This window comes from Vulpes lagopus, chromosome 7 (genome assembly GCF_018345385.1).
Source record: "Vulpes lagopus strain Blue_001 chromosome 7, ASM1834538v1, whole genome shotgun sequence".
Lineage (NCBI taxonomy): Eukaryota > Metazoa > Chordata > Mammalia > Carnivora > Canidae > Vulpes > Vulpes lagopus.
In genome coordinates this window covers 129501700-129643877 of record NC_054830.1, presented here as the reverse complement: position 1 = coordinate 129643877, position 142178 = coordinate 129501700, and the positions used below count along the sequence as shown (strand labels likewise).

The 142178-nt window shown below is 47.7% G+C and overlaps 4 protein-coding genes across 7 annotated transcripts; 1 reads left to right on the top strand and 3 right to left on the bottom strand.

Moving 5' to 3' along the window:
- The first annotated feature begins 12231 nt into the window (after nt 1-12231).
- On the top strand, nt 12232-21929 carry MGAT4B (alpha-1,3-mannosyl-glycoprotein 4-beta-N-acetylglucosaminyltransferase B). The gene is made up of 15 exons (XM_041763282.1): nt 12232-12457; nt 17518-17703; nt 17800-17940; nt 18043-18176; nt 18525-18571; nt 18886-18999; nt 19233-19308; nt 19436-19550; nt 19805-19935; nt 20072-20179; nt 20315-20508; nt 20892-20970; nt 21051-21138; nt 21232-21344; nt 21447-21929. The coding sequence occupies exons 1-15, from the start codon at nt 12361-12363 to the stop codon at nt 21468-21470; spliced, it is 1647 nt and encodes a 548-aa protein (XP_041619216.1). The 5' UTR covers nt 12232-12360; the 3' UTR covers nt 21471-21929.
- A 957-nt stretch (nt 21930-22886) lies between these two features.
- Nucleotides 22887-27983, bottom strand: LTC4S (leukotriene C4 synthase). Of its 4 annotated transcripts, none has more exons than XM_041763285.1 (5): nt 26871-27983; nt 23814-23913; nt 23633-23703; nt 23444-23525; nt 22887-23137 (listed from the first exon to the last, which is right to left on the bottom strand). In XM_041763285.1, the coding sequence occupies exons 1-5, from the start codon at nt 26911-26913 to the stop codon at nt 22996-22998; spliced, it is 438 nt and encodes a 145-aa protein (XP_041619219.1). In that variant the 5' UTR covers nt 26914-27983; the 3' UTR covers nt 22887-22995. The 4 variants fall into 4 exon arrangements, with proteins under 4 accessions (XP_041619219.1, XP_041619218.1, XP_041619217.1 ...); XM_041763284.1 differs by lacking the exon at nt 26871-27983 and adding an exon at nt 25712-26587; XM_041763283.1 differs by lacking the exon at nt 26871-27983 and adding an exon at nt 25104-25695 and having other exon boundaries at nt 23814-23896.
- Nucleotides 27984-44271: 16288 nt separating this feature from the next.
- Nucleotides 44272-95647, bottom strand: MAML1 (mastermind like transcriptional coactivator 1). Its single transcript, XM_041760622.1, has 5 exons — nt 93494-95647; nt 54811-56223; nt 52297-52536; nt 49859-49955; nt 44272-47753 (listed from the first exon to the last, which is right to left on the bottom strand). Exons 1-5 carry the CDS (start codon nt 93866-93868, stop codon nt 46774-46776), a joined length of 3105 nt encoding a protein of 1034 aa, XP_041616556.1. The 5' UTR covers nt 93869-95647; the 3' UTR covers nt 44272-46773.
- Nucleotides 95648-95765: 118 nt separating this feature from the next.
- CANX (calnexin) lies at nt 95766-129725 on the bottom strand. The gene is made up of 15 exons (XM_041760623.1): nt 129572-129725; nt 113133-113309; nt 112591-112664; nt 111826-111884; nt 111261-111402; nt 110624-110705; nt 109897-110089; nt 107136-107325; nt 104788-104901; nt 104349-104505; nt 102002-102217; nt 101189-101308; nt 100236-100362; nt 99973-100052; nt 95766-98130 (listed from the first exon to the last, which is right to left on the bottom strand). The coding sequence occupies exons 2-15, from the start codon at nt 113304-113306 to the stop codon at nt 98077-98079; spliced, it is 1782 nt and encodes a 593-aa protein (XP_041616557.1). The 5' UTR covers nt 113307-113309; nt 129572-129725; the 3' UTR covers nt 95766-98076.
- Nucleotides 129726-142178: the final 12453 nt, after the last annotated feature.

Sequence of the window (142178 nt, the reverse complement as noted above, 5' to 3'; positions counted from 1 at the left end):
ACCCACCTGTTCACAGGTCTGGAGGAAGGTGGGGGAAGGGTACGTTACCCTATGAAGTCTCCCAGGTGGGGTCCTTTGAGTAGAAGTCAGACTTGCTGAGTCAACGTTATGTCCTCTCATGGTGGGGTTTGTGGGAACAGGGAAAACCTCAAGAAATGGGAACCCCAGAAGGGAAGGGTGGGTGGCCTTTGGTCTCGGATGGGAAGGCGATTTGCTTATGGGAACACAGCAGGGACCTGTCTCCACAGGTGTGGCTGGTGCTTCCCCGGCCTCCAGAGTATGCATACCCAGCCCAAGCAACCCTTTACAGAGGCCGTGCCCTCTCAGGCCCCTCCCTGTGTCGTGCCTGGGAAGGTGACCCAGCGCCCATTGCCCTGCAGACAGGGTCAGAGGATGGACCAAGGCAGTGCTGGGCAGAGGCTGCTGGGGCCCACAGGTGTCCATGGGTGTGACTCAAGCCCGGGAGCCTCGAAACCCAGGGCAGGCTGGGCCAGGAGCCCAGCTTCCCACCCACCCCAAGTTTCAGTGGCCTCATCTGAGTGAGTGGGGGTGCAGAAGGAGAGCCCTGGGGCTCTGGGGAACCTCGGGTCTCAGGCAAGGCTTGAGGTGCCGCCTCTGTCCAATCAAGCAGTGGAAACAGATGCTGCCAGCAAAGCCTGCTTTGCTTTCTGGCCATATGGCCCCATTTGGGATTGTGTGGGTTTTCAAGGAGGGAAGGAGAGAGTTTCGGGGAAAGGGGATGGCAGGAAATGGGGCCCAGGGAAGCCAACCTGAGGTTGACCCACACACACACCCAGAGAGTCCTAGCTCTGGCCTTCCCAGGATGCCCTACTGCCCAGTGGCCCTTGCCCTGCCCTCCCCCAAGGCCAGTGAGAAGTAAACAAGGCAGCAGCTGGGGAACCCCCTGGCAGGGCCCTGTCGCCTGCCGGGAGAGGTCAGGTGGTCTGGCCGGCAGTGAGTCAGCATCCCATGACCACCGTCATTAACAGGGGGGATCCCCACCCCACTGCTACCTATTTCAGTGACATTTTAACAGGCAGCCAGGCAGCAGGGGTGGGGAACAGGACCCTGAGCCACAGGAGCCCACAGAGGCCCAGGGTGGCAGGGAGCTGGCAGTAGAAATACCAGAACCAACCAGACCCTGTCCCCATGGTCCAAGGATGCTTCTGACATTGGCCACCCTTCCCCTCCCTGCACATCAGGGACCTCCCCTGGAACCACTGGCACCCGTCAGAAGACCCACTATCGGGACGCCTGGTGGCTCAGTGATAGAGCTTCTGCCTTCGGCTCAGGACGTGATCCTGGGGTCGAGTCCCACATCAGGCTCCCCACAGAGAGCCTGCTTCTCCCTCTGCCTGTGACTCTGCCTCTCTGTGTGACTCTCATGAATAAATAAATAAAATCCTTAAAGAAAAAAAAAAAAGGAAGGGATCCCTGGGTGGCTCAGCAGTTTAGCACCTGCCTTCCGCCCAGGGCATGATCCTGGAGACCCAGGATCGAGTCCCACATCAGGCTCCCAGCAAGGAGCCTGCTTCTCCCTCTGCCTATGTCTCTGCCTCTCTCTCTCTCCTCTCTGTGTATTCTCATGAATAAATAAATAAAATCTTTATTTAAAAAAAAAGGAAGAAGAAGACCCACTCTCTATTAGTCTAGCTATCTTCGGCATATGCAAGCTTCTCAGTGTCCTCATCTTGAAATGGGGCTTAGATGGGGCCCCCTCTGGGGTAATGCCCCCTGGGTGTGCTAGAGGTGTTTGGGCTGCCTTGGGGGGCATCAGCTGGGGGTGGAGGTGTCTGGAAGGGTTTGAGTTGAGAGAGTGGAAAGCACTAAAGAGACCTCTGTCAGGAGTTTCTGGGGGACGAATGGGGGCAGCCAGGAGATCATCTGATTTGGTTTATTGCTACGGAGTATGTTGGAACCTTCTCATTACTTCCTCCCTTCAGAAGTACTGCCATCCCTTGACAACGGTTTTTTTTAATTTCTGTTTATTTTCTTTGTGGTATGGAGCCAAACCTACAGATGAGTGCTGGGGTGACAGGAGATAAGGCCACACTCCTCTGGGCCACCTTCGGGGAAACTGAGGATCACTGGGAATCGGGCTCCTCCAGAACCCAGCACTAGGTCCGAGGACTGAGTTTGTTTCTCTGTGGAGGAAGTGTGGTTCATGTCTTCCACTCCTTTGCACTCACTCACAAAGGAGGGACACACCCCCACCATGATTCCTAACCATGCCAACTCATTCCACCTGATGACTTTCCCCTGGCTCCTCCCCCTATCTAGAACTCTCTCTCTCTTCTGCATTGTCATCCTCTCCACAGGGCCTGAGAACCCCCTTGGGAAAATCCCCAGACACTGGATGTCACCTCTTTTTAACCCTTCCTGCAAAAGCTCACAGCCCAGCCAAGGGGTGGGAGGGTGGGGCATGGGGGTTGGGGGAGTGGAGCATGGGGTGTGGGGAAGTGGGGCATGGGGTGTGGGCTTGGGGGTAGTTCGTAAAGCAAAGGGACTCAGGATGCCTGGGTGGTGCATCCACATCTTAGTTTTGGCTTGGTGATAGAGTTGAGAGATTCAGGCCTGCATGGGGCTCCACACCCATGCTCCACATTCAAAGCAGAGTCTGCTTGAAGATCTCTCTCCTTCTCCCTCTGCCCCTCCCCCTCCTCTGTCTCATAAATAAATAAATAAATAAATAAATAAATAAATAAATAAATAAATAAATATTAGATTTTATTTATTTATTCATGAGAGACACAGAGAGAGGCAGAGACACAGGCAGAGGCATAAGCAGGCTCCCTATGGGGAGCCTGATGTGGGACTCGATCCCAGGAACCCAGGATCACACCTGAGCCAAAGGCAGATGCTCAACTGCTGAGCCACCCCGGTGCCCCAATAAATAAATCTTTTTTAAAAAAAGAAAAGGGTCTCAGAGATCCCTGGGTGGCTCAACGGTTGAGTGCCTGCCTTCAGCCCAGGGTGTGATCCTGGAGTCCTGGGATTGAGTCCTGCATCAGGCTCCCTGCATGGAGCCTGCTTCTGTCTCTGCCTGTGTCTCTGCCTCTCTGTGTCTCTCATGAATAAATAAAATCTGAAAGAAAGAAAGAAAGAAAGAAAGAAAGAAAGAAAGAAAGAAAGAGAAGAGAGAGAGAGAGAGAAAGAAAGAAAGAAAGAAAGAAAGAAAGAAAGAAAGAAAGAAAGAAAGAGAAAAAGAAAAAGAAAGAAAGAAAAGGGTCTCAAGGCATGCATCATGAGGGAGAGGCAGGATTGGAGAGGTAGGTAATGCTGAGTTGCCAGGGAATGGGAGTGCTCCCATGGCTGCTGGTGGATGGCTGGACCAGCATACTGGGCTCAGCTGCCTGCATACCATCCCACAGGGGCAGGACACTTGGGTCCCAGATGGGGCACCGCCCACACCTGCTGGTTCCCCTCCATGGGCAGTGGGCCACGGAGGCAGCTCTCACCAATGCTGAGGGAGCAAAAGGAGGCAGGCCAAAGCCTAATTTGGGTGCTGGGTGTAAATAAATATGTATCAGAAAGCTCGGAGCCTGAGCTGGGCAGAAGCACTAGCCCACTGGGTGGCACCTCTCTAGCTAAGACCCCAGTCCTGCACGCCTGGCCAGGAGCTTGAGCCAAGTTAGGGGTCCCTGGAGGGAGCCCTGGGCCACCTGGGGAGAGACTAGACCTGACCTCATCCTCAACACCCCCTACTGGTGCCCACTGGGCAGCTCCTTCTCAGGTGTGTGTCCCTGGGCCCCCAGGCCAGGGCAGGTCCTTGCCCCATGGAGATCCCAGCAGGGGCACTGGTCCAGCAGATGGTTCTGGATTCATAAATGGAGAAGCCAGGAGGTATAGGGTAGGAGACTGTGATGAGACAGTACAGGGACCCCGGATGGGTCAAGGCACCCCAGGCCAGTCCACGGAGGCAGAGACCAGGGGAGGCATCTTGGCCTGCAGACCAGGTGACAGCAGCTCGAGGTAGAGGGGAAGAGGCAGTGCGGAAGGAGGGTGCAGGGGCTCCCAGTTCTGGGCCAGGTGGAAGAGAGGTCAGCATGCAGTCTCTTAGAGGCTCCCATCCCAGGCCAGGCAATGAGAGGGTGCCTGAAATGGGAGCCATGCTTTCCAGAGAAAAAGCAAGGGCTTGGGGTCAGTGGCTTCCCACCTGCCCAAGTCCTATTGAAAACCTTCTGGAAAAGTTACTAGGCTTTCTTATGCTCCAAAGTCCAGTGCCCTAACAGCTCTCACCGCCGGGGCCTGCCCACCCACTTCCCCACCCATCTTCTCCAGCTTGCTGCAGAGGGGCTCACCACATTGCCCAGGCCCCATGTGCCCCGAGCCAGGGATCCCCTCTTCCCAGCATGCCTAGCTCGGTTCCTCCTCCACATCCCTGCATGCCCTCTGCGGCCAGGGCAGGCTGTGGGCACCTTTTGTCCTGCCCATGTCCCTGTACCTGGTATGTGGAGCTCAGGGACCATTTTGGGGTGTGTGGGGGTGGTGTTAGTGTTGGACAGAGTCCAACATCGCTGTAGCCCTGATGCTAGGGAGCAGGTACTGCAGGGGATCCTCCTTGGAACAGCACTGGCTCCCTGTGAAAAGGGAGTCCCAAGCAACCCCCTCCCATGGTGGCCCAAGTAAAAACTCTGCCACCATCTTGCCTGGCCACCAGGTTCCAGCTGGCCCCTGGATCATGGGCAGGAGATGCGCCGGGCTCCCACAGGTGACCAGAGGAGAGGACAAGGGAATGGCATCCTAGGGCCCAGGGGGCTGAGGCTGGATCCCTGGCATCCAACTGTGCCTGGAGCCCAGGAGTCCCAGTCTGGCAGTTCTGCACTGAGGAGAGAGGCCCGGAAGCCCACAGGGCCTGGGCCTACAGGAGGCAGGATGGCCTCCACTGGGAACTGGTTAAAGCATGTCTGGTGGGAAGAATTTGGTAGGGAGTGTTCGCAGGTACTGACAAGATATAGCCACCCCCCCTCCCTGGGCTGTAAGGACCCACACTCCCCACTCTTGGGGTCTGCCAATGGGGGCTTCCATTCTGGAAGCCAATGGGGGGCACTGAAGTTCTCCTTGACAAGAGTTCGGGTGACAGAAGGAAGTTTATAGCCCTCCCTCGTGCATTTTAAATGCATTCCCAATTTCTACCCATTTTCTGGATGGAAATGCTCCTTTAAGGATTCATTTCTTTCCAGCACCGAGGGCCGGGTGCCCGAGGTATATGAACCAAGTTTGGCCAGCCAGAGCACCGGAGCACCCTGGGTCAGGGCTGGGCTGTAACCCAAGCTGGTCGCCGATCCTGACCTCGGCCTCCAAGCTGCCAGATCCCGGCAGGCCCGACACTGTGTCACAAGATGGCTTAAACCAGCCGATCTGGGTCCTGGTCAGTTGTCTCCAAGAGTACGAAACCACCACGCCCCGTGCCTGCCCCAGGGCTCCCAATGGCAATGACACAACAGTGCAGGCTGGCAACCTGGGGTGCCCTCAGACCACCAGCAGTTCCTGTTGATTTTACGTCCAGACAAGAACAGGAAAAATACTCTCACAGTACTTCTCTTATGCCAGGAAGTATTCTGAATATTTTATATATATTAACTCACCCGCTCCCCTGAGGCAACATCATGTGATTTATTCCAGCCCAGGACCTCAGAGAAGAGCCATGCATCACTTACATGCCAGATCATTTATTTATTTACCAGGGCCAGAATTTCTAGAGCTCTCCCTCCCTGTCCAGGGAAGCCTGTAATGTTTAAATGGTTACACACCTGAAACCTGAGCAGGAAATACCAGGAGCAGAGTTCCCAGATGACCCTTGAGAGATAGGTGGCTTTGAGAAATATACCTTTCCTAAATCATAGAACTTTGGGGTTATTAAGCCTACCCTATTATCCCCATTTTACACCCCAGGGAAATAAGCACAGAAAAGATTAAGTAACTTGCCCAAAGTCACAACAGCTGTGTCACATAGTGGTGGAGCCAGAATTCCAAACCCAGGCAGGCTGCCTCTCTCCCATCCATGCTCTCAACCTCAATGATATACAATCCCCTAATGGTTGTCCTGAACCTATCTACTTCCCATCTCCAACCCTCTGCCCCCCATCCCAGACCATGTCTCTCCCAGATGCCTGTATCAGGACAGAATGGAAAACCTTTAGGTTCTGTAACTAGGGCCTGTGAATTAAATTGACCAGGTGAGCAAGAGAAAAGACAGATTTTTTTTTTTTTTTTAAATTTATGATAGTCACAGAGAGAGAGAGAGAGAGAGAGAGACAGAGACACAGGCAGAGGGAGAAGCAGGCTCCATGCACCGGGAGCCCGACGTGGGATTCGATCCCGGATCTCCAGGGATTCGATCCCGGATCTCCAGGATCGCACCCTGGGCCAAAGGCAGGCGCCAAACCGCTGCACCACCCAGGGATCCCAGAAAAGACAGATTTTTATTCAAGTACTAGGCAGTTAGAATTTGGGGGCTTATATACCAATTTACCAGGGGAAGCAGAGGAGAAGGTACTTCCAAGGAAGACAAATGACTTTTTTTTAAGATTATTTATTTATTTATTCATATAGACACACAGAGAGAGAGAGACACAGGCAGAGACACAGGCAGAGGGAGAAGCAGGCTCCATGCAGGGAGCCTGACGTGGGACTCGATCCCAGGTCTCCAGATTCACGCCCCGGGCTGCTTCCTCCCCTGCTTCCTCTCTTTCTCTCTCTCTCCAGTCCCTCATCCCTGCCTGCTGCCGGGATCATTTCAAAATGTAGGTATGACTGTCTCAATCCCATGGTGTCCTGACATGTTCTGGATGTTCCCCACAGCTCTGAGGGTAAAAACCCCAATTCCTGACAAGGTGTGTGAGGTCCCACTGCTCTGCTCTGCTCCTGTCTGCCCCATGCCCCTTCTCTCACTGAGCTGTAGCCAGGCCTGCCTGGGGACTCTTTCCACAGCGGCCTTTGCATATGCTGATCCAGCTGGCGACCTTTGCTGAGGCAACTCCTTCTCCCTGGGTCATATTAATAGCCCCATCTTCCCAGGGAAGCCCACTATCTCTGGACAAGGTAATCCTCCCCCCACCCACTTTAAGCTTTTTGAGCTCCATGGACCTTTCTAGCACTGAGTAGAGTGGCCGGGACAGACTGTGGCAGGGCAGAGACCAGGTAGATGTCGGCACACGTGCACACTGGTAACTCAAGCATGTCTGGCACGTGGTGAACTTCAGATCATTTGTTATGAATGAAAATGGAAATGAGGCATCCAAGGAAAGAAGGGCCACCTAAGGCTTAGGGCAAGACTTCCAAACTCTCTCACAGGGGTGGGGATTCCTTTAGCATCTGGAAAAGACAAAAGATTTCTGCTTAGAACCATGTTTTGAAATGCTTAAAATACAATATATTGCATTACAAAAGGAGTACTAATATTGAAATGCAAATATGAAAATATAAAAACACAAATGAGTAAAGAATCACAGCTGAGGAACTGGCTCAGTCTGCACAGGATGCAACCCTTGATCTCAGGGTCCTGCATTCAAGCCCGTCGCTGGGCATGGGGCCTACTTAAAAAATAAGAAATAGGGATCCCTGGGTGGTGCAGAGGTTTAGCGCCTGCCTTTGGCCCAGGGCGTGATCCTGGAGACCCGGGATCGAATCCCGCGTCAGGCTCCTGGTGCATGGAGCCTGCTTCTCCCTCTGCCTGTGTCTCTGCCTCTCTGTCTCTCTCTCTGTGTGTGACTATCATAAATAAATAAAAATTTTTTTAAAAATCTATAAAAAAATATATATATAAAAAACAAACACAAAAAAACATAAATTTGCAACAAGCCCCTGTAATCCTTTTTTTTTTTAAGTAAGCCTACGCCCAGTGTGGGGCTTGAACTCATGACCCTGAGATCAAGAGTTACATGTTCTAGGGGCACCTGGGTGGCTTTGTGGTTGACCATATGCCTTTGCCTCAGGTCATGAACCCGGGGTTCCAGGATCAAGTCCCACATAGGGCTCCCTACAGGGAGCCTGCTTCTCCCTCTGTCTGTGTCTCTGCCTCTCTATGTCTCTCATGAATAAGTAAATAAATAAAATCTTAAAAAAAAAAATAAAAGCGTTGCATGCTCTACCAACTGAGCCAGCACCCCACCTGTGGTTCTTTATTAACTCACTCAATTATAATATAGAGAGGCAGGACTAATAAGCACCAGAATCGCCAAGTAGAAGCATGTCACTGCTATTTGGAGGTGTTTGCAATGCTGTAGCATGAAAATCCTTGTGGTTTCTGTGTGATGGTGACAAGTATCACTAACTCTGCTGGACTTTGCTGCCTCTGTTCATAATTGAAGGAACTGCCAAGTTTCAGTTACAGATTAGTAAAAATAAAGATGAATTTTTTTTTCCTTTCTCATCTTAACTCCTAGACCTCTCCAATTCTGAGTCGCTGACCACAGGTTAAGAAGCCCAGTAAAGCGGGACCTGAGTGGCTCAGTCGGTTAAGTGTCAGCCTTTGGCTCAGGTCATGATCCCGGGGTCCTGGGATCAAGCCCCACATTGGGCTCCCTGCTCAGCTCGGAACTTGCTTTTCCCTCTCCCTCTGCCTCTCCCCGCTGCTTGTGCTCTCTCTCTCTCTAAAATAAATAAATAAAATCTTAAATAGAGAGAGAGAGAGAAAGAGAGAAAGCAGCAGCAGCAGCCCAGTAAAGGATGAAAGGACCAACCACCACCAAGGGCCATCCCAGAAAATCTCCAGGAAGGTAAAGTGGGCTGAGGGCTGTGATCCCAACACGAGGACATTTTCATTCTGTAGGAAGCAAGAACAAAGGAAGAAACGCCCAATGGGTCTGGGGAGAAGGCCCATTGGCTCCATGCTCTATCCTGGGTGGGGATCAGAGTTGCTTGCTGTCCCCAAGCAAAGAAGCTGAACCCTTGGGTGAGCAGGTGCTATCGCTAGGCCTAAAAGGGCCTGGAGGGGGTCTGGCTGCAGACAGTCCATGAAGAACTAAAGAGCTTTGAAAAACTGCACAGGTGCCCAGCAGCCACTGTCCCTGTTCCAGAGGATAAAACTGGGGGTGCAGCAGCTACTCTGAGGGTCAGGCTAAAGCCCCCACTCAGGAGGACCAAGCCCCCCCTCCTCAACAACAGTGGGTGGAATGAAGGAACCAATAAATGCAGGAATTAAGGAACTGGGGGCCCCCCTACCCCAGACTGTCACTTCTGCAGGCCCCTTAGGCTTCTGCTCTTTCCATATGAAAAGAGCCCCACTTCCAGCCCCCTTCTGGGGGCAGCACCAGCTTTCCTTGGGGATTTCTCTTCCTCAAAGCTCAATCCTGGCAGGACATTCGGGCATGGGTGGGTGCCCACTCTGCCCCTGAATGAGTATGTGTCCCAGAGGACCCCCTCCTGAGGTTCTGATGGGACAGTGGGGAGGAGGTACAGAAGGGCAGCTTGGCTGGGGGGTCTGGAGAGATTGCCCTCAAAGGGCAATGTCTGGACCCCATGGCTGCCTAGCCACAGCCATCTGCTTAGGTGTGTGGCCCTGTCCAGCCTACACCCTCCAGGCAGTCTCTGCTCCCCTTCACTCCAGATCTCACACTTCCCAAGGCCCCCCACCGTGGTCTGGATAGTCCCATTCCTGATAGAGGCCTTGCAATCTTCAGGATTCTGCCGCCATCCAGGGCCTCCTTAATTCCAGTTCCTCCATCTGCAAAGCCAGAGCACCGGTGGGAGGGGACTCGGATAAGTTTCCTAAACTTCTGTCGCAGACAAGCCATCTCTTTAATTTTTATTGCTTTTATAGTTTTCCTTAACTCACTTTTAAGCTTACAGACACATGTAAAATGAAAAAAATGTAAACCCTCTGTATCACAGTCCAGATGAAAAACCATCATCTCTGGCCACAAACAGAAGATGTCTTGTAAAGGAATACACAGGAACATAAGTTTCCTTCAGAACACTTCAACAAGGCCTGGTGTCAGTTCATAAAGTTCATTAGGGGGTGGATTGGTGGCTCAGTAGGTTAAGTGAAAGACTCTTGGTTTGGGCTCAGGTCATGATCTCAGCACCCTGGGATCAACCCCTTCTCCCCCCAGGACTCGGGCTCTAGACTCCGGGAGGACTCTGCTTGAGATTCTCTCCCTCTCCCTCTGCCCCTTCTTCCCCCTCTCTAAAAGAAAACTTTTAAAATAATAAAGTTCATTCCAAGTAGAGAGAGTGGTTAGGGCGCCTGGGTGGCTCAGTGGTCAGGTGTCTGCCTTCGGCTCAGATCCGTGATCCTGGGCTCCCTGCAGGGAGCCTGCTTCTCCCTCTGCCTGTGTCTCTGCCTCTCTCTGTTGTGTCTCATAATTAATTAATTAATTAAATCTTTTAAAGAGAGAGAGAGAGTGAGTGGTACCTGTGTCAGTGTTGGATTCCCGCCTGCGGGAGAATGGAGGCCGGTCATTCCATCAGGCCCCAGGATGAAGTCCTGAAGCAGCCAGGGGCCCTGCCTCACCTGCCCCTGGCACAAATACCCCTGCAGACGCTGATGCCCAGACCCTACCGTGCTCCTGGGAGCACAGCCTGTCCCCAGGTGTGGACCTGGGCTGGAACTGAAACCCCCAGTGACTTCCAGTCAGAAACCTCTCCCCGGCCCCAGCCTCCCCCAGGGCCTGGAGCTTGCAGGCAGGGCCCGGAGCTTGCAGGCAGGGCCCGGAGCCGGGACTCAGGAACCCCGCAAGGGCGCTCCCCAAAGGTCTGCCCTGACCCTCGGGATGAATCCCTTTATTGTTCGGACCCCGTCGGTTCCCCAGACGGCTGGGGAAAGAACGGAGGCGTCAGCGCCCCGCGGTGAGGGGAGAAGCGCGCCGTCCGGGGTGCCCCTGCCTCCCGCCCCCCAGCGCCATCACCCCGGCAGCCAGCCCCGCTCTGGACCGGTCACTGTGCCCCACACCACGTCGCAGCGGCCCTCTGGCTCCTGAAAACGACCCGCTGTCCGTACCCTGCGCCTCCCGAGCCAGCGCACCTTCACCCGCCGACTGCAGGCTGGCCCAGGCAGCGGAAGCGCCGGGCGTGGGGCAAGGCGGGGGCCGGCGGGGGGCAGGCGGGGGGCAGGCGGGGGCCGGCAGGGGGCAGGCGGGGGCCGGCAGGGGGCAGGCGGGGGGCAGGCGGGGGCCGGCGGGGGGCAGGCGGGGGGCCGGCGGGGGCCGGCGGGGGGCAGGCGGGGGCCGGCGGGGGGCAGGCGGGGGCCGGCGGGGGCAGGCGGGGCAGGCGGGGCCGGCAGGGGGGCCGGCAGGGGGCAGGCGGGGGGCAGGCGGGGGCCGGCAGGGGGCCGGCGGGGGGGCAGGCGGGGGCCGGCGGGGGGCAGGCGGGGGGCCGGCGGGGGCCGGCGGGGGGCAGGCGGGGCCGGCGGGGGGCAGGCGGGGCCGGCGGGGGGCCGGCAGGGGGCAGGCGGGGGCCGGCAGGGGGCAGGCGGGGGCCGGCAGGGGGCCGGCGGGGGGCAGGCGGGGGCCGGCGGGGGGCAGGCGGGGGCAGGCGGGGGCCGGCAGGGGGGCCGGCAGGGGCAGGCGGGGGGCAGGCGGGGGCCGGCAGGGGGCCGGCGGGGGGCAGGCGGGGGCCGGCGGGGGGCAGGCGGGGGCAGGGCGGGGGGCCGGCAGGGGGCCGGCAGGGGGCAGGCAGGGGGCCGGCAGGGGGCAGGCAGGGGGCCGGCAGGGGGCAGGCAGGGGGCCGGCAGGGGGCAGGCGGGGGCAGGCAGGGGGCCGGCAGGGGGCCGCCGGGGCCGGCCTCCCCCGTCGAGGCCCCGCCAGCCCCCGCCGCACCTGCCCCCCCGCCCGGCCTAGGCCTGCGGGCGGGGCCTGAGGGTCCCGGCGAGCGCTGGAGCAGGGTCCCCGCCGGAGGTGGAGGAGGAGGGGGAGGGGGAGGGGGTCCTGATGAAGAGGCTGAGAAGCCAGGGTCCGGGGTGGGGAGGGGCCGCCTCACCACAGCCCTCCCGCGCTCGCCGAGGCCCCCCGACGCGCGAGCCCACGCGGGGGCCACGGTGCCCGGGCCGCGCCCCGCCCCCTCGCGGCGCTGGTGGAGGCAGCGGGTGACGCGGCCCCTTTAAATCCGGGCCGCCCCGCCCTGCGTTGCCGACTCCGCGGCGGCCCCGGATCCAGGCCGGGCCGCGGCTCTCGCCGCCCAGCCCAGCCCAGCCCAGCCCGGCCCAGCCCGGCCCGGCCCCGCCGCCCCGGCCCCGCCGCCCCGCCGCCCCGCCGCGGCCGCCCGCGCCGCCTGCCCCGCGCCCCCGCCCGGCCCCGGGCCCCCAGCTCCTCCCCGCCCCGGGGCCGGGGCCCCCGCCGCCTCCCGGTCCCCGCGCCCCGGCCCCGGTTCCCCGGGCCATGCGGCCTCGGCCCCGCCGGCGCCCGCCGCGCACCCGAGGAGATGAGGCTCCGCAATGGCACCTTCCTGACGCTGCTGCTCTTCTGCCTGTGCGCCTTCCTCTCGCTCTCCTGGTACGCGGCGCTCAGCGGCCAGAAAGGTGAGCGCGCCCCTCCCCCCGGCCCGCGCCGCGTCCACACCTGGGCTCACCTGGCGCCGGCGGCCGGAGCGGGGTCCGCCGGCGGCCGCGGGAGGCGGCCGGAAGCCGACGCAGGCGCCCCTTCCCCGCCCGGGCGCGCCGGAGGACGCCCCTCCCATCCTCGCCCCCACTTGTTTGCTGCGGGAACCGCGACGTTCTCCCCCGGCCTGGGCCGGGCCGCCGGGCCGAGCCGGGCCGAGCCGGGCCGAGCCGAGCCGAGCCGGCAGCGGGGGCCCAGCGGGACGCTCGGGACCCGGGACCCGCCTCCGGGACTACGGTCGCGCCCGACGCTGGGGCTGGGCTCTCCCGCTGCTCAGCTGGGGGACCTTGAGTTTACAGAGAGGGACAGAGACACAAGGTCACGAGATGGCTGTGGCCAGGTGGTCCCCAGGGGTACCTTCTCCAGGCACCTGGAGAGGAGCAGGTACAGCGTTCCTGAAACGGGTGTGCGGGGGCAGCCAGTCCAGGCAGCACTCCCCAACCCACCCGCCTCTCCACCCCAGCCCACTGTGGCCGACTGCTCCCTGGGCCTCCGCAGCCCTCCTCCGGGACATCTGGCCCTAGGATTCCTCTGCCAGGACCTGGGTGCTGGAGAAGCCTTCCTCTGATGAGCCTCATGAGTAGCCAGCGCAGCCCCGGCTCCCAGATAACTTATTTTGTGTGGTCCCATCAAACTCCACCCCCCACCTGAAGTTTGGGTAGGCTGGCCAGTCCACCCCCAAAGCCCTCTGAGCTTGGTCAGCACACTTGGGGCAGGGGTGGGGCAGGCCACAGCCCTGGCTGGAGTTGCTTGGGGTTGGTTGGGATGGCTGGGGCTGAGTGGGGCCCTGGTGGAGGGTGAGGAGGCCCTCACAGGCCTTGTCCACCGGCCTACATGTAGCATAAGAGCCTCCGGGAAGAGCTGCTTCCTTCCTGCCTCCTGGCCTTCCTGCAGCAGGTCTATGCAGGATCAGGCTGAGGCCAGCTGACCCTCTGCCTCCCTCCTACCTCCTGCTTCCCTTATCCCCCACCCCATGCTAAATGGAGCTGGAGAAGGAAAGACTGAGGAGGGATCTGGAATCTTCTGGACCCTCCAAGCCCCAACAGCCCCCACCTGTCTCCTGCCTGACCAGCCCAGCCTGCTGCAGTCTACCAACCTGTTTGGGTTGGGGTCCCAGGGCTCCAGAGGCCCTGAGGGGAGATCCCTAGGGCTTGGCACAGGAAGTGCAATGGCTGGGCCAGAGTTCTCTGTGGGTCTGTGAGTAGGGTGTGTCACCTGGGCAGAGTTCTCTGGATGTGGGTGTGTCACCAGGAGGATGGCATTTTGGACTTTTGGGAGAGTAGCCCTGTAAGCAGACTGGCATGGAGGCCAAGGTGGGGCTAGATCTAATGGGCTATGGCACGCCAGTCTGCTTGTGGGTGGGTGATGAGCCCTTGCACCCTGTCCTCAGCCAGGCCACTGTGGTTCCTGTGTGCCTCCTACAACAGCCACGTGCCCTCAGCTTGACATCAAGAGTTGCAGTGCAGGGACCCTCACCACAACCCCTTCTTTGGGAGCCTGGCTGGCCACAGGGAACTGATCTCCAGGAGCAGCAGGGGGAGGGTGGGTACCAGAGGCTCCAGCTGGGAGCCTCGGAGGCTCCCTGTCTCTGAGGGGGGTCATCCAGGAGGCTGGCACTGCAAGGGCCTGGGGAGTGGAAGAGCACCCCCACCAAAGAGGCGCAGGGCTTGGTTGCAGGGGTCCTCACAGAAGCCTAAGAGCCTGTGAGTCATGGCGAGGGGGTGGCATGGCACTTCCTTGTCAAGAGCTATCAGTGTTTTAGGAGACCCCAGTAAAGTCAGGTCTTTGGAGGCCTCCTGAAAGGCCTGACTCTGGGCTCTTAGGCAAACCTTTCTCATTTGTGCATGTAGACAAATGTGTGTGGGAAAGCCAGACTGAGCCAGTCTGAGACCAGACTTGACCCCAGCTTCCAGCCACAGTGGGTGTGGGGTCTAGGCGAGGGCCAGTGCAGGCACCAGTACTTAGGGGAAGGGCAGAGGAATTCAGATCTGTAAGAAAGGTGGGCTGGGAGCCAAAGAGGAAGCAGACAGCAGGAGCAGGTGGCTTCCCAGAAGCCCAGGGCCAAGGACCAGAAAGGACATATAGGCCTTGGCAAGCTGGACCCAGGACCCAGGTTTGGGGCCCACTTTCATATCCAGCCTTAACCAGACCTGTGCAACAGCCCCACTAGTGCTCCGACTGTAGCCTTCAGCCAAGCACCTGCTGAAGACCCATCCCCATCCCCAGAGAGAACAGCAGACCGTGGGGCCGGCCAGCCTCCACCCTCCCCCACAGCCCGGCAGCCTGGAGTCCAGCAAACACAGATGTGGGGTGGTGGTAAGGTCTGGAGAGAAAAGGAACACCTACCCCTCTCTGAACCCCCATCCTGCCTACAGGTTCACCCCATACCTTCACTGGACCGGGCACCTGCCTAGACCCCTCTGAGCCCCTTTCCCCTTCCTTAGGTACCTGGCACATGGTCTGTGCCCAGCTTGGCTCTGTGAGTCTGTTTTTTCAATCAAGAGGGAACCAGGGAGATGACTGCAGTCTGTGGGCCTCAGGTGTCCTGATTACTCTGCCTACCTTCGGGTGGGGGGAGTGGTGAGAGAGGTGCCACGATCGGGGCCATAGCTCAGTCCTTCTCCAGGGCCAGCTGCACCTGAGCCAGGCCCTCCACCCTCCTTCCCTGGGCTAGGAAGGTAGAGAGGGAAGGAGAGGTCAAAGTGCCCTCGGCCCTTGCTGCCAGGAACTTCTTTCCTGCGCTCCCAGAGGCCAGGGGCTCCCTAGGCTTTTGCCCCTCCCATCCCTTGAGCTGTGCATCCCCCCCCAGCCTGTTCAGCACGTCAGCCACCCAGCCCAAAAAGGCTTGGCAGAGCCCTGGCACATAAGGCTGAGCCCACTGGAAGGCAGGCACAGAGCTTGAGTTTCTGGCTTTGACAGGCAAGGACAGAGGGGACCCAGGACCAGAGAAGTCAAGGACAGTGGTCAGGCCAGGGACCTTGCAGGCAGGGTGGGAGTAGGGGTGGGCTGCCGAGGAACAGGGCCTGCAGTGTTGAGGGAAGTGACATTAGAGTTGGTGTGGGCAGGGAGCCAGGGCCTATCACCTCCTGGTAAACAGAGGAAGCTCCGACCCTGGGTAGCAGGAGGCCCCTAGGAACGGCGGCCATGGTAGGAAGCCGGCTGTGCCCAGGCCTCGGTGGCCAAGGGAGACTCAGGTGCTCACTGCTGCCCACCTGGCTTGTTGCCCAGGCAGGTGCAGGTTAAACAGAGCTCAGCCTACATAACAGAGAAGGCCAGGGTGGGGCCGCAGTCAGAGAGGAGTGGGGCCTCCAGCCTCCCCCATGAAACAGAGCAGCTCTGAACTCCCTCCTGGGGGCCTCGGCACCTCCAGTCTCTGTTCCCTGTGGGGCGGCCCCAACTCTGGGCCGGGGTGGGAGAGTGTTTGTTGGGGTGGCTGGCTCCTGTTCAAAGGGTCAGGTTTCCAGGGTAACCTGGCCACTGAACCCAGCAGCGCAGAGCCTCACAGATCTTGTAACCCAACTCTCCCCTCCCTCCGCCTGCAGGGCTGTCCCTGTGGGGCCAGCAGAAGAGTATGGAGTGTCTTAGGGAGGGTTTACTTGGCTCACCTCCCCACCCCTCCCCAACCCCCCACCTCTTCCTCTTCCTCTAGGATTTAGCACTTAGACCTCTGCCCCTGCAGCTTAAGGGGGAATGTAATCCTGAAATGACAGAACTTTGCCTTGTTCATGACCTTTGGTGGCAGCACTGTCCCAGGGCATTCTGAGGGCTGGGACCCCACCAGGGAATCAGGGAACAGAAGAGCTGCCTTGAGATGAGAAGGGAGTTCCGGAAGGTTTTCTAGCCTTAAAAACTAGACTTTGAAATAGCCTTGAAGGCCATTTCATTAGACCCAGAAGAGAAAGGGGGCTCCCAGGCAGAAGAGACAGCCCCTGCAAAGCCAGCAGTTGTCTGGGATGGCAAGTAGAGCAGAAGCAAGATTAGAAGGGTCCTTAAGTGCACAGCCCCGTGTGACCCAGCTGCATAGGCTGCAGGGGAGGGGATGTTGTTTGTCTCCTTGCTCACTGGTTCCTGCCAGACCAGAGGAGCCAGGTGCCCGGCACCCTGGGGATCCCTGAGCACTGTCAGGAAGCCCTACCTTGGTGCTGCTCCTGGCCTGCCTGCACCCCTAATGCCCACAGCTGGGGCCCGTCTGGAGGTTCTAACACCAGTCCTCCTGGGATGGTGCACAGACCCTTCCAGGAGGCGCTTGCATACAGGTCTCTGGAGGAGCAGGTCTGCAAGCAGAGCCATGTTCCCTCTCTACTGCTGACTCACACTGAATGACCAGGAACTAGTTGCTCAGTTTCATCTGCTCATCAGAGCACTGGGAGGCTATAACCACAGCAGCCAGCCCGTGAGACCAAAAATCCAGAGCAGAATAGGCACTGGGGCCCAGTCCTACTTGGAGGACAGGATGAGAGCCTCCAGAGAGGGTTATTCCCAGGGCCCTCTGTGAACATGGGTGGGGAGCAAAGGGTAGAGGCTGAAAGCAGGGAGCTAAGAACTCTCTTGAGCAAGGGCTGGGTCCTGCCCTGGTTGGGACCTTGGGTATCCAACCTCCTGGGAGTAGCAGAAACAGCAGAAAGAAGCAAGAGGGGTCTTTGGAAGCCACTGGGTAAAGATTCAGTCTAAGGATTCCCCCACTTGGGGCGGGAAGTGATCCTGTAGCCCTCCCCCAGAAGTCTTCTCAAAGGTGAACAGGATAGGGGGAGAGTTACCCCCTCCCCCGGGTGTCACTGTGACTTTAGACTGACCCTATGTACACTACCCACCTCTCACCACCACCCCCACACCCTTAGCTGGCATGTGGGCAGGCACAAGAACAGATGTAGATAGGCTATCGCACAGATGGGCACAAGAATGTGCCGCTGGCACACTCAAGGGACAGTAGGGCAATGCTGGGCTGCCCCCTGGTGACAGCGTGCGAACGAACCACCCGCAGGCGATGTGGTGGACGTGTACCAGCGGGAGTTCCTGGCGCTGCGTGACCGGCTGCATGCGGCCGAGCAGGAGAGCCTCAAGCGCTCCAAGGAGCTCAACCTGGTGCTGGACGAGATCAAGAGGGCCGTGTCGGAGAGGCAGGCGCTGCGAGAGGGGGAGGGCAATCGCACCTGGGGCCGCCTCACAGGTGAGCGCTGGCGCCGCCCCCGGGCAGGGAAGGCGGGAAGGCGGGGCCCACCGCGGCCGCCCGCTCTGACGCGTCCCTCCTGGGCCCCCACCCCAGAGGATCCCAGGCTGAAGCCGTGGAACGTCTCCCACAAGCACGTGCTGCACCTGCCCACCGTCTTCCACCACCTGCCGCACCTGCTGGCCAAGGAAAGCAGTCTGCAGCCCGCCGTGCGTGTGGGCCAGGGCCGCACCGGAGGTAGGGGCGGGCCGGGCAGGGGCGGGGGCGGGCCCGGCCGGGGGCGGGGGCGGGCCCGGCGTCCTGCAGTACGGGCTCTCCGCCCCCCCCCCCCCCCCGCAGTGTCCGTAGTGATGGGCATCCCCAGTGTGCGGCGCGAGGTGCACTCGTACCTGACAGACACGCTGCACTCGCTCATCTCGGAGCTGAGCCCGCAGGAGAAGGAGGACTCGGTCATCGTGGTGCTGATCGCCGAGGCGAGTGGCCTGGGGCGCGGGGGCTGGAGGGGGTGGGGAGAGGTCAGAGCCTGCAGAGAACCGCGGAACAAAACTAGCAAGAAAGAGAAAGGACAACAGAGTAGCACTCTGGAGGGGAAAAAAAACCTCAAAGTTCAGTTGTCAGTTTCATTCACAAATTTAAGACAAGTTAGAGAGAAAGTCCCATTCAGCGTCCCCCGGTGGAAACGCCAGTTACCTCAGCCACCCCACCCCAGGGCCGGCAGTGCACGGGGTCCTCTGGAGCCCGCACCCATCCCCTCTGCCCCTTCTTCCAGGCCGAATGGGGGTGACAGCCAGGCTTAGGGAGGGCACTTGGTCTCCCCACAGACTGACCCACAGTATACCTCGGTGGTGACAGAGAACATCAAAGCCTTGTGAGTACTGGCACACACACACCCCAAAGCTGGTGGGGGAGGGGCTTTGCTAGTGGGGCAGGCAAGTGCCGGTTCCTCCTATGTGATGCTGCCTTCCCAATGTGGGAAAGGGTGCTTCCCATCTTTGCTGAAAATGGGTGGGTGCGTAGAGGCAGCCCAGCTTTCTGGAGCGTCTGTGCCTCAGCAGGGTGGGCACAGTGTTGTGTGATAGCTGCCCAGAGGGCCTTACCAAAGGGACAGGCTCTGTCTAGCTCAGCCCTGCCCCAGCTGTAGTGCCAGGAGGCTGCACACCCACTGGCCTTCCCCTTTCCCAGGTTCCCCACGGAGATCCATTCCGGGCTCCTGGAGGTCATCTCCCCTGACCCCCACTTCTACCCTGACTTCTCCCGCCTCCGAGAGTCCTTTGGGGACCCCAAGGAGAGAGTCAGGTAGGAGCACCACACCCAACCAGGTGTCACCCTCTGCAACCTGCCCACCAAAGTGGAGAACCTGGTTGGCTGGTGCCTGAGTCGCAGGCATTTCCTTGCAGTACCTCCATGTCTCCACCGGAGGACCCCCGCATGGGGTTGGGGTGGGAGGCCAACCCAATCCGTGGCCTCTGTGGTAGCCACACTGGAGGTGGAAGGGTCCGAGCCCATGAGCCCCTGCCCCTGGTCCACAGGTGGAGGACCAAACAGAACCTCGATTACTGCTTCCTCATGATGTACGCACAGTCCAAAGGCATCTACTACGTGCAGGTCAGCACTGAGACCTTGCCTTGCCCCCCAGAGACCTGGACCCTGGCTGGGGCTGGTGGTAAGCCCTGCCGTACCACGCCCCTGTGCCCATGCTGAGTCCAGGCCCCTTCTACCCCACACTGTGCAGCTGGAGGATGACATTGTAGCCAGGCCCAACTACCTGAGCACCATGAAGACCTTCGCTCTCCAGCAGCCCTCGGAGGACTGGATGATCCTGGAGTTCTCCCAGCTGGGCTTCATTGGTACGCCACCCCCCACCCCACCACCCAGCACCCCACGCCCCTGACCTGACCGGGGCTCCTCAGTCCAGCTGCCCTTGGCTTCCAGATGTCAGGGCTCACCACCTCCTTCTGTACCCTTGTGTCTACACCTGCCTGCAGCTGGCTGTAGGGCTTGCACTGGGAGCCTCCCTGGTGACCCCAGCCCTGGCCCCCAGAGATTAAGAAGCAGTAGGACAGGGTAGAGCTGCCCACCCAGCACCCTTTCCCACCCCCAGGGAAGATGTTTAAGTCGTTGGACCTGAGCCTGATTGTGGAATTCATCCTCATGTTCTACCGGGACAAGCCCATTGACTGGCTCCTGGACCATATTCTGTGGGTGAAGGTCTGCAACCCCGAGAAGGATGCGGTGAGCCTGGGCTGCACAAAGGGTGGGGGGGCACGCAGCCTCCAGCATGGACCATGTCAGTGTCCATGTGGCACCTGACATAAGGGGACAGCAGAGCAGCCTAGCTGAGCCCTAGGCTGTCACAATCTCTCTGCAGAAGCACTGTGACCGGCAGAAGGCCAACCTGCGGATCCGCTTCAAGCCTTCCCTCTTCCAGCACGTGGGCACGCACTCCTCGCTGGCGGGCAAGATCCAGAAACTGAAGGTGGGCTATACTACGCTTGGGCCTGGCTGGGTGTGGGCAGAGCTGGGGCTGCGGTGGGGTGCCGGGGTGGGGGGGAGTGGACAGCGCAAGTCTGGGGAGGCCCTCTCCAGCTCTGCTGTATCTCCTTGGCCACAGGACAAGGACTTTGGGAAGCAGGCACTGAGGAAGGAGCACGTGAACCCACCGGCCGAGGTGAGCACAAGCCTCAAGACATACCAGCACTTCACCCTGGAGAAGGCCTACCTACGTGAGGATTTCTTCTGGGCCTTTACGCCTGCCGCAGGGGACTTCATCCGCTTCCGCTTCTTCCAACCGCTGCGCCTTGAGCGGTCAGTGCTGGCACCCCCTAGGTCCACCTTGGGGGAGGGGCAGGGTGGCCACCAGGATAGAAGCCTCACCACCAATTTCTGGACCTGCACATGCCCTCTTTGACCCCCAGCAAATCACTTAACCTCACTGTCCTTATCTGAAGAATGGGCTTCATGATGGTAGGTACTTTGTAAACACTAAGTCAGGTGGTGCCCACAGTTAACTGTGTGATGCCGGCCAGCACTCCCGTCCCCTTGCACACCCCCTGAGCCCTACCCAGCCTCCCTGAGCACCCCAGGGCCTACCTGCTACACTCCTGGCCCAGGTGTGGCTTCTCCTCTGCTAGACAGTGCCAGGGCTGTGCCCCAGCCCTGCAGCAGCTCACCGGCCTGTCTGGCCGCAGGTTCTTCTTCCGCAGTGGAAACATTGAGCACCCAGAGGACAAGCTCTTCAACACCTCTGTGGAGGTGCTGCCCTTTGACGTAAGTGTAGCAGGGCACGGGTGTGTAGGAAGGCCTGCCCCTCCCCCAGCCACGGCTTCAGCGCTTTGTTTTGTCCCCAGAACCCCCAGTCAGACAAGGAGGCCCTGCAGGAGGGCCGCTCAGCCACCCTGCGGTACCCTCGGAGCCCTGATGGCTACCTCCAGATAGGTGAGTGGGGGGCAGGCAGGTGGACATGAGGAGTGGAGGCAGGGCGAGCAGAGGTCTGGGGGCAGTGGCTCAGTGCTGCCCTCTCTCCCTCAGGCTCCTTCTATAAGGGTGTGGCAGAGGGCGAGGTGGACCCTGCCTTTGGCCCCCTGGAAGCACTGCGCCTCTCCATCCAGACAGACTCCCCAGTGTGGGTCATTCTGAGCGAGGTAAGCCAGGATGGGGAGGGGGGGCGTCCAGGAACCCTTCCCAGTATCCAGATGGTGGCTCAGCTCTGAGGCCTCTGCTGACCCCAAGCCCTGCTCTTTTAGATCTTCCTGAAAAAGGCCGACTAAGTGGAGGGCTTCTGAGAGTGCACTTTGGCTGGTCCTGAAGCCCCCTGGGAGACCTGGGATGTCGTCGCTGCTGCCCCCAGAGGGCCAGCCCAAGGGCTCCTGCCCGGCACCCCGCTCCGCAGGCCTGGGATCGCCGCTGGCCCGGAGGCCCCAGGAGCTGGTGCTGCCCCCCACCCACCCCCCGCCTGGCCGCGGGAGGAGGCAGGCGCCCCCCACACTGTGCCTGAGGCTGGCCCTTGCGGCCCTGGAACCATTCACATCCCTGGCAGGCTTGAGCTATCAAGCCAGGCCTTTTTAGAAGAGCTTTTTTCCTGGGCGCCCACTGTCTCTGGCGCGAACACTGGAATGCATATACTACTTTATGTGCTGTGTTTTTTATTCTTGGATACATTTGATTTTTTCACGTAAGTCCACATATACTTCTATAAGAGTGTGACTTGTAATAAAGGGTTAATGAAGTCCGTGCCTCCAGCATAAGTGTTGGGAGAGAGTAAGTGTGAGAAAGCTGTGGCTGCAGGCAGAGGCCAGGAGCCAGGCAGTGCCACCCATGCCCGCCGCCACGTCCGCCCTCCACACAGCTCTGCATCACCTTGCCCTCATTTACCAGAAGGCCCAGGCCGCCGGGTGGGTGACTCGCAGGTGCAGGCGGTGTGGAATCTGAGGTGGGGCACCCAAAGCTGCCTCTGCTTACTGAGGACCGCCCCCCCAAGCGTGCCCCCCAGCTCCTATCATCGCACCCCAACTGCCTGTTCCAGCCTTTGCCTCCCACACCCAAGGCATCCCCGACCTCCTACTTTGTGAGTCCGGGCCCTGCCCTCATCAGAGGTCGCCAACCCTCTGCAGCGCCCTGAGGGGCTCTGACACATTTTAGGATTTCCCGCCCACCCTGGGACCTGTGCCCACCCTGGGACCTGTGCGAGAGTGGCTGCCCTGCCTGGAAGGCTCCTCTCCTCTGCCGACTTGGCTAAAAAAAAATCACCTCCTCTGGGACACTCTGCCCAGCCAGCAGGCCTTGCCCATGTCTGGGCCCCCAAGGCAGCCAGGCGCTTCCCCAAGAGTGCCTGTCCCGACTACACTGGACGGAACATTACACCGTGCTGAACGCCAGGCACCGAGCGCTGACCCAAAAACGTCCTGATGCCAGCTGTGAAAGACAGGGGACGAGGAAGGGGCAGCTGGAAGACAGTGAGGAGGCAGGCCTCAGAGGTGGGGGCAGGCGACGAGCCGCTGGGCGCAGGGAGGGGCCACGGGGCGAGCCCCCGCGGAAAGGGCGGCGGCGGGCCGGGCGTGTGTCCCCGGGGCCGAGAGGCCCCTCTCCCGCAGCCCCGCCCCCGGGAAGCCCATTGCCCCGAAGCCCACCAGCCCGCCGCGGCCCAGGGCTGCGCGGCCCCTCCGACCCAGACAGTGCGCACGGGGTTCGGTCACCGGCACTTTAATAAGGCATTGGGATAGGACGAGCACCCCTCCCCTGTCCTCTTGGAAGCTCCGGCTCTTCTCCGGTTCCTCCGACCCGGCGTCCTCCGTCTCAGGCCCTGGGCAGCAGCGTCCCGAGACGTCCGAGGAGCGCGGCGCGCAGCGCGCGGGGCAGAAAGTGGACGAGCAGGCCGAGCGCCGCCAGCGCCACCAGCAGCCAGAGCGCGCGCGCGCTCGCGTACAGCGGGGTCAACCTGCGGGCGGCGCTCAGCGGGGGCGGGGCGGGCGGCGGCGGCCCGCCCCCAGCCCCCGGCCCGCCGGGCCCGCCGCGGCCAGACCCCGCCCCCGCCCCCGCCAGGCCCGCCCCCAGCCCCCGGCCCGCCCGGCCCGCCCGGCCAGACCCCGCCCCCGCCCCCAGCCCCCGGCCCGCCGGGCCCGCCGCGGCCAGACCCCGCCCCCGCCCCCGCCAGGCCCGCCCCCAGCCCCCGGCCCTTCAGGCCCGCCCGCCAGCCTCCTCTCCCGGGCCGCGCCACCTCCCGGATCCCCAGCAGGGTCCTCACCTTTGCTGCGCCGAGCGCGCGTAGCCCTGGAAGTAGCGGAGGCGCGCGAAAAGGTAGACCAGCCCGCACAGGGCCGCCGTGCCTGCGGGAGGCGGGTGCGGCCACGTGAGCCGGCCGGCGCGGCCCGGGCCCCGGCCCCGGCCCCGGCCCCGGCCCCGGGGTGGGTGCGCGTCTGCCCCGAGCCCAGACCTTCGTGGAAGAAGATGCCGGCGACCCAGAGCGTGGCGAGGAACAGTGGGAAGTGCTCGCTGCAGTTCACTCTGCGGTGGGAACGGGCGGTGTGAGGGCGCCGGCGGGGAGGGGGCTGGGACCCCGCCGCTGCCCGCCCGCGCCCTCCCCGCGCCCTCCCCGCGCCCTCCCCGCGCCTCACTGGGCTCGGTAGACGCGCTCGAACTCCGGCGGCCCGGTGGTAAGCGGCGGCGACACGCGGAAGGCTCTGCGCGCCGAGATCACCTGCAGGGAGAAGTAGGCTGGGGGCGAGGATGGGCGGGAGTCAGGGCCGCCGCCCCGGAGGTCCCACCTTTTCTCCTCCTTTCTGCGTGCTGACCTTGTCTCGACTCCCCTTTAAGCCCTCCTGGAAAATAAGTGAAGTCCAACCTGAGGGACCTCCGGCCCCCACCCCTTGTTTCTGGGCTTTTGGTATCCAAGATGCTCAAGGGGGAGGGCAGGGGGCCGGCCCGGGTTGCCAGGAGGCGCCGTTCCCCCACCTCCACGCCCCCTCCCCACCCAGGGGGAGGAGGAGTGTCGCGGGTACACCTGGACTTGGGAGGGGCCTGCAAGCTCTGGACTTTGCTCCGAAACTCTTTGATTTTGACTTGCAAAACACAGGCAAATGACCAGCTCCCACTCTTTAGATATACACCTGGACTTTGAGGGTCCCATCATCAGGGCTGGAGGGCAGAGTTGGCTTCATCCTTCCAGATGCAAGAAAGCACACACCCTGTGGGTTACAGTTCCTGGTCCCCACCCGCGGAGCCTAGTGTGTGTGTGTGTGGGGGGGGGGGTTGATCCTACTTCAGGCCAGGATCACTGTGCCTCCAAACTGTGGCATGGACTCCTGCCTTAGTTTCTCTGTTCAGGTGTTTGGGACCCCCACCTAAATCTGACAGACATCCTCTCCCCTACCCCAGGGCAGTTGCTGCTGGGACTCTTCTAGTCCAACCCTGGGCCTGTGGGGCTCTGTCTCCCTTCATTCCAGTTTGGGTGGATGTGGAGAGTGGGCTAAACCCAGAGGATCTAAGTGCACAGGTGCCCTTCTCTTGGCCTCAGGCCAGGCCTTGAACATACACAAACACACACACACACACACACAGCCCCAGTGCTAGTTGTCTTCCAGCAAGTCCAGGGGCCCTGGGGCTCTTGATGCCAGGCCCTCTGAAGACCTGTCTACTCCTGAGTGCGCTGTGGAACAGTGCATCAGTGTAGGACCTAGAGGGGGCCCTGTGGCTACTGAGGAGGGGCTAAGAGCCAAGCTTGCTAGCCTAGCAGATCAAGTCAGCCTGTCTGCTCTGCCCACCCCACCCCCCACCGAAGGGCCCCTTCCCAGGCTGTGCCTTGTCCTAGCCCAGACAGTGTGGAGTGACAGTGCCCCAAGGGGCAAGAATATCCAGCCTGAGAATGTGTCCTCTAGGGACAGTCCATAAGGATACCATCCGGGTACCTTTCTGGAGTAGGTAGGGCAGGGCGCAGGTTCCAACCCTGTCCAGCTCCATGTGATCCCAGCATAGAGAGGATGCCTTTGAAGAGGGCAGAGCTGGGTCCTGCTGGGATTCCCAGAAAGAGGATAGTGGGAGAGGGCTGCCCTGGGCCCCATGGCTGCCCCACTGGCAGGTCAGCCTTTCATTCTGGCGCCTCCCATCCCAGAATGGCCTCCCATCACAGAATCTATTGATTCTAAGGCCTAAGGCCTTGGATGCCCCACCCGCTCCCCGGAAGCCCCTGCCCTCCTTCCAATGTTCTTTATGCCACCCCCTTGCTCACACAAGGCATGTCTCTCTCAGTTGTTCCTCAGGACCCTTTTTCTATTTGGCTGGCTATCGCCTCAGTCAGGCACCCCTCTCAGCCCTGGTCCTGGCCCAGGGTTTCACGGCTCACCCCACAGACCTCCCTCCAGGGCTTTCCCTGGCCCTGAGGCTGGTGCCAGCTTCTCAGCCTTCACTGGGGCCAGAAAAGCTCCAGCCCCAGCTCCAGTCCACCCCTCCCCGGTCCTGGGCCCCCCAGCATCTCCCCAGGGTCCCTCCCCCACCTCCCAAACAGGAGCTAGTTCACCTTGCAGCAGGACTCCTAGGAGAGTGACAGTGGCCAGAAGGGCCACCTCATCCTTCATGGTGCTGGCGGCTCTGTGGGCCCAGGCTGGTGTGTGACGAGACAGCTGTGGAGCTCTTATCAGCCCTGGGCTGCTCACTTGAGAGGCTGGCCCAGGAGAGGAAGGCTGGGCCCTCTCCCCGCCCCTTCTGGAGAAGCTGAGGAAGGGGTGTGACCAGGGCCAGTGAGAGCCCAGGAGCCTGAGCAGGCTGGCTGGGCGGAAACCAGGGCTGGCCGGAGCTGTGGGCTAGGGACAACCGGTCACTTCCTCCCAGTCATTCTTTGTGTCTTCAAGATTTTATTTATTTGTTTGTTTATCTGAGAGAGGGTGAGCAGGGGGAGGAGCAGAAGGAGAGGGACAAGCACTCTGCTCTGAGAGTGGAGCCCGATGCTGGGCTCGATCCCAAGACCCTGGGATCATGACCTGAGCCAACACCAGAGTCAGACACTGACCAGACCGAGCCACCCAGGTGCCCCCTGCTGGGTCATTCTTGCCTCTTCTGTGCCTTGTCCAGTGCTCGCCGAGCCAAGCATCCACACTGCAGCCTTGGGGAAGCCTGGCTCCCATGTCGGCCCAGTGTCTCCAGGCCCACGCCCTCAGCATGTCCCAGGTGGCTCTCCAGACTTCCTCATGTCCTGGGTTTGTTCTCAGGAAACCAGAGGCTCCTCCTTGAGCCCTCTACACCCCCATCCACGGTTACCACCTCCCACGGATCATCAAGTCCTGTTCATTCTCAAATCCACCCCCAGAGTACCTTCCAAGCCCTGCCTTGCCCCAGTCATCTCTCATCTGGGCACAGGTTAAGGGATTCTAGAAGGTTCCCAGCCCCCCGCACACACACCCCAGACACACCCACTTACCTGTGTCCCCACTCCCCAAGCAGGCTGTTATGTAACATGTAACTCCGATGCAGGGCAGTCCAAGCATGCAGACCACATGGGCGCACAGCCAAGTCCCTGCTCCCCTCAGGAAACCCAATGCCTGCCAGCCTCACAGCTGCCTGGGCTCCCAGCACACGGGCCATCCTGAAGCGGCCTTGCTGGCCTGGCAGGGTAGGTCAGCCTGTTGAGGATCATGGAACCCATCCTCTCCCAGGGCCCCGACCGCAGAACCATCACCTACTGTTTCTGCCTGCCAGCATCCCTTCTTCCAGAGGTCTTCCCATTCTCAGATCCTGTGGTGTGGACAGAGCTGTTTCCCCGCCTCCTGGGCCTGACGGATGGGCATAGGACACAGGACGACTGTGTGAGCCACGGCTAACTCAAGATGCTGAGGTGCCGTTCTGGAAACTTACAATACCAGGAAAGGGAACTCAGGGTGGGGAGAGGGTTCCTGAGGGCCATTTATGGCCACTGGCCACCCTGAGGAACATCGAGCCTCTGTGAGGCTTGGAGGAGAGAGCAGCTGATGTCCTGGAGCCCTGGGGCCACCTGGCCTGGAACAGCCCTCCAGCCAGGCAGCCTTGGCACTTTGTAAGACGGCCACTTCTCCTTTCGGCTCAGGCTGGGGGGAGGTAGGTTTTGGTCAGCAGTGGCAGAGAGCGCAGGCCAGGCTGCAGGAGGGACAGCAGCTGGATCTTGGGGGCAACTGCCCTGCAATTGGTCTTGGGCCACTGTGATACCCGGTCACTCCTGAGGGGGAGGGGTGTCTGCATGTCTGTTATGTGACCTCTGGACCTCCTTCCTTGCTGTCCCCAAGCCTGGGTCCCAGCCTGAGAGCTTTGTAAGCTCCTGGGCTCCCCCAAGAGCTCCTTTGGCCCGCCTGTGGCCTGGCCAGGGCCCAACAAGTGGTCTCCATTATGGTTCCCAGGGATGGTGCCGGCCTGTCCATGTGAACCGTGCGTGTCTGCGGGCACTCGCAGCGAGTGTCTCTTGGGGCCTGTGTGCTTGCCAGCGTGTCGGCACTCGTGTGTGTGTGTCTGTGGGTCTCCACACGTTTCAGGAGCTCCTCTAGGCCAAACTCTTGTTTCCTCTGAGGCCTAGACAGCCTCCTTTCCAAGCCAGTCCCCTGCTCCAGCAACAGGAAGCTGAGGCCTGGCACCAGCAGCTTCTGAGGAAGTCCTTGGGCAGATGTCCAGGGTGAACTGGGGTCTCCACCCCTGGAGCTCTCCCCAGACCATTGGGCCTGCACGTCCCTCCCTCTGCCCTTGGCCAGCCTCTCCTGCCTGTGGCCTCTCCAGGCCTGGCCCACCAACCCACCCTCCTGGGCAGCCCTGAGGCACTAACATCCTGGAGGAAATGGAAAGAGCCCTCCCTGAGCCCCTGCTTGCTAGATGAGCCACTTTGACCCTGGAGCATTCCCTCTGCACTACAGCCCCTACGACGCCCAGAGGAATCTTCTGGAAGCTGAGCTTGCCAAGGATCTCCGAGGAGTGGAAGAGCCCGCAAGACCATTACTTGAGAAGAAACCACAACTTGAAAACAATAGACCATGATAAGCAGTGCCCAAATCAGTCACTAAAATACATTTTTTAAAAAGTAATAAAGGGATCCCTGGGTGGCGCAGCGGTTTGGCGCCTGCCTTTGGCCCAGGGCGCGATCCTGGAGACCCGGGATCGAATCCCACGTCGGGCTCCTGGTGCATGGAGCCTGCTTCTCCCTCTGCCTGTGTCTCTGCCTCTCTCTCTCTCTCTCTCTCTCTGTGACTATCATAAATTAATTAATTAATTAAAAATAAAATAAAAAGTAATAAAAGCAGCAGAGAGGAGGGGTGCAGTGCACCTGGCTGATGCAGCCAATGGAGCCTATGAGTCTTAATCCCAGGGTCATGAGTTCAAGCCCCACACTGAGTGTAGAGATTACTTAAACAAAAAACTTGAAAAAGGTGGGGGGGGGCACTTGGGTGGCTCAGCAGTTAAGCGTCTGCCTTTGGCTCAGGGCGTGATCCCAGGGTCCTGGGATGGAGTTCCGCATCAGGCTCCCCACGGGTAGCCTGCTTTTTCCTCTGCTTATGTCTCTGTGTCTCTCATGAATAAATAAAATCTTAAAAAAAAAAAGTTGTAGGGCAGCCTGGGTGGCTCAGTGGTTTGGTGCCGCCTTCACCCCAGGGCACGATCCTGGGGACCCAGGATCGAGTCCCGCTTCAAGCTCCCTGCATGGAGCCTGCTTCTCCCTCTACCTGTCTCTCTCTCTCTCTCTCTCTCTCTCTCTCTCTCTCCCTCTACCTCTCCCTCTCATGAATAAATAAATAAAATCTTAAAAAAAAAAAAAAAAAAAAAAAACAGTTGTGGGCAGCCCAGGTAGCTCAGTGGTTTAGCTCTGCCTTCAGCCCCGGGGTGTGAAACCCAGGATCGAGTCCCATGTCGAGCTTCTTGCATGGAGCCTGCTTCCTCCTCTGCCTCTCTGTGTCTCTCATGAATAAATAGGTAAAATCTTTATTTAAAAATTAAATAAAGGGATCCCTGGGTGGCGCAGCGGTTTGGCGCCTGCCTTTGGCCCAGGGCGCAATACTGGAGACCCGGGATCGAGTCCCACGTCGGGCTCCTGGTGCATGGAGCCTGCTTCTCCCTCTGCCTGTGTCTCTGCCCCTCTCTCTCTCTCTCTCTGTGACTATCATAAATAAATAATAAAAAAAAGTAAAAATTAAATAAAAATAAATTTTTAAAAGTTGTTTTGTGCATACTACAAAGAATGTTTGTGTATACTTGACCCTAGCATGTTATAGAACAATGATGTAATGGTTAAAATCAAGACAGTAACATTGATCCAGGGCTATTAATCTCTAGACCTTATCCAAATTGTCCAACAATGTCCTTTGACTGGTCCAGGATCCAATCGAGGATCATGTGTTCTTAGCCTCCCCCAGTCTGGGACAACTGTACGGTGCCCCATTCTGTCCTTGCTTTTCACAATCTCAACACTGCTGAGGACCACCAGTTGTTCTTCTGTAGAATGGCCTTCAATTTGGTTTGTCTGATGTTTCCCCATGGTTAGACTGAGGTTAGACTCCATTTTAGCAAGAATGCCACAGAAGTGACATGTCCCCTTACATTAGAAGGGGCATGAATTGGGGCAGCCTGGGTGGCTCAGTGGTTTAGCGCCGCCTTCAGCCCAGGGCCTGATCCTGGAGACCTGGGATCAAGTCCCATGTCAGGCTTCCTGCATGGAGCCTGCTTCTCCCTCTGCCTGTGTCTCTGCCTCTCTCTGTGTGTCTCTCATGAATAAATAAATAAAATCGTTTTTAAAAATAAAAAAAATTTTTTTAAAAGAAGGGGCATGAATCCCACAGGTCACCACCATGAGCTTTCTACACTAAGAAGTAAAGATGGATGACAATGGAGCATCTTGCTCCTGACTTCCTGCCCAACCTGGCCCTGACTCATGCATCTGACCTTGGTCTTCCTCAACCTGACACCCTCCAGGCACTGGGTCCCCTCAGCCAACCCTGCACCCAGGGACTCCTGAGACCCCTCCCTGGATGCCTTGTCACTCTCTGTTTTCCTTGTTGGGTTTTCTACCTCTCTGCTCTTCCAAGAGGGCCTGCAATGAGATGCCTGTGCTCCACCTGGTCCCCAGCCTCGGTGTCGTGTGGGTGCTCAAAGAAACGTACCCACGAATGAGCAAACAGCCTCCCTGCCCTTTAGCTCCTTCTCCTTCAAGGGAACTGATAGTGAGAAGACAGTGACCTTAGTAAATAGGACAGATTCCTTTAGGAGAGGTTGGGGCGGGAAGTACTTGCCATAGTGTTGCAAGGTTTTTACAAAGACAGCTGGCCTCTGATGCAGTCAGTGGGTTCTGGGTCTGAGAACTGAGGTAGGTTTGGAAATGGCCAAGGGATAATGAGTTTACACTGGCTCCTGTAAGTTGGCTTTCTGCTTATCCATTCTTGATCTCCTTTGGTGACACCTGTTAAGCAGTGGACTCCCGTCAGCTGCGCATCTCTCTTGTCAGTGGGTACCCTGATTTCTGTAAGCCATCACTCTAGACCCTGCCACTCCGATCTTGCCAAGTAGTCATTGACACCTGGCTTCTGACAGGTGTGTGCTGTGCTCTATTATTCCTGTCTCTTATCACCTCCACTGTTTCTCAAGCACCCAATTCCATCATGGCATCCCTTTCTCTCTCTCTTTAAATATTTATTTATTTATTTATTTATTTATTTATTTATTTATTTATATGAGACAGAGAAGGAGAAAGCACAAGGAGGAAGGAGGGTCAGAGGGAGAGGGAAAAGCAGACTCCCTGCTGAGCAGGAAGCCTGACTCAGGGCTCCATCCCAGGACTCCAGCATCATGACCTGAGCTGAAGGCAGACAGTTAACCAACTGAGCCACCCAGGGGCTCCTATCATGGTGTCTCTTATCACTCATCCCACACTACAGCAGCCATGGAGGGGAGGTAACAAACCCAAGTGTGTTCTGGGCCTCCCCAAGAGAGTCCTAGCCAAGCTCCATTTCACAGTGAATTAGCCAGGCTTGTGACCCCTGGGTCATTTCCTTGGTTCCTAGATGTATCATTGGACAGTCGCGTTAGGTGGTTGGCATCGTGCAAAAGAGTTTGCACAACACAGCTGTCACTGCTGTCCTTGCAGGGTTGGCCTGTGCCTGACAGCAGCTAACTCAGATTTCAGGAGGGTTCCCACCATTAACTGATAAGAATGGCTCAACTGTCCCTAACCTGTTTGAATTTATGGGGGAACATCTGCTCTCCTTTAGGGAGTGGTTCATGCTGGACAGTACCTCTATAACCAGCCTCCCAATAAAAACCTGGGGTGCTGAGTCTCTGATGAGCATTTCTGGTTGGCCACATGGGCCATCATATCATATTGCTGGAGGAATGAAGCATCTCTTGTGTGATTTCACTGACAGGGGCTCTTGGAAGTGTGTCTTCTTCCCCAGTCTTCACTCCATATGCTTTCTCCCCTTTGCTGATTTTTCCCTGTACCCACTGGCTGGGATCCAGCGTGGCCTACTACTAAGTGCCAGGAGTCATACTATGAGCACCCCTATCTGAGTTCTGGGGGTTCTCCCAGCACATCATGGGACTTGGGCTGCTCTTGGGGACCCTCTGACACAGGCAGATTCACACTTCGGCTCCTTGACCTATAGAGTAAGAGGTATTGGAGAGGGAAAAAGTCAAGTGGATCTCCTGAAACTGTTAGCCAGTCACCAAGAGAGTATTGAAGAATGATATTGCCTCTGGAAAGAGAGACAGAGATTCGTGCCACACACTGAAAGCTTTAAATGTTGGAGGGTGGCGGTTCCAACACATCCCCAGGTTGTTCACCAGGCTGGCTCCTGCAGAAAGCAGAGGAGCCCAGGCCTCAGTGGAGCAGCTGTGCCAGATGGGAAATAGTTATTGGAGCATGTTAATACAGGCTCCAGGGACACCGGGGTGGCTCAGTGGTTGAGCGTCTGCCTTGGGCTCAGGGCGTGATCCCAGGGTCCTGGAATTGAGTCCTGCATGAGACTCCCCACGGGGAGATTTCTTCTTCCTCTTTAAAATCTTTTTTAAGATTTTATTTATGTATCCATGAGAGACACACAGAGAGAAGCAGAGACATAGGCAGAGGGAGAAGCAGGCAATCATTCCAAAAATGAAGCAAACCTTGACTATAGGGCCATGGGACACCGCAGCACCAAGTGTGTCTATAGCCAGAGCAGCCTGTCACCTTGGCTGGTTCTGTGGGACCCAACAGGTCACAACAGAGGGCCATCACACAAAGGAAAAGATGCTTAGTATTGGCTGAGGGGGTCCCTGGGCACATGGCAGCTCTCCCTCTGGCACTGCCCAAAACTGGCCTGGGGAGGGACCCCCTTTGGCCAGAGGCCAGTGCCTTCGGAGTCTTTACAGTGGCTTTTAATGCACAGAAGCTCTCTCTCTCTCTCTCTCTTTTAGATTTTATTTATTTATTCATGAGAGACAGAGAGAGGCAGAGACACAGGCAGAGGGAGAAGCAGGCTCCACGCAGGGAGTCTGATGTGGGACTTGATCCTGGGACTCCAGGATCATGCCTTGGGCCAAGGGCAGGCACTAAACCGCTGAGCCACCCAGGGGTCCCTGCACAGAAGCTCTTAACTTTACTGTAACACGTTTATCCATCTTTTACTGATACCTTTGCTTTATATGCATAGGCCTTTAATTCGCTGGGAACTGGTTTGCTAATGGTATCTGGCTGAGGTTGCATTTTTTCCCCAAAGAACTCTTTTAAACATAATTTCAGAAAATTTGAAAAAATAATACAAAGAATTGCAGTATACTCTTCATTTAGATTTCTGCTATTTTATTATATTTGATTTATCTGGCTCTTTTCTCTCTCTTTACACACACACACACACACACACACACTGATATTTCTGAGCCATTTGAATATAATTCTCAGACAGGATGTCCCTTTGCTCATCAATACTTCCATGTGTATGAATGTTGTCTTATCTAGCTATATAGTACAATGAGCAAAATCAGGAAATCAACATTAAGACAATACCATTATATACCCAGGCATACTATACACTGAAACTAATAGCATGTTATATGTCAATTATATCTCAACTTTAAAAAAATATTTTACTTATCCATTTGAGAGAGAGAGTGTGTGTCCAGGGAGAAACAGAGAGGGAGAGGGACAAGCAGACTCCACACAGAGCATGGAGCCCAATGTGAGGCTTGACATGGGGCTACATCCCAGGATTACACCTGAGCCAAAATCAAGAGTTGGATGTTTAACCAACTGAGCCACCCAGATGCCCCAATTATATCTCAATTAAAAAAAAAAAAAAGGCAGGACACCTGGTGGCCTACTGGTTGAGCATCTGCCTTCATCTCAGGTTGTGATCCTGGGGTCCTGGGAAAAGAAACCCCAGGAATCCATGTTGTATTTCATTCTCAAGGGAGTTCAATCTCCTTTAGTCTGGAAGAGTTGATCAGTTCACAGATCTTTATCTTTCATGAGCACAGGCCATTTATTTTGTAGAAATCTACTGATTTGAGTTCATCTGAGGTTTCAGCTTATCATCAATCACACACTTTGATCAGAAGCGTTGGGGGAATGGTGCTGTGTTCCTCTTGATGCATTGTCAGGAAGATACATGATGTCAGTCTATCCTGTTCCTAAAGATAGGTTTGGAGTTGTTGTTTTTTTTTTTTTTTTCTGAAGATTTTATTTTATGTAATCTCTATACCCCCAAGATTAAGAGTCACATGCTCCACTGAGTGAGCTTTGTTCTTGGAGATGTTTTGAGGGTTTGTGTGTGTGTGTGTGTGTGTGTGTGTTTAAGGTTTTATTTATTTATTCATGAGAGACACAGAGAGACAGAGAGAGAGGCAGAGACACAGGCAGAGGGAGAAGCAGGCTCCGTGCAGGGAGCCCGACGTGGGACTGATTCTGGGTCTCCAGGATCAGGCCCCGGGGGGAAGGGGGCGCTAAACCGCTGAGCCACCAGGTGCCTCGTTTCGGATTTTTTGTTGTTGTTTTTCCTGGAGATGTTTTAACTGCTCTGTTAATATGGTGTCTGCTGGTTTCTCTCTGTAAAATGAGATCCACCAGAACTCTCAGCACATCAACTCTGTCCAAAGCCCTGGCACTGAGGGACTTTGCCCAAATTGTGCCACGGCTTCTGGCAGCCTGAGGCCACTGGGATGACCCAGCCCCTTTGACTGCCAATCTAGAAAAGCTAAAGGCCAGGGCACCTGGGTGGCTCAGTGGCTGAGCATCTGCCTTCGGCTCGGGTCGTGATCCCGGGGTCCTGGGATCGAGTCCCACATCGGGCTCCCCGTGGGGAGCCTGCTTCTCCCTCTGCCTGTGTCTCTGCCTCTGTGTGTCTCTCATGAATAAATAAATAAAATCTTAAGAAAAAAATGATTCTCTTCTCTGAAATGTCCCTCTGATTTGTCATCATCATCAGGAAGGCTGGGACCTCTGTCTCCCAGTCTCTGAGGAGGGAGGAACCTGACTTCAAGAACTGCCTCATCATGGGATCCCTGGGTGGCGCAGCGATTTAGCGCCTGCCTCCGGCCCAGGGCGCGATCCTGGAGACCCGGAATCGAGTCCCACGTCGGGCTCCCAGGGCATGGAGCCTGCTTCTCCCTCTGCCTCTCTCTGTGTGTGACTGTCATAAATAAATTAAAATTAAAAAAAAAAAACTGCCTTATCACTTTGACAATGACCAGCTCAGCGGTTCGGTGCCACCTTTAGCCCAGGGTGTGTCCAGGGGGTCCCGGGATGGAGTCCCATGTCTGGCTCCCTGCAGGGAGCCTGCTTCTCCCTCTGCCTGTGTCTCTGCCTCTCTGTGTGTCTCTTGTGAATAAATACATTAAAAAATCTTTTTTAATGAAAGAAGTTTAAAAAAAAAACAAAGCCTGGCTTTGTTGATCTTTGACAAAGATAACTCTTCTTCCCATTGAAACTTATCTTTGTAGGGTCACACTGAAAAAAGTTCTGTGACTTCTCAAACTTTCACCAGCGAACAACCACTGGGGATGAGTCATTTATTATTATCATAGAGGCCAAATGGTGGTTTTCTAATTTCATTGTTCTTTGTACATGTATTAGTGAAAAAGAGCTTTCCCTTCTCTTCCATTTATTTGAATTATTGTGACTCATAAACTCTTTTGTTTTTAAAGATTTTATTGATCTGAGCCCTCCAGGCATCCCTAACTCTAAAATTTAACACAGGGTTCATTCCATCCTTTCTCCTTTCCGACTTTCTCTAACAGTGAAAAATCTCGATCCCATCATCCACAACATTATTAATTTCCAGAGAGGAGTTTCCAAATGCTTGCTCGGACCTCCAGAAACCTACAAACTAGAGTTGGTTATTTGTTCAGAGCTGCCTTCATCTGCAGCCGTGGAGCATGTAATCGCAGTGTTCTTCCTCCGAGATACTGTTCAGTTCATTTCTTTCTCATCCTTTTGATTTCATTTACTCTCCTTTTTTGAGAGTGTAAGACCTTCCCATTGTTCCAAAGGTCTGTCCCATGAATGTCTCCACTCACTTCCCGCACCCCTGTGTCCCTCCATTCCATCTTCACCCACACGTGGGGCTAATTTCCCCCTTCAGCTTCTGGTTCATCTGCCTTGTGTTACTTTTTGCACAAATAAGCAGATCCGTGTAAGTTTCATTTCCTCTTCTTTCGTAACCTGAAAGGAAGCGTACTAGCTAGATACGCTCGTCTGCACGTCGCTGTCTTTGCTGAAGGAAAAATCCTGGACAGCGTGTGGTACGTGTTTGCAGAGATCTTCCTCATCCTTACCCCTGTGGGTAGCCCCATGGGCAGACTGTAGTTTATTAATCCTCTGCACACCCATGTAGGGTGGTCTTATATTTTGCAATTACAGTTGAAGCTTCAGTGAATACCCGGATTGTGTATTTTTCCTATTTATTTAGTTATTTATTTATTAAGATTTTATTTGTTTATTCATGAGAGACACAGAGAGACAGGCAGACACATAGGCAGGGGGAGAAGCAGGCTCCATGCAGGGAGCCTAATGCAGGACTTGATCTTGGGATTCCAGGATCACGACCTAAGCTGAAGGCAGATGCTTAACCGCTGAGCCACCCAGGCATCCCCTATTTATTTATTTTAGTAATCTCTGCACCCAACGTGGGGCTCGAACTCAGGACCCCCAGATCGAGTAGCCTGTTCTTATGACTGAACCAGCCAGGTGCTCTGGGTTGTACTTTTTTAACATATAAAATGTTATAAAATTTAATTCTAAGACATATTTTATTTATTTGAGAGAGAGATAGTGAAAGAGAACATGAGCAGGGGGGAGAGGGAGAAGCAGACTCCCCATTGAGCAGGGAGCCAGACCTAGGGGCTTGATCCAAGGACGCTGAGATCACAACCTGAGCCAAAGGCAGACACTTCACTGACTGAGCCACCCAGGCTTAATTTTCTGAATAGCAAATATATTCACTTGATTCAAATAGAAAAATATAAAAACCAGCTATGTTGGGATCCCTGGGTGGCGCAGCAGTTTGGCGCCTGCCTTTGGCCCAGGGCGCGATCCTGGAGACCCGGGATCGAATCCCACATCAGGCTCCCGGTGCATGGAGCCTGCTTCTCCCTCTGCCTATGTCTCTGCCTCTCTCTCTCTCTCTCCCTGTGTGACTATCATAAGTAAATAAAAATAAAAAAAACCAGCTATGTTTATGAAATATTTTAACAGGGCTCCAACCCGCCCTAAAGATTATGCTCCCCTTGCTTGCTGCTGACCTAAGTCCCTTGGTCTGGAGCAGAACTAATTTACTCCCATTGAGGTTTGCAGACCACTGGCCTTGACAAGTGAAGGACCAGGCACAAAAGCTAAGTCCTGAGCACATTTGAAAACAGCCAGCAAGTCGGCTCAGGGTCCTGTCGACTTATGTCTAACCTGTGATCAATCACCTGTGCACCTGCGTCTCCTGCACAGGGCTCCCCAAGCCCACCCCCCTTTTCCATGCCTTCCCCCTTTAAAGCCCTCTGGCTTCCCTTGGGTGGGGGGGGAAAATAGTCTTTGGGACATTCATCCACCATCTTCCCAGGTGGCCATCTTCCTGAATAAAACCTTTCTTTCTTTTCTTACCATTTGTCTCTGGCATATCTGAGCAGGGAGAAGCGAACCTGAGTTTCCTATCCATAACAATATTAGGTAGATACTGATTTATTTATGTTTATTTAAGAGAACTTGAGTAGGGGGAGCAGCAGAGGGAGAAGCAGGTTCCCTGCTGAGTTGAGCTTGGAGCCCAACCCAGCCTGGGGCAAGGTTCCAGGATCCTGACCTAAGCTGATGGCAGATGCTTAACTGACTGAGCCACCCAGGCATTCCCAGATAGACACTGATTGAATGATTGATTGATTGATTTAGATTCCATTTATTTATTCATGAGAGACTCAGAGAGAGAAGAGACAGGCAGAGACACAGGCAGGGGGAGAAGCAGGCTCCATGCAGGGAGCTCCGTGCAGGACTCGATCCGGGGACTGCAGGATCCGGCCCTGGCCAAGGGCAGTCGCCAAACCGCTGAGTGATCTCCGATAGACACTGATTTAAATATCATGGCTTTTTGGCGACATTCACTGAAATTCTCTACCTGTTTATATTTACTTTTTAAGTAATCTCTACACCTGAAGTAGGATCTGAACTCAAGACCCCAGATGGAGAGTTGCATGCTATGCCGACTGGGCCAGCAAGGCTCAATCTACCTGACAATTTTAAAAGAGCTTAAAAGCAGACGGCAGGAAAACCCGCGAGCACTGCCATTGCTTATTTTCCAGAAGCCCAGTGTAGTGTGGTTGGCAGCAGGGTGGGGAAGGGCAGTTTTCAGTTGACGCGTTTGGGGACCAGAAAAATTAAAAAGGTCTTGAGATGCTGATGAACTCAGCATCTCAACAAAAACACTTCAGCGCAGAGCTCCCGTTTGCATTGAGCGAGATGCTCAGGAACCGAGCGTTTGGGGAGCGAGCCCGACGGGCGTGCTCGTGCTCGTCGCAGAGGGGAGGCAGCGAGCCGCGCTGTGACGTGGCGCCGCCGGGCCCTGCCGGCCGCGGGGCCCCGACACTGGGCCGGCCCCCGGGAGGTCCCGAAGCGGGAAGGCGGCACTGAAGCGGGCGGCCCTCTGCAGGGGAACAGAGACCACGAGCGGAGGGGGGAAGCCCGGGTCCAGGCCATTCCCAGGGGAACCCCTCTGCCGCCCCTTGAGCGGCACGGGGCGCGCGCCACAGCGCCACCTGGAGTCCGCACCGTGCACCACCCGGGTCCTCTTCATACAGTAACTCCAAGCCTCACCGCCCTCATCCTCCGGGAGCCCGTCGGCTTCCCTGGGCGGGCTGAGCCCGTGGCCACCCACCACTATCAAGTGGCCACCACTATCAATGCATGGTGGCCACACTTGTCCCGTCGCCACCAGAATCGTACCAAGAGGCGCACCAGGGGATCAGCCGGGTGGAAAGCATTCTCTCTCCACCGTGGAACCTCACCCTCCTCCCTTGATTTTCAGGGTGGCCTCTTCTTCTGGTCTCTTGGTGCAAGGAGCTCAAAGGCCCAGGAGGCAGCTGTAATTTTTTTTTTTTTTAAGATTTTATTTATTTATGAGAGACACACAGAGAGAGGCAGAGACACAGGCAGAGGGAGGAGCAGCCCCGCCCCCCCCCGCAGGGAGCCTAATGCGGGACTCGATCCGGTGTCTCCAGGACCACGACCCGGGCCAAAGGCAGGCGCTAACCCTCTGAGCCACCACCCAGGGATCCCCAGGCTGTAATTTATTTTTTTTTTTAATTTTATTTATTTATGGGGATCCCTGGGTGGCGCAGCGGTTTGGCGCCTGCCTTTGGCCCAGGGCGCGATCCTGGAGACCCGGGATCAAATCCCACGTCGGGCTCCCGGTGCATGGAGCCTGCTTCTCCCTCTGCCTATGTCTCTGCCTCTCTCTCTCTCTCACTGTGTGCCTATCATAAATAAATAAAATTTTTATTTATTTATTTATTTATGATAGTCACAGAGAGAGAGAGAGAGGCAGAGACACAGGCAGAGGGAGAAGCAGGCTCCACGCACCGGGAGCCTGATGTGGGATTCGATCCCAGGTCTCCAGGATCGCGCCCTGGGCCAAAGGCAGGCGCCAAACCGCTGCGCCACCCAGGGGTCCCACCCCAGGCTGTAATTTAAAGCCTAACAGGACTCCTGCTGTGCCTTCTGGTGGATGTGCTCTCCTTTGGGGAGCCGGGGTCCCTGGATGCACGCAGCCTGGAGTTGCAGAATGGGAAGCACAAGCTCTCCCTGTGGGTCTCTGGAGTGACAGCAAGCAAGGCCACCTCTACTTCCACTCCCAGTTTCTCCCATGTCTCCTACCTCTTGAAGCCCCATGGCCCAGTCATTGGTCTGGGGTGCATACCCCTTCCTCAAGGATGGCACCCTATCCTTGCAAGGACTTACCACTAAGCTGGCCCCTGACCTGTACCTTTGGACAGTCTTTCCACTGCTCTCCAAGTCAGCAGCTTCCAGGGGTCCAGAGGGGGCCAGCACATTGGATCCTGCTGCCATGCACCCCTGACCACACTGCTGTGGAGAGACACTTGACATAAGATGTACTCTGTCCTGGCAGGTCTAACACTCTGAACCCTCACCGGCAGGACAGCCAGAGCCATGCCTGGACTCTGTGTCCATTCCAGGACATGTGAATGGCTGGAGCCAAGGACACAAATGACAAAGAATGAGGAACTGGCAGAGATCAGAAGAGATAAGGAGGCTTGATCACAAATGTAAAGTGTGATCCTGGATGGAATCCCAGACCAGAAAAAGGGCATTACAGGACAACTCTTGAAATCTGAATACAATCTGTTGGTTAACAACCTTTTTAAAAAATATTTTATTTATTTATTCATGAGAGACACAGAGAGAGAGAGGCAGAGACACAGGCAGAGGAAGAAGCAGGCTCCATGCTGGGAGCCCGAGGCAGGACTTGACCCTGGGTCCCCAGGACCACACCCCAGCTGAGGTGGTGCTAAACTGCTGAGCCACCCAGGCTGCCCAACAATTTTTGTTTCAATATTAAGTTCCTATTTTTAATTTTAATTTATTTTTTATAAAATTATTTTATTTATTTGCTACAGAGAGAGAGAGAACAAGAGAGAGAGAGGGCACAAGCAGGGGGAGCATCAGGCAGAGGGAAAGGGAGGAGCATACTCTCCACAGAGCAAGGAGCCTGATGTGGGGCTCCATCCCAGGGCCCCAGGATCACAACCCCAGGGGAAGGCAGACACCTGATTGTGCTACCCAGGCATCCCTAATTATATATATATAATTATTATATATTAACATATATTAATATTATTATATTATTAATAATATAATTATTATATATTATTAATATATTAATATTATTAATATATTAAATGATTATTTATTTATTCATGAGAGACATACAGAGAGAGGCAGAGACACAGGCAGAGGTGGAGAAGCAGGCTCCATGCAGGGAGCCTGATGCGGGACTTGATCCTGAGACTCTGGGATCATGCCCTGGGCCAAAGGCAGGCGCTAAACTGCAGAGCTAAACCAGGGATCCCCCTAACTTTATATTTTTAAAGAGGCTCTGCACCCAACATGGGGCCCAATGCACGGCTTGAACTCACATCCCTGAGATCAAGACCTAAGCTAAGATGAAGAGTCTGATACTTCGTGGACTGAGCCACCCAAGTGCCCCTAATTTCCTATTTTTAATAATTATGCTGTTGTTATAAAGGATTTATAACAGAAGCTAGGGAACCGTGTGTAAGTATTGTGAAAAACAACTTTGTTGAGTTACAGATTTTATCTACCATAAAATTCACTCATTTTAAGTGTACAGTTCAACAACTTTTAGTAAATTTTGCCCAGCTGTGCGAAGCATCATGGTGATCTGGTGTTAGAGCAAATTCATGGCCCCAGTAAGTCCCCGACCCAGGCCACCCTGATCTGTTTTCTGTTTTGTTTTTTTTTTTTAAGTTTTTATTTATTTATTCATGAGAGACACAGAGAGAGAGCCAGAGACACAGGCAGAGGTAGAAGCAGGCTCCCCATGGGTAACCTGATGCGGGACTGGATCCCAGAACCCCAGGATCACGACCTGAGCCAAAGGCAGATGCTCAACCGCTGAGCCACCCAGGCGTCCCTGTTTTCTGTTTCGATTGCTTTGCCTTTTCTGGACATTTCATGTAAAGGGATTCATTCCTATGACAAGTGATCTTTCATGTCTGCCACGACTTAGCACATTTTTAAGATCTTGGTACTATTTTCTTTCTTTCTTTCTTTCTTTCTTTCTTTCTTTCTTTCTTTCTTTCTTTCTTTCTTTTTCTTTCTTCTTTCTTTCTTCTTTCTTCTCTTTCTTTTTTTTTTACAAAAGTAAATCTGAAGTTCTATCAAAACGAAAAGCCAGAAGAGAAAAAAAAAAGATGAATCACCACCCTTTCCAGCGGTATTACCAAGTGGCTAGTTGATCTCAAGACATGGTCTGACTCAGAGGCTGGGCATTGGTCTCTGTCACTGGCAGGGTGGACCCTGAGCAGTGACAGAGCTGGAGCAACCTGATGAGTCAGAACTGTGCTGCTGGGATCCTGCAGAGCCACCCCACGACACCTCAACCCCCCCCACCCCCCACCCCCCGCCCCTGTAGCTAGTCCTTTCATAAGCCCTTTTCCAGCCCAGGGAGGTGGCAGGGGTGAGGGAGGGGGGAGGCTGGCTAATGGTTATGGACTTGGTTGAGTTTGTGACTGCCAGGGATGATCTGACTTTTGTGAAGACCAGACTGGTAGATTCAAGGGGCGTATGTGAAGGAGATCACCCCCACCCCAGCTTCCTATAAGGCTTTTAGGGTGGCACCTAGCTCTGCCTTTCCTTTAGAATGCAACATTGATTTCCATGGACTCTCTTGGCTGGGTGGGGAGGCAGTTTCGGAGGCTTCCACTTGGCCAATGGGAGGTTTCTACAATAAGCAGGGATTCCACTATGATTAAAGATCAGGGCCAGGGGAAGACCAAGCTGGACTGTGGACCCAGCCATCCCACTGTGAGCCAGGCTTGGATTCCATTTACTGTGTATCTACCGCTACTCCCCTAACCTAAGTGGAGTCATGATGACCTTGACATCCTTGGATCAGTGTCAGCTCAGACCCTGAAGTCCTAAAGCAATTAGGTGTTCCTCTTCACTGGGTTACGTATGAATCTCTGAGTAAATGGCGGTAGGCCCCTCTGGGAAGGACAAGGAGAATCACGACCGCACCACCGCACACTCACGGTGATGTGAGAGAAGACTCCCTCGTGGGATCTGGCCTCTTCTTTGGTCAAGGGGTTCTGAGTCTGAGAACTGCCTCCTGTCTGGAATTTGGGTGATGTTTTGTGGCTTTGTCTCGGGGCTGCCTCCATCAACTATCCAACTGACGATCCTCTGGTTGCAGGAAGGAAGCCAACCCCCTGTCAGCTGCCCAGCTGTTCGCCGTGGCCACACCATGATCCACTTACTAGCTCCCTGGTTCTCTGTGGGGCTAGCCTCTGAAAGGCCCACACTACAACCTGGCCCTATTGCTTTGGGATCCTCTCATTCCTCTTGCTAACAGGGAGCCCGGTTCTATTACTTCTTCTACCGTCAGCCCAGGCCTCAGAGGAATGGCCACCCAGCTTCTCAGTGATGTGGCACCTCTCCGGTATGCCCTCTTTCGGGTAGATGGATGTCCTCGGGGTCCTTTATGAAACATATTTGGCTGGTGTGAATATTTGGTCATCACAAATATAGAAGTATGTCCACTCTAGCACGCAGAATTTAAGAAAAGTATGTTACTGCACAAGCAAGTATCAAAAAGAAGAAATGGCATGGGGGGCCAGATATAACTAATAAAGGGGATTTTGATTTCTTTTTTCTACTCGGGGTTCTAGATACCTTCTTGATTCTCCAGCTCTGAGAGTAACCTGACACAGTGATGGGATCATCTGTAGCTCTTGACCTCGAAGGTGACAGTGTGCAGTTGGGCTCTGTCCCACAGCATGGAGTAGCAGCTGGGTACTTAAGAAAGTACAGAACTCACCTGGGACCTTGGATTTCAAGATGAGAGATGGTGATGGGGTGTCAGGAGATATAAATTCAAAGGTAGCTCAGCAGGCACCCATCTTGGCTGAGCCAAGTAGGGCTACATCCTCCATAATGGAGTACAGAGTTAATTCCAGCTTTCTTCCCCCAACCTTGAAAAGTTCTGCTTTCCAAGGACAGGGACAAATAAGGCCATCTGCACAGGCCCCGTGTGCTAAGCTGATGGTCAGAGGCTTCTGCTCCTTCTATGCCCCTGAACAGGAGGTCCTGCAATGGCTCTGTGTGATGTCGCTATGTTCTTGCAGATGACAGTTCTTCCCCTCTCGCGTCAGCCCCCTCAGAGATTGCATTCCGGGTGCAGATGTCAAGATGGATGGGTGGGTTCTGTCCTAGCCCTGTAGATTTCCACTCTGGAGGAGGGTCCCAAATTCATCTTTCCCAATTGTCATGAAAAGCTCTGCAGGCATTGGCTGGCCTCTGTGGCCCAGCTTACAGCAACCACTCAGCAGATCATCTTTGAAATGTTAAGCACAGCCAACTTGGGAGAGTGGCAGGTGCATTACCAGTGTGATGAGGAAAGGGGAAGGATGGGTCCGGTATGTGACGACCCCCCACAGTGCGACAGTGACAGCAGTGGGTAGGTGGGTGCACCCGAGCATATGTTCTTACAAAAAACCAAAAAGGGGAAACTAAATAGGACCTGAGGAGCAGCTCAGAGGGGAAGCCTAGGGCTTCAAGCACAACATCTGAGCTGCATCAGGGACCTAAAGTATCCCTGACTTGTGGGGTCCAACTTCCTCCTGTTAGACACAAGGACAGGGGCGGGCCCCCGACAGGGGAAAGACTAGTGGCCCCAAGTTCCACCCTCCTGCCCAGCATCAAATAATATAAGTTAGTTGGAGGTAAACCAGACCATATGTTCCCCCTCCCTCCACCACGCAGTAAGCAGGCAGCTGCATCACGAATGGACAGAATGGACACTGGTACCAAAGAGGTCACGAGCTGGGCCCCTGCCCAGCCTGCCGGCGCAGCCATGTGAGGTCAGACATAGGCAGTTTCCATACTAGCAAAATACTTTATTTTATAATGATAAAAGAAAGAGAGTAAAGATTTCTTTTTTGGTGTATACCAGAGTTAAGGGCAGTAGAAGAATAAGGGAATTAATAGGATTTTTATGTACTTTGATGACAATAAAAAGTTAACAATACCAACTGTTTGCCGTAAAACTTATCATAGCTCCCCCAAAACACATATATAAAGGATCATAATTTTAAAATCTATAAAAGTAAAAAATATACAGTCAGAAACTCTAACGCTTATTTCCTCTTTAATATAAAATTGTAAACATTTATTTACACAAAGCAAATGTGTATAACAAAGTCCGAGCACCCTTCTTTTGAGTCATGGCTCTTGGAAGAGGGGATTTGCACTGAAGTGGAGTCATCTCCTCCCCTAACTACCCAAAAACCAGATTCATAAATAAAGCCATGGGCAGCTCCCTGGGGGGACCCCAAGCATCACATTTTATTGCTCCAACACTGTGGCGAGAAGCCTGCTATCTGTCCAGCGGTCTGAGGACTAAGGCAGGGGCCGCTCTCCCCAAGAGGGGACAGAGGTGAGCAGCCAGAGGGGGACCGGGAGAGGAACAAGGACCCATTACTAGCCTTCAGCCCACTATTTTTGGTAGAAAACCTGCTGAAGTCACCCTCTTCCCCTTCAGATTGGGGAACTCACTCAGAGGGCAGAGTCTTCACTGGCTTTATGATTCATTCCCTTCTTTGAGAGCTAAACTCAGCATGGGGGGGAAGGGAGGGAGGGCGTTTAAAGGGGAAATGGCTATTATGGAAGAGGAGCTGAGGGTCTGAATACCCCCACGAAAGGCACTGCTGGTGCAGAATAATTACCCCTAGGTGCACAACCCTTCATCCCCTTGACACCGCTCAGGCTGCCCACTCGGAGATCTTCCCTGGCTCAATTCTTTATGGCAGACACTCCTTCAATCATCCACTTTGCAACTCCAGGGAAGTAAAAGTGGGGTTTCAGTTTCTCCCAAGACCACTCTGCCTGTAAGCCACTCTTCTCAGTGTCCTATTTTCTCTCCAACACTCTGTTTAAAAAGGGTCTCACCCTGCACTTACCATTTTGCTTTCATTCTAACCAAAGTGCTCTCTCCATCTTTGTTTTCCATGAACAGCCCACAGGCAATCCTGTTTTGTGGACTCTTAGCATAGTCAAGTCCATAGACCTTCAGAGAGAAATCCACTCAAATCTTTAAGAAGAATGTATTATTAGTGTTATAAAGCCATTCTCTTTAAAAAGTGCAAGTCATCGGATGTGGGAGAGTGGCCCAAGTGGTAAAACCAAGTGGAAATCTCTCCTGTGGCCCAGCCTGCAGCCTCCCTGGCAGCTCGCATGCCACTTGCCCTCCTTCCTAAACCTTTGCTTTCTGGGGAGGGGATGCCCTTATGCCCACAAGGCTGGGGCTCCCTAAGAAATTTCAATGACTCTTTTCCCACCAATCTCGTACACTGTTTCCTTTAAGAAGTTTCCTATTTGGGCTGGAGAGAGAAAGAAGGGGAGGCAGAGAGATCACGGGGACTGCAGACGGGGTGAAGGCCTCTTTGCACAGCTCAACTACATCACCTTCCTGACACATGAAGTAGGAATTTTCAGAGACACTGAGGAAGGTAGGGAGTGACAAGAGAGGACACAGGAACCCCAAACATTCCATCTCAGCATGTAGCCTGGGGGCTTGCCACCACCAGGCACTGGGCTGGGAGTGGAGGTGGGGTGGGGATTCCTCAGGCTGGCCACCTGGGGACACAGCACTGCGGGGAGGGAGAGAGAAGGAGCAGCTGTGCCGCCAGCTACCTCATGGCATCCTGTTCCTTTTTGGCACATGCAGTCACAGCCTGTGCTGAAGGACGCCATTTCCCAGTGACCCTCCCTTTTCCCTGAAAGCAGACAAAGAGCAGGACTAAGAAAGGCTCCTGACCACACGGAAAGCCTGGGTTCTCAATGCCACGCAATCAGTTTAAACCATCACCTATCCTAATCCATCTTCAAACCTTAAAAATTAAAAAAAAAAATTATTTTCTATGCTACAAACTGCAAAAAAATAGTTCGGCTATATGAAGTTGCAACAAAACCTGTCCCGGACACCGGGGCAAGTGGAGAAATCTTGGATTATGTCAACACAATGGCACAGATTTTTGTAAGCCTGACATCACGGGGTTTCACTGTTCTTACTGTTGGGTTTTTTTGGTCATTTGGATAGAAAACCACCTGTAGAACCCTGTCCTGCTGTCCTGACACCAGGCAATGGATGCCAGTAGAGCGGCTGGGGCCAGCCCAACAGACCGCAACTGCTGGCTGGGAGCCAAGACCCCCCCCACTGCAGACCCTGGCCAGGGCCCACCTCAGCCCTGGGGCTCTAGCTTCCACCCACCCGGCTCCCCAGGGGCCGAAGGCTTTTGGTCCAAAGTAGTTGTTCTTTCTTGAATCTGAGAACAGAAATACAGGCTGTGTGAACACTGAGAATACCACAAATCCTCTGGTTACTGAGGCCCTAAGAGGTCGTCCAAATCATTCATCCACTCTTCTGAAGTCCTGTTCTTCAGCAGGGAGTCGATCAGGTCGGCATCTCCAGCCATGCTGGCCAGCCCACTGCCACCTGGCTGCCCACCGTAGGCGAAGGGCAGCTCCTGGCCCGCGGTCCGCACAGGGTAGGCCTGAGTGCAGTGCAGTCCTGGCCGGCCACCCATTGGTGGCACGGGGCTCTGGCTGAAGGCCCCCAGCTCTGGCCCACCGGGGCTCAGGCCCGGCAAGCCCTGCTGTGGGGCTCCCTGGGGAGGTGCTGGGGCAGGAGCACCGGTCCTCTGCTGTGCGTTCACAGGGGGCAGCATGGCCCCTGCCGCAGCTGTTGAGCTCATGGGGGCCATGGGCCTGCTGGGCATCGCCTGGGGGAACTGGGGGCCAGACATTTTCAGGTGGGTCTGCTGCATGTGGAAAGTGGAAGCTGCTGGGAAGGGGCTTACAGTGCTGTTCCCTGGGGCCTGGCTGCTCAAGTTTGCCATGCTCTGATGCTGCCACGATGGGTTCTGGCCTCCCATTGCAGCTGACACCCTGGGGACCTGCGGCTTAGGTAAACCGGAGTTCATGGTCCCCTTATTGTGCTGTTGGGAGAGGCCAGAGCTCCCCAGAGAGTTCTGCCCATAGGCAGCAGAGACTGAGGTGTTCTGGCCTACACTGGGCTGCCGGGTGACGTGGGCATGTCCGTTGGTGGCCTGTGGCGGGGGCTGGGCCACAATCTGGGTGAGGCCGGAGGCCATGCTGTAGAGGCCGCTCTGGGGCATGCTTTGGGAGCCAGTGAACTGAGCCACACCTCGGTCCTGCTGGCCTGAGTTTGAGGAGAGAGAGGAAACCGAGGTATGTCCAGGGCCCATTGGCATCAGGTTCCCAGCCTGAGGGAATGCCCGGGGACAGCTGGAGTTAGACGGCCCTAGGTTGTTGATGCCAGGCACAGCAGCAGAGGACCCTAAAAGACAGAGGAGATGGTCAGTGGAGCTGGCATTTGTTGGCCCTCCACCATGGGGAGTCTCTAAGAACCAAGCTACAGGTGCTATCTTCCACATGAAAGGCAAAATCAGAATACCAGGTATCATTATGGTCAGTGGAACCTTGGAGACGACAGCCCTTGGGACTTCCCACAGGATGGAATGGAGGCCAGTGTGGAGCAGTGAGGCATTTAAGACTGGCTCAGAGGAAGGGGCAACACCCCAGGGTGGGAGAAGGTAGGAAATTCAATGATTCACCTGTCAGAGGCCCACCCCATTGTGCTCTGTGGGAAGCCTTATGCCACCGTGGGGACCCCCAGATGGATCCAGTCCACGGTCTGCCTTTGGGAGGCAAAGGCGCTATGTGGTGTGACAGGGTGACGACGACAGCAGGGGTCAGGGGCTCACTGCCTGAGAAGATAAAGGGTGGGCCTCAGAGAAATGGTGACAAATACACTGGGTTTTAAAACGGTCAGAGTTGGGACACCTGGGTGGCTCAGTAGTTTAGAGTCTGCCTTCGGCCCAGGACGTGATCCTGGAGTCCTGAGATCGAGTCCTACACTGGGCTCCCTGCATGGAGCCTGCTTCTCCTTCTGCCTGTGTCTCTGTCTCTCTCTCTGTGTCTCTCATGAATAAATAAATTAAAAAATCTTAAAAAAAAAAGGGGGTCAGAGTTTAGCGATGTAACAGTTTGGAGAAACAGTAGTGTGGAGTGTCAAAAGGCACACAGGAGAGGAGATCTGTGTGGGATGCTCCATGGCTGGGGGATATCCCACTGGTTGGAGATACAACTGGACAGTCACAGATAGTCTCAGGAGAGCTAGGGCTGCTATGTGAATGGCAGGGCTGCTCAGCCACAGGGTGAATGAACTGCAACAGTGGTGCTGGGGCTGGGCAGGGGCTGCTTGTCACTTAGGCGAGGGGCACAGAGGCTGTGGCATGGTGGGGGTGAAAGAGGGAGAGTGTGAGATCCTGTTCTTGACAGCACAGAACAAGGCATCTAAGGGAGAGACCACCATCAGCAGACACTGCCTGAGCTCCTGCTTGTTAGTAGGCATTCCACTGGGGAGATCAAGTACAACGGGATGGAGAGGTCCCAGCCTCAGGAAACTTGCCATCTAGGGCTCTGTCTTAGACAGTGGATGCATGGTGATGATGCTCATTGAGGAGGGTTCTTGTGGACAGGAGTATGACTATTTGGGGGCTGTGTCTCCTCTCCCTCTTCTTCTCCTGCTCCCCAGAGACACCAGACTGAAAACCAGCTGAGGGAAAGAGGACAGTGGAAATAGCCTATTTTACTCCCACTGACAGCCCCAAACAACATTAGATGGGGTGAGGGCAGGACAGCTGGCGGAGGCCCGGGCTTCCAAAAAGCCCGCAGACTTAACTCCTCAGTCGGGTCAGCACACACAAGCAGAGCTACCTAGTGTCCCCATCAGAAGGGCCCAGCCCTGGTCAGCTTCCCCTGGGACAGTTCACAGTGACAGTCGTTGACCAAGAAAAGGCCAGGTTTTAAAGATATGCCAGGAAGAGCTAGGAAGGCAGCTGCAGCCAGGTTCCCTTGCACAGCTGAGATGTGACAGCTGAGACCTCCGAGTGCTTCCTGCCCTTTTGCGGTCAACTGTCCACTGATGATGCTGCCATCTGTGACACCAAGTGAGCTGACAGGAAGAAAGAGAAGCAAAAGGCCACAGAAACTACATGAAGTCTTCTCTTATCTGGAAAATAAGGGCATCATTTCTCGAAGGCATGTAACAGCAGAAACAAAGAACTTTCTTAAGAATTACAGGAGCTATTTCTTGTTGATAAGCTATCCTTCAGCTAGAAATGATTTTGCTTCAAAAGACTGCGCTGCCTGAATACTCACCAAAGTGGTCTGCCCCTATGACCCCCTCCCCTGGGCCTACAGGTACCCAAAGAGCCAGGCTCCACAGGCAGACTGCAGCTTCTACAAACAAGTAAATCCAGCCAGCCCCCAACAGGAAGCTAGGCAGACAGCAAGAGCTCAGCAGGAACAGAACACACCACTGCTCTGTCCTGTGCCTGCCTTCCCTGCCCACCCCCATCACTCCCCATGTCTCCTCACCTGTGAACTGTCCGACCTGCTGTGGGAAGGTGCTCTGGGTTGGGTCTTGGTACTGGGGAGGCGGGCGAGTCAGGTGGCGCTGAAACTGCTGCTTTTCCTAGAAACGCCATGAACCATAGAACAGAACAAGACCCACACAGAACAGAAACAACAGAGTTATATCAGACAAAAGTAAACTGCTACATTTGTTACTCACAGATGGATTCCTACACTTGTTATTCACAGATGCTCCTGGTTTCATTTGGGGATTAAAAAAATTTTTTTTTTCTTGAGAGAGAAAGGTATACAAGCGAGGGGTGGGGGAGGGCAGAGAGGGAGAAGCAGATTTCCAACTGAGCAGGGAACCTGATCCAGGGCTCGATCCCAGAACCCAGGGATCATGACCTGAGTTGAAGGCAGGCGCTTAACCCACTGAGCCACCCAGGCGCCCCTGTTTGGGGTATTTTTAACAAACTGTATAAAACAGAAGGATGGAGCAGATCTAAAGAGTGATGATTTAAAAAAAAAAAAGTGTATCTGTTTATAAAAATGTTAAATGGGAAAAAAAAAACCGTTCAGTGGGAGGGCACCTGGGTGGTTCAGTCAGTTGAGCATACCACTCTTAGCTGTGGCTCAGGTCATGATCTCAGGGTCATGGAATTGAGCCCCATGTCAGCTCTGAGCTCAGTGTGGAGTCGGCTTGAGATTCTCCCACTCCCACCTCCCCCAAATGTTGGGAGAACAGATCAGGAAAATGCAAATCAAAGCCACAATGACATACCACTTTACACCCACTAAGATGGATAGAATAAAAAAGACAAGAAGTATGAAGTGTGGAGAACCTGGTGCCCTCACATTGCTGTGGGAATGTAAAATGGCTCAGCAGCTTTGGAGAATAGTCTGGCAACTCCTCACAGGGCGATTCTGCCCCTGGGCATACACTCAACAGAACTGAAAACCTCCATCCAAAGAAGGGGGAACAACCCAAATGTCTACCAACGGTGAATGGAAAAATCAAACGGAGCTTATCCAAACAACAGAATTCTGTTCAGCCACTGGAAAACATGGGCTACAACACGGGTGGTAACTTTTAATGGGCATATGGTTTCTTTATAGTGGCCGAAAACTGACTATGGTGATAGCCATACCACTGTGTGAATATACTAAAAATTATACGCTTTAAATAGGTGGATTATGTCTCACGTGAATGGATTCTCAATAAAGCTGGTATTTTTAAAAATGGCAGAACTGAAGCAGTGACATGTGGGCTTTAAAGTCATCCTCAGTCACCTCCATCCTCTGGGTAGCTAGTCTCTAATGACTTGACTTTTTTTTTTTTAATTTTTATTTATTTATGATAGTCACACACACACACAGAGAGAGAGAGAGAGAGAGAGAGAGAGAGGCAGAGACACAGGCAGAGGGAGAAGCAGGCTCCATGCACTGGGAGCCCAACGTGGGATTCAATCCCGGGTCTCCAGGATCGCACCCTGGGCCAAAGGTAGGCGCTAAACCGCTGCGCCACCCAGGGATCCCCTCTAATGACTTTAAAGATACAATTTTAAATCACGAGAACTCTTGTAACCCTGGCATCTACAGGTTACACTTGGTGACTGAGCAGGTGAACTGCAGGACATGGAGGGGCTGGGCAGGCCTGATTCTAGAACTCATTTCCCTGTGTTGTATTCTAGCGTATAACAAACTACATTTACAACAAAGCTGGATCCCATAGTGGACCAGCAGACCAGTGAGCTCAGTGCTCTGGTAGTTGTACTCAAGGGACATGGAAAAATGTCCCTAACAAATTTAGTTTAGCCACACATTTGCCTTCATGAATTCTCACCGAGTGACATTAAAGCTGCTTCTAACACAGGCCACCACCATTTGAAAAATGCCACACTCCTGGAAAGGGCAAAGGAGGGGCACCTGGTGGTTTAGTCTGTTGAAGGTCCCACTCTTGGTTTTGGTTCAGGCCATAAGCTCAAAGTGGTGGGCTCCAGTCCCTCATCAGGCTCCATGCTCAGTGGGGAGTCTGCTTGAGATTCTCCCCCTCTCCCTCTGCTCCTCCCACTGTGCTCTTTCTTTCTCTAAAATAACTTTTTTTTTTTTTAAATTTTTATTTATTTACGATAGTCACACAGAGAGAGAAGGAGAGGCAGAGACATAGGCAGAGGGAGAAGCAGGCTCCATGCACCGGGAGCCCGACGTGGGATCCGATCCCGGGTCTCCAGGATCGCGCCCTGGGCCAAAGGCAGGCGCCAAACCGCTGCGCCACCCAGGGATCCCTCTAAAATAACTTTTAATAAAATAAATAAATGGGCAAAGGACATGCAACTGATGCACACACATGTGAACATACATGCATGCAGGTGCATATATAGTGGAGGGGCAACCAAGCAGTCATGTGAGAGGCAGGTGACAGTGTGGGTGGTGGGGGTCGCCTTCACCTCTCACTTTACCTGTTCTGCCAGAAGGTGTTGCTGCCTTTGTAAGAACTGCTGTTGCTGCAGATGCTTTTGTTGCTGCTCCCTCTGTTTCTGTTGGTCCAAAAGCAAGTGATGTTGTTTCATGACTGCCGCCTGCTGCTGGCTGCTGAGATAGGGGGCGCTGCTGCGGGTGCTGGCCACAGACACAGCGGGTGGCTGGCTCCCGACACCGGCCGCAGGGGTGGCCACAGGGACACTGGGGGTGTTCTGCTCCTGTGAGCACAGAGAAGGGAATCTCAGGTCAGGAAGAACATGGTGAAGTCCAAAAGCCCTGATCGAAGTAGATGAGCTCTGTGCAGGGAGAGCCTCTGCCCCAAACCCCAGAGCATATGTCCTCCGGGGCTTGGCCAAAAGAAGGAACACCTGAGTATCCAAGCACAGCAACAAGCAGTGTCCACCAGCTGCACTGGTGATCCTTGCTTCCTATGGTTCATCAGCAGCAGAGGCGAGATTTTACATTTAAGCTCAAATATTGGCACATATCAGTTCCAGTAGGCAACTGCCACTTTCAAATGCTCACTTTCTGGAATGCATCAGTGCAAATGGGCCCCAAAAGGAGGAACACTCTGAGGGGCTCTGATGGATGGGGACTCGATGTTCCGAGTGTGCAAATCTTGGGTGCCTGGCAGTGGGACTGTCTCTGAACTGCCTGAGACTGTATCACATGTCCTTTTGTGTTGGCTTTTGTCAGAGCATGCTCACAAAATACTGTACCAATGAAAACTTTAACAAAAATTCTCAATACATGGGCTAAAAGTGAGACTCATGTCAAAGGCTCCACAGTATTATCCCATCCTGATCATCCTGATTTATGTTTAAAGGGGGAAAAAAAAAGGGGGGGGGAAATTGGGGATCCCTGGGTGGCGCAGCGGTTTAGCGCCTGCCTTTGGCCCAGGGCGCGATCCTGGAGACCCGGGATCGAATCCCACGTCGGGCTCCTGGTGCATGGAGCCTGCTTCTCCCTCTGCCTGTGTCTCTGCCTCTCTCTCTCTCTCTGTGACTATCATAAATAAATAAAAAATAAAATAAAATAAAAAAAGGGGGAAAATTTAACTTGAATCCAGAAGAAGGTAAAAAAAACAATGATCATTTAAACAAGTTCAACTTTTCTGAGCTCCTTTCCAGTCCTTACAGGACTTTATTTTAATCCTTACAAGAGTCTAAGCTTCGAGCAGACAGACCCAGAGGTAATTTCCTCATCCACCACCCCCAGAAGCGTTTGGGCTATGAGAGTGCTGTGTGCAGTGCTGAGCACTACTGAAATGGCAGTCGTCACTGCTCTTCTTAAGGATCCTTTTAGTGGCTGTGGAACAGTTTACTGGCTGACATAAGCCGAAGTATCAGCATTTACACATGTACTCTCCTGCTGAGAGATGCTTAATCTGCTTCTAGCTTTTGGCTACTAGAAGTGAAGCAATGAACATCTTGTATATTAGCTTTCCTATTTTTTAGGGATTATTTCTTACAGGGGTATAATGTTTCGATGCTTATGAACATTTTTATGGCTTAAGAAAAATATGTAACACCAAACTACTTCCTACAAGCACCATGCCCATGTACATACCCTCATCAGTCGAAAGGCACAATTTCCCCATTATCATCATCACCAGCAAATGTCTTTTTTTTTTTTTTAATTTCTGAAATTTTACAAATACACACTGGTACCTGCAAAGGTATTCACCACAGGCTTACTTATAATAAGTGATGAAAACCAGGAGATGATGAGATACACTAACACACCGGCATGCCCTATGTTCCACAGCTGCTGTCACACAACTTTTAACTTGTCAAGGGATCTTCTGTGTAGACATGGAAGACAGTCCGAGACACATCAGGGAGGGAGAAAAACAAATGTGTTTCACTGTACCTTGGAGGAAGCTGGGGTAAGCCCTAGCCATGAGAAGGTTGCCAGGGAAGAAACATCTTAGAACACATGTGAATGTGAGTAGAAATGCAAATATTGATCACGATAAAACTAGTACTTGACCATTCTCCACCCTACAGAGCAGTTATGTGACTGCCAGGCTGGAGCATCATGGTGAAATAACCATGGAGTTTGGATGTGTTGGGGATTAGCTTGCCCCTTACTAAATCTTAAGGTATTCTGCACACTACCTTTCAGATGGAAAGGTAGTTTAAAAAAAACAAAAGGAGAAAAGCCTCTAATCAGCACATTAAATGCAAACTTTACAGGCAAAATAACAGCCATACATGACTTACTTTAAAGTTGTACAGCATGGAGGAGACACTCAACGCCTCTGCTTAGGTGCTGGTGATGCCTCAAATGTATGGATACTTTAAACCAAATTATACCAGGGAATTTCACCCTATTTTTGTTTATTCAGAATCAATCCTGTTTTCTTTGACTGATTTTTCTCTCTCAAGAGATTCAAAGGACGACGGTAGCTGCTCCCACCATCCCTCTGCTCCTCAACTACCTGGGGCAAGCGACCACAGGGCTGCAGAGCAATAGCCTCATGTGCTCACCTGGCTGGGTGGAACCAGTGACCGGAAGGGCAGATTTCCTGGCTTTGGTTTCATCATAAACAAGGAGTTCTGTTCATTGCTCAGGTGAGGCAGCTGCTGGGGAAGATATGCCATGAGGGTGGACTTGCTCTGGCCAGATGCAGGGCCACCTTGCCCACAGTCGGCTTTATAATGGGAAAGGGGTTTGGTGTTGCCATAGTCCAGCACTGACCCTTGGTTAGTCACGGCATTCTGATTCAAGTTATTCGGCGGCTGATGACTCAGCAGGTTCACATGGCTGGACTGGAGGTAGGGGCCTCCAGGCCGAGGGGAGCTCTTGTTCACACCTGGCATCATGAGCAATTTGGAGTTGGTGAAGTCTTGCTTGTAACCAGGAGGGCTGGCAGGTTTCTCCATGGGATAGGGTACATTTAAGGGGCTGTGAGAGGGGCCTGTCTGCTGCCACGTGGACATCTGGCCCGGGGCTGGTGCAGGGGTAGCCTGCTGCGGGTTCTGGAGCATCTGCTCACGCTTCTGCTTGGCAGCAATCTGCTGGAGCTGGTGGGCAGAGGACAGCTCTGAGGCCCCTCCTGGGCCCTGGCTAGGCAACACCACACTGGAAAGGGCTCTTTGTGCATTCTGGGCCTGCGCTGATGCCGGCATCAGGTTAGGACTGGGATTATCTGCCCCAGGCTGGCCAGAGGTATGGAACAGAGGCTGAGTGCCCCCTAGGCTGGGTGAATCGGTACTCACGGGACCGGCTGAAGGCCCCATAAAGGTCTGTCCTGCAGACCCAGCCCTCACTTGTGGAGAGCCTAACTGTTCTTGTTCAAAGGCTGCTGGAGAGAACTCTGTCTTAATATTAATGTCCTGTGCCAAGGGGGTCTGTGTAGCAGACCCAGAAGATTCTGGGTCCTTCTTCTCTTCAAAGTCCTCATTAAACAGATCCTTCATGTCTTCATCAGGCACTGACCTGTTTAGCTCCTCGATGAGCTCTTTCCACTCTTGCTCGTTCAGGTTGAGGTCAGGCATGAGGTTGCTCTGAGATATGGAGCCCCCGGCCCCTGCAATCATGCAAGGCAGGTCATCGACGGGCTCTTGCTTCAGCTCTTTATTCAGGCTCAGAGGAAATGGCTCACCAGGGTTGCTGCCCCCATTCAGGTGGAGACTTGAGTCAGCCAGACACTTCTTACTGATGGAGTCCAGCCCCAGTGAGTGCTTCCCACTGGCCTGCAGTGCCTCTGCACCAGGCTTGTCAGGCTGCCCCAGGGGAGAGGCTGGAGGCAGGCCGTTGGAAGAGATGGCTACTCCCAGAGGGGCCTCTCGACGGGTCTTCTTGTGTCCAGAAAAGAGGTCTCCATAGCCATTCTGTTGCTCACCATTCTGAGGGGAGGTGGTGCTCTCTAGATTCCTCTTCACTGTATCATGGAGATGCTGCAAAACACGACAAGAGCGACTTAACACACAATGTCACAGAGGAGGCCCCTTCGTTTGTTTGTTTGTTTCTTTCTTTTTTTTAAAGATTTATTTATTTAGTTATTCATGATAGACCTAGAGGGAGAGAGAGGCAGAGAGAGAGAGAGAGAGAGAGAGAGGCAGAGACACAGGCAGAGGGAGAAGCAGGTTCCATGCCGGGAGCCCGCCGTGGGACCCGATTCCAGGACTCCAGGATCACGCCCTGGGCCAAAGGCAGGCGCCAAACTGCTGAGCCACCCAGGGATCCCCGGCCCCTCGGCTTTTGATGGTGGTTTCCATCAGAGCCCGCACCCCTGCCATGCTCTCCTGCTGACTCTGACCAGCCAGTTTATCCTCCCTCCTCCTGGGAGCACACCCCCACTTCCCCTATCCCAGGTCCTCTGCCCTGGCCTGAGTCCGGGCCACTACTGGAGCTGCAGGAAAGCAAGCCAACTTCAATCAGTGCATCCATACCTGACTTCTGTGGCCTTCTCTTGCAGGATGCAAGCCTGATGTTGCCCACAGTCATCTAGTCTGAGGGTGTGCCCAAGAGTAGGGCCAATGAGAGAAAGAAGCAGAAGCTACATATACAATTTTTTTTTTAATTTTTATTTATGATAGTCACAGAGAGAGAGAGAGAGGCAGAGACACAGGCAGAGGGAGAAGCAGGCTCCATGCACCGGGAACCCGATGTGGGATTCGATCCCGGGTCTCCAGGATCGCGCCCTGGGCCAAAGGCAGGCGCCAAACCGCTGCGCCACCCAGGGATCCCTACATATACATTCTTAAGGGTGTCACCTAAGTCCTGACTGTACATGAGACCAGCCATGCCCCTGCACTTTTCACTTCAGGGAACCAAAAACTTCCTTTTTTGTTTAAGCTCCTTTGACTCAGATTTCTCTGGCTTTCAGCTGAAGGAGCCCTGCCTGCTAGGGCTCGGTGGGGTGGCTCACGAGCACCAGGTGGCTGACGTGTTGCACAGGCCAGCGTTCATGCCCCATTGGGCCTTTCAAGAGCTGCTGTCCGGTGCCACTCCTTTTCCCCAGGTAGAGCTGCTCCTTCTCCTCCCTGCCAGCTCTAAGCAGCTTCTGACCCTTTGCGCCCCAGTCACTAGCCCCTACAAACCCCACTTCTCAGTATGAAAGCATTCCTTTGCCCAAAGCCAGCCTGTCTTGCACCATTATCCTTGCTCCCCCCCGCCCTCCTCATCTAGATTTGTTTGGCTAGCCTTACAAACAGTCATGGACAGGTGCTATGTGCAGAGCAAGACAATGAGGGGGTTCCTGGGGTCTTCCGAGGCTTCCAGTCTGCCAGGATACAGGACACATACAGACATGGCTATGGGAGAGCAGCAGAGCAACAGCACCCTGGGCCGGGAGTCTGGCACAGGAGCTTCATGAAGAGAACAGGACATGGGAGTGGGAAGAATGGAAGGTGCTATCTTTCCACTCTTTCCCTAGCCTCTGCCAGGACATGACTCCATTAATGCAGGTGCCTACACTTAGCTCTAACCTTGGTGCTGTTCCTTCCCTAGGTTTTTTGTTACGTTTTTGTCCTTTGCCCTCCACTCCCCCCATTCCATCCCTCCTACTGAACCTAAGTATCTACACTGTATTATTTATAAAGTTCCCAATAGGAGCTTTCATAATTATCTTTTAATAGATTTCAGAGGAGTTGATGGCACCCAAAACTCTGTACTGTTGTCCTGGGGCTACAGAGAAGAGCTACATGGACCCACCACCACAGTCCGAGGAGTGTGAGGGCACCAGTGCCCTGACCAGGGCTCCTACCCAAGGCAACTCCTAGGGCAACAGCTCTCAACAGTAAACTTTTCCTAAAAGTAGGAGGGAAACCTTCTAGATACATATGCACATCGAGCAAGGAAACAAGGAGGGGAACTTTCTCAGTCTGCAGTCCCAATTCCAATGCTTCCATTCCTTTTTTAATCCTTGCTTCAAGATTTTCCTTTTTTACTGTTAAAGCTGACTGTGCAGTGCTCTATAAATTCTGAGTCCATAATCCTCTAAATCCATATCTGGGTATCTAAGTTAGCTCAGAAAAACTCAGGGATACTCAATAAATGAAACTGTTGGGCAGAGGTGTAAGCTGAAAAACGATCCTAGGACCCTATAAGGGGACATCTGCTTTACTTTCATGTGGGTTCTCCTGCTTCCTGCTGCCACCTAGGGGTGTGAGGGGGGAAGGGACCCAAACTCTTAAAATGGACCTTTGTAAGATCTACCACTGGAAAAGTTTCCTTTGAGGAAAGTCAATTCATAACCATTTAATTGATCACAAAGAAATCAAAATGAGTTGCTGATTTTTCTTGGGTTTTTATTCTTTCTATTATTTTCTTTCTGGAAAATCATTTGTTCCTCAGTGTCAGCTTTGGGCTGTCTATAAACCTGGGAGCTCAGTCTTCCATTTTCCTAAGGGGGAAGTTGGAAAACCTAGGAGGTCAAGGCACTAGATTGAGTCAGCTGGTTGTCCCAGATTAGAAACAGAATCCTTCTTTGCCCTAATAATTATAAAAGCTACCACTCCCTCTTTCAATATCCACATGCAAACAGCTGCAGACAAGTTCCAAAGTAACAACTTAATTTTGCAATCCAATTACTTTCCAAAGGAAACACCAGGCCATTTTCTCAACTGCTAACAAAATGTAACTGGAATGATGTAGGCGGGGGTGGGAAGTGTGGAATGTGGTGGCCCTGGCAGATTTTTAAGTCTTGAGCATTTGCAGGAGTGCCTGATATGTACAAAGCAGGAATTTACAACAAAGATGTGCAGACAGCCTGAACGGATTATAAATTACATAAGAACACACAGAGTAAGAGCTATAAAGCAGACAAAACTAGCCAGCATGGATAAACACATGGGCTCCCTCTCAGCACATCTGGTACTTCGGGGCGCTCAGCTCAGACGGAATGGTCTTGTGGTACACAGGATTCCAGGAGGATCCCATCCTGGAATAAGGTGATCTGGTGTTCATTTCCTTCACAAGGGGGTTTTGTTAAAGGGTACCACATGCCTGATGGTAAGCTGGAAGCCCTGCATACTCACCCTGTCAGTCTTCCACCAAAGCACCCTGCAGTCCTGACTCCCACCCCAGCCTTTGCCACCCGTCAGCTTCTGCTCTGGGAGAGGGACCCCAGGATATACACTGCTGAGTCTAGGTGGAGTTGCCACACCTTGTGGACACCAAATCAGTGTCCTGTGTCCCCTCATCACCCTCATGCCAGCCTGAGGCATGAGACTTACAGCACTACTTTCCACTTCTGCCACCGGCCACTGAAGTTCCAGTGTGCTTTCTGGCCAGACTAACCAAAGGGTAACACCTATACTCTTCTGCTGAGCTAACAAACACACGTGGCTGCTTAAGAAAGGGGTGGTTTGCTCATCCATATTCCTTATGAGCCGGCAGTCACCTGGGGCAGCCACTAGTGCTTCCTGCTACTTCTCAAGTCATATTGCTCCTTGGTCATCCTATCAGCCAAACACCCACCTCCCCACACCCGAAAGCCAGCACCTAGACCCACTGCACTATGGCTTCCATCCTCTGGGGAGCTGACGGGATGCCAAACAGGCAGGGGTGGTAGTGTAGAAGGAAGACTTTAGGGCTGCCTTCCCCGAGGCCAATGATCTTGATGCTGTTAAATGCAGTCCACATTTTCAGTCTTTCCCTCTATCATCTGCCTCTTAATAATTCCTTGCGGGACACCTGGGTGGCTCAGCAGCTGAGCATCTGCCATCAGCTCAGGGCATGATCCTGGAATCTGGGATCGAGTCCCCACACCAGGCTCCCTGTGAATAAATGACACACAGAAAGAGAGGCAGAGACACAGGCAGAGGGAGAAGCAGGCCCCGTGCAAGGAGCCCAATGTGGCACTCGATCCCAGATTCCGGGATCACACCCTGGGCCAAAGGCCAGCACTCAACTGCTGAGCCACCCAGATGTCCCAAATAAATAAAATCTTAAAAAAAAAAATTCCTTGCATCTTGCATCTTATTTCTTTACCACAGTATCTTGCTTTCTCTTCTATTTTCTTCTGGTTGTTTCTTCTAGTCTCCTTTGTGGCAGGTCTCTGCTTCAAATGAGTATGGGAGTCCTTTCTCCTCTTTTTAAATTTTTTTAAAAAGATTTATTCATGTGACAGAGAAAGAGAATGGTGTGCCAGCACACATGAGTGCATGAGCAGGGGGAGAGGCAAAGGAAAAGGAGAATCTCAAGCAGACTCCTCACTAAGCACAGAGCCCATTGCAGGGCTTGATTCCACGACCCCATGAGATCATGATCTGGGTCGAAACTGAGAAGAGGTGGACGCCCCACTAACTGAGCCACCCAGGCACCCCTCTCCTCTTTTTATTCTACACACACTCTGACTGATCTTATCCACTCCCATGGCTTCAAATTCCCATGACTGAACATCACATTCAGAATAAACCCAACTGCCAGGGATCAGTGCTGATCTATCAGTCCTTGTCCCTCATCCAACATGCTTTTCCATGCTCCCCTGTTATACAGCACACTGAGTCACACTAGCCTTCTTATAGTGCCTCAAAGGTGCCCCCTCATTCCTGCCTCAGGGCCTTTGCACTTGTTCTTCTCTTTGTCCTAAACACTTCTTCCCCCGATCTCCCTAGGGGTGGCTTAGCTCCTAATTTGGGTCCGTTATCCCCTCAGTCATTCTCCCAGTCACTCTCCATCCTATCTCCTTGTTAATTCTCCCATGGAGGCACTCATGTGAATGAGCCTTAGTTTTACACTTTAGAATGAAAAACAGAGACCCAGTTCCTAGAACAGTGCCTGGCACTCAATAAGTATTTGTGAATGAATGTGCTCTTAATCCCCATGTTGACAGAGCTCCAGACTCCCATTTGTCTAACCACTTACCTGGTGTATGGGGTGTCCTGCAGATAATTCAGACTTAATCTGTCCAAATCTGAAACAGCTTCTCCCAGTCTCGTTTTCCTTTCTTTCTCTGCTCATCCCAGACAATGTTTGCTACCATCCACCTGGTCACATAAACCAGAACCAGAGAGCCACTCTAGCCCCTCCTTTTCTACTCCCTGCATTCAATCTATGCGCTAGTCCTGGTGAGCCCACTGCTCAGCATTCCTTGGTTCTACACACTACTCTCCATTCACTATCACCAATTTCTCTTGCTTGAATCATTTTAACCATGTCTACAGTTAGTCTTGCAATTTCCGCCCTCATCTACATTCTGCACTCTGGTCAGAGTGATTACACCAAAGGGCAGATCTGATCCTGTTACTATTTTCCTGAAAGCGCTTCAATGGCACCTTATTGCCCTCAGGCCTTCATAACCCTGAGCTTGGCTCTGTCATCCTTCCGGCTCTGGAACTAGTTTAACTCCCCACCAACTTTCCAACTACACTCATGCTCTATCCTTGCTGGAATGCCTCAAAAGTGTAGGTTGAAACTTAAAAAAACTGTAACTTTTTAAGGCAACAATCTGACCTGATACCATGCTGACTTTTCCTGTTTCTATTATGCTCTTCTAGTACCCTGTACAGACACTCAGGAACACTGACTGTCATTGGAAAAGACCATCTCCAGGTAAAGTCGATCTACTTTTAGGCAATATTCAAGATTTTTTTTTTTAAGATTTTATTTACTTATTCATGAGAGAGAGAGAGAGAAAGAAGAGAGAGAAGCAGAGACAGGCAGAGGGAGAAGCAGGCCCCATGCAGGGAGCCCAATGTGGGACTCGATCCCAGGACTCCAGGATAACTCCCTGAGCCAAAGGCAGCCAAAGCTCAACCGCTGAGCCACCCGCGTGTCCCAACATTCAAAATTTCAATGACCTGAGGGAAAACGTGGGAAATCCATATCAAGTAGAAACTTTGGTAAGGCACTAAGTGAGCCAAGTGCCACAGGGACAAGTCAATACTTCCTCAGTGGCCTTACTAACCACTCTGCACTTGCATTTAACTACTCCTCATGGTGTCAGAATCTCACGCAACCTTCAAAAGCACCATGGGAAGGAGAATCACTGTTCTTGTTTTCCAGCAGATAAAAGTCAGATTACATGAGGCTTCCCAAGGTGTGGGCATTTGGGGGTCATGGGACGGATCTGCTGCCTATCCTCCATCCTCTGGCCCTGTCTCCCTCCTGGTCAGACTGGGAGGGGCCCACCCACATAGACTCTGCTTCCACCTGTGAGGCTGAGCAAGGTGTCTGTTATGAAACACAAGCAGCAGGGAGTGAGTCAGTGCTTCAAACTGTGAGAAGAGCACCTTCCGTATGCGAGCATGAAGAATCCCAACAAGGTGTTATTACCAGAAAAAAGGGCTGTGCCATGTGGAAATCACACACAGACTGAAGAAAAAGAAAAATATCACAGAACCAAATAAAACCTGTTACTAAAGATTCCTACTTTTAAGATATTATTTGTTTAATAGTTTGGAATTGCCAATCATTTAGAAGTGTGGTAAGTACTAAAGAGATCTGTAAACACTACTCCTTGCCACTGAATCCACCTACAAGGTCATACTGAAAATGGCAAGTTCCAAGAAATGCATTTTCCAGAAAACTTTACACTTTGGGGTCCAGACATTTTTACCATCATTTTTAAATGTTTTATTTTATTTACTTTTAAAGATTTTATTTATTTATTCATGAGAGACACAAAGAGGCAGAGACATGGGCAGAGGGAGAAGCAGCCCAATGAGGGACTCAATCCCAGGACCTAGGGATCACAACCTGAGCCAAAGGCAGACGTTCAACCACTGAGCCACCCAGGCATCCCTTAAATGTTTTATTTTTAATGAATTATAGGTTCCTGTGTCAACTGTACTCAAAATAAAAAATAAAAAATAATTTGAGGTTCATAGGAAATTGGAAAGAGTTTGCAGAGGGCCTGCATATTTTTCACCCAGTTTCCCCCAATGGTTGCCCCCATGCAGTGCTCACTCACCAAGATCATACCTATGTGCCAGACCCTAACCTATACAAGGTGAGCAAAAAATAATCGCAAATTCAGATAGGCATGAAGTTTTTACTATACTCTAGGCAGGGCACTAGGCACTGGCATAAAAAGATACATAAGAGATGGTTCCTGCTCCCACCAGCTGGGATGTGATGATGAGGCTATGGAGGCAGGACAGATTATTACAAGAGGAGGGAGAAGGGGCACTCAAGTTAGGTATTAAAAGAACAAAGAAGTCATCCAGAAGTAGGGGGCAGGGATTCCAGGCTGAGATGCAAAGGCATGGATACACAAGCGAGCCCAGAGTAAGAGTGGACAGAAGGAGGCAAGCAGAAAAAATGAATAGTAGTTTAATGTTGCTGAAGTATAAATGGCACAACAGGAAGTGCTGAAAGAGGCTGGGAATGGACAGTGATGGGCCCGAAATGTTATTTAATACTGTGAAATTTCAAAACATACACAAAATGAAAGAGAACAGTATATGGAATCCTCAGGTGCCCCTTACCCAACTTAAACAACTATTAGTATTTGGTCCTTTTGTTGCATTTCTACCTCCCTAGTCCCCACCCCCAAGACTGGATGATTTAAGAAACAGATCCTGGGCATAATACCATTTAATCCAAAAATACTTCAGTTATGTATCTCTAAAAGTAAAAACTCTTTTTTAAAAAATTTTTATTTATTTATGATAGAGAGAGAGAGAGAGAGAGAGAGAGAGGCAGAGAGAGAAGCAGGCTCCATGCACCGGGAGCCCGACGCGGCACTCGATCTCGGGTCTCCAGGATCGCACCCTGGGCCAAAGGCAGGCGCTAAACCGCTGCGCCACCCAGGGATCCCTAAAAGTAAAAACTCTTAAAAATACACATGTGTGTATAACATTACGATACCATTATCACACCTAAAACATTAATAATTATTATCACCACTTCAAACACATTAGGATGGCTATTATCTAAAACAAAACATAACACCCAAAATAACAAGTGTTGGCAAGGCCATGGAGAAAATGGAACCTTTGTGCACTGTTGATAGGAATGAAAATGGTGCATCTGCTATGGAAAACAGCAGTTCCTCAAAAAATAAAAACAATATTTACCGTATTAGTCAGCAATATCATTTCTTTAAAAATTCCATTTCCAAAAGCACTGAAAGCAAGGACTTGAACAGATATATATTTTTTTTTTTCCAAATTCCATGATTGTGGAATTTTCTTTTTTTTTCTTTTTTTTTTTTTTTTTTTTTTAATTTTTATTTATGATAGTCACAGAGAGAGAGAGAGGCAGAGACACAGGCAGAGGGAGAAGCAGGCCCCATGCTCCGGGAGCCCGATGTGGGATTCGATCCCGGGTCTCCAGGATCGCGCCCTGGGCCAAAGGCAGGCGCCAAACCGCTGCGCCACCCAGGGATCCCTTGAACAGATATTTGTAGACCATGTTCATACCCACATATTCAATGTAGCCAAAAGTTAGAAGTAACCCAAGTGTTCATCAATGGATGAATGAATAAACAAAATGTGGTCTATCCAATACAATGGAATATTATTCAGCCTTAAAAAGCAAAGACATTCTGACACATGCTACAATATGGAATAACCTTGAGGACATTATGTTACGTGAAATAAATCTGTCACAAAAGGACAAGTACTGTATAATTCCAATTATATACAGTACCTAGAGTCATCGAATTCACAGAGACAGAAAGAACAATGGTGGTTTCTGGGAGCTGCAGGGAGAAGGAAGTAGGCAGCTAGTGTTTCTGTTCTGCAAGATGAAATGAGCTATGGAGATGTATGGTGGTGGTGCTCGCACAAATAATGTGAATGTACTTAATACTGTGAAGTGTGTACACTTAGAAGTGGTTAAGCTGGTAAATTTTGACTTATATATGTATATATCCATATGTGTATATATATACGTACATATGCGCACACACCCACTTTTTTTAAAAAAGGGAGAGAGAGAATCCCAAGTAGGCTCCACATTCAGTGCGGAGTCCAACACAATGCTCGATCCCATGACCCTCTGAGATCATGATCTAAGCTGAAACCAAGTTGGACATTTAATCAACTGCACTGTCCAGGCACCCTCTGTTGCATTTTATTACAATTTAAAAAAATTTTTAAATTATTATCATCCTGTAAACCAGCAGTGTTCAAGTTTCCCTGTCTCAAGATCTTTTGCAAATAAACAAAATAACTCCTTTATTATGAAAAATTTCAAACATATACTAAGGTAGAGAGAAAGTAGAAGGACTCTCCATTTACTCACTGCCCAAGTGAAACAACGTATGTCCCATTTTGTGTCCTTCATACCCTACCCCTGGGCTAACTTAGCAACCACATCATTTCTCCTTAAATAGTTCAGCATGCATCACTAAAATATGAAAGCTCTTTGAAAAATAACCACAACACTATTCCTGAATGTCAAAAAAAAAAAAAAAATCAAATTGTGGCTACAGTTGGTTTATTCAAGTCAGGATCGAAAACACTGCATCTGGCTAATGTGCTCTTAGGTTCTTAGTATATAACAGTTCTCTCTCCCTTTCTTAACTTTGCCATTTATTTGTCCAAGAAACTTAGTCACTTGTCCTGTAGAATTTTCCGTTTCCATAGTTGGGTGACTGTATGCCCCGCAAGGTATCATTTACAAGTTCTTCTATCCTCTGTATTTCCAGTAAACTGATAGAAGCTTGATTGGATTCACTTTTTTTTAAACATAAATAGTTATAGGTGATGTTGCACTGCATGTCATTTTAATAGGAACTTAGCAGATGAAGTCAGACTTGCATTTTGGGGGGATTTGCATTTTTATAAGCTATCTCTAATGCCTCTGTGGCAAATACATTTTAGGGAGAGAGGCCATGGCCAGAGTGATTGCCAAGGAGAAGACTGCAGAAGTAGTCCGTGAAAGAGATGACAGCTGGACAGCAGGCATGAGAAAGAAGAAAGGATTTCAGAGTTAGGGTGGGAGGGATTTGGCAGGTCCTGAAGACTGAGTTTATACTGGGGGTTCGTGAGAAAGGAATGTCTCTCTAGTTTGGGCACATAGGTAAGATAGAGAATAAAGGAAAACCACTTTCAGTGGGAGGAGGGCTTAATTGAGTTTTAGCCATGAAGAGATGACGAGACCATTCAGGTCACGCCCAAGAGGCTGTGAATAATATTGATGATGAGTCCAGGGTAAAGACTGTCATGAGCAATGCATGCAGCTGAAACCACGAGCAGATTCCTTTACTTAGGAAGAGTGACAGGTCAGCCAAAGGGCAGGTGAAGGGCCCATAAGAACAGAACATAAGGGAGAGTGGTGGGCTAAATACATCCAAAAGGTCCAGAAAGATAAAGGCTGAACATGTCCACTGGGTCTGGTAACTAAAGGGTCACCAATGCCATTGCCCAAAGCAGTTCCAGAAGGCTCACTGGAAGAAAAACCCTTGACCTGAGAAGTAACTGGGAGGTGAGTAAATAGAGTATGGATTGTTCTTTTCCTAGTTTAATTTTAAAAAGGAAGATACAGAGCCAAAGTAGATTAAGTGATTGCCTAGGACTAGAAAGTGGGGGGTAGGGGCAGTGATAGCTAAGGGTGATATCTAACTAAGTATATCACCTTAGTGATAGCTAAGGGTTGTGGGGGTTCTTTCTGGGGTGAGGAAATGCTCTAAAATCCGACTGTGCTGATGGTCAGGCAATTCTGCGGATAAACTTAAAACCACTGGATTGTTTTGGGGAAATGGAATATAAATGGATGAACTGTATGGTATAGAAATTGTATCTCAATAAAGCCATTTAAAAAAGTGAAGGAGGGGTACCTGGGTGGCTCAGTCAGGTGTCCAACTCTTGATTTTGCCTCAGATCAGATCTCAGAGTGATGGGATCAGGCTCCAACCTCAGTGGGGGTTTGGGGGGTGTCTGCTTGACATCCTCTCTCCCTCTCCTTTTGCCCCTCCCCTGGCTTACACTAAATAAAATAAATAAGTAAGTAAATAAATAATTCTTTTTAAAAAGCGAGGGAAAGAGACCAGTAGCCAGGGAGGCTCAATTAAAGAACAGCATATAATTAATTACTGATTACCCCAGATCTCTCTAAAATCTTCTGGAACTCTGTGATTCCACGCAATCAGGCATTCATAGATAGATATGAAAAAGATGCATCATGAACTACTGAAAGCATAAACACCATGATCTCCTGTTCGAGGAATTCTTGACTTAGTCAATGGAGTGAACCTGTAAGAGTGATGCCCTTCTCTTCCAAAGCCACAGCCTCCACCTGGGTTCTCTATCCCACTCCCAGGTGGCTTCTTTAAGGTTCTTGTTCATTCCATCACCACCTTATCCTCTGTTTTCTGGCTACCTCCCTGTTTACCAGTTCTTTCCTCCCCTAAGCATTGGCAATGCTCAATACTCCCATCTTTTGGCCCCCAACCTACTCTACATTTTAGCTGTGTTAAGGGCACAGCTAGACGGGGTTCAAATCCTGCTTTGATTGCTTAACAGCTGTGTAACAGCTCACAGGCATATTACTAAACATCTCAAGAAGCTCTGGTTCCTTAAACTAAAGAGGCGCTGGTAGTGGCAGTGGTATGGGGAGAACAGCCACTTCTTTGGGGAGGCTGTGAGGCATAACACTACTGCTTACCAGACAGCTGCTAACCTTCTTACCTTTTAGCCAATCCCCTTCCTTCACTTTGGAGCTTCTTCAAAGAAACAACCAAGGTCACCTCCTGGATCCTAAATCCAAGGAACACTTTTAAACCGTATCTACTTGACCTTTCTGAGACACTCAACTCTGATGACCACTCCTTCCTTCTCTGCACATGTTCTTCCCTTAAGGCCCAAGAGACAGCTCTCTGGACCTGCCTCCGTGGCCACTCTCTGCAGGCTGCTGCTTCTCATGCTGCTCCTTCGTCGTTTTTCACTGCTGTCCTCTCCCAGGTACTCCATCTGCACTCAGGGCCTTGGCCACAGCCTGACAATGTGGCACGGAGTGGCTATTCAAATATTTACTGAGTGAACATTTTCTGGATCTTCATTCATTCATTCAAAGATTTCATTCATTTATTCATGAGAGACACAGAAGAGAAAGACAAAGAGAAAGAGAAAGAGAGGCAGAGACACAGGCAGAGGAAGAAGCAGGCTCCATGCAGGGAGCCCAATGTGGGACTCGATCCCAGGTCTCCAGGATCACACCCTGGGCTGAAGGCGGCGCTAAACCGCTGAGCCACCTGGGCTGCCCACCTCTGAATCACTTTAAATCACTTACTCTCTGCCTCACAGATAAAGTTCTAATTCCTTATTCTGGCACTAAGTGCCTGTTTGATCTGATCCCAATGAGCCTTTCTGCTTAATACCCTCCTATTCCCTTGGGGACCCCAACTTACAGTGAATTCCTTTCAGGACTGAGATTGTATCTCTCTCTCTCTCTCTCTCTTTTTTTTTAAGATTTTATTTATTTATTCATGAAAGACACACAGAGAGAGAGGCAGAGACACAGGCAGAGGGAGAAGCAGGCTCCATGCAGGGAGCCCGACGTGAGACTCAATCCTGGGTCTCCAGGATCATACCCCAAGCTGAAGGCGGCACTAAACTGCTGAGCCACTGGGGCTGCCTGAGAATCTATCTCTTGCCTGGTGATCTCCTACTAAACTTTTAAGATTTAGCACAAACAACAACTCCTCTGTAGTATTTTTTTCCCTGACCACTTACCGCACACCTGGTTAAGTTCCTTATTCCATCCCTAGTGCTCTAATAAAGTGTTTTACGTATCACTTATATTCCCTGTTCATGGTAAAGTGCTGGAGTCCTACTGTAAATACGCACTGCCTTATTTCTCTACATCTCGCCCCATCTGTGGAGGACAAGAGCCTTGACCTTTTCATTCCCAGAGCCAGCAAGTTGCAGGTTCCCAATGACTGTTTCCAGAGTAAACCTCTCTTCTTCCCCATCACTCCCTTTCATGGTCACTTTACTGTTCTTTAGCCCCCTCCAGTACATCGGCCTTTCAGGTTCAGTTGGGCTCCTGGTGCCCAACAATGGAGGCAGTACTAGCTCACTTAATCTAAGGCTTAAGGAAGTCAAACCACTTGCGGGACATCTGGGTGGTTCAGTGGCTGAACATCTGCCTCTGGCTCAGATCGTGATCCTGGGATCAAGTCCCGCATCAGGCTCCCCACAGGCAGCCTGCTTCTCCCTCCACCTATGTCTCTGCGTCTCTCATGAATAAATAAATAAAATCTTTTTTTAAAAAAGTCAAGCCACTTTCATGAAAGTAAGCACAAAACCAGGATTTGAACACAGATTTATCTGATTCAAAGTCATTTACCGAAGTCCAACTTCTGTGACTCTAATGTGCCTCTTTTTCATCTCAAAACTTCCAGTGCCCCCTCTCTTCTCTTTCTCTTCTCTGAGAAGGAAACCTCTCTCCTTACAGATGTTAACTGCTTCTAGCTGCACCTTCTTTAGCCTTGTGGGCCTGCCTGAGACCTTCCCCTTTCAAACTGCTCTACCCTAGGGCACGTGGTTGGCTTAGTCAGTGCAACATGTGACTCTTGATCTTAAGGCCATGAGTTCGAGCCCCACATTGGGTATAGAGCTTATTTAAAAAAAAAAAATCCCTCTTCACCTCAAAAATAACTTCAACGCTGAGGCACCTGGATGGCTCAGTCATTTAAGCATCCAATTCTTGGTTTCAGCTCAGGTCATGATCTCAGGATCATGGGATCGAGCCCTATGTCAGGCTCCTCAATCAGCACAGAGTCTGCTTCAGATTCTCTCTCCTTCCTCCTCTGCCCTCTGTCTACCCCCACCACCCCACTCACACACACACTCTCTAACAAATAAAACCTTTTTAAAAAATTTCATTTGTAAACAAATTTCAATGTTTTGTTCTAGAGCAGTGGTTCTCCTTGTGTGGTCCCAGACCAGTACCATCAGCATCACCTGGGAACACACTACGACTGCAATTATCAGGCACTCCTCCAGACACCCCAGGAAAGTTTTAACAAGCCCTCCCAGTGTAATCACATAAAAAATAAACAGATGAAGCTAATTTTAATATTTTTCAATTCAATATATTACCATTTCAAATATAATAATTTTTTTAAAAAAGAAATTTCGCATTTTTTTTGAGAAGAAGTTTTCAAAATAGAGTGTCTGTTTAAATTTTTGGCACAATACAATTTGGATGAGGCACATCTGAAGCACTAACAGCCCTCCATTGCTGGTGGCTGGCTACTGACTGTACTGGACTACATGGCTCTAGAAATTGGCCTTGAACGTGAGTTTTCAGGACAGTACTCAGACAACAAGATCTGAACCCGCGGCCTGCTTTCGGCTTCAGGCCCTCACCGCACAGAAGGCTCCACACTCCTCCTCACAGCCTGCCCTCCTGCATCGGGAAAGCTGAACTCCAACACACTAGGTCCCCTCATGTCTCTGCACAGGCGGCTGTTTTTCGCTGCGAGTACTCAACCTTGCGCCTCCTTTCTGTTTGTCCCAAACTCCTTCTCATGATCTTCTTCTATGTATCCTATAAAAAGTTGCTGAGAGCTTGGTCAGCCACTGTGTGGGCCCTGGCATACAACAGGGGACAAACCAGACAACCTCCTTGCTCTCCTGGAACCTACATTCTAGTTGGCTTGTGCTCTGGAGTAAATAAAGCACACAAAGGGAGTTTGTGGGGCTTACAATTTAAAGAAGATACTCAGGAGAGGCCTTCCACAGCATGAGAAGCTTGAGCCAAAGTGGGCAGGAGATGAGAAAGGAGGGTCCAGGCTGAGGGAGGAATGGCACAGGGCCCACATGGGAGCATGCCTGGGGGGCGGGGGAGGCAGGCATGAAGAGATGAAGGGAGAAGGGACCTGAGGGAGGGAGGAAAGTAAAGGTGAGAGACAGGGCTTGAGGGACAGGCATGCCAGACTGCAGAGGGCCTATGGCCCTGGCTAAGGGCTAGCTTTTCCCTCGGGTGAGCTGGAAAACTAAGCAGGGGAACAATTCCATTCCAACTGCTGCACAGAGAACATTCTGGAGGAGGGCTAGAGCAGACGGGGAAACTGATTAGGCGGCAATATTCTAGAATGGTCTGCTAGTGGCAGAGGTGGTGAGAAGTGGTCAATTCTGGGTGTATGTTGAAGGTGGAGCTGGTGAGGTTTGCTAAGAGGGCTTGGCTCAAAGGTCTCTAGAAGTGTCCTGGGCATGCTCATGTGCAGCTAGAGTACAGTGAGTGAGGACAGGTGGCAGCAGAGAGTTCAGGTTCCTTGGCACAGTCCTGATGGAGTCTCAGGCTGGTGACAGGGAGAGGCCATGGGTCTGTGGGGTTAAGGATGGAGGCAGATGGAGAAATGGTTCCGTTAGGAGCAGAGGGAGGTCTATGGGCATCCCCTGCACTTAACAGCAGACAGCATGTAGTACCCACATCTTAAAGTCTTCCTCAATTTCCAAAGGTGACTGAAGAATTTGCCACTAGCTTTCTGTACCATCCTTTGGTGTAGCACATATAACACAGCACAGTGACAGTCTCTGCATCTGTTTCTGTCAGCTCCGAGGGCAGGGTCACTGCCTCGTTCACCTGTCTCCACCGCACCAGGATGGCATGTGACTTATCATTATCAGTGTTCAGTAAACAGCTTTCCTAAATTCTGTCTGTTGGTTGGGACTGGTAGTTTGCCAACCAAAAGAACAGCCTGTGATTGGCTATGTCTTCTGGCAAAAGCTCATACCTGATTAACAGAGGTAATCAGATCAAAAACAACATATACAAGCAAACCTTTACAAAGAAGTCTCCTGGGGCACCTGGCTGGCTCAGTCAGAAGTCCTGACTTCAGGGTCATGAGTTCAAGTCAGGTATATTACTTTAAAAAGTAGAGGCACCTGGGTGGCTGGGTGGTGCCTGGGTGGCTCGGTTAAGCATCTAACTTGATCAAGCTCAGGTCTTGATCTCAGAGTGGTGAGTTCAAATTCCACGTTTTGTTTAAAAGAAAAAAAGAATATAAATAAACAAACAAAAAGAAATCTAAACCAACAAGAGTAACCATTTATGAAGCACTTATTCTGTGCCAGGGAGAGGAACTCTGCAAAGCAGGTGTCGCTGTCACTGTTTCACAGGGAAGGGAACCAAGGCTTGGAGGAGAGAATAAGTAGAGCAAAGAGGAGGAGTATCAGTGGTAACTATAGTCAGAAGCAATGCAGGTATGTGTGTGTGTGTGTGTGTGTGTGTGTGTGTGTGTGTGTATTGAACATGAGAGTGACAGCTGCTCACATCTTACCAACCCCTGAAGGCACAGTGGAGAATACTGCAGGGTGTGAGCTACAAACATCCACCTGCAGTTTCACAGCTCCCAGGGATGGCTGGCTGCCTGCCACATGAAAAGCTGGCATGGTACCCAAAATACATGTACATTCTTAACTCTCTACATAACAACTTATACAGGCTGCATGCATGTGATCAAGTCGTACCACACAACCCAACTTACAACACAGATTCTAAACTTTCTTGAATAAAAACCTTTGAAGTGAAAAACAACCTGAGACAAGTTGAGGTGGAAAGTATAAATGGATCAGTGGGACATTCACAGTGCACCTCAGGCAAGGCTTCAAAAGGGCTGCAGCTCAGGACCTCTGCATATTTGGAGCTGTGGATTAGCTCCACATCTGATGGCTCCTGTCAGTCTTGTGCAACTGGCCCTGCACGGTCACCGATGAGGCCCATGTGGCTAAATGCAACTTTCAGCAATTCCTAGCCTGGCAGAGGCTCTCCTGATCCCAGATCAGGAAACGGAATCTCAAAATTCAGAAACTTTTTTTTTTTTTTTTTAAGATTTTACGTATTTATTCATGAGAGACACAGAGAGGGGCAGAGACATAGGCAGAGGGAAAAGCAGACTCCCTGCAAGGAGCCTGATGTGGAATTCGATCCCAGGACCCTAGGATCACACCCTGAGCCAAAGGCAGATGCTCAATCACTGAACTATCCAGGGGTCCTGAAAACTCAGAAACTCTTGATTCATCCATCGATTCTCCAATTCCTCAGTCCACCAATCACCAATATTCTGTTCATTTTACCATCGCAGCATCTCTGGAATCTGGCTCTGTTCCCACACCACTATGTTCTAGTGCATCCTAATCATGTCTTGCCTATATCAAAGAGCCTACCTACACTCACCTTAATCCATCTCCCACACCACTGCAAAGATTATCTATGGCACAAATTTACTCCATGGTTCACTGTATTTAAATCCTTTAACTGGTTCTCCACAGTACACAGAAAGAATCAAGTGTAAATTCCCTGCCATGGTTCATGTAATGGTTGATATTGTGCATGAACATGACTGGACCACAGAGTGCCCAAATATTTACATGGCCAAACATTATTCTGGGTGTGTCTGTAAGGGTGCTTCTGGATGGAATTAGCATTTGAGCCAGTAGGTTGAGTAAAGCAGATTGCCCTCCCTAATTTGAGTGGGCCTCATTCAGTCAGTGGAGCCTACCAGAACAAAGAGATGGAGTGAAGAGGGAACTGTTCCTGTCTGCTTGCCTTGAGCTGAGACATGAGGATTTTCCTGCCTCTGTACTAAAAGGGAAACACTGGCTCTTTGTGGGATCTCAAGCCTGCCAACATTTGGACTGGAACCATACCACTGGCTCTCTTGGGGCTCCAGCCTGCCAACTGCACATCTTAGGACTTGTTGGCCTCCATAAAACTACATGAGCTGACTTATTATACTCAACCAACCAATCAATATCTTACACACACACACACACACACACACACACACGTTCTGTTTATCTGGAGAATTTTAACACAGTATGTAAGGCTTTTATGATCTGACATGCTTCTGTCTCTAGGCTTATTGCTCAACACATCCTTCTCGTATTTTTTCTTTAGCAATTAACATTTTGTTGTTGTGAAAGGTATCATACGTATATGCACACATAACAGTGCAAATAGTCATAAAACAAACACCCTTTTCCAACTGCTCAAGAAACACTTTAGACTTTGCCACTTAAAGTGTGGTCCCAGGACTAACAGAATTGGCATCATCTGAAAGGTTAAAAACGCTGAATTTTAGTCACTGCCACCTCTGCCTTTGAAATCTGCATTTTAAAAGGATCTCTAAGTGACTCATATATACATTAAGCCTGAGAAGCTCTCCCTATAAATTCCTGCACTCTCCCTCTTCACCCCACAACAGATAACTAATAGCCTGATTTTGTGTTATTTTGTTTATAGTTCTACCACACTCACATCATCTATCCCTAAACAATATACTGCTCTAGTCTCAAAAACGGAGGGCAAACACACACCAGCTGTGCAAGGAGATGGCAGCACTGATCCCATGGGACAAAGGGTCCAGGAGGAGGTGAGAATGATCTCCGAGTTGTGGTCTGATTTCCCCTTCTCTGGGAGTTGACAAGGCCCCTTCTAGGGAAGTTGCGAGCAAGGTCACGAGTGAGTCTTGGGAAACACCCGTCTCTTCACAGTTGGGCGCTTAGCAAAACTAAGGTGTGGACCAGGCACTGGACGTGCATCAGAAGTATAGTCAGAGAGAACGGGCTGCCATGCTTCCCGCTCTCAGGGAAAAGCCAAGAACTTCAGTGAGTGACACTCATGCCCTCAGCAGAGCGTGAGGGGAGAGACCTCAGGAGCACATGGTCAGGACAGGCCAAATCCTAATGAGAATCTGGGCCAAGCTGCCCTGGGTGTTCTGTCCTTGGTTTAAGACAACAGCCTGGGGGGATCCCTGGGTGGCGCAGCGGTTTGGCGCCTGCCTTTGGCCCAGGGCGCGATCCTGGAGACCCGGGATCGAATCCCACGTCGGGCTCCCGGTGCATGGAGCCTGCTTCTCCCTCTGCCTGTGTCTCTGCCTCTCTCTCTATCTCTCTGTGACTATCATAAATAAATAAAAATTAAAAAAAAAAAAATTAAAAAAAAAAAAAAAAAAGACAACAGCCTGGGGATCCCTGGGTGGTGCAGCGGTTTGGCGCCTGCCTTTGGCCCAGGGCGCGATCCTGGAGACCCGGGATTGAATCCCACGTCGGGCTCCCGGTGCATGGAGCCTGCTTCTCCCTCTGCCTGTGTCTCTGCCTCTCTCTCTCTCTCTCTCTGTGTGACTATCATAAATAAATAAAAAAAAATAAAAAAAAATAAGACAACAGCCTGATATCCCTGCATGGAGCCTGCTTCTCCCTCTGTCTGTGTCCCAGCCTCTCTTTCTCTCTTTGTGTCTCTCATAAGTAAATAAATATTTTTTTAAAAATGTAAGATGTTGGGATCCCTGGGTGGCGCAACGGTTTGGCGCCTGCCTTTGGCCCAGGGCGCGATCCTGGAGACCCGGGATCGAATCCCACATCAGGCTCCCGGTGCATGGAGCCTGCTTCTTCCTCAGCCTGTGTCTCTACCTCTCTCTCTCTCTCTCTGTGACTATCATAAATAAAAAAAAAAAAAAAAAAAAAAAAAAAAAAAAGTAAGATGTTAAAAAAAAAAAGAAAGAAGACAGCTCAATTGAAGTGTGTGTGTGGGGGGTCTCAGTGATGACCATCTGTCTGGGGTCACACTGCTACAGGACAGCTCAGCTCCCTCCACTTCTGGTGCAGAGCTGCCCTAGGGGATCCCTCCATCATCCTCCAAGGGATCCCCTCCTCATTCTTCTCTATGTTGAGTCTTCTCTGTACCTCATGCCTTACTTATCTGGACTTATCCTTTCAATTTGGTAGAGTACGTCTTGCAGTAGCTCCTTGAGAAAGGGTGTGTGGCGGTTAAATTAAAAAAACATATCTTTGAAATTACTATTCTAGAGACACCTGGGTGGCTCAGCAGTTAAGCGTCTGCCTTTAGCCCAGGGTGTGACCCTGGAGTCCTGGGATTGAGTCCCACATTGGGTTCCCTACAAGCCTGTTTCTCCCTCTGCCTGTATCTCTGCTTCTTCTCTCTGTATCTCTCAAGAATAAATAAACTCTTTTTTTAAAAAATGACTATTCTATACTCATTCTTGTATATTTTGCCGAGGCCTAGAATTCTAGATCATTCATTTGCCTTCAGAATTCTGAAGACACTGTACTAATGTGTTTTTGCTTCTTCTGTTGCTGCCATGAAGTCTAAAGTAATTCTGATGCTTGATATGTGACCTAGTACACTCCCAACCTTGGAAACCTGTGGTATCTTTTCTTTAATCCAATGCTCAGAAATTTTATGACCAGTATGGGTCTATCTTCTTCCCCAGTGCTGAGCAACACAGAGTGCCCTTTGAATTTAGCAACTCACGTTCTTTGGATCCAAGTTATTTTATAATAATTTCCTACCTTGTTTTCTCTCTTCCTTTAATTTCTATTATATAGATGTTGGACCTCCTACACTGGTCCTCTAATTTTCTATTTTCCATCTGTTTTGTCTTTTTTTCTTTATTTTTTTTGGAAAAATATTCCTATTTCATATGTATAGTTCACACATATACTTCATATTTTAAAAACATTTCCAACTTTTTGCTTCCTGAATTTTAAAAAATTCTTGTTCCATAAATAAAATATATCTCTTAATCTCTCTCAATAATATATCATTGGCCAAAATAAGTCATATATCCAGGTGCTAAATCAAGGGATAAAGAAGTATAGTCTGCTATAAAGTCATGCCAAGGGTGTGGGTTTATAATATGACCTATAGAGTGAGAAACTGAGGCCAAACATTTAACTGAGCCCCCCAACTAAGGGATATGACAAACTCCCATCAATAATAGAAAGTCATTTTAAAGGTTTATGTATGTATTTATGTATGTATGTATGTATTTATTTATTTTAAAAGATTTATTTATTTATTCATAGACACACACATACACACACACACACACACACACAGAGGCAAAGACACAGGCAGGGGGAGAAGCAAGCTCCATGCAGGAAGCCTGACGTGGGACTCGATCCCGGGTCTCCAGGATCACGCCCCGGGCTGCAGGCGGCGCTAAACCGCTGGGCCACCGGGACTGCCCTTTATGTATTTATTTATTTGAGAGACAGAGGTGGGGGGAGAGAGCGCGCTCGCACACATACACACAAGGGGTTAGGAGAGGATGAAGAGGAGAGAGGATCTCAAGCAGACTCCTTGAGCATGGAAGCCCCATGCCAGCATGGCTCCATCCTACAACCTTTAGATCACGATCTGAGCAGAAACCAACAGGCCGACGGACACTCGCTGAGCCAGCCAGGCATCCCAGTAACAGCAACTCATTTTAGCAGTGATTAAGGATAAAAGTCAGGGGACAGGTGGAGGAGGGAGGGCATCAGTAAGCAAGGAGAGGTATATTAAAAGTGTGCCCCCAAGTAATTCTGATACATATGCCCCTCTGCCACAGAGAGTAACCATACTAAATAATGTATTAACTGTGCTACGGTAAATAATGTATTAACCAGTAATTTGTTTCTAAAAAATGTTCTAATTTTTAGAAAGTTCTTTCCCATGTATGGTATCTGCAGAACCTAAATGGCACAGTGGAAAGGCAGAGCTTTGGTATTGGACTTTGGTTTGAATTCTTGTCCTACCACTGAGCTGGCAACCTTGGCAAGTTAACCTATGAATCTTAGTTTCCTTACAAGTAAAATTGGCCACAGTAATATGGCAAATGAGCCCACCATGAGGACTGAGCGACAATATATTTAGAGTCTGGTCCTTCTAAAATTTTCTTTTGATCTGTCCACCTTGACTACTTTTATCAAAGCAGATCTGACTGGATACCATGATCCTAAGACAGGCACATCGTATCTAAGTACCAGAGGTGGCTGAAGGCCAAATCCCAGGATGGCTACCCCTTTACACTGCAGACCACCAACAGGCAGCCCAGGGCTTCCTTAATGGAAAAGTCCTGATTATTATTAGCCAATCAGCAACACATAGCCTTTTCTTTCCCAGCAAGGGAAGAGATGGTCTGTGGTCTTCTGGCTTTAAAAGAACTACCCTATTTTTCCTCCTCTGAGCCACATGCTCCAGAGCCTAGAGACTGTGCTAGATTGGGTTCTCTGCTTAGAGGTAATTTTTTTTCATTTAATTTACAATCTCTGGTCTCTTAGATGCTTTTTTTTTTTCATAATACCTTTTAAAGACAAGGGAGTTGGAATAGGAAGAGTAAGTACCATGCCTAAAGTCATACAATTACTTTAGGCTGAAAGTGTCATTGCATTCAGATTTTTGAATTCCAGGCCCATAAACAGCTTCATCCCTTTTGCATGCAAATCTTTTTTTTTTTTAAGATTTTATTTATTCATGAGAGACAGAGAGACAGAGAGAGAGAGAGAGAGAGAGAGAGAGAGAGAGAGAGGCAGAGACACAGGCAGAGGCAGAAACAGGCTCCATGCAGGGAGCCCGACGTGGGACTTGATCCTGGGTCTCCAGGATCATGCCCTGGCAGAAGGCGGCACTAAACCGCTGAGCCACCCGGGCTGCCCTGCATGCAAATCTTGAACTACTTCCTTCTCATTAGCAGCACCTTCCTTCCCTGAGACATGGGGAAGACATACTGTCTTTTTTTAGTTTTGTTTAGATTAATAATTTTTATTCATAACTATACAGAAAAAGATGCAATATAATAGAGATACACAAATATGAAGTTTTCCCTTGTTTTATATTTAAGCAGAGAATCACAGAATCTATTACATCTTTTTCTGATTGAATTATGAATGACTCTGGTCTCTCTAATGTCATTGATATGGCTTTCATTAAGAACCCCTTAGGGCAGCCCCGGTGGCGCAGCAGTTTAGCGCCGCCTGTAGCCCAGGGCATGATCCTGGAGACCCTGGATGAGTCCCACATCGGGCTTTCTGTATGGTGCCTGCTCCTCCCTCTGCCTGTGTCTCTGCCTCTCTGTCTCTATGAATAAATAAACAAAATCTTAAAAAAAAAAAAAAAGAACCTCTTAAGGGACGCTTGGGTGGCTCAGTGGTTGAGCGTCAGCCTTTGGCTCAGGTCGTGACCCCGGAGTCTCAGGATCAGTCCCACATCGGGCTCCCCATAGGGAGCCTGCTTCTCCCTCTGCCTGTGTCTCTGCTTCTTCTCTCTGTATCTCTCAAGAATAAATAAACTCTTTTTTTAAAAAATGACTATTCTATACTCATTCTTGTATATTTTGCCGAGGCCTAGAATTCTAGATCATTCATTTGCCTTCAGAATTCTGAAGACACTGTACTAATGTGTTTTTGCTTCTTCTGTTGCTGCCATGAAGTCTAAAGTAATTCTGATGCTTGATATGTGACCTAGTACACTCCCAACCTTGGAAACCTGTGGTATCTTTTCTTTAATCCAATGCTCAGAAATTTTATGACCAGTATGGGTCTATCTTCTTCCCCAGTGCTGAGCAACACAGAGTGCCCTTTGAATTTAGCAACTCACGTTCTTTGGATCCAAGTTATTTTATAATAATTTCCTACCTTGTTTTCTCTCTTCCTTTAATTTCTATTATATAGATGTTGGACCTCCTACACTGGTCCTCTAATTTTCTATTTTCCATCTGTTTTGTCTTTTTTTCTTTATTTTTTTTGGAAAAATATTCCTATTTCATATGTATAGTTCACACATATACTTCATATTTTAAAAACATTTCCAACTTTTTGCTTCCTGAATTTTAAAAAATTCTTGTTCCATAAATAAAATATATCTCTTAATCTCTCTCAATAATATATCATTGGCCAAAATAAGTCATATGTCCAGGTGCTAAATCAAGGGATAAAGAAGTATAGTCTGCTATAAAGTCATGCCAAGGGTGTGGGTTTATAATATGACCTATAGAGTGAGAAACTGAGGCCAAACATTTAACTGAGCCCCCCAACTAAGGGATATGACAAACTCCCATCAATAATAGAAAGTCATTTTAAAGGTTTATGTATGTATTTATGTATGTATGTATGTATTTATTTATTTTAAAAGATTTATTTATTTATTCATAGACACACACATACACACACACACACACACACAGAGGCAAAGACACAGGCAGGGGGAGAAGCAAGCTCCATGCAGGAAGCCTGACGTGGGACTCGATCCCGGGTCTCCAGGATCACGCCCCGGGCTGCAGGCGGCGCTAAACCGCTGGGCCACCGGGACTGCCCTTTATGTATTTATTTATTTGAGAGACAGAGGTGGGGGGAGAGAGCGCGCTCGCACACATACACACAAGGGGTTAGGAGAGGATGAAGAGGAGAGAGGATCTCAAGCAGACTCCTTGAGCATGGAAGCCCCATGCCAGCATGGCTCCATCCTACAACCTTTAGATCACGATCTGAGCAGAAACCAACAGGCCGACGGACACTCGCTGAGCCAGCCAGGCATCCCAGTAACAGCAACTCATTTTAGCAGTGATTAAGGATAAAAGTCAGGGGACAGGTGGAGGAGGGAGGGCATCAGTAAGCAAGGAGAGGTATATTAAAAGTGTGCCCCCAAGTAATTCTGATACATATGCCCCTCTGCCACAGAGAGTAACCATACTAAATAATGTATTAACTGTGCTACGGTAAATAATGTATTAACCAGTAATTTGTTTCTAAAAAATGTTCTAATTTTTAGAAAGTTCTTTCCCATGTATGGTATCTGCAGAACCTAAATGGCACAGTGGAAAGGCAGAGCTTTGGTATTGGACTTTGGTTTGAATTCTTGTCCTACCACTGAGCTGGCAACCTTGGCAAGTTAACCTATGAATCTTAGTTTCCTTACAAGTAAAATTGGCCACAGTAATATGGCAAATGAGCCCACCATGAGGACTGAGCGACAATATATTTAGAGTCTGGTCCTTCTAAAATTTTCTTTTGATCTGTCCACCTTGACTACTTTTATCAAAGCAGATCTGACTGGATACCATGATCCTAAGACAGGCACATCGTATCTAAGTACCAGAGGTGGCTGAAGGCCAAATCCCAGGATGGCTACCCCTTTACACTGCAGACCACCAACAGGCAGCCCAGGGCTTCCTTAATGGAAAAGTCCTGATTATTATTAGCCAATCAGCAACACATAGCCTTTTCTTTCCCAGCAAGGGAAGAGATGGTCTGTGGTCTTCTGGCTTTAAAAGAACTACCCTATTTTTCCTCCTCTGAGCCACATGCTCCAGAGCCTAGAGACTGTGCTAGATTGGGTTCTCTGCTTAGAGGTAATTTTTTTTCATTTAATTTACAATCTCTGGTCTCTTAGATGCTTTTTTTTTTTCATAATACCTTTTAAAGACAAGGGAGTTGGAATAGGAAGAGTAAGTACCATGCCTAAAGTCATACAATTACTTTAGGCTGAAAGTGTCATTGCATTCAGATTTTTGAATTCCAGGCCCATAAACAGCTTCATCCCTTTTGCATGCAAATCTTTTTTTTTTTTTAAGATTTTATTTATTCATGAGAGACAGAGAGACAGAGAGAGAGAGAGAGAGAGAGAGAGAGAGAGAGAGAGAGAGGCAGAGACACAGGCAGAGGCAGAAACAGGCTCCATGCAGGGAGCCCGACGTGGGACTTGATCCTGGGTCTCCAGGATCATGCCCTGGCAGAAGGCGGCACTAAACCGCTGAGCCACCCGGGCTGCCCTGCATGCAAATCTTGAACTACTTCCTTCTCATTAGCAGCACCTTCCTTCCCTGAGACATGGGGAAGACATACTGTCTTTTTTTAGTTTTGTTTAGATTAATAATTTTTATTCATAACTATACAGAAAAAGATGCAATATAATAGAGATACACAAATATGAAGTTTTCCCTTGTTTTATATTTAAGCAGAGAATCACAGAATCTATTACATCTTTTTCTGATTGAATTATGAATGACTCTGGTCTCTCTAATGTCATTGATATGGCTTTCATTAAGAACCCCTTAGGGCAGCCCCGGTGGCGCAGCAGTTTAGCGCCGCCTGTAGCCCAGGGCATGATCCTGGAGACCCTGGATGAGTCCCACATCGGGCTTTCTGTATGGTGCCTGCTCCTCCCTCTGCCTGTGTCTCTGCCTCTCTGTCTCTATGAATAAATAAACAAAATCTTAAAAAAAAAAAAAGAACCTCTTAAGGGACGCTTGGGTGGCTCAGTGGTTGAGCGTCAGCCTTTGGCTCAGGTCGTGACCCCGGAGTCTCAGGATCAGTCCCACATCGGGCTCCCCATAGGGAGCCTGCTTCTCCCTCTGCCTGTGTCTCTGCCTCTCTCTCTCTCTCTGTGTCTGTCATGAATAAATAAATAAAATCTTAAAAAAAAAGAATCCCTTAAAATTTCTTGTGGCGCCTGAGTGGTTCAGTTGGTTAAGCATCTGCCTTTGGCTGGGGTCATGATCCCAGAGTCCCTGCTCAGTGGGGAGTCTGCTTCTTCTTAACCCTCTGCAGATCCCCCTGCTTGTGCTCTCTTTCAGTCAAATAAATAAATAAAGTCTTTAAAAAAAAGCCCTTAAAATTTCTATAAAGTTTTCAGAGTATATGGTTTGTAAAAATCAGAGCTTTGATCTTGTAATTTTTTAAATATTATAAAATATACCATATATTTAAGTATATGTTATGCAACTGATCTCTAGAATTTTTTCATCTTGCAAAGCGGAAACTGTATCCAATAAAGAGTTCCCCCACCCCCTTCCCTTCAGCCCCTGGCAACTATCATTTTACTTTCTAAGAGTTTGACTATTTTAGATATCTCATGTATGTGGAATCATACAGTATTTGCCCTTTTTTGCAACTGGCATACTTTACTATGCATAATGTCCTCAAGGTTCATCCATTTTTTAGCATATGACAGGACTTTCCTATTTAAGGCTGAATAATATTTCATTGTATGTACACACCACGTTTTCTTCATCCATTCATCTGCTGATGAACACTTAAGTTGTTTCTACCTCTTGGCTACTGTGAACAATGCTGCAATGAACATGGGTAGCAAACTGGGGCTTCAGGTCTTACCTCTACCAACTCCACTTCTGAAATGATCCCACCTTAAAAAATACTGCTTATCATTCCCAATTCAGAGTTCCATCCACAATATTATTAACATTCATTGAATAAACACTTGTTGACTGCCAAATATGTGGCCAGTATGGTACTAGATTCCTGGTCCTGCTTTCAGGTTTCTCAGAGTCTAATGAAGAGCAGCAAACACACTACTTAAAGCTCAGTGTAGTTATTCTGACGGACAGTGAGCACCTAGCTCACCTTGAGGTAGGACTTGTAAGGTGTCCTGGAAAAGATAATATATGAGCAGAATTCTGAATGATGAGGAGCCGCAGACACTACCAGACTGGGGAAAGATACATGTGATGACAAAGAGAATTTAAGCCATTTTCAAAGAACTACATTCAAACTATCCAAGGGATCTTGAGAGTGCGGCACATGGACTTCATTCCCATGGTACCAGATGACAGGCCAAGGATATGTATGTTGCTCCACTAGACCTGGTAGCACTATTGCCACTCCAAATGTTCATGATGTGCTATGTCTCTCTTGCTGCTCTGCTTTGTCAGACACAATAGTTCTCCAGTGACCTTAAGACCTTCAGCACTTAAATGGCCAACGTCTGGTCTGTGAGTTAGGATGCTTTAATTCAGATATACCATAGCGTAGGGAGCTGGAGTTTTGATATTTTCCATCTAAAGACATCACTCTTTCATCCTCAAGTTATTTTTTTTTAAGATTTATTTATTTTTATATATTCATGATAGACACAGAGAGGCACAGAAATACAGGAGGAGGGAGAAGCAGGCTCCATGCCAGGAGCCCGACGTGGGACTCGATCCCGGGACTCCAGGATCACGCCCTGGGCCAAAGGCAGGCGCTAAACCGCTGAGCCACCCAGGGATCCCTCATCCTCAAGTTATTGGACTCTTTAAAGAGTCCAGCTCTTTGAAGGAATACTCCACGGGAAAGCAGGTATCACTTTATCAAGAAATATGAAGGGAGAGCATGGTATTTGATGCAGGTAACAAAACTCACAACAAGGCTCCATGGTCTTTAACACTTCCCCTTATATTTCAGAAGTGAGATAGTCATAGGGATGTGTATTTGAAAAATATCAAGCTTTTTCTGACAGAAAACTGAGTCTGATGTGGCTGATGAATTTCACAATAAAGACTGGTTTTGCCAGTTAGGTTACATGGCAGAAACCTTCCACACTTTGCATATATTAAACAAGCTATAGTCACAGTTCTAAGGTTTTGGTGAAAATGTATTAAAAGCCAATAGAAAGAAGTATTTTACCAAAAATACTATACTGATAAAGTATATTGAAGTGAACAGTTTGATTTTGAGTTGCCCAACCAATTTTGAGACTATTAGGTTAAACAAGGTACCTCTAAGAAAAGAAAAACAAAGTATAATTGACGACAAATTACTAAGACTTGATAAAGCCTTTTGTTATGTTTCTCAGTAAATGAGTAAGTGAATGACTAATGATGAGATTAATCCTTTCATAAGCAGATGGTTTCTAATTTTTTAAAGTTTTTATTTAAATTCCAGTTAGTTAACATACAGTGTGATAGTTTCAGGTGCAAATCATAGTGATTCATCACTTCCATACACTACAGGGTGCTCCTCAGGACAACTGCCCTCCTTAGTCCCCATTATCTATTTCCCCTATCCTGCCACCCATCTTCCCTCTGATAACCATCCATTTGCTCTCCATAGATGAAGAGTCCATTTCTCAATTTGTCTTTTTTCCCCCTTTGCTTGTTTTGTTTCTTAAATGCCACATATGAGTGAAATCATATATTTGTCTTTCTCTGACTGACTTAGCTCACTTAGCATTATATGCTCTTCAGATGGCTTCTAATTCTTTGTTTTCAATAAAACTGAAGGAAAGGCACGTGAGTGGTACAGTCAGTTAACCGTCTGCTTTCTGCTTGGGTCATGATCTTGGGGTCCTGGGATGGAGCCCCATATTGGGCTCTCTCCATGGCCGGGGAATCTGCTTCTCCGTCTAAATAATTTATTTCATTATTTAAAATAAATAAAATATTTTTTAAAAATTGAAGGAGTACCTAACCAATTCATGAGGTTAATTAGTAAATTAATTTCTGATGACAGATCACCATGTGATTTTTTGGCAAACTACTAAGGTTTCCAAAAAAATGATAACAATGTGAGAACTAAATTTCTTTCTTTCCTTTGTATTAATGTGAATAAGGATTTCTGGGGCTTACATTTATAAAAACCAAAACTAGGAAGAGAATTGAGAACTCTCACTTTATTAACAATATTCACCCATGTTTACATGAACAAATTGAGGAGGGTGAAAAACTCATCCATCTCACTAAGGGAAGCTTTTCTTTTCTTTTCTTTTCTTTTCTTTCTTTATCTTTCAGATTCTATTTGAGAGAGAGAGAGAGAGAGAGACAGACAGACAGACAGACAGACACCCTGTGCATGAAGAGGGGAGAGGGGTAGAGTGGTGGGCACTGAGGGGAGAGGAAAAGGGAAAGAATCCCAAATGGACTCTGAGCTGAGCGTGCAGGGCTCAATCTCATGACTCTGACTGAGATCATGACCTGAGCCGAAACCAGGAGATAGACCCTCAATCAACTGAGCCACACAGGCACCCCTAAGGGAGGCATTTCTAATAAACTTTGCTCTTTTTGCTTAACAATTATTTATAAAAATTTATAATGTAGTTATTGTTTGTTGTGTACTAAATTACTGTAACTCAACTTACTGAAATAAGAAACATATAACAAGGGGATCCTGGGTGGCTCAGCGGTTTAGCGCCTGCTTTTGGCCCAGGGTGTGATCCTGGAGTCCCAGGATCAAGTCCTGTGTTGGGCTCCCCGCATGGAGCCTGCTTCTCCCTGTCTGTATCTCTGCCACCACCCCCATGTCTATCATGAATAAATAAATAAAATCTTAAAAAAAAATAAAATATATAACACAGAATCTTATAAATGCTACATATATTCTTCTTCTGTATAAATCAACCTTTCTTTTTTTTTTTTTAATTTTTATTTATTTATGATAGAGAGAGAGAGAGAGAGAGAGAGAGGCAGAGACACAGGCAGAGGGAGAAGCAGGCTCCATGCACCGGGAGCCTGATGTGGGATTCGATCCCGGGTCTCCAGGATCGCGCCCTGGGCCAAAGGCAGGCGCCAAACTGCTGCGCCACCCAGGGATCCCTAAATCAACCTTTCTTAAAAAAAAAAAAAAAAGTGAAAATATCCATAAAGCTTTATGGGCAAAGTAAACTGAACAGTTTTTAGTTTTAATTCTTATACCTTTCTTTGTTGTCAAGAAGTTGGCTAGGATGATAAAATAAAAAGAACTTTAAAAAAAGCATACAGCCCGGGTGGCTCAGAGGTTCAGCGCTGCTTTCAGCCCAGGGTGTGATCCTGGAGACCCAGGATCAAGTCCCATGTCAGGCTCCCTGCATGGAGCCTGCTTCTCCCTCTGCCTGTGTCTGTGCTTCTCTCTCTCTGTCTCTCATGAATAAATAAATAAATCTTAAAAAAAAAAAAAGCATACATTATGTTAGAATAAAACTATGTGGGGCAAGTGCTAAAGAAATGCAAGTTGCAGGAGGAAAATGAAGGTTTTAAAATTTCTATGAAAGAAAAGCATTCTTCAAATGGCTGATGAAAGCATACTGCTAAGGTATTCAGATTCCACAGGCTACACTTTAAAAAGTGATGTAACCATCTTATTTTTAAATGTTAATATTTATAATTCTCTGAAAGCTACATCCCTTGAAACTACAAATAGCATTTTCTGTCTTTTCAAAATAGTTGATTCACACTGAATATACGTAGCATTTATAAGATGGTTACCTACACTTCTTATTTCATACATTTCACATAATAAATTGAGTTAAAGGTATCAAGTATACAGCTGATCAACACAATGAACGCATTATGATTTCCCATAAGCTTAAAAACTTGGAATGAGGGCAGCCCCACTGGCTCAGCGGTTTAGTGCCGCATTTGGCCCAGGGTGTGATCCTGAAGACCTGCGATCGAGTACCATGTCGGGCTCCCTGCATGGAGCCTGCTTCTCCCTCTGCCTGTGTCTCTGCCTCTCTCTCTCTCTCTCTCTCTTTCTGTCATGAATAAATAAAATCTTAAAAAAAAAAAACATGGAATGAAAAGTTTTGGATGTCAACATAAAAATGTGCTGAGGGTCCAGAATGTTGCAAAATTTTTTAGTCCAAATGTCCAGTATCAAATATATGGACTTTCAGAATATGACTCCTACTTTCTAGCTTCATCTTCTAGCTTTTAGCACTTGAAGCCCCAAATTCAAAGAACTACTCGTTGTCATAATTTTGTGCTTTTGCTTAGTTTCCCAAAGAGATCAAAATCCTCTTAGGTGCCCTGTGATAAGAGCTCAAGTCTCCATGCATATTAGTGCATCTAAAGGCTTGGAAAAGTCCAAATAAAGGAAACTATTTAAATTTGCTTCTCCAACTCTTATAATATTCTGTGAAATAAATGTTCCATGGAACACCTTTTAAGGAAAGCATCTAGCAAAATCTTAAGACCTCGTTTAAAAGTCAAGTTCTAATGCCTTTCGAACTCCACCCAAGGGGCATCCCTTCCCCAGTATTTCTACAGGCTTCGCAGCCCTCAACACAACCGTGCAACAATTAGTTTACCACCTACTCCCTGTGAGTCTGCATGACATAGGTCCAGTACCACCACGATTCCTGGCTCTTAACAGGAGCTTAAAATGGTTGAACAGATGACCAATGGAAAGCTGGAAATGCAGAAAAAGAGTGGACAATTCACAGGTTTGTACTTCAGATGACTAGACTAGGGAAAATACTCAGAAGGAATATAAGACTGGTAGGAAAAAAGGAGAGTCCATTTTGGATATGTGGGAAATAAAAGTGTAAATGTCCAGTAGACAGCTGAAAAAATGGATCCGAATCTTGGAAGAAAGATATGGAGATGGGACGCCTGGGTGGCTCAGTGGTTTAGCGCCTGCCTTCGGCCCAGGGCGTGATCCTGGAGTCCCAGGATCGAGTCCCGCATCGGGTTCCCTGCATGGAGCCTGCCTCTCTCTGTCTGTCTCTCATGAATAAATAAATGAAATCTTAAAAAAAAAAAAAAGATCTGGAGATCTGAAGACCTTATTATTATAGGTGGTAGATGAAACCATGAAACAATGACATGACCCAGGAACATACACAACTGAGTGAAAACGTGGAGGAGAGAGTAACTGGGGAACACTAATATCTAAAAGGCATGCAAAGAAAGCTTCTCAAGTCAAAAAACTTGGAATTCCCCTCGGTTCCCCCTCTTTCCTGTCCCCCTTCCCCGCACTCCATCTGGCCCATTACCTAGCCCTGTCACCTCTGCCTTTGGGAGCTGAGGTGACACCCCTCCCTTCCATTGCCACTGCTACCTCCAGCCCCAGTTCAGACCACCGTGAAAGCCTTAATTGTATGCTTTTTTTTTTTTTTTAGATTTACTCATTTATTTCCAAGACACACAGAGAGGGAGGCAGTGACAAAGGCAGGAGAAGCAGGCTCTCTGCGGGCGGCCTGATGCGGGACTCGATCCCAGACCCCGAACCCAGACCCTGGGATCACGCCCTGGGCCTGGGCAGATACTCAACCGCTGAGCCACCAGGTGTCCCAACTGTATCCACTCTTGTGCACACCAACCTTGAGCATTCTTCACCCAGCACCAGATTGGCCTTTAAAACCCTGCTAACCCTTCCCAGTGCACTTGAGCTGGTCCTTCTTACCTACCTCTCACACTAGCTGCCTACCTGCCATGCGGCTCCAGCTATACTGACCTTCTCTCTGTTCTTCAGGCAAGCTCAGAAGGCTCTTGCCTCAGAGACTTTGTGCTGGTGGTTTTCTCTAACGGGAATACTTTTTCTGAGACTTTCTGCTGACTGATGACCTCCTGTCAACCAGGCCCAAATAAAGACAAGAGTGTCTTATCTAAAGCTGCTACTGTAAGTCAACCAGTATGACATTCCTCTTTTCCTTAGCATTATAATATTATAAAAAATAATTTTTAAAATCACCATCTCTTTCTCCACAAAGGCAGAGTTTTGTCTTGCTCACTGCTATACTCTCCTGGTGCCTAAAACCCCCTTTGATCCACAGTAGGCATTCAAGTACCTGCTGCATGAATTACTAAGGGAAAGCAGGAGACTAAGACAACACCAGAAAGCTGGAAAGAGAATCAGAAGAGAGAAGCTAAAGGAAGAGCCTTGAGAAGGAGGAAGTAAAAAAGAATGATGACTAAGAGGCCACTGAATTTGTCAATTCCATCTTTGGTGCCCTTTCCAGGGGCAAGTTCAGAAGAGTAGAAGCGGTGAAAGGCAGATTACAATGGCCCCATGAGTAAATGGGAAGTTCAAGGGGAAAGGGCAAAGGGAAGGAAAAAGATGGAATACTATTTTGGTGGTGAGAAAAGACAAAAGAAAGGAGAATAATTACCTATGTTCTCAAGCTGAAGGGAAGGACTTGGTGGGAAAGGGGATACTAAAGATAAAAAAGCAAAGAGTGCCAGGACAAGGTCCCAGAGGTTATAGGAAGAAATGGGATCCTAAAGCCACATTAGTCCTCTTTTCTCTAAAACTATTCCATATGATTACAGTACCGTGTCTGTTACACGTTCAGAAATATCTACTCCCTGGAAGTAATTTGTTATTTGCATAATTCTAACATAGTTTGGTCCACAATATCATTATTAAAATGTTGTACATCTGGGATCCCTGGGTGGCGCAGCGGTTTGGCGCCTGCCTTTGGCCCAGGGCGCGATCCTGGAGACCCGGGATCGAATCCCACATCGGGCTCCCGGTGCATGGAGCCTGCTTCTCCCTCTGCCTATGTCTCTGCCTCTCTCTCTCTCTCTCTCTGTGACTATCATAAAAAAAAAAAAAAAAAAATTAAAAAAAAATTAAAATGTTGTACATCTTTCCTAACTCTTAGAAGGTACACACTGGGGTGTCTGCGAGTTGAGAGCCATGAGATATGCGGGTGCTCAGAGGTAGTTCAGAGAACAAAGGTTTTAAAGGGAGAAAGAGATGGATGGATGGATGGGTGTGGACAGGAGAGAAAGAGCATGTGTGCAAATGATAAAGTTAATGGGGCACAATGGTGACACGGGCAGAATCTAAGTGAAGACTGTACAGATGTTCTCTGTACTATTTGTGTAGTTCTTCTCTAAGCTTTAAATTATATACAAATCAAAAAGAGAAAAAGAAAGGAAAAGTTTCCACACCTAAACTAAACAGGGAAGGCAACTTCCATGAATGGTTGGTAGGCAACTGTCAAATATCTCCACAAACTTGCACAACTACTTAAGGAAATGAGCAGCAAAGGTGTAACAATGACGGACAACAGGACGAGGCATAAACCTTTACAGCATTTTACTAAAAATGTTCAAGCTACTGTAGAAGACTATTTTCATTACAGAATAAATGCTTGTATAGTGGTTAGATAATTCTCTATAATCCAGCATTCCTAATAAAAAGAAGTCAATCTTAACTGCCATTAAAAACAATCTGGGGGCAACTTGGGTGGCTCAGTCGGTTGAGTGTCTGACTCTTGATTTCAGTTCAGGTCATGATCCCAGGGTCATGATGTTGAGCCCTGCATTGGGCTCTGCAGTTGACAGTCCGCTTGGGATTCTCTCTCTCCCTATCCCTCTCCCCTTTGCCCCTCCCCCTGCTTGCCCCCCCCCCCATATAAGTAAATCTTAAAACCCCAACAATCTGGTTTTTAATACATATACAGTATAAAGAAAACCTAATAGGGTCATTCTTTGACAACTAGAATAGAAAAAAGTCTGAGGCACTGTTTTGAATCCATCTTCAACAAAATAAGCGGATAGAGGTTAAGACTGCAGTGGTAGGACATCCTAAAAAAGGAGAAAACCTGAAGGTGAACTCTATTGTAAATCTGATCCTTTTTCAGTTTTTTTTTGTTTTTTTTTTTGTTTGTTTTTTTTTTTTCTTTTTCAGTTTTACAAATGGTTTGCTGATGGCTACTCTGGCTATGAAACAGTGGCCTACCAGTATTATAGTACATTTGGGAAAAAAAGAAGTAATAATATTCCCTATGAAAGGTGTATTAAGTAGATCAAGTACATATATAGAACTGTCCAACATAACAACGACTAAGAAGCATCTCCTCTCCATCTCTCTGTGCAAAGCTTTTCTCTCCCTCCAAGCCAAAGTCCTCTCCAGGCAAGGCCATGCTCCCCTGTGAACTGAGTAAAGCTGTTAAAATGGAAATCACTGTTTTCTTAGAGACATTGATCTTTGGTTACTAGGACCTCATCCCAAGACCAAAGAGGTCAGCTAGAATCACTTGTAGACTGAAATGAAAAGGGTCCCCCATCCCAGGAGAGGCAGAAGAGCACTTCCACTCTGATGTTTAAACTCATGAAATCCATGGGTCAAAATTTAATGTGAAAAGACATCAGCATAACATGGCACATCTGATCAGGCTCTAACACCCAAAGGAATGACTGACAAGCCATATAAAACAACTGCTCAGTCCAGATTCAAGTTCTAACACACTCATAATTAATTTCTCTTCAAATAGCATGCCTCATTTCTTTCCAATAAATCAGGACTAAAGATAACATACAGGGTCTAAGCTCTTACTCTCTTTAAAGAAATTGAATCACTACTAATATACCTTCTACAGGATGTTCAAGGTAACTATTTTGAGTATAAAACTAGGATATTTATGAGCTTTCACGGTGTACTTAATTGGAATGACCACCCACTACTCTTAAAGGCTTTCCTTAAAATAAGAGTTAGTAAAGGTGGCTCATGAAATTAAGCCATTTTGCTTTTTCGAGGTTAGTGCACAAGAGAATAGATTACTGAGTAAAGTACTACAAAGTTTAGTATCAGTCTCTCAACAAACATGTGCTGAAGGCCTTAAGATGTGCACAGGACTTGGAGCCCAACTCCTACCTGCCTCCCAGGGCTTCCAGTCTAGTTGGCAAGACATGACCTAAAGTAGTACCACTATGCGCTAAAAATAAATAGCACAGACCATACCTTTTCTTTTTTAAGATTTTATTTATTTGTTCATGAGACACAGAGAGAGACAAAGACATAGGCAAAGGAGAAGCAGGCTCCCTGCGGGGAGCTGGATGCCGGACTCAATCCCAGGATCCCAGGACCACAACCTGAAAGGCAGAAGCTCTCAACCACTGAGCCACCCAGGTGCCATCCAGACCATACGTTGTTTTCTACATGTTTTCACAAAGAAGACTCCGGTCAGAAACTCACTTTAAAGAAGAGGAAGATGAGCTGAAGGATGGCAGGATTCTGAAAGGGGAGAAGGGTCCTGCAGGCAGCAGCCTTTCTGTTTATGAAATATTTTCACATCGGCACTCTTCTGAGTCTTACAAGAACCCCGGAGGATAAGAAGCTAAACAACACCCACAGTTTACAGATGGAAAAAGTGAGGTTCAGAAGGCTGGACTAGTCCATATGATAAGCAGTGAAGTGTCCAGCAGCCCAGTGGAGGAGAGAATAAGGAAAAGAATTCAACCAGAGCATAGGACCTGTGGGGACACAGCATTTAGAGAGGAGAAAAAGACAAGACTTGTACTGCAACAGCCTAGGTGAGAGGCAATAAAGGCACAAATTTAAAAACCACACAGAAACTAGATTAGTAACACTTGTTTTAAACTTTAAATCACCATGAAAACCACTTCCACCAAAAAAATAAAATAAAACCTTATTGTCATTCTTTTACAGGTCGGTTTCTGGGAGGTTAAACCTCTAACCAACGAATTCTCTGACATCAGAAATCTTAAAGAGGCTTATAAATTAAAACGGGCATGGTCAACAATATTGCTGGAATCACAAGTTCACGCATTCCTGATTGCCTAAATAAGCAATACTTTTTTCCAACTCAATAAGCAGCATTATGGCTTTTACAACGACTGCCCCAGATCTGCGGATTTTTCCGTTCAGAACAGTTTAATTTGGACAACTGCGGGTCGACTTACTTCCATATGTAAGCCCTGACTCTTCCAAGGGCAAGGACCTTATAAACATTCGCATAACAAGGAAGCCACTATCAGAGGCAACTCTATGCCCGTCTGGTCCCCCCAAAAGAGCGATCAAAAGTTCGGAATCCAGCGTGGAAGAAGCACCTTTCAGGCACGGTTCACCCCAGCCTCCCAGCCAGGGCCTCACGGTCATGTTCTCCCACAGTAAATGCCACAGTGCCACTTCCCGCTGCTGACAACTGCTCAGTCCCTGCCATGTCAGCCTCCCCCGAGCCGCAGCGGAGGAGCTGAGGGCTCCCGGGAAGCCTCCAGGCGGCCGGGCGGCGGCAGGGGCAGGGGCAGCGGCAGCGGCAGGGGCAGCGGCAGGGGCAGCGCCTCCCGGACAGGGGCTGCTCCCCAGCCCTACTCACCGCGACCGGGCGGCCGTGCTCGGGGCCGTCGGCGGCGTCGAGGCGCGGGGCCGAAGTCGGCACGGCGGGCGCTGGGGCGGCGGCGGCGGGCGCCGGGGCCGGGGCGGCGGCCGGGGCCGGGGCCGGGGCGGGCGTCGGGGCGGGCGGCTGCCGGTGCTTGCCGGCGCGCTTGGCTTTGGCCTGGATGCAGCGCTGGTGCAGAGCGAAAGTGTGCTGGCGCTCGAGCTCCAGGCGCTCGGGCGACACGGCCTCGTAGCGGGCCTCGCAGGTGCTGTGGTGGCGCCGGCACAGCTCGATGCGCCGGCGGAGGCGCTCCATGACCGCGCTGTGCCGCGGCAGCGCGAACTCCGCCATGGGGCAGGTGGGCAGCACCATGGGCCGCGGGCTGCGCTGACCGGGCCCGGGGCGGGCCTGTCGGGGCCGGCTGGCACTGCGGGCTCCGCACCTCGCCGGCGGCCCGGCCGCCTCACGGCCGCGCCATGGCCCCGCACAGTGCGGAGCGGGCTCGCGCGCGGCGGCGGGTCTTCGTCGGGCCCCGCTTGGCCCGACCCAGGCCGGCGCTCGCTGCCCACCTCAGGCTTCGGCCTGTCCCCGCCGCCCCGGCCCCATTGTTTTCCGCGCCGCCGCCGCCGCCATCTTAAAATTGTTTTCAGGGCCCTCGGAAGAGGGCGGGGCCCCGGCGGACGACCCCGACGTCACGGCTGACGGACAGGCACCGCGGCCAATCAGCAGGGAGAGCGGGCCGCCGGAGGGCGGGGGCGAACACGCAAAGAGGCGAGCTGGGGCTCCCGAGCGGAGTTTAAAAGGAACTCTCAAGTGAGGGGCGGAGGGAAGCCCCTGGGCGGGCCTCAGAGCGTGGCTGGGGGCCAAGTATGACCGACAGGAGCCGGTCCTCCACGCCACCCCTCGCCGGCAGGCCCTTCCGGGCCCGTGAAGGGAAGGGGCAGTGCGCGCTGCGTAGCTGCCGGACCGGGACGCTCGCCTGGCACCTCCGCGCTTCACCATTTTCTTCCCCTGCACCCTCTTAAGTTGTTTTCACAAACTCGAAAGGAGCCGTGCTTTTTTCAGTGTCAGCTGTTTTCCGACCGCATTCCTTACATCCGGCCTCATAATTGATCGGAATTGTCCATGAGTGAGCTTTAAGAGGTTTTTCTCTTGCACCATTCTGAATCACTGGGGCTGTCAGTTTCCACTTAATGTAAAAAGCAGCAGCCCCAGCAGACGTGAAGAGGAGGGTGTGAAGAAGAGTTAAGCTCCCTTGGTGGTGGTGGGGGTGAAATGTAAAGGATAGTGCTTCAGCCAAAAAACAGGGAGCCTGGCCTGACATTTAAGGATGGTGACTTAGGTAAAACTTAGTCATTCAACAAAATCCAACCAGAGACTACTACGTTCTAGCGTTATAACCAGCAGGCCTTGGGGGTGGGGGACTTGGGGAAAAACCAGCAATGACTCAGTACCCAAACTAGGTACCTAAGCCTGCGTTGGTCCGAGACTAGAAAGGTCAAGGTCACCCAGGAGGTGTCAGGAGGCTGCACAGGACAGTCACTACCAAAAGCTCAGACATCTGTTACAGTAACTTTTTACCAGGGCCCACCAAAATGTTTTATTTTAAAATCAGAAGGAAAAAAAAAAAAGAGTTCTTACTCAAGTAGTATTTGTTTTTATACAAATGCAGAAAAAAAAGGGGGGGGGGGCGAAGGCAAAAGTGCCTAGAGCTCAGGAAGGCCACATCAATGATTCTTTTTTTCCAGTCTACCAACATGTATTTTACATTAGAATTAAACTATTTTCTAATAGGCGAGATAACAGTAACTAAGAGTACTACACTCCGCTCTCTTCTGGTAAGCAATCCAAAAGCCTAAAAGCACTTAAGTTTTGGCCTAATTTTCAAAAACATCCTTGAAATACGCAAGTAAGCACAGATAAGAGAGTCTGATTCTGAACATTCTCTAATAAAAATTTAAAAGTTCAAAAAAAATTTAAAAGTTCAATGGCTCTCATATGTCTTAAAGAATATTATTTACAAATTACTGCCTCCCCCACCCTGCTTTCTGAGCTGCTATCTCTATTTAACCATAGAAACTACTGACCCCCAATTCAGCAGCAAAAAGAAGGCAAAAATCTACACTGAATTGACTGGATCGAATCCACATGGTGACATTAAGTAATTACTCAACCGTCCGCATTTTCTGCAATAAAACACCTGAATTGAAAATTACCAAAAAAAAAAAAAAAAAAAGAAAATTACCATGAAGAACGTCAGTCAAAAGCAGACACTTAACATAGGGCTTTAATATAATAACATTTGGTGATGTGACAATCTGAGAAAAATGGAGAGTATTTTGTGGATAAGAGGAACTGAGGAACACAATCTGATGGAGTGGGCATTTTACAACACTGTGACAGACACCCAGCACGTCAAACTATAATGTAAGTGCATTTTAAGAGCTAAACACTGCTGGTCATTCATTAATGTATCAGACATTTAATCGGAAGGGCTGCACCTTTGACATGGTGAAAAAGAGAACCAAGGAAAGACTTTTGTTTCTTTCTTTCTTTGGTGACGAACTGCTAAATAATTCTGGAAAGGCAAATGAACACTAATTTATACTCGTCATTCCACAGCTCAACTGAAGAAACTGTTAGATAAGACACGAGATGGAACATCAATGGACAGTGAAGAAGGCAGGTTTCTGGAAATATAATAATCCCACACATTTGCATCAAGGAGAAACCTGCAGACATATTTTTAGGTCTTGCTAAGTAACTGTTTATTTGCACTCAGTACATTTGGGAAAGTCTGCTACATAGCTAAGGTCACTGTGACCACAGAACAACAGATGAAAATAAAGCACTGAACAGCAAGAAAAATTCATCCCACCTTCATAAGAATTTCAGTGAACCAGTAAAAAATTGAAGATAAACAAAATAAACAGATACAGCCTTCATCTTTTATGAATATACTTCCTCCCCCAAATCTCCCCAATATAAACACTTTGGAGTGTTTATATATTCAGTGCAAGAAACAGTATCATCGGTACATCTGAAACGCCTCTGAAGAAAGAATAAAGCTAAAACAATTCTGAATACATTTCAGTGTGGTGTAATAATGATATTACACTATAGTGATGGGGGAGAGGCTCCGATAGCACCCATCTGCATTCCACATGAAAAAAAAAATCTAAGATCACATCTTAAAAGAATTCTACAAGCCACATACCCCCCCAAAATTTTTTTAACAGGACTGCTTTATCATGTAATTTAAGACACAAATGTTACATGAACTGCAAATGAAGACTTAAAAAGTTTAGCAGCTAAAAAAAATTTTTTTTTCAGAATTCATGCTGTTATGCCACTCCTCCCATAAATACTTTAAGCCTGTGTTCAATTACAGATTCTGAATTGGCTCACCTCTGGCTGAGACTTTTCAAGTCTTGACACAGAGCACGAGAAATGGATAAAAATGAAAGACAGTATCCTATCCTGTACTTTGACCCTGGAAAGGTGTGGGTCTGCTTAAAGAAGGAAGAAACATACACTTAATCACAATAAAGCTTAACACTATGCGGAGCTTATAATCATTTTCAGTGACGGACTGCAAGCTGCGCTGTGAAGAAAATGCATAGCAGAGGAGAAAGCTGGGGATCTGGGACAACTGGGAAGGAGACAGTGTCAACACAGTGGAGGAAGTGATGAAAACATCTTGCATCTGCTTGGGAGCTCCCATGCCCTGGAAGCATTCCTCAAACAGCCACCTGCTCCGGAAGGCTGGAGCCCAGACACTCCCAGTTGTGGAAGCATGACTGCCCGAATGCCACATCATACCACCTCCTCAACGGACTGCAGAGCCGTCTGGGAACAGAGCTGCTACCAAGGGCAACAGAACACAAGCACTATATGGTCTAACCAACACCAAGAGGAAAAGTTTCTTCTTTCTGTATGTCTATTTTTAATACAACTGAAACAGAACCTTTTATAATTTGGGCTTCCATCCAGTCCATCTCCTCAGTTTTCTTTGGAGGAACTGGGTGATGGAAGCAAGCAAAACAAGATTATAACCACAAACAACTGCACTTTAAACAATGATTATCAATTTTAAGGGACAGAGAACACTTGAATGTTTCATAATACCAAACTTAAAAATTTGGTTATAGAAACTGCAATTCATCCCCCAAACATTTCTAAAGGTTGGTGTTATTTCTGCATGGACAGGTTAATATATTAAATTAAGCCAAGATTTTAAAGACTGGCAAAGTTCTATCACTCTATTTTAAAAAACAAAGATGTTTAAAAACAAAACAAAACAAAAAATACAAGTTAGTTGCTTCATATTACATTTCACAACTATTAATGTTATATGCCTTCTTTCTACAGAAACAGGGTCCTTTATTTCACAACAGCAATTATTTACTGCTTAGATGTTTAAAATTACACGGGCTAGTGTTCGACTGGAACCTGTTGATGGTGATGTCTGGAGGTTTTCTGAGTTCAACCTAAGGTGTGCCAGGTCCTCTCCCAGGACCGTGCTTGCAGGGGAAGGGGAGGAGGGAGAGGAAATCACAGATTAAGTTCTTAAAATTGTTTCACTCTCTTCGTGGCTTTCTGTTTCTTGGTGATCTGTTCAAAATTTCATCCTCCTGTTGGTTGAAAAAATAAGAAATTCACTATAATTAGCATGCTTTAAACACGTAAAACTTCAACAAGTTTTCAAGATCAGCCAGGCTGAGGGTGAGCCATCTAAGGAAAAAAAAGAGAACAAAAATAATTAGAAGAAAATGCACCAAAAATAATGGTTGTCTTGGAGGTGGTAGGGTTATGTGTGCTCTAATTTAGTCTCTATTGTTTTCTGTAAACATGCACTTTCCTCAATCTAACCCAAAAATGTTTTCTTTAAAAAGGACCAGATGCTCAATCCTGAATAACCTAACCTACTGGCCTGTGGGCACATTAGCCTCGTTTTGAGACTGAGAAAGCTAGGATCTAAGGGGATGGAAGACTATCCCAGCTAAGTCCCACATAACACTCAAGACTACAAGCCCACAGCTCCTCCTACTCAATGTAGCAACTTCTTATTTTGTGAGAAAGACTGAGGAATATAATATTTATGCATGACACTGGCCCCTACCTGAAAGAAGTACATCTAGCTGAAACTCTACATTGTAGCTGAGGCTGAATATAGCCAAATATAAACAACCATTGACCTTTATCAATGCTGGGGCAGCTGTAGAAGCTGGAATGGCAATTGGGTAGGGTTTTCCAGGGAAGAGCAGACCGAAACAAAGTAGTGCTTGGAAAAGGACTTCAAGAAAGGTGTAGATTATTCTCTTTCCCTCACAGTCCTATGGATCTAGAAGTCCAATGAGTTCTCATCCTCTCCTCTCCTATCACTCTGCTCCGAGCCACCATATCTTGCCTGCATTATCACAGCAGCCTCCTAACAAGTCTCGTTGATTCTCCCTGGTCTGCAGAAAACACAGCAGCCAGTGTAATCAGATCCTGTCACTCCTGTGCCCCAAAGCCTGCAATGGCTGCCCATTTCATGAGGAGGAGAAGCCAAGCCCACACCATGGCCTCAGAGACCCCCCCCCCCCCGCTAATCTGGAGCCTTCCTCGACCTCCTTTTCTCCATCCCCTTCTCTACTGGCCAGACTGGTCTTCTAGACTACTACTTCAGACCCCTGTCCTGGCCATTCTCAGTGCCAGGATTATTCCTCTTATGGACATCTCCATGGCAAAGTCCTTTTCTCTCTTCAACAAGGCCCACCATCTCAAACGTTGCAACCCATCTCACCTCCCATACTTCCAGTATCTTTTCCTGTCCTACTTTCATTTTTCAGGACCTATCGCTTCCTAACACACTGATACTCATTTACTACTTCCTTATAACGCCTACTGCTTATTGTCTCTTTCCTCCCCTTGGAATTTACGCTACCCAAAGGAAGGGTATCTTTGTCTTGTTCACTGACAATGTGTGGCACATGATGGGCACTCCATAAATACTAGTTAAATGAATAAATCCATGAGCAACAGGGACAAAAATTTCAGAATACAATGAAATCATTGTTCAAGAAATACTTCTCACCCCACCCCCCCAACCACTAGACCACCAAGGAAGGAAATATATTTTTTCAGGGCACAGCGAGGAGAGAGAGAGAGGGGGGAGACAGACGTGTTGAATAATAACCTGAAGTTACCATCTCCGCAAACATTTGATTGGTTTTTCCCTGAAACCTTCTGCTTATTCCAGAAAACATCTGCAGCACAGAAAAATGCTTCTGAGATTCAAACGTAGTTTAAAATTATCCAAGGATACGTGTACCTGTATTGCTAAGAATTCCACTTTTACAAAATTAATTCTAGCAGGCTTTTTTTTAACTGCCACGGCCAATGAAAATGACCCTAGGAAAATACGCACCTACTTAAATGCACCTTTGCCTGAGCTGCTTGAGCTAGAAAACATTACTTCCCCTTTCTATTACCTCTGCCTTAGGTTTCCTATCGTCCTCCTCTTGACTGGCAGTGCCGCCATCTTCTTCAGCATCACTTTTTTGCTTCTCTTCTGAGACAGAAATCAAAAGTACAACCAACTGAGCAAAACACTGTACTTGTTTTTGATAATCAGACCATCTGCATTAGAACACACCTCTGAGAGTCTAGGGCAATCTTTATTGTAACTTGTTTCTGAGTCTTAAACACCTCAGGGCCATGGCTTAAAACAGATATTCTGGGGTCTACTTCTTACCAAGTTTTTCTTCGCCCTCCTCCTCCTCATCGCCCTTGTCCTTTTCCTCTTCCTTTTCTTCTTCCTCCTCCTTCACATCTGGCTGAGGAGCGTCTGTCTTCTTATACTCCACAGGACTTGACTGTTTCTGGAATATTCCCCCAAAGTGCAAACATTTTGTTCACATTTTTTGATACTACATTGTAATTACGGAATGCCTACAAGCAAAGTTCTGTACAAGGCCATATACTAGCGTAGATAAATAAAAATGTCAAGACAGGATTTCTGCCCCAAAAGCTTTCTCTTTAGTAAGCATATGTGTGTTTCAAAGGCAGAAGAAACAGTCAGAACAAAGGAGTTAGGCAGGAACATGCAGATATAAACAGCCAGGATGACCGAGGCACAGACACACAGAGAGAATAGTGGTGGGGGAGAAGGCTGAAAAAGGAACTTTGGGAATCATGCTACAAAACATACTGAATGCAAGGTGAACATAATCCTCACTTAATAGGAGAGAGCCTAAACAAAATTTTCTTCCCTGGTTTTTGGATTGTATACAACAGAGACTAAATAAGAAAAACAAAAATAAGGCTGGATTATCCCCACATGTATTTTTGTGGGCAGGACAGGGATGCTGAAGGAAGAATGAATAATGAAAAACATCAAAGACCGAATTATAAAGTACCCCTATGACAGGAGGAAAAGCTGGTTTGGGCCCAGATGGCTGGTTTTGTATCTAAGTTGTTGGGTTTTTTTGTTTTGTTTTCCAGAAAGCTGCTACCAAATATTAGGAAGAGTAATATAGCAGGCTTAAATACTACTAGAAACCGAAGAGCTGTAAATCCTACTCCCATCTGGGCACAATAAATGGCCACTGAGAGCAGTGAATAAGGTTTCAGATGTGGCCCAGTCATTACTAAGAAAATCTCTGGCAATAGATTTTAGTTATACTAATATAACAGAAAAACCCATACCTTTCCAGAGCAGCAGAAGAGGATAACAAGAAACACGGGCAGAGCTACGGTCAAAACGTAGACCACCCAGAGCCACGGGCGCTCCTCAGCTGCCTCAATCATCTGCCCCACTACACCTGGCTGAAAAACAGGACAGGACAGACTTCAGGTCTTTGGTTTTGACACCAAATGTAGTCTGCACTATTCCACTGTTCAATTTCCACATGGCACTGCTCAGGCTCCTCCTTTGTCAAAAAGTTCAAGCCAACATATTCATACAACATAAAAAGGAAGTAAGAGAAAAGTCTCTCTTCCCCCTACCCCTACTCTTCTCATCAAGGTGATTTCCCTTTCACAGATCTGAGAACAGGTTTCTTAATTGCCTGCTAGAGGCCCCCTTAACCTCAGGCCAGTGAATGAAGAATTTCTTGATCTCAGTGTCTCCAGCTCTCTGACTCACAGCTCTGATATGTGGCCAATTGTGTGAAAACTGCATGTACTGGTAAACTAAGACTCAACATTTAAGAGTACATTAAAATACCCTAAGTGGCAAATTTTGTTAAATATATTTTAGCATGTTATTTAAAAAACAAAACAAAAACAAAAAAAACCCTACATACAACACTAAATAGGGCAGCTAAATCCACTACATTAGACTAATGAAATAATGTCCAAACACCCAGTATTTTGTCTTTAGCAGGCATCTGGTCATGCATCTTATGCCAATATTCTCAAATAAAGGAAAAGATAAATGCTAGGAAGAGAGCCTGCCACAAAAGGAACAATTTGTCACCCGCAATATCAGTCACAAATGCCTAAGAAGTGAGCACAAACCTCGGCAGCCCCATCAGCTGCTTTCTTCAGACCCCATCCATCATTGGCCCAATCATCAACTACTCTTCGATCCCCGCAAACAATAAAGTTGTCAAAAAAAATGTCTGAGGTCATAGACCACAGTTCCAAACCAATAGCGCTAAAAGGAGTCATTTTGAAAGGTTCCAGATCTTCAAAGAAATCAGGATTTGGTATCTTCCGGGGTTTCCAGATTCCCTGGAGAAAAAAAAAATGTATTTCCAAAAATCATTTCAGTTAATGAACAACACAAATGTATGATCAATCTAAGTAAGAATTAAGATGAATCCTGCATGACCAATGAAAGCACATCCTGACTTTGTAAATGTTACTGAGTACTAGGGAGAAAATGATGAAGATGTTGGACTCCTAACTACTTTCAATTTCTTTTTTTTCTTTTTTTTTTTTATGATAGTCACAGAGAGAGGGAGAGAGAGAGGCAGAGACATAGACAGAGGGAGAAGCAGGCTCCATGCACTGGGAGCCCGACGTGGGATTCGATCCCGGGTCTCCAGGATCGCGCCCTGGGCCAAAGGCAGGCGCTAAACCGCTGCGCCACCCAGGGATCCCCGACTTTCAATTTCTAACCTCAGCAATGACCTTGACCCAAACCCACACCTCACTCTGCTGGGCACATTCCAACAGACTCTTATCAACAAACAGCCTTGAACAAGTACAGACTTGCTCAGTGGCGATTTGCAATGTACATGACCTTCAACCAGCAACTGTACTTCTTGATAACTAGCTAGAGGAATAGTTACCACATATACCCAGACATGCACAAGGGTGATCACTGCAGCAATGACTCTCAAATAAAAAATGGCAATCCACCCAAATGGCTATCCATAGAACAGCTAAAGGGCGGTTTTAATTAAAAGGCAAATTTAATTTATCTTATTGCTTGACTGCACAACCAAAAATACACTTACAAACAGAAAAGCATACAGTAGTGTATGCACAAAGACACAACTGATATTCACATTTTCAAGGGAGACAGGAATGCCTGGGTGGCTCAGTTGGTTGAGCATATGACTCTTGATTTTGGGCTAAGGTTATAATCTCAGGGCCTTTAGATTGAGCCTCATATCAGGCTCCATGCTCAGAGAGGAGTAGGCTTAATTAACACTCTCCCTCTTCCCCTCACGCATACACACTCTTTCTGCTTCTGAAATAAACATTTAAAAGAAAATAAAGGGGGACAAAGTGGAAATTAATGATGACTAATCATTTGACTAGGACAGAAATCAAAGAGACCAGGGTCTGAGTGCTTACATCTGCAGCAAAGTTGCAGCATTCTAACATCACCATCTGTATTCCTAGAGTTTCATCTGCAAGTCACAGTCTTTTTTTACAGAGATATTGAGTGAAGTACTGAGCAGACTTGTGGTTAGGGAGCCCCGTCCTGTCTCCACACTCTAGCCACCCTAACCCACGGGTCGCCAGTTTGGATCCAGAGGCTGCAACACTCCTACCACATGACAGCAGGGTGCTCAAATCCCAAGCTTTCCATTTTTCTTTTCTGTTTTTTTTTTTTTTTTTTAAGATTTTATTTATTCATGAGACACACACACACACACAGAGAAGCAGACACAGGCAGAGGGAGAAGCAGGCTCCATGCAGGGAGCCCAAAGCAGGACTCAATCCAGGGACTCCAGGATCATGCCCTGGGCCGAAGGCAGGCACCAAACCACTGAGCCACCCAGGGATCCCTCTTTTCTGTTTTTGTTTTTTTTTTTTTCTTTTCTGTTTTTAAACGCAAGTTACAAAGCAATTAGGAAAGCTCTTTCCAGTCCCTAGGTTTATTTTTTCAATACTTAACATATAAGCTCTCTCCGGATTCTGAAGTTTTTTTTGTGTGTGTGTGTGTGTGTTTTTTTTTTTTAATAGACTGCACGCCCAGCATGGAGCCCAATGTGGGGCTTGAACTCATGACCCTGACTCTTAAGACCTGAGCTGAGATCAAGAGCTGGAATCTCAACTGACTGAGCCACCTAGGCACCCTTCAAGTTTGTTTTTATTTTTTTTTTTTATAATTTTTTTTAATTTTTATTTATTTATGATAGTCACAGAGAGAGTGAGAGGCAGAGGCACAGGCGGAGGGAGAAGCAGGCTCCATGCACCGGGAGCCTGATGTGGGATTTGATCCCGGGTCTCCAGGATCGCGCCCTGGGCCAAAGGCAGGCGCCAAACCGCTGCGCCACCCAGGGATCCCTCAAGTTTGTTTTTAATTCATTAGTTTGAATACAGGATCAACCATGCAGCCTCACTATAGACAAAACTTCTTTCCAAACAGATCAATGAGGCAACCCAACCATCAAAAGGCACAAACCTGGTAGTTAGGATTGTCAATCATGGGAGGCTTCCATTTGCCCTTATAATTAGGGTTGTCAATCATAGGTCGCTGCCAGACACCACACCCAGGAGCCGACTCACACTTAGGGTTGGCGATTTGAGGAGCCTCCCATTCTCCATCCATATCTTCATCCCTGTGGAGATACAAATTACAAGTGGATTCTGTGATACAGGACTAGGACGGCCATGGCAGGACTCCCCTAAAACCCTGCAGTAATGTTTTCAGTGTCATACTGTGACACTAGAGTATCATCTTGTTCCTGCATTTCCAGTAACAAGGGTTTTTCATGACAGATGCATTAAAGACAAACAGGTAATTAAATGTGTTGAGCTCTACACACTTAAGTTGCACGTGGCTATATTTAATCATTAACTTTTACTACAATAAAAAAGCAGGTTAATTTAAAAGCTCTTACCAATCCTCTGGCTTCTCTGCATCTGGATCAGGTACATATTCGGGTTCATCATCTAACCAGCCATCAGGCTTTGTAGCTTCTTCATCTGGAATCTTAGCAGGGGCATCTTCATCCCTTAAACACAAAAGAAAAAGCTAGTTATGACAACACTGACCAAGAATAACAATGTGATCCCACTTTGTGAATCTGAAACAGGGCAACCTGAAAATATTTAAGTCATGCTTAATCAAAATCTATAATAATTCCTTCTAGAAAATAGAATAGAATAATTCATCCATCTGGTAATGGTCTAACATTTGGAATACATAGCAAGCTCAATTCAATAAGAAAGACAACCCAACTTAAAACACTGGCAAAGGATGTGAACAGACATTTCTCCAAAGATTAAAAAATGGCTAATAAGCACATGAAGTGATGTTTAACACATCGTTAGCTATCAGGGAAATGCAAATCAAAGCCACAATAAGATATCATTTCATAGCCACTAGGATGGCTGTAAGAAAAAAGACTGATAAAAACAAATGTTGGCAAGGATGTGGAGAAACCAGAACTCTTATGATATCACTAGTGGGAACATAAAACAGTATAGCCACTTTGGAAAAGTTTGGCAGTTCCTCAAAAAGTTAAACAGAGTTATCATATGACCCAGCAATTCCACTCCAAGAGCAATAAAAATGTAGAACTACCCAAAAACCTGTAATGAGTATTCATAGCAGCATTATTTATAGCCATTGCCAAAACAGGGAAACAACCTAAATGTCAGTCAACTGAGGAACGGATAAAGTGTGGCAGTACTATGTGCTTAGAAAAAAGAATAAAGTATCGACAACCCATGGAGACAGAAAAATTAGTGATTGCCAAGGCGGAGGGGGAACAGGAAGTAACTGCTTAATGAGTATGGATTTCTTTTTGGGTGATACAATAGTTCTGGAATTAGTGGTGGTGGCTGCACAATACTGTGCATATACTAAACTGCTGAATTGTATCAATTAAGAGGGTGGATTTTAGTATGTGAATTTTAACTCCAACAATTACTCTTAAAATAAAAGTTCATTGAGAAGTACCTAATTTCAAAGTTTTACGCAGTGCCACTTTACTGGTAAGCAAAAACATCTTCTATCCTTCATCAGGATTATGCTTCTTTTTGAACCATGCTTGTTTTAAATTAACTGCATGAGGTCTCAACATTCAGCGGGACACTCCCACCCCCAAAATAAAACAGCCAGTTAAAGAGTATGATACTGAAATAGGCTGAGTCCAGATCTATGTTCACAAATACACAAATAAATTCAACGTTTACACTAGTGCAGCATAAAAGTTCAGGAACACATATTCTTGAGGAAGGAAAAACATCAGCTAGAATTTATTCTTTTCTTCACTTCCTGACAGTTCTGAGAGTCATTGTATAGGAGTTCAAACATGTCCATAAACAAAAGTACAACCCTGACTACTTTCACATTTCATTACTCTCCAATTTGTACCCTACAAGAAAGGCTACACAGTATATTTTCAAGTTCACTCACACATGTCAAGCTCACTCCTCCTCCATTGTTCCTCCTCAACTGGGAATACCAATTCCCATCTTCACTATTTGGTTAACTCCTATCCCATTTCCAAGTCTCAGTTTGACTTGCCCTGCTCCAAGAAACCACCCCTGTATCAGGTACACCTGGTGCTCTGATCATTTACTAATACCTACTATTAAATTACTCACCACACACATGCCTGTCTCACAAATGGTCTGGGAGCCATGTGGGCAGCTGGTATTGTTGTGACTTTGTATTCCAATGCCCAATACAGAAGAGATATGTCTTGAGTATAATTTAAATGGGAAAAATATTATTTTTCATATTGAAAATTAAAATTTCAAGACTTTCAGGGGTGCCTAGATAGCTCAGATCATGATCTCAGGGTCCTGGGATAGAGACCCGTTTAGGTTCTCTGCTCAGTGAAAAGTCTGCTTCTCCCTCCCCCTCCTCTCCTCCCCCCTCCACTACTGCATGCACACATACTCTCTCAAATAAATAAAATCTTAAAAAAAAAAAAAAAATCAAGACTTTTAAATGTGAGTTCATAGAAGCAGGGGAAGGGCCAGGCCAAAAGAGGTTCTGCTACAAACCAACCATGTTACCACAGGCAAACTCTATCATCAATTTCAGCATTTTGTGGCTTATGAAATGGTGTTAGGCAATCCAGATGACCACTATGGCCCCTTTTCAGCTATAGTGGGCTCCATTTTTCCTACCATTTAGACAACATCATAAATTATTTAAACTACGAGATCTTAGCCAACATTCAGTTGTTTAAGCCATATGGAAGATACGAAATGCTGCACAGCAAAGACTCACCAGTCATCTGGTTTGACAGCATCAGGATCTGGTATTTTTGGTCTTTCATCCCAATCCTCAGGCTTCTGGTCTTCTGGGTCCTCAATTTCACGTGAAGGATTTACAGGAGGAGTCATGTCATTTAGTAAATTTCCACTATTCACAATAGATTGGTCCACTAGTATTTCAAAACTATTATCTGGATTCAAGACTGAAAAAAATTAAAAGCAATTTTAATAAATAAGTTAATTCCCCAAGCTCTCTACCACAGCAGATCATATTTCTAATAAAAAACCGGGCAGCCCTGGTGGCTCAGCCTTCCTCTGCCTATGTCTGTTCCTCTCTCCCTCTGTGTATGTGTGTGTGTCTCTCATGAATAAACAAATAAAATCTTTAAAAACAAGAAAATGAAGCACAGAGTAATGACCTCAGGGTGCTAGAATAGGAGCATGGTCTTGGAGCCTTAAGTAAGTTAACTCTCTCTTCCTTATCTGTAAATCATAAGTGCTGGTTCCTCTGGATTTTTTTTTTAAGATTTTATTTACTTATTCATGAGAGAGACAGAAAGAGAGGCAGAGAGAAGCAGGCTCCATGCAGGGAGCCCGACATGGGACTCGATCCCGAGTCTCTAGGACCACAACCTGGGCTGAAGGTGGCACTAAACCACTGAGCCACCCAGGCTACCCTCCTATGGATTTTAAAACAAAAAAAATGATACATAAAATTTAAAGGTCAAGAGACTTCACTTAAAAAAAAAAAAAGAGAGACTTCACTTACGGACATTAAAAATATTAAAACACCAAACGTATATAAACCATTTTTTTTTTTAATTTTTTATTTATTTATGATAGTCACAGAGAGAGAGATTGAGAGAGGCAGAGACACAGGCGGAGGGAGAAGCAGGCTCCATGCACCGGGAGCCTGATGTGGGATTCGATCCCGGGTCTCCAGGATCGCGCCCTGGGCCAAAGGCAAGCGCCAAACCGCTGCGCCACCCAGGGATCCCCCACCAAACGTATATAAATTGAGACTTACTGTAAAGCCTGGATCCCACACCTAAATGTCTCATAGGCAACAGACTAGGTTCCAGCACATCCAGAATACTAGGGAAAGCAAGGAGTGCCTATGCACTGTTTTCAGTGATAATGAAGACCAGCAACATTATCAGTGATATGTACTGTCACAGGGAGATTCTTAGACTTTTGTGAAGACAGCAGATAAAATATAGCGTGTCCAACTTTTTTTGAAAGGTTAATCTGAGAGAAAGCGAGCTCACGTGCGCCTGTGAGCAGGGAGGGGGCAGAGGGGGAAAAACAGAATCCTCAAGCAGACTCCCCGCTGAATGCAGAGCCTAATACAGGGCTCAATTCCACCAACCAAAGATCATGCCCTGAGTCAACATCAAAAGCTCAACCGAAAAAAACAAAACAAAAACAAAAAACAAAAATAAAAACAAAAGCTCAACCGACTCTGCCACCCAGACACCTCTACTACATGCAACTTTAAATAAGAAATTACATACACAGCCAAATACATAATACTTCAGATAATTTTAAATGTCTTTCGTCTTGCTTATTTCTAACTTTTGAATTCTATACGAAGTAGGTATTTTTGTTATAAAGAAAAAAACATTACTGTATTCTTTAGGAAAAGCGGCATGTCTGTATTTGCTCAAACCAGCAGGAAAAGCTTCACTTAAGTGAAGAACACATTCCAGGGGCCCCACAGTGGCTCGGTCAGTGAAGTGGCTGGCTCTTGGTTCCAGCTTGGGTCCTGGTCTCGAGCCCAACGCTCAGTGAAGAGTGTGCTTAAGGATCCCTATCTCATTCTCTCTCTCTCTCTCTCTGCCCTTCCTCCCACTCACATGGTCTCTCACTCTTTCAAAAATAAACAAATCTTTTAAAAATAATAATAGATTAAAATAAAAAACACATTCCAATGTCCAAATGATTAAACTCAACTGTCTAGATATTGGAGTAGCCAAAGTTCAATGGAAACATCATTTGAAAAAAAAAATGTACAAATATTTTTATTGTGTCCTATTATTTAACATGTCATCAATAAGACACAATGGGAGAAAAGGAGGGGAATCAACAAAGCTCTTTAGGCACATAAAAGCTTACTCTTCAAAATCTCAAACCCCACTTCTCAATTCAACCTATGGGAAAAGCAGCTTTTTTTTTTTAGCATTGAGAAATTAAGTTCTTGAGACATCTGGGTGGCTCAGTGGTTGAGCGTCTGCCTTTGGCTAAGGTCATGATCCCAGGATCCAGGGTTGAGTCCTGCATTGGGCTCCTTGCAGGGAGCCTGTTTCTCTGCCTATGTCTCATGAATAAATAAATAAAATCTTGGAAAAAAAAAAAAAAAAAAACCTTAAAAAAAAAAGAGATTAAGTTCTTTTCACCACTAAAATATCAAGTCAACAAGGACTTAAGAATCTCTGTATCTGCAGGCCTGAGTCTTTTCTGGATGTATAAACTTTATTTTATTTTTTTTTTTTTTAAATTTTTTTTTTTTTTTTTTAATTTTTATTTATTTATGATAGTCACACACACAGAGAGAGAGAGAGAGAGGCAGAGACACAGGCAGAGGGAGAAGCAGGCTCCATACACCGGGAGCCCGACGTGGGATTCGATCCCAGGTCTCCAGGATCGCGCCCTGGGCCAAAGGCAGGCGCCAAACCGCTGCGCCACCCAGGGATCCCTCTGGATGTATAAACTTTAAATTAAATAGGTGATAAATGTATGCGCCAGAGTACCCCCAAATTACTATGTTTTCTTACTTAATGTATAAAGATGTGTTTTCTTGTCAGTAAAATAGGTCTTCAGATCTGCATCTGGCCTCTTAGCATGCTTTTCTTCATATACGCCTGTTTTGGGGTTTTTGTGGCGGAAGATGAAGTGCAGTTTATAGTCTTCTCCACATTTATCTGGACCAAACATAATCGTATAAGGGGTCTTGTCGTGGAACTGATCCTTCAGAAACAAGAATGAATTATTTTTAAGCGACTCAATCAAAAGTATTCAAAGGCAAACTCTCAAAGTGTGCTACTTCCTCTAGTAAAGTCCCAAGTAAATTTTGGGGACCTTAAAGAAAAAGTTAATTCATTTATGAGGTTTATACAGATACTAGTGAAAGGAATAACCAGAAATTACCAGGAAACTTTACATGAGAATATATGAAAGTGCTTTAAAAAAAAAAAAAATCAGAGTATGCATGTTATTCAGCATCTTCTTTAGTTACTGCTTCTCGCATAAAACAAAGAAATAAATTTGCCAAAACTAAAAATTACACAGAACAGAAATCAGAGGTAAGACAAAATGGCTTTGAAATTCACATTTTAAATAAAAAGCAAAGAAGTGTCAAAGTCAACGTTCCCAATCCTCTAAATATTTCAACAGCAGAAGAGGTCTTCATTTTCCCAAGTCTTACAAGATTTTCTTTCCTTTTCTCTAACATTCTTAAAAGACGACTGTGGGTGGCCACATAAGGAAACAGGAAGTACCTACCAGGTTGAGTTCGGGGGTTTTGGAAAGCAGTTTCACATAGGCACCACCACATTCTATTCCATTTTGGAAATTAACCTCATACCTGATTTAAAGAGAAAAGCAGAAAACCATAACGCATCTTGAAAAGTCAAATGTCTTTATTTACTTCTCTCTCCCCATCTTGGTCACATGTTTTATCACACAGGTCATACATTTATCCTTAAAAAAAAAATTCCATCTTCTATTGCTTTTGAAGACTTTTTTTTTAAAGTAATTTCTATACCCAACTGGGACTCAACTCACAACCCCAAGATCAAGTCTCATGCTTTGCCAACCCAGCCAGCCAGGCACCCTTCATCTTCTATTGTTTTTCAATGGTTACTCAACCACCCCCCAAACATAAGTAAAATAAAACAAAACCTTATGCAGATTCCCAGGTATACACTCTTTATAAAATCCTGATCATCTGCTATCAGGAGAAAAATTAGCCAATCGTTTCAAAAGACTTTTGGGCAAGAAAAAAATACTAGATTACAGGATGCTTAAATATATCCCGAACCCCACTACTGTAACATATAATTATTCTAATAATTTTTTAAAGTAGAGTAATAATTTCCTGAGATCTAGGATGTTTCTATCAAGCATACGTTTCACTCACTGAACAATGAGAGGCTTGGTATCAAACAGGAAGGGCTTGTTGAGTTTTGCAGAGATGGCATGATGCTTGGCCCGAGACATCAACACAAGCCCTTTATCACCTGGGAGCTTTGTTTCCTTCATTTCATCTACCTCCCACTTTCCTGCAAGACATCAGAAAAAATAATTCCACTCCCTAATTATACCTTTGAATAGCCCTTAAATGGGAACAAGCAAAACTCCAAGTTGTACACATCTATCATACTGGCAAATTTTTAACCTATCCCACTTACCTATGAGAGTAGCCTATTAACCACACACACACATGTGATGAGTTATAAGACCTGTAGCATATTCACTTCATCAATACTGAGAAAGACCTTCCATTTCCAACAGACAGCAGCACCACTATCCTGTGGTGGAAAATAGTCAACATGTCTAATCCTATGAATACACAGCAAAGCTTCCAAGGAAAAATCTTAAATTGTATACATACTCCTTTCAAACCAGCCTTAAGAGATGCTATGGAAACCACATGTGAAGAAGCCTCAGTCTGCTATTCTATGTAAATCAAATGGAATTCTCACCGTCATATTTGGCAATTTCATCATCAGTGTCATCCTTCTTGGCTTTTGATAAAATCCACCTGTAATTAAGACAAATCCCCAAATTAAGATTTAAATGATAGCTGGTCTGTAAAAAGAAAACAATGTAAATACTAACAAAAGCAGGATCTACCCAGCTCTTCTTAGCTTACTTAACCACTCTACTTTCAACTTTTAAATCTGCCACACAAACAGTAATACATAGTATTCAACTCACAAACCCATGAGTTTGTGAGATAAAAAAAAAAACTATCAAACCCATGAAATAATTCCACTGTTTTTTAAACATTTTATTTACTGAGAGAGAGCGCGAGCACACGCGTGAGCACACGAGTGGGAGGGAGGGAGAGACAGAATCTGAAGCAGACTCTGTACTGAGCGTGGAGCCCAACGTGGGGTTCAATCCCATGACTGTGAGATCATGACCTGAACTGAAACCAAGAGTCAGACGCTTAACCAACGAGCCACCCAGTCACCCTTCCACTTTTTTTAAGGCTCAAAAGAAAAAAATTTCTCAGTTTGAAAGAACATATAGGGTCAATGGGTAAAGAGAAATGGAAATTAGACCCACATATTCTAAAAACTTTTCTAAATGGACATGTTCTAAATTCTCCTAAATAAGCACAAACAGTGGGGACATAAAATAGTTAAGGCATTTTACTTTATAAAATCCTATCCAAAAAGGAATCCACCATCACATTTACATGAAGTATGCCTCTAAGACAGTTTTCCCTAAGAAATGCTTACCCTGACAGAGTTCCTCTGTCAAAGGAATCAGCAAAATACACTTCCCCTGTTGGAACTGGAGCTTTATAGGTGACCTGTGTTAAATAAAAAAAATGACTCAAGAACTTAATTTTTTTTTCTTTTTTTAAAGATTTATTTATTTATGAGAGACAGAGAGAGAGAGAGAGAGAGAGAGAGAGAGAGGCAGAGACACAGGAGGAGGGAGAAGCAGGCTCCATGCCAGGAGCCCGACATGGGACTCAATCCTGGGACTCCAGGATCGCGCCCTGGGCCAAAGGTAGGCGCTAAACCGCTGAGCCACCCAGGGATCCCCAAGAATTGAAATTTTCAACACAATTCCCTTCTTAGTAGGATTTGCTTTAGATTATCCCAAATTTTTATAGCTGGCTCTTGATTCAATGTATATAATTCATCACTGACAATATGTAAGAAAGGCTGCTATTTCAGCTAACTTTTCTTAACCTTGGAAAAGGATCCAAATTTAACTTCATCCTTTGATTATCTCAAGAGGTAAACAAATAGATTCAAAGACCACTTCATACCTTTGGAGATGTAGGAGCACTGGTATCTGGTTTTGATTTGGAGTCTTCTACCTCTTCAATAACATCATCGAGGTCGTCCTCAATATCAATCATATCATCATCATGTCCTTCATGAGCCTGAACAACAGTAGTTCCAAGGACCAGTAACATACACAGCAGCCATTTCCCTTCCATGATCTACAAAGAAAAAAGTAAAATAAGTTAAATGTATTGTTTCTTTTTAAGTATTCTGTAAAGATCACTGACCCCCCCTTTTAGATATTTTATTTATTTATTTATTTATTTATTTATTTATTTATTTATTTATTTTATTTATTCATGAGACACACACAGAGAGAGAGGCAGAGACACAGGCAGAGGGAGAAGTAGGCCCCATGCAGGGAGCCCAATGTGGGACTCAATTCCAGGACTCCACGATCATGCCCTGGGCCAAAGGCAGGCACGCAACTGCTGAGCCACCCAGTGACCCCCACTGACCCCCTTCTAATTTAACATGAAAGCTTTCAGGAAGGGCACCTGGGTGGCTGGCTCAGGGCATGATCCTGGGCTCCTGGGATCAAGTCCCACGGCAGGCTCCCCCCATAGGGAGCCTGCTTCTGCCTATGTCTCTGACTCTCTGTGTCTCTGACTCTCTGTGCCTCTCATGAATAAATAAATAAAATCTTTAAAAATGTAAAAATAAAATACATAAAATTAAGGCTTTCAAATCAGAGCTAAAAGAACTTTATTGTGACTATTTCATTTTACAAATAAGGAAAGTAAGCCCAGAAATAAGAGATTTTCTTAAAATCAGCTAGTTAAAAGAATGACTTTCAAGAAAATTTCAAAATGAAACTCAAAACGATTATCCCCATATAAATGTCACGTTCACTACCTAGATCCAGAGTGTCTGAATGAACTTCACACTAACTTCTTGAGCTTACAGAGTTTGAAGATGGACAAAAGCCTTTTTCATATGCTAAATTACTATCTATAATGACATGGTAACAGAAGAGCTAAACAGCCTCACATTAAAGATGTAAATATAGATATTTTTACTGTTCAAAAATCATCTAGTTTAGATTTTTTATTTTTAGATTTTATTTGACAGAGCACAAACTGGGGGAGTGACAGTCAGAGGGAGAGGGAGAGGGAGAAGCAGGCTCCCTCCTAAGCAGGGAGCACAATGTGGGCTCCATACCAGGACCCTGAGATCATGACCCGAGCAAAAGGCAGACACTTATTAACAATTGAACCACCCACGCATCCCTAGATACAGTTTTAGATTATTGTTTTAAGACTTAAAAATATTAAACTAAGGACCAGCTACTTTAATCTCTTATTTTTTAAACACTTCAGTGCCTTAAACATTGTATTAGACTGCCATGGGTGTTAGTGGGTCCTCTTTCCAAGGACCACAGATCTAAAGATATAAAAAATTGAGTCACAAGGATGCACACTATGCTTCAATAAATAGTATGGAGTACAGTTTCAATTCTGCAAGATGAAAAAGATGGATGATGCCTGCACAAGAATGTAAATAAATTTTATGCCACAGAACTGTACACTAATAATGGTTAGGATAATAAATCTACAAACAACAATTAATTTTTTAAAAAAAGTAAATCTTATGTGTTTTTAATACAACAAAAAAATTTAAGAAATAAAAAACCTGAGCTTAATATTTTTGGCCTCTTGATTATAATGAAGACCTTTCTCAGGAAAAGTCCAAAAAAAAAAGGAAAAAAAACCTGAGGAAGCTCCTTCATAAACTTCGAATGGCTCCCATTCACAGCCAAGGCTGCCATTTTGACGAACTGAGTTTCTAGAAAAATGTATAATCAATTTATTCTAATGCTCAATTTAATGCCAAATTCCTTATAAACTCTATAATCCTTTATAGTGAGTAATCCAACACAAAAACAAGGTAAATTGGCATGCATCAGTTAGTGGAATTTATTTATTTATGTATCTTAGGACTGTGACCACAAAATTTTTTTTAATTTTATTTATTCATGAATTTTTTTTTTATTTATTTATTCATGAAACACAAAGAGAGAGGCAGAGACATAGGCAGAAGAACCAGCAGGCTCCATGCAGGGAGACCAATGTGGGACTCGATCCCGGGACTCCAGGATCACACCCTGGGCTGAAGACAGGCGCTAAACCACTGAGCCACCAAGGCATCCCTGTGTTCACAAAATTAAAGAAGGTAGAGACTGGATTTCCTAAGTGCTTAGCATTTAGTGCAGAAAATAAGTGCTAAATAAAATCATTCATAACGTTTCCTAGGGCTATTAGTTTTTAGAAAAAACTCTTGACATCAACATCCTGTTTCAGTTTCTTATATATTAAGAAAATACAAGTAATCTCTCATTTATTCACTGGGAAGACCCATTTTCTGCAATCAAAACAATAAAGAATGGCATAGCAAAACTGCTGTTTGATTTACAACTTATTCTCTGAAACTAAACAGGTTGAGTCAATCCTGTTATCTAAATCAATTTTATACAACTCTCAAGTTTTCTCTCATAGAAACAATGCTATAAAGGTGCCTGGGTGGCTCAGTCAGTTAAGCATGAGCTCAGCTCAGATCAGGATCTCAGGGTCCTGGGATGGAGCCCAGTAACAGGCTTCACACTCAGCAGGGAGTCTGTCTGACCCTCTCCTTCTGCCCTTCCCCCCACTTGCATGCACTTGCTCTAATAGATCATAAAATCTTTTTTATTTGAGATAGAGGGAGAGAGATTGCATGCACACATGGGGCCGGTGGGGCGGGGCGGGGGGAGAGGGAGAAGCAGACTCTTCACTGAGCAGGGAGCCCAATGAAGGACTTGATCCCAGAACCCTGAGATCATGACCTGAGCTGATGGCAGACACTCAATTGACTTAAGCCACCCAGAGCCCCTTTTTTAAGATTTTATTTATTTATTTTGAGAGAGAGTGAGAATGTGCAAGCAGGGGGAGGAGCAGACGAAGAGAATCTCAAGCAGACTCCACACTGAGCATAGAGCCCCACAGAAGACTTGATCTTAAGGCCCTAGGATCAAGACCTGAGCCAAAATCAGGAGTCAGAGGTTTAACCCACTGAGCCACCCAGGTGCCCCTAAATAAAAAAAATTTTTTTTTAAGATTTTATTTATTTATTCATGAGAGACACACAGAGAAAGAGAGAGAGAGGCAGAGACACAGGCAGAGGTAGAAGCAGGCTTCATGCAGGGAGCCCCATGTGGGACTTGATCCTCGGTCTCCAGGATCACGCCCTGGGCTGAAGGTGGCGCTAAACCGCTAAGCCACTGGGGCTACCCAAATAAAATCTTTAAAAATAAGAAAGAGGGCAGCCCCCATGGCACAGCAGTCTAGTGCCGCCTGCAGTCTGGAGTGTGACCCTGGAGACCCGGGATCAAGTCCCATGTCAGGCTCCCTGCATGGAGCCTGCTTCTCCCTCTGCCTGTGTCTCTGCCTTTCTCTCTCTCTCTCTGTGTCTCTATGAATAAATTTAAAAAAATAAAAATAATAAAGAAAAAGAAAAAAAATGCTGTATATGCTGATTAGATTCCCAGGGACAGGGATGCCTGGGTGGCTAACAGGTTGAGTGTCTGCCTTTGGCTTAGGTCATGATCCCAGAATCCGGCATGGAGTCCCACACTGGGCTCCCTGCTGGGAGCCTGCTTCTCTCTCTATGTCTCTGCCCCTCTCTCTTTCTCTCTCTCTCATGAATAAATAAATAACATCTTCAAAAAAAAGAAAAAAGAAACAAACAGACTACTGGGGCTCATCCCAAGTTTCAGGTTCAGTTTAGGCCTGGATTTTTACCTTTCTAACAAGTTCCAGGAACTACACTTTGAGACCCACTGCTCAGGGTATATGAATAATCCATTTGTGCCCAGTTCTCCAGTTACATATACACTGTTCGTGTAAACCTCCCGTGAGGTATTACTCTCATTATGTTTTACTTGTTAAGAATCAAAACTTAATAAAGTTGAAATAACCTACTTATGGGACACCTGGTTGACTCAATGGTTGCGTTTGCCTTTGGCTCAGGGCATTATCCCAGAGTCCCGGAATCAAGTCCCACATTGGGCTCCCTGCATGGAGCCTCCCTCTGCCTATGTCTCTGCCTCTCTCTCTGTCTCTTGTGAATAAATTAAGTAAAATCTTAAAAAAAAAAAAAAAAGAAAAAGAAAAAGAAAAAGAAAAAAAACCTACTTATTATCACAATAAGTGAGACTCAAAGAATTCAAATCCTGCATTTCTATTACACTAGACAGAATGTTACTATGCAGTTGCATAGTGAGAAGATATAATAGAACAGAAGACAGGAAAATCAGGCAGGAAGAGCCGTGATCTGGAATGGGGGGTGGGGGTTCAGAGAGGGTTAGTGAGGGCAGAGCAACTGCAGAATAGTTGGCCCAGGTTGTGGACCAAGGAACAGGGGGAAAGAAGACATCTGTGTAGGGGAGGCAGAGTGGTCCCACTGAAGGGAAAACTGTTTTCAGATAGCAGAAAGCTACCTGCCTTGTCAGGAACAACATAGGAAGTCTCTAGCAAGCTTCAGAAAAATGCACTTCTCTCCCACTGCTATTTCCTCCACATTCTGAGGTGCGGAACTTGGTTTTTTAGGTGAGAGAAGTGTACAGGCACATCTGTTCCTTTCACATTATCCAGAAGCTTGTGGAACCTGTGAGGAATTAGTATCGCCAAACTGTACTTCTTAGAGCTCTTCTGCACACTTAACGAGCCTTACTTACTGCCGGCTTTACAGATGCTGCATTAACACCAGTAATTTGCCAATACTACCCCCAAAATGATACAGACAATAAGTTTATTCTAATTCCAAGAATCACTAGTAAGTTAGCTAAAATGTTCTAAGTTTTGTCAGAGATTGGTCCATACTTACAAACAATTCAATAATACATTGTAAGGTGATCTTAATTCTCTGCTTTATTAATGAAAAAGCCACATTACTAAAACACAGAATCTCATCTTATTTCAGTCCCTCTATCAAATGGAATCCAAAAGGTAGCACTGATTGGGTGGGTATTTACATAGCATGTTGCACTACTATGCTTTCTAGAAGAAAACTGGAGAAAATTTAGGTGATCTTGGGTTTGACAATGAGTTTTTACATACAACATCAAAAGCAAGATATATGAAAAGAAAAACTGGTAAACTGGATTTTACTAAAACTAAAAATTTCAACAGTGTGAAAGACTTAAGAGAATTAAAAGACAAATCAGACGAGGAGAAAACACCTGGGAGAACTCACACTCATCAGGAAAACAAACCATCCAGTTACAAAATGGGCAAAAAATTCTGAACAGATACCTCACCAAAGATAGTCATATGAAAAATAAGCATATGAAAAGATGCTCAATATCATTTGCTATTAGCTAACTACAAGTTAAAACAGGATACTACCATGCACATATCAGAATGGCTAAAATCCAAAAACTGGCAAGGATTTGTGAAGCAACACGAGCTCTCATTCATTGCTGGTGAAAATGCAAAATAGCATACCCCCTCTGAAAAGCAGTGTGGCAATTTCTTACAAAATTAAATGTAGTCTTACCATCTATTCAGCAATCATGTTCCTAAGTAACTTGCCCAACTGCCTCTGCCTGTGTCTCTGCCTCTCTATCTCTCATGAATAAATAAAATCTTTTAAAAAATCAATAAAAGAAAAAGATTAAAAAAAAAAAAATCAGTGGTGGGACGCCTGGGTGGCTCAGTGGTTGGGCGTACTCCTTTGGCTCGGGACGTGATCCTGGGGTCTCGGTGTTGAGTCCCACATCGGGCTTCCTGTGAAGAGCCTGCTTCTCCTTCTCCCTCTCTCTGTGTCTCTGCCTCTCTCTCTGTCTCAAATGAATGAATGGATAAATCTTAAAAAAACAAAAACAAAAAACAAAAAACAAAAAAACAGTGGTTACCAGAGGTTTGGGGAAGGTGGTCAGATCAAATATGTCAGCACAGGGGATACTTTAAGCAGTGAGACTACTCTTTAGGATGCCATAATTACAGATACATAACACTATGTATTTGTCAAAACCCATGAAATGTCACAGCACAAAGAGTCAATCTTAATGTATGAAAATTTTAGAAAATCATTTAGGAGGTCAAATGACCCAAGGATAGCATGCAGAATTGTGATAAAACAATCTGTGCTACAGACATATTCAACAACCTCACTGGAAGAGGTGGAGTCTGTAAACCAGACTGTGCAAAAGCACTTTTCCAGCTGATCAAGTTATTGCTCATGGGTGTACAGGTTAACGATTCTGACACGGCTGCCTGTGTACATTGGAACTGAACAAGTATATGGGTGGTGGATGGTGGGAGCTACTTTTTCACTACTGGGTGTGGGAATTAACAAGATGAGCAAGATGAGCAAGAGGCTGGAATAGCCTATATGGTAATGGAAGAGAGCTGCAGACATCAGTATAAATTCACACTGTTAATTCACAGAGAGTTACATACAGCAGAATTTATAGATATGCACATATATGCCATTAGTGTGTACATTTCCTTGCTGCATCACCTGTGAGGGCCTAGAAGAAACTACACCCCAGTAACAACAAATATACCTAGTACCAAGATCTTGATTTTTAATACCATTTCCAATTAAAGGAAACAGGACCCTTGGAGGAATGGCCAACTCTAGGACTGGGGCAGGAAATACACAAGATGAGCCTGGAACATCTTGCAGTACCAGAAAAGTGTTCAAAAAAGAAAATAGAAATAAAACACTCATAATGATTGGGGGCGAGGAAGGGTGTCAAAGGAACACAAGAATGCCCAGTGGCTAAAGTGGAATAGTATGAGCAACAAAATAAGTGGTACTAGATAATACCCCAAAGTATAACATAAATGTCCATGGATCTACACTGATACAAATATATGGGTAAATAAATGGGGAGGAGAGACAAATTCCCACTCCTTACATGTGGGTGGCTACACAAGGTAGCCCTCCAAAGAGCACAGTATGGGAATGGGGAGAGAGTAGAACTTTACACTGGAGAAACTTGGCAAAAACTATCTCACCCAGGCGATCAAGGTCAACAGCAACAGTGAGAGGTCATGTTGATAGTACGCACCCGTGATACAATGTGATGAAAAAAGGACTTTAACCTTTGTGGTCTTACTCTCAAAAAATCCATTATCCCAGTCTAATCATGAGAAAAACACCAAACAGGATCCCAACAAAAGGACATTCTACAAAATATCCTAACCAGTAGTCCTCAAAAACATCAGGGTCATCAAAAATAAGGAAAGTCTAAAGAATGGTCACTGCCAAGGAGAGCCTAAGGACACATGACTAAATGTAATGTATCCTGGAACAGAAAAAGGACAGTGGATAAAAACAAAGGAAGTCTAAATTAAAGATGAACTTGAGTTATTATTTATGTATCAATACTGGTTCATTAATTGTAATAAACATATTATACTAATTTGTTAACAATAGGGGAAACTGGGTATGCATCATATGGGAATCCTTTTGTGCTATCTTCGTAACTTTTTCATAAACCTAAAACTGCTATAAAAATTAATCAAGGGATCCCTGGGTGGCGCAGCGGTTTGGCGCCTGCCTTTGGCCCAGGGCGCGATCCTGGAGACCCGGGATCGAATCCCACATTGGGCTCCCGGTGCATGGAGCCTGCTTCTCTGCCTCTCTGCCTGTGTCTCTGCCTCTCTCTCTCTCTCTGTGACTATCATAAATAAATAAATAAATTTATAAAAAAAAAAAAAAATTAATCAAAAATAGGAGATCCTGGGTGGCTCAGCGGTTTAGCGCCTCCCTTCATGATCCTGGGGTCCCGGGATCGAGTCCCATGTCGGGCTCCTTGCATGGAACCTGCTTCTCCCTCTACCTGTGTCTCTGCCTCTCTCTCTCTCCCTCTCTCTGTCTCTCATGAATAAATAAATAAAATCTTTAAAAAAATTAATCAAAAGTAAAAGGGGGGAAAAGGTGCTTGGGTGGCTCAGTGGTTGAGCATCTGCCTTTGGCTCAGGGCATGATCCCAGGGTTCTGGGATTGAGCCCCACATTGGGCTCCCCAGAGAGAGCCTGTTTCTCTCTCTGCCTATGTCTCTGCCTCTCTCTGTCTCTCATGAGTAAATAAATAAAATCTTTAAAAAACAAAGAATATTCCACTATTATGCCTCAAATGGTTGATCTCCCATCCCTTCAAAAAAACAAAAAACAAAACAAAACAAAAACCCCACAAAACCCTGGGGCTGAAATATACCACAGGAATCTAGTCTAACTCTCCTTTTTGACAAGAAACTAAGGTCCAGAGACTGACTTGCCAAAAATCACAGCTATTGGCAGATTTGAGATCAGAAGCCAAGGTTCCTACATCTTACTTGGTAATTCTACAAATGCTTTTGTCTTAAAGACACAAAGTGATTTTTCACATACTTTAACATTTAGGAGGATTTCAGGTTTTTTTCTCCTTGTAAAGTCCTCACCTGTCTTTACGCTACCAGAATCCTAAGAAGAGAGCATACTTCTATCACCACTTTGCTTTCCTGTTTCTAAGAGCATCCACAGGAAATGTGTAACAAAGAGTTCGACAACAAAGCAATAATGCTTTTAGAAACCAAACAGCACACCCTCCTTGACTTCCCCAAAGCCACAAAACAAGTGGTTCCTAAATGTGGAAGACTCAGGGGGTAAAAGTGAATGAAGAAATTACCTTTGAACTGAGATACAAAAATAAGTAAATAAATAAATAAATTCATTAAAAACTGAGATACATTTTTTTGTAATAAACACTGACCACATTTGCTAGAATTCTCTTCTATTTCACAGTTCCTCCTGAGATCTATTAGGTCTTCATGGGCAAGGTTTCCCGCATTCCATCATGCCATTACAACAATCCTACCCACCCACCCCCTCCAGAATTTAACCCATTATATTCTTAGAGCACTTCATTTTCTGTTTTTCTTTCAGGGCCAACTTCTCTCCCTGTCTCTCATAATTTTTAATCACTGTATGACTCTTACCTTAAACTCTACAGCAAAGCCCCTCTGAGTCAGGATGCAATGGATGCTTAACTTATAACTAGACTACCCAGTGCTACACAGGTCTCACAGTAGGCCGCTTAAATTCCTATCTTAGTCAAATTATAATCACTACAGGCATGGACCTCCAGGACAGCCAGCAATCAAAAAGCAAAAGTACAAACATGAAAATCTTTTAACACCTACTATCTACTGAGGTGGACAACTTGTCTCAAATACCCTTAAGTTACATAACAAATATGAGTTTTGTGCAGCTGTCTTATGACATCCTTTAATGTAAGCAAAGACTAAGTCAATAAAACCAATGATACTATGGGGACCAACACCATATGGTAACAACATCTGACTACTATTGATCTAGAACTTGATCTAAAAACAAGACGTATGGGGCACTGGGATGCCTCAATGGCTTAAGCATCTGACTCTTGATTTCAGCTGGGGTCCTGATTTCAGGATGGTGAGATGGAGCCCCAATTCAGACTCAGCATTCAGCAGGAGTCTGCTTAAGATTCTCTCCCTCTCCTTCTGCCCCTCCCCTTGCTTGCACACCCTCTTTCAAATAAATAAATCTATAAAAAGTAAAAATAAAGCCTACAATATCTAGGGTCTAGAGAAATCAACAAACTGCATACCCTTCAAATGCTCATTAATCAATCTATTGACTGGGCTTCTGATAAAAACTGGGTGGTAGAGTTCAGGTGTGTTTTCTGGGCAGTCATAGGTTTAAACGGGGAATTATATATTACCAAGGGGTTAAAGAAGAAAATGCATCTGATGCCCATCAGAAAATTTGGCTCCAGTGAGACAAACCAATGTTTGTTGATGGCATCCAATTCCATGAGTGCCAACTAGGTATCAAATATGAAAAAAGTCCATCTCTGACCTTCAGGAACTCCATCTCTATAATATGGTGTCCAAAAAGTCTGGAAACCAAAGGACAAGGGGATGGATTAAAAAAACATAATCTGGGGGTGCCTGGGTGGCTCAGTCAGTTAAGCGTCTGCCTTTAGCCCAGGTCATGATCCCAGGGTCCTGGGATCAAGCGTCATGTTGGGCTCCCTGCTCACAGGGACCTGGCTTCTCCCTCTGCTCTCTGCTCTCTGCTCTCTCTCAAGGTCTCTTTTTCAAATAAATAAAATCTTAAAAATAAATAAGTATCTTTAAAAACAAATATACGGGGGATCCCTGGGTGGCGCAGCAGTTTGGCGCCTGCCTTTGGCCCAGGGCACGATCCTGGAGACCTGGGATCGAATCCCACGTCGGGCTCCCGGTGCATGGAGCCTGCTTCTCCCTCTGCCTGTGTCTCTGCCTCTCTCTCTCTCTCTCCCTGTGACTATCATAAATAAATAAAAATTAAAAAAAAAAAAAAACCAAATATATGGAAACATAAAAAGGTTTTATAGATTAAAAGTGACCTTGATGACATTATGTATCTATAGTCAGCTGTGTTTTTAGAGCTCATGAATATACTGTAGTATTAGTGCTACAAATCAATTTTGGGGTCAATATCAAAATAAACTCGTAACCTATCTTTCATCTAACTCGCAAAAAATGCACAGGTTTGTTAGTACCAGTTAAGACTCATGCTAGTATTATCTTTCTACAAAAATAATACCAAGAGGCACCTAAGTGGCTCAGTTAAGCATCTACCTTCAGCCCAGGTCATACCAGGATACTGGGATTGAGTCCCACACTGGGCTCCCTTCTCTATGGAGAGCCTGCCACTCCCTCTGCTTGTGTTCTGTCAAAAAATAAAAAATAAATAAATAAACCAGGAATGAAACACATGCACATTTATACCATACACTTATAAAGCATATGATTTCTGGCTTGCTTCCCAATTTCCAAAGGATAGAGCAGAAAGTCCAGCTTTCAAAATCTCAGGGAGAGGAGTCTTCAAGAGCCCCTAATCTGCTCTTTTTTAATACTTCAATCCACTTTTTTTTTTTTTTCCTTTTTTAAGATTTTACCTATTTGAGAGAGTGTGCAAGCAGGGAGGGAGACAGAGGAAGTGGGAGAGGGAGAAGCAGAGGAGCAGGAAGCCCAACATGGGGCTCCATCCCAGGCCCCTGAGATCAGGACCTGAAGCCGAAGGCAGATGCTTACCCGACTGAGCCACCCAGACACTCCCTATTCAACTTTTAAGAGTGAATTCATTTTGAGTTCTAGAGACACAAATTTCCTATCTTAAAACTGATAATTCAGAAAAGTAGTTCCTGATACCCAGGGAAGTACAGTGCACATGGCAGTATAACCTGTCAAGTCAGAGAAGCCTAGAGGGGCTCCAGACTCCCCTGCCCCTTCCTGTACGCTTGGTCAGCTCACTGAACTTCCAGGGTCTTCTTTCCCTGTTTTACAGTTAGGGGTAATAGTACTACTGGCAGAACGGCTTGCTGTGAAAATAGAAGATAAAAAAGTCTTGTCAGAAAAAAAAAAAGAAAAAAAAAAAAAAAGTCTTGTCAGAGACCAGTACTTTATAGGTATATGCAAATAGTTTGTTCTTTGATACACAATCAGTACAACCAGAGTGAATACACCCAGAGGTCTAATATTCCTGCCTCCTCCTCCATCCATGAAGCAAAACTAAATAATCTTGCATAGCAAGATTAGAAAGAAAAGTGCTTTCCTCCAATCACACTGTATGATTTAACTCTTCCTAGCAATGGTGTCCATACAATTTTATCATTTCTATATAGGAATGTCCGTGTTTATGTGACTTTTTTCCTGCTCTGTCACTGATTACTTCCCTTCATGAATTCTCTAAAATTTAACTTTTGGTTAATTACAATTCTGTTCTTAGCACATTTTGAAAAAAGACAATCCAAATTATTTTACTACATTTACATACATGCGACTTCACCTGAATACAAAGTATCTTATTTATCTTATTTAACAGAAACAAACACAGTCTGCACTGAATTTCAGCAAATCCAGATAACCACTTAGATCAATTTTAGGAATGGACAAACACTAAAGAAATATTAAATCTGTACCCTATAAGGCACAAACTTTATCCTCAATAAAGGTCTATTTAGATAAAAAGATCTTTAAAACAAATGGAGGCTTAAATTATTTAAGTTTACTAAATTTAAAAGTTTATATTTTGTCTTTTTAAGTTGTCTATTTTTTTCATGAGAAATATTAGTCTGGGGCACCTGGCTGCTCAGCAGAGCATGCAACTCTTGATCACAGGGTCATAGGTTCAAGCTCCATGCTGGGTGTAGAGCTGATGTTAAAAAAAATCCATATATATGCTTGTCTATGGTTCTTTAAAAAAAATGATTTATTTATTTATTCATGATAGACATAGAGAGAGAGAGAGAGGCAGAGACACAGGAGGAGGGAGAAGCAGGCTCCATGCAGGGAGCCCAATGAGGGACTCGATCTCGGGACTCCAGGATTGCGCCCCGGGCCAAAGGCAAGCGCCAAACCGCCGAGCCACCCAGGGATCCCCTCGTCTATGGTTCTTGTGAAGTCTTTGTCGGCTTTGGCATTTAGGAAGCTTTGACCTTACTAAATGGGTTGAGAATACTCTCTCCTATTTTTCAGAAGAGGTTGTGGAAGGATTGCTGTCAATTCTTCCCTAGGTTTCTGATAGTATTCACCAATGAAGCCACTTGGTTCTGGGCTTTTATTTGTGGGACTTTGTTTCTTAAAGGTTAGGAAATTTCAACCCTAATTCCCATAATCCATGAGAAATTAGAAAAAGGAACAGAAGAAACCCCCAGGAAGGGATCATTTGTATCTTCATCAAGTGGAAGAAGCTCTTTGTATTCCCAGTTTGTTAAGTATTTTTATCATGAAAGGGAGCTGCATTTGTTAAATGCTTTTATCTGTGTCTACTAAGATGTGGTTTTGTCCTTTATAATGTAGTATGTTATATTCATTATTGTATGTTGAACCAACCTTGCATTCCTGGGGTAAATCCCAGTTGGGATTTACATTCTTTTTGTAAGATTTTTTATTTATTTATTCATGAGAGACACAGAGAAAGAGAGGCAGAGACACAGGCAGAGGAAGAAGCAGGCTCCATGCAGGGAAACCAATGTGGGACTCAATCTGGGGACTCCAGGATCACACCCCGGGCTGCAGGCGGCACTAAACCACTGCGCCACTGGAGCTGCCCTACATTCTTTTTTATATGTTGCTGAATCCCATCTGCTAGCATTTTGAGGGGTTTTCCATCTTTTTTTTTTTTTTAAGATTTTATTTATTTATTCATGAGAGACACACAGAGAAAGAGAGGCAGAGACACAGGCAGAGGAAGAAGCGGGCTCCACACACCGAGCCTGATGCGGGACTTGATCCCGGATCTCCAGGATCAGACCCTGGGCTGAAGGCGGCGCCAAACCGCTGAGCACCCAGGCTGCCCTTTTCCATCTATTTTCATAAAAGATACAGGACTAGAGTTTTCTTGTGAAGTCTTTGGTTTTGGTATCAGAGTAATATTGGCCTCACAGAATGAGAAGCGTGCTCTCTATTTTTGGCAGAGTTCGTAAATGACTGGTGTTAATTCTTGTTTAAGTATTTGGTAGGATTAATTAGTAAAGCCACTTGGTTCTGGGCTTTTTTTTTTTTTTTTTTTTTTTTTTTTTTTTTAGATTTTATTTATTCATTTATAAGAGACCCGGGGGGGGGGGGGCAGAGACACAGGCAGAGGGAGAAGCAGGCCCCATGCAGGGAAGCCCCATGCGGGATTCGATCCTGGGTCTCCAGGATCACACCCGGGCCGAAGGTGGTGCTAAACCACTGAGCCACCTGGGCTGCCCCAGACGAACTATTTTACTACTCTTTATATCTTATGATTATATTACACATGCATCTGGTCAAAAAGTAAAAGCATTTGGGGAGGAGAGGGGAACTATATAAAACTACATAAAACATGAGTCTTATTGTAAATGCTCATCCATTTAAAAATATATCTAGGGATCCCTGGGTGGCGCAGCGGTTTGGCACCTGCCTTTGGCCCAGGGCGCGATCCTGGAGACCCGGGATCGAGTCCCATGTCGGGCTCCTGGTGCATGGAGCCTGCTTCTCCCTCTGCCTTTATCTCTGCCTTGTCTCTGCCTCTCTCTATATATATGACTATCATAAATAAATAATTTAAAAAATTAAAAAAAAATAAAAATAAAAATATATCTATACTATCTTGTTTACAGTTTTGAATTTTGTTTTTCATTGACAGGAACATTATAATTGGTTTTTCCATAGCACTTTCTTTTTTGCTATAAACTAAGTAGGTTTAACATGTGAATACTCAAAACACACTGCTGAAGATCCTCTCAATTCTTTAAAAACAAAATTCTCCAAACAGTTTTCACAGTTACAGTGACAATTTAAAAGTACATCTGCAGCAGTTAAAAAAGCGACCAACTAGTGGTTTCCTGATGAAGTTCTACATTAAGTTATATACGTTACAACTATGTTTGGGAGCTTTTATTTTTCCCAGGACTTGTTATGGACTGCCAGTTCTATCTGCACAGTGCAGCACACTCTTCAAAGTACTTCCCTGTTCACCATCTTATTTGTCCTTCCCAATAGCCCCTGAATGGTATGGTAGGTGGGAGACTTCCCATTTCCATATTAAAGATGTGGAAACCAGCGAGGTTCATAAGCCAGTTACCACACTGTGCCTGGAATTCAAGACTTTGCATTTGGCTTACCAACTGTCACTTTGTCCCTGAAGCTATCTTAGCAAGGCAAAGTGAACTCTAACGAAAGGATGCAAGAGCATGATTGCCCAAACAGCAGCAACAGCTCTGCCCAAACGTTCACCTCTCCTGGTTCTTGAAAAGATAACATGTGAGTTGAACGGTCTGTTCTGGTAAGATAGTTATTCAGATAGGCCAGAAAATCTATTGTTGTGGGACTCATACACTCTAATACACAGTCCACTCTAGCCTTCTCCTAATCCAGTTGCCAAGCAAGTTTTCGTGTGCCTCCTGGCTGGAGCAAAGAGCTCCCACACAGTGCTTTACCTCTGTTCCAAGTCTGCTTTAAGTATAATTACAGCAAGTGTACAACACGGCAGTGGTTCTATTCATGACCCTCAAACAATGCTGGAAAAGCTAAGATACAGAGTAATTTCAAAAAACCACACAATTCTTCTCTTAAAAACAAAAGTCTACTCATTAAAACATTGAACAAAATGTTCTATTTCCTAAATAAGAAGTAAAGAGACTTTACCGTGGCTCACCTTTGTCCTCACAAACTTTTAATATTCAGCTCAGTCTAACCGGCATTCACTTACTTGTGCCATGCCCAGCAACTGACCCATTAGATCCTGTTCTCCCTCCCCTTACTGTAATGTGGCTTCAGCCAGAAACCAACATTGCACTGTACGTCAACGACAAATTAAAATAAAAATAAGTAATTGTGACTTTAGGTACTAGGGAACAGGACTTAATTCCAAGCTCAGGATGCGAGCATTTGGGCTGTCATAACTTGTTGCAATCATTATTTATCTGATAATCAGTTAATATGTGTCAGGCTTCCCGGTCTTCTTGCACACACAACTTAATTCTAACAACTCCATCAGGTAGTATTATGTCCGTTATGTGGATAGAACTAGGCCACAGAGGATCAGTAAACCGCCCCAAGTTCACACAACAACAAATAGTCCAAAAAGGGGATTGAACCAGGGCCTTAACCGTAACTACTGCACCAAGCCTGCCCTGCCCTCGACTACAACCCCAAACGTGATCATAAAATTAACGGCATGACCTTGGGACAGTCATTTCATAGCTCTGGGTCTCCGTTTCTTCCACCATAAAGCGCCGTGCCCCCCGTGAGAGCCCAGGCGCTTCCTTGCTCTTAATGTCCACTGCATTTCCGACCGGACTATCCCCAGCCCCTTAGGTGTAAGCGTTAAGCCTGAAGTTTTCCCACCACGCCGTGTTCTAGCACATTCTCCACATTCTTCGGGGTGCTAGAGCTCGGTGTTCACTCCGCGGTTTTATTTCCCAGTATCGGACCTGGAAGGCTAAGATCGCAAGTATTCTCTCGCGATCTGAGAGCACCTTCCCCCCTGTGCTACGAGCACCCACTAGGCCCGAGCCCACTCCAGAGAGTTCCCGGCATACTCCAACCCACCTCGCGGCGTCCCGGGTAGCCAGGAAAAGGCCTCAGAAAGCCCCAGAAGCAAAGCCATAGGAAGAAGTTAGCCACCCAGAGGTCGAGGGAGGCTCCAGGGCACCTGCCACGCCTCCCGACCCCGGCGGCGCGGCCTGGGCCCGGCTTCCCGCGCCAGGCGACCCAGCATCAGGCCTCGTCCCTCACGACCCGCGCGTCTGCGGGGGCCTGGGCTCTCGAAAGCCGACCCGACCCCCTGGGCCGCGGCCACGCCCGGCCCTTCGGCCGCCCGCCCGCCCGCGCCGCGCACCCAGGCCCCCCGAGGTCCTCACAGGCCCGAGGACACGCGCAGGCATCCTGCCTCACCTCGAGTCGTACCGGGGCCCGCGCCTCCACCCGCCCGCACACCCGGCCCCGCGCTGCAGTGGAGACAGCAGCGGAGGCTGCCCGACCGTCACGTGCCGCAGGACCAAGAGGCCTCAGCTACCGCGGCTGCCGCGCGAGCTAGCTCCACCGCGCGAAGCCCAGCCCTGCGTCCGCCCCTCGCTCCTGAGTAGCTAGGGCCCGTGCCAAGTCCCGCCCCCCCGCGCCAGCTCCGGGAGTTGATTGGTCGAGGAAGACATCGCTCTAGGCACCTTCCCATACGCCCCCTAGGGCTATTCTTCGTGGAGTGTAAGGATTGGCTGGAGCAGAGGCAGGAAGTGGCTGCTCGTTGGGCGGGAGGAAAGGGGGCGGGCCGCAGCGGAATCGGGAACACCGGGAGCGCGCGCCCTGGGGCGGGGCGGGCTGGGCCGGGCGGGTGCTCGGCACGCCCCGTCGTCCCGGTGCCTTAGTGGGCTTGCTGCCCGGAGTCTCACCCCCGCCTCTGCGGTTCCTCGCCGCCGATGCCTGAACCTGGTCGCCAGGATGTACATCCCGTCCCCCTTGCTGAGGGGCAGAGGGCAGCCGGCAGGAGGAGTGGGCGATCCGTTGGGCCACCGAGAAGGGCCAATTCCTGGAGGCGGCGTGTGCGCTGCGCGGACGGAACCACGCGCGGGCTCCCTCGGCCCGGCCTGGAGGTGGCTGCATGGCGCTGTGTCACCAGGCGCCTCCGTTCCTGCAGAGTCATCTATCTGGGCGCAGCAGCCTGCCGCCTCCTTACTCGAGCACAGAGTCCAGAATGCTAGAACCCAAGGTTATTTCCAGTTTCGGTTTGCGATCTTTCCTTAAATGAGACTAAACGTAAGGACACAGGTGTCTCTGTGGCTGACGGCAGGATTGAGAGAAAAGGATGGAAAGACGTCAGACACATCACAATTTTTGCAACCTACTTTTAACACGTCTTCGGTTTCAATGTGCTGAGAACCTCAGAAAATGGAAATGGCCTATGGTTTTTCTAGACCTATGTGTAGGTCCTGGTCTTAGCCTTCTGTTTGTTTGGATATGCAAAGGCTGAATTTTAGGATGCAAAAAAAACCTAGAATCAGCAGGTGTAAGGACTCGCTCAGGAGCCAGCATTATTCCCTCCTGCCACTTGGACGAGGCATCAGAGTTCAGTATTCTCCAGTTTAACCCCTAGATCTATGTAAGAGAATTTTTTTAAAGATTTTATTTATTCATGAGGGACACAGAGGCAGAGACATAGGCAGAGGGAGAAACACTCTCCCTGTGGGGAGCCTGATGTGGGACTCGATCCCAGGACCCTGGGATGACGACCTGAGCCAAAGGCAGACACTCAACCATTAAGGCACCCAGGTGCCCCTATGTAAGAGAATTTTACTTATATTCCGAATGCCACATGTTCCACACAATGAGCTTAAAATGTAGTTACAGGAACTGTATGTGAGCAAAAGAGCTACTGCAGCAAAGACGCTAAAAAGGTAGGGTAATGGAGCTTTGAGTTGGCAGGAGCTACTTTCATCTAGAGTGGACAGGGAATGAGGTAAGACTTCAGCTGGATGTGGTAGGATATGCAGAATTTCTGTAGTTGGAGAGTTGAAAGCTTCCCTAGATGAGGGAACAGATATGCAAAGGCAGGAAACAGTGTTTTTAGGGACACCATGTCCAAGATTGTTTAGGCTGAGAAAGGTGTCTGAGTGATGAGAAGTCAGCTCCAGGATTGGGTTAGGGGCAGGCCTTGAAGGCCTCGTCAAGGAGTCTTCGGGGAGATGGTTTAGATTTTACATTTGGATTTTAGATTATTTTAGTAGTATTTCAGGGAGGTCTGAAAGACAGACCATGAGGCCAGTTAGGAAGCCACTTCTTGTGGTTGATTTAAGGGCAGGGTTAGGGAATGGCAGTGTGTACAGAGACAAAAACATTAAATGTTGATGCTGAAGAATGGTCCTCTGGACGCACAAAGCTAGGGAAAGAGAGGAATCAGAGCCATCACTGGGAGGTGTCAGCCTGGGTGACTGAAGGTGAACTGTACAGCCCCCACAAAAGAGAGAATTCAAGGTTGGCTGGTCTTGGGGATCCTCTCTGGGTCCAAGTCAGGGCAGGACTGGAGATCCTTCTAAGAGTCCTTCTAGGGATTTTTTGGCTAAAGCATAATGTTCTTCAAAGGAGGAAGCAAGGGGCACCTGGATGGCTTAGTCAATTAAGGTCATGATTCTAGGGTTCTGGGATAGAGCCCCATGTTGGGTGGGGGAGGAGCTTTCTTCTCCCTTTCCCTCCACCACTCCCACTGCTTGTGCTCACACTCTCTTGCTCTCTCTCTCTCAAATAAAATCTTGAAAAAGGAAGCAAAAGACAAGCCCCAAGAAATAAGATCTTTCTTCCCTCCAACTTTTAAAAAGATTTTATTTATCTATCTATTTATTTATTTATTTATTTATTTATTTATTTAAGAGAGAGAGAGAGACAGAGCATGAGCAGTGGGGAAGAGGGAGAGGGAGAAACAGATTCCCAGATAAGCAGGGAACCCAATGCAGGGCTCCATCCCTGGACCCTGAGATCATAACCTAACCTGAAGGCAGATGCCTAACCAACTGAGCCACCCAGGCATCCTTTCCCCCCAATCTGAAAGCAGTCATTGTTGATTAATTGATCAGATTACAAAAATAATCACTGTAGGGACCCCAGTTCATCCTTTTAGTAAGCCTGCCAATCTGGTCTTCCCTGTGGCCAGCATCTCCACCTTCTACAAAATGGGTGGTCTTTTTCTTCATTCCACTCATGGAAATGATTGTTTGAAGGGCCACAGGAAGTTGTTTGCTTCTCTAAAATGTTTTCCCTTTTTTTTTTTTTTTTTTTTTTAGTGATAGAGAGCAGCAGTAGGGAGGAGAGAGCAAGAAGCAGAGACTCCCTCCATTCCAGGACCCTAGTATCATGACTTGAGCCACAGGGAGATGCTTAACAAAATGAGCCACCCAGGTGCCCCTCTGAAGTGTTTTCCAACAGTAAAGATCTCATGAATCAGATCCCACATGCAGATAATAACATCTTTACCAAGAGATGGAGGAATCCAAGTGTTATCTGTCAGCACAATCTGTTCTTTGTTGGTTTTGCCATCATCCACTTGTGGATCTGTTCATTTTCTGACTTAAGCTCAGGTACCTCCTATTCGATACATGGTTTCACAAGTTAAAAGTGAAAAGGAAGTGGGATCCCTGGGTGGTGCAGCGGTTTGGCACCTGCCTTTGGCCCAGGGCGCGATCCTGGAGACCCGGGATCGAATCCCACATCGGGCTCCCGGTGCATGGAGCCTGCTTCTCCCTCTGCCTATGTCTCTGCCCCTCTCTCTCTCTCTCTCTCTCTCTCTCTCTCTCTGTGACTATCATAAATAAATTTAAAAAAAAGTGAAAAGGAAGCTTTTTAATAACCTGTGAATGTTATTTTTTCAATAAAGAATCACCTAAATGGGGATGCTCGGTGGCTCAGTTGGTAGAGCATGCAACTCTTGATCTTAGGCTTGTGAGTTCAAGCCTCATATTGGATGTAGTGCTTACTAACAATCACATAAATGTCTGCTTTTGTGTTTGGTTTTAAAAAATTAAATAGGGATGCCTGGGTGGCTCAGCGGTTGAGCGTCTACCTTCAGCTCAGGGCGTGATCCGGGGTCCTGGGATCAAGTCCCACATCGGGCTCCTTGTGAGGAGCCTGCTTCTCCCTCTCTCTAGGTCTCTGCCTCTGTGTTTCCAATGAATAAATAAATAAAATATTTTAAGAAAATAAATGTTTAAAACGCATCATAAACAAAATTGTTGACCAATTTGTCCTTCCTATCCAATCGCTTCTTATAACTTAACTTGCCCCTCTACCCTATCTGCAAAGCTGCCCTCACCGGGGCTTACCCCTACATTTCATTGTTTGAAAGAGAGAAGGGGCACAAAGCCAGAGGAAAGGGACACACCAGAAAGAGCACCCTACATTCCTATTCAGTTCTTTCTTACTAGGTTAGGCTAGTAACCAGTTTCCAGCCTGATAATCACCTTATTAGCATAAACTCAGGTGTAGTTGAATTGAAAGAGGCTCATGAATAACAAAAGGCACTCCTAAGGCACTTGGGTGGCACAGTTGGTTAAACAACTGATTCTTGATTTCCACTCAGGTCCTGATATCAGGGCCCTGAGATCAGTCCAGAGCCAGGCTCCGTGGTCAGTGAGGTGTCTACTTGAGATTCTCTCTCTCCCTCTGCCTTTGCTCCTCCTCCTGCTCTCATTCTCTCTCTCAAAATAAATAAAATCTTTTCAAAAAAATGAAAAAAGTCACTCCTATCACTCAGGAAATTCTAAGGATTTTAGGAGCTGCATACCAGGAACCCAGAACAAAGACCAATTTTTATTATACTACCATTCCCTCATGGCAATTCCTGGCCCATCCCTACCACCAGCGTCAGGCCAAAGCTGACTTGATTTCTCTGACTACTGATTCATTTTTTCTAGAGCTTCATATAAATAGAACCATATAGTATGAATGTTTTGGGTTTGTCTTTTTTCACTCAACAAATTGTTCTGAGATCTTCATTTATACAGTAACATTCATCACAAATTTATTCCTTTTACTTGCTGAGTAGTATTACATTGTATGAACACGACAGTTTGTTTAACCATTCACTGAGGAACAGATATCTGGGCTGCTTCCAATTTGGGGCTGTATAGTATAAAATTGCTACGTACAGACACATGGGCATTTTTTTTAAGATTTCATTTATTTGACAAAGAGAGAGAGCACACAAGCAGGGGAGCAGCAGGTAGAGGGAGGAGCAGGCTCCCTATTCAGCAGGGAGCCCAATGTGGGACTTGATCCCAGAAACTTGGGATCATGACCTGAGCTGAAGGCAGACCCTTAACTGACTGAGCCACCCCGGTGCCCCCGGACATATGTTTTAATGTTCTCTTGAATCTTCCATTTTTCTTGGTTAACTACCACAATTGGCAGTTTCATCTCTCTGTTGCTTCCTGAGACTTTACTTTAGAGTAAGATTTTGTTGAAATCTCTCACATCTAAAAGTCTCTTTATTCTAAACATTAGGCATTCTTTTAACTTGATTGATGTGTAATTTACATGCCATAAAGCTTGCCCATGGTAAGTAAATGCACAGAATTATACAAGCCATCACCACAATCTAAGGTTAGGATATGTTCAGCCACCAACACGTGCCTTTGTACCTATTTGCAGTCAACTCTCAGCCAACCCCAGGAAACTGCTGAACTGCTTTCTTCCTCTGTGGATCTCCCTCTTCTAGATAGTTCATATACATGGAATTGTACATATGTAGTCTGGTATCTGACTTTTTTCACATAGCATGATGTACTTACAGTTCATTCATTTAGTAGCACCTATCAGGAATTCATTCCTGTAAAAAAAAAAAAAAAAAAAAGGAATTCATTCCTGTTCCTTGTTGAACAATATCCCATTGCATAGATATGCCACATTTTGTCTATCCACTGAACTGATGGACATTTAGATTGTTTCCAGTTTGGGGCTATTATGGTAATGCTGCTATGAGCATTTGCATATGAGTTTTTATACAGACATTTCTATTTCTCTGGGGTACTACATAGGAGTAGAACTGCCAGCTCATGCAGTAAAATTGTGTTTACCTTTTTAGAAATTGCCAAATTGGTTTCCAAAGTCGTTCTATTTCACAGTCCCATGTCGAAGGCTTTTGGTTCTTCACAGCATTGCCAACACTTACTCTGTCTTTTTTGTTGTAGCCATTATAGTGGGTGTGTGGAAGCATCTTGTTGGGTGGTTTGTTCCAAATCCAGTGAGCCCCCTCTGGCAGGAAAGCAAGCTATTGGATGGTACAGCCTGCCCAGTTGTGGTCAGCTGCCCTGTGACCAGGCTGAGGGAATGTGAGCAGCCCCGGGCAAAATGCCACAGACTCTCACTGTTCTCACTTGGAGTTCAGTGGGTTTTCATGGATTAATGCTTCTCAATTTCCCTTTGCTTTTGGTCAATTTCCAGAACCCTAAATGAATTTTTTGATTTCTTTTTTTCTCCAGTTTTAACAGTGTTTTCTGAAGAGAGAATTGTTGATCTCCTTGCTTCACCAGACTGCTACCCTCCTATACTTTTAGTTGAAGATTTCTTTTCCTCCGTATGTCTTTTCTAGACATTGCTTCATTTTCCCTCCTGTTTTCTTGCATTGGTCTCTATGTTTTACATTACAAGGGATATTTGCCTTGTCTGCACATAAGAATCACTTGGAAAGCTTTTATTTTTTTTTAAAGATTTTATTTATTTATTCATGAGAGACACAGAGAGAGAGAGGCAGAGACACAGGCAGAGGGAGAAGCAGGCTCCACGCAGGGAGCCTGACATGGGACTCGATCCTGGGTTTCCAGGATCATACCCTGGGCTGAAGGCAGCGCTAAACCGCTGAGCCACCTGGGCTGCCCACTTGGAAAGCTTTTAAAATCCCAGTGCCCGGGCAGCCCAGGTGGCTCAGCTATTGTGGACATTGCTGCTATAAACATCGGGGTGCAGGTGTCCTGGTGTTTCACTGCATCTGTATCCATGTGGTCTAGGTATACAATGGGATATTCCTCAGCCATTAGAAACGACAAATACCCGCCATTTGCTTCGATGTGGATGGACCTGGAGGGTATTATGCTGAGTGAAGTAAGCCAATTGGAGAAGGACAAACATTACATGGTTTCATTCATATGGGAAATATAAAAAAATAGTGAAAGGGAATAAAGGGGAAAGGAGAAAAAATGAGGGGGAAATATCAGAAAGGGAGACAGAACGTGAGAGACTCCTAACTCTGGGAAATGAACTAGGGGTGGTGGAAGGGGAGGTGGGTGGGGGGTGGGGTGGGGGATGACTGGGTGATGGGCACTGAGGGGGGCACTTGATGGGATGAGCATTGGGTGTTATTCAATATGTTGGCAAATTGAACACCAATAAAAAATAAATTTTAAAAAATGAAAATGTCAACACATTTTTTAAGTTTTTTAATTTTTTATTATTTATTTATGATAGGCACAGAGAGAGAGAGAGAGAGAGAGAGAGAGAGAGAGGCAGAGACACAGGCAGAGGGAGAAGCAGGCTCCATGCACCGGGAGCCCGATGTTGGATTCAATCCCGGGTCTCCAGGATCGCGCCCTGGGCCAAAGGCACGCGCCGAACCGCTGCGCCACCCAGGGATCCCGTCAACACATTTTTTAAAAAGAAAAAAATAGGGGTTCCCGGGTGGTTCAGTCGTTTAATAAGTGTCTGCCTTCAGCTCAGGTCATGATCTCAGGTCCTGTTATCAAGCCCTGAGTTGGGGGGACGGTTCCTGCTCAGCAGGGAGTCTGCTTCTCCCTCTCCCTCTGCCTTTCTCCCTGCTTGTGCTTGCTTTCTCTTTCTCTCAAATAAATAAAATCTAAAGAAAAAATAAATAAATAAAGGGAGACGTCTGGGTGGTTCAGTGATTGAGCACCTGCCTTTGGCCCAGGGTGTGATCCTGGAGTCCCGGGATTGAGTCCCACATCGGGCTCCCTGCGTGGAGCCTGCTTCTCTCTCTGCCTCTCTCTCTGTGTGTCTCTCATGAATAAATAAAATCTTTTAAAAAATCTTTAAAAAATTAAATGAAGAAATAAAATCTTAAAAAAAATAGAAATTAATAAAGTGTAAAGGAAAAAACCTAGGGGCACCCAACTGACTCAGTTGGGAGAGCACATGACTCTTGATCTCCAGGTCGTGAGTTCAAGCCCCACATTGGGTGTAGAGATTACTTAAAAATAGATAAACAACAACAACAACAACAAAAAACTACACTCTTATGTGTTTCCCCTTTACTCACACCAGTACCATACTCACAACCCTCTAACACCAGATGTGTGGGAGTTTTTACCACACCAAGCAATCCTATAACACCAGCTGGGTGTCCTACAATTTAACTAAATTCTGACACCATCTATCTGGATGGAGATAGCTAGTGTCAGATCTTACCAGTTAAGGGCTCAGTCCATGAGACTGACTATACTTTAGATGCCAATCCCAAGCAGGTCCCCAGGTTATCCACAAGGTCTGCCCAACTTGCCTCCATATCGAAGGTTCTCACAACCTCCTCTTGGATTTTTTAAAAAATTTTTTAGATTTTTATTTATTCATGAGAGACACAGAGAGACAGAGGCAGAGACACAGGCAGAGGGAGAAGCCGGCTCCACGCAGGGAGCCCCACGTGGGACTTGATCCCCAGTCTCCAGGTTCACGCCCTGGGCTGAAGGGGGCGCTAAACCGCTGAGCCACCTGGCCTGCCCTCCTCTTGGATTTGATCATTTGGTGGAACAGCTCACAGAGGAGCTGTGAAAAAACAGTTTTTTAAAACTGTTAAAAAAAAACAGTTTTTTATGTTTACCAGCTTATTAAAAGATATGATCAAGGATACAGATGAACAACCAGTTAAAAGGCTACATTGGGCCAGGTCTAGGAGGGTCCTGAGCAATGGCACTTCCATCCCATGGTGTTGAGAGTGTGTCATTCTTCCTGCACACAGATGTGTTCACCAATCTGGATGCTCTCTGAACCCCTATACTTTGGAGGTTTTTATGGAAACTTTGTGACGAAGGCATGATAGATCATTAACTCCATCCTAACCCCTCTTCCCTTTCTGGAGAATGGGAGATGGGGCTGAAGCTTCCAAGCTTCTAATTGTGGCTTGGTCTTTCTGGTGACCCGCCTCCATGCAGGAACCCACCAAGAGTCACCTCATTAGAAAAAAAGACACTGCTATTACCCAGGAAATTCCAAGGGATTTGGAAAGTCTATAGCAAAAGTAAGGGTCAAGGGCACCCCTGGTGGCGCAGCGGTTTAGCGCCGCATGCAGCCCGGGGTCTGATCCCAGGATGGAGTCCCGCGTCAGGCTTCCTGCATGGAGCCTGCTTCTCCCTCTGCCTGTGTCTCTGCCTCTCAGTCTCTCTCTCTCTCTCTCTGAATAAATAAATTTTAAAAAAATGTTTAAAAAAAAAGTAAGGGTCAAAAGACAGCAAAAGATGCACCTAGTACTGTTATCATTTAGGAAATCAGATTTTACAAGCCGTGTCAGGGGGCAGGAATTGAGGGAATAGATTTTCTATCATCTCACAATCCTAATAGAGAAGGGAGACCTCTTTCTTATGGTAGAATGCTAAGAGCCAACCCACAAACATGACGTTAGTGCTAGTGTTGGGAAAGCGACATTTTATAAACATAATGGTAAAGATTGGCTCAGGCAAGAATCACAAATGAAAGCTAAATCTAGGGGGAAATTTTGATGAGGAACAGGGTGTTTAAATGGTCTTAGAGTGTCTGCCCACAGTACAGAAGTCTCCTTTACAATATTAAAGCACAATCTCTCTCTAGATAGGATCCTGTACTGATAATGCTACTAATGGGCACTATAAGTAGGTGGACAATATTGAAATATGGATGCTCGATTTAAGTAATTTGTAGCAAAATAAACTTATAAAGTTGATTACTGTGGTCATGTAAGAGAATACCCACAGAAGTATTCTTCAAAGGGCCATGGTGTATGCAAATGGTTCAAAATGATAAAGGAAATAGAGTAAAATGTTGACTGTAAGGGAATTTGGATAAAGAGTATACAGGTGTTCGTGTTCAATTTTCATTTTATTTAATTCTATTCTAAGACAGCATGCATGAGCAGGGATGGGGAGGAAGGGCAGAGGGAGGGAGAGAGAATTTTTTTTTTAAGATTTCATTTATTTTTTCATGAGAGACACAGAGAGAGAGAGGCAGAGACATAGGCAAAGGGAGAAGCAGGCTCCTCACAGGGAGCCTGATTCAGGACTCGATCTCAGCACTGGGTCACACCCTGAGCTGATGGCAGATGCTCAACTGCTGAGCCACCCAGCTGTCTCAGGGAAAGAGAATCTCAAGCAGGCTCCATGCCCAGTGCAGAACCCAATGCAGGGCTTGATCTCACAACCCTAAGATCATGACCCAAGTTGAAATCAGTTGCTTAGTCAACTGAGCCACACAGGAGCCTCTCTTTGTACAATTTTTAATTTTACAGCTCAAAAAAAAGTCAGGCTCTCACAATTCAAAACAACTGTTCAGAGCATATTTTGGAAAACTTTTTTAGAGATTTTATTTATTTATTAATTTATTAGAAACACAGAGAGAGAGAGAGAGGCAGAGAGAGGAGCAGGTTCCATGTAAGGAGCTTGACGAGGGACTCGATCCCGGATCTCCAGGATCACGCCCTGGGATGAAGGTGGTGCTAAACCTCTGAGCTACCAGGGCTGCCCTTTTTTGTCGTTTTTAAACATGAATTTGAATATTTTTTATTAAGGGGTAATTTATAACTTTATTATGTTTTTATATTTGAAAGTTGTAAATAAATGAAGGTATGGGAAGTTTATGTTTATAGGCATTTGAACAAGATTGTGACTCTTGTGAAAGTATTATATTTTGAAATATTATTTATAATATTTATATTTATAAATATATTATAATATTAACATTATTTTGAAATATTAGCCCTTGTATAGTTTGTCCTAAATAGTTCCTTTTTACACAAGTACCTGTTATCACTTAAATGAAAAGGAGACTTTCTGCAGAAAGCAAAACAATTTTCTGAGCTTTTTTTTTTAAGATTTTATTTATTTATTAGAGACAGAGAGAGAGAGAGAAAGGCAGAGACACAGGCAGAGGGAGAAGCAGGCTTCATGCACGGAGCCCAACGTGGGACTCAATCCCAGGTCTCCAGGATCAGGCCCTGGGCTGAAGGCAATGCTAAACCGCTAAGCCACCGGGGCTGCCCACTGAGTTATTTTTTTTTTTTAAAGATTTTATTTATTCATGAGAGACACAGAGAGAAAAGCAGAGACATAGACAGAGGGAGAAGCAGGCTCCCTGCAATGAGCCCAATGTGGGACTGGATCCTGGACTCCGTGATCATACCCTGAGCCAAAGGTAGAAGCTCAACCACTGAGCCACCCAGTTGTCCCTTTTCGAGGCTTTACATTTCTAAAATATGGGGCAGCCCGGGTGGCTCAGTGGTTTAGCGCCACCTTCATCCCAGGGCATGATCCTGGAGACCCTGGATCGAGTCCCACATCGGGCTCTCTGCATGGTGCCTGCTTCTCCTTCTGCCTGTCTCTGCCTCTCTCTCTCTCTCTCTCTCTCTCTCTCTCTCTCTCTGTGTGTGTGTCTCTATGAATAAATAAATAAAATCTTTTTAAAAAATTGTAGAAAGAGAGGTTCCTGTGTGGCTCAGTTGGCTAAGCAACTGATTTCAACTTGGGTCATGACCTTAGGGTTGTGAGATCAAGCCCTGCATTGGGTTCTGCACTGGGCATGGAGCCTGCTTAAGATTCTCTTTCCTTGAGACACCTGGGTGGCTCAGCAGCTGAGCATCTGCCATCAGCTCAGGGTGTGATCCTGGAGAGCCGGGATAGAGTCCCACGTCAGGCTCCATGTGTGGAGCTGGCTTCTCCCTCTGACTATGTCTCTGCCTCTCTCTGTGTGTGTCTGTCATCAATCAATAAATAAAATCTTAAAAAACGACAAAATTTTTTTTCTGCTGGCAATAAGTGCTATGTGGCCGGTGATCTGATCCCAATACCCCAAGGCAAATGTTTTGGAGCTCAGATGGCACACACTTTGTGCTGTGATATGATGCACAAAATTTTATTAAAACAGAAAAGTTAAAGATTTTTTCATAGAGTACTTGCAGATTTCAAAGAACATTGTGTAACTAATTTTAGGGTACAATGGCTTTGGAGGAGCATGGGAAAGAGGGACAGGAGTAATAGCCACCTTAGACCACTGCAGGGGCCGCCCTGCATGCTGCACCCCAACCCATCGCTGTCACCACCAAGCCCAAGAGGAAGGTTTAAGGAGAAGTTAGAGAAGAAAAAGCCCAAGAGAAGCATGAGCCACAGAGCAGATGGGGATCCTTTCCTGTTTAATCTGCCCTTCCTAAAAAGGTGAAGTGAATCATGTGCATTCTTTATAAATGTGTTCTATGTGTCCTGTACTATCTGAATGACTTTAAAAAATTTTTTTAGAGAGAGAACATGTGAGCAGGGGAGGGGCAGAGGCAGAGAGAGAGAGAGAGAAAGAAAGAGAATCTCAAACAGACTCCCTACCCAGCCCTGATGTGGGGCTGGATCTCACAGCTCTGAGATCATGACCTGAGCTGAAATCCAAAAGTCAGGTGCTTAACCAACTGAGCCACCCAGGTGCCTCTGTACTATCTAAATGACTTCCATTAAGTTGTATATAGATGCAGAATTCTTTTTTCTTTGCTATTTTGGCACAGAGCACGTGTCATTGTTTCAGGGAAGGGCAAATGTCACTCACAGTATCTCAGAAAACAAGTGAATAGAATAGCCATGGGGCAAAACAAAAGAGTTTGCTTCCTTGGTTTGGGGAGTATTTTTCTCAGTTGCCAAAAGAAGGGATCCACTGACATTCACAGTTGCTATGGCATTCGTCTGTGGTGTGAGGAAATGAGAATTCATGTTTAGGTCCTCTTCTCCTTTCCTCGGTGCCCTTAGAATGAACTTTATGTCCTTAAACCCAGACCTGTCGGTACCTGGCACTCCTT

Excerpts from the sequence above, each read along its gene's own strand:
- MGAT4B (XM_041763282.1), top strand. The coding sequence starts at position 12,361 with ATGAGGCTCCGCAATGGCACCTTCCTGACGCTGCTGCTCTTCTGCCTG. Across the intron at positions 18,177-18,524 it reads TCGTGGTGCTGATCGCCGAG|ACTGACCCACAGTATACCTC; the intron begins GCGAGTGGCCTG and ends GTCTCCCCACAG. Across the intron at positions 21,345-21,446 it reads TGTGGGTCATTCTGAGCGAG|ATCTTCCTGAAAAAGGCCGA; the intron begins GTAAGCCAGGAT and ends CTGCTCTTTTAG.
- LTC4S (XM_041763283.1), bottom strand. The coding sequence starts at position 25,256 with ATGGGGCCCAGGGCAGCCCTCTCCCACTATCCTCTTTCTGGGAATCCC. Across the intron at positions 23,704-23,813 it reads GAGCGCGTCTACCGAGCCCA|AGTGAACTGCAGCGAGCACT; the intron begins GTGAGGCGCGGG and ends TTCCCACCGCAG. Across the intron at positions 23,138-23,443 it reads GCGCGCTCGGCGCAGCAAAG|GTTGACCCCGCTGTACGCGA; the intron begins GTGAGGACCCTG and ends CGCCGCCCGCAG.
- MAML1 (XM_041760622.1), bottom strand. The coding sequence starts at position 93,868 with ATGGTGCTGCCCACCTGCCCCATGGCGGAGTTCGCGCTGCCGCGGCAC. Across the intron at positions 52,537-54,810 it reads CACTGGTTCCACCCAGCCAG|GAGCAGAACACCCCCAGTGT; the intron begins GTGAGCACATGA and ends CTGTGCTCACAG. Across the intron at positions 49,956-52,296 it reads AACACCTTCTGGCAGAACAG|GAAAAGCAGCAGTTTCAGCG; the intron begins GTAAAGTGAGAG and ends TGGCGTTTCTAG.
- CANX (XM_041760623.1), bottom strand. The coding sequence starts at position 113,306 with ATGGAAGGGAAATGGCTGCTGTGTATGTTACTGGTCCTTGGAACTACT. Across the intron at positions 112,665-113,132 it reads GTGCTCCTACATCTCCAAAG|GTCACCTATAAAGCTCCAGT; the intron begins GTATGAAGTGGT and ends TATTTAACACAG. Across the intron at positions 107,326-109,896 it reads AACACATCTTTATACATTAA|TCTTGAATCCAGATAATAGT; the intron begins GTAAGAAAACAT and ends AATTTTTTTCAG.